We start from the raw sequence: 144,179 nt of genomic DNA, 5'->3' as shown, positions 1-144,179 counted from the left end.
AAACATATTCAACATATTCTTAAATAATAGCGCTGCCCGAGGCGGGGCATGATACAGTCAACATATAGCAAAAGAGAGAGCGAGAGAGAGCTCCCGTTCTACAGTCAATATACAGTGTACAGAGAGAGAGAGAGAGAGAGAGAGACACATTAGAAAGAAATTGAAATGCTATTTGGCCCTAAACAGAGAGTACACAGTGGCAGAATACCTGAGCACTGTGACTGAAGATCCTTGACTATACAGACTCAGCGAGCACAGCCTAGCCATCGAGAAAGGCCGCCATAGGCAGACTGTGTGTGTTAGAAAGAGAGAGAGAGAGAGAGAGCATGTGTGTTAGAGAGAGAGCATGTATGAGAGAAAGAGAGAGAGAGAGAGAGAGAGAGAGAGAGAGAGAGAGCATGTGTGTGTGTTAGAGAGAGAGCATGTATGAGAGATCAAAAAGGACAAAGATCAACACTTAAATCCAAAGAGAAGAGGGTCTATAGAGAAACCAAAGCAGCAAGGAGCCATTGGCCGACATCAGCTAAATAGGCTAGCCAGGTACTGTGACACACACAGCTTTGGCCAACGGCCCAACGCTACCCAAGCTACACAAACGACCAAGACATTCACACACAGCACATGTCGTATCTCCAAATGTTGTGAAGTAGCATATGTTTTGCCTGGAAAAAAACATCGTTATTAACAAAACATTCGGGAGGGGAAGGAAGGAAGAGTGGGGTAATGTCATGACATTTTCATTAATCTTACCTGCACGAGGAACGCAGGGCGAAAGGCCGCAACACAGGTCTCCACGTTGACGAAAGGCCTCTCGCTGGCGGGACAAAAAGAAGCTATGGCCAGAGCCTTGTCATGGTGCAGGCCCGACTACATCTTCTGTCAAAGGGCCTGCTATTCTCAAGGCTAACTGATAGCATCAAACGAACGTTCCCAGCTGACGCTAAACAGCTAACTGGCTAACAGTTAGCTCAATCAGGCACCTGGCACACACCGTTAGCTACTAGTAGTATTAGCTAGTCGACCAGTTTGGCTCCAGAGAGAGAGAAAGAGAGATAGGTCAGGTCCACGGCGGGTATATAATCATAGGTTGACTCACCATAACGCAGTATCAACGCCGGCGCCAATGGTAAAGTTGGAATGAGACTTTCTTGGCCCACGCCACGGTGTAATTTCTTCTTCTTCTTCTTCGAGTACTTTCCGGCAGACTGGACACCTTTCGGCGTATTGCTGCCTAACAGATTTATCTGCTCACAAGTTCTCTTCTCCTTCTTTTGAAAAGACATCCACTCGCCTCGCCTCGCTCCTCTGAATAGGTTAGCTAACGCTAGTTAGCCTTTAGCTAAGCTAGCTACTAGCCGACATCATCATGGCTATACCATGACAAGGCTCCGGCCATTTGTCCCGCTAGCGAGAGGCCTTTCGTCAACGTTCCTTGGTGACCGACCGACTGATAATGATGATAATGACCGACCTCTTTCTTCGTCTTGGCTGGCATAACTAAGCATAGTCAAAAGCTGCACGCGCGAAATAGTCAAACGCAGCTGACTCACGCGGCGCCGGCGTACTACTACACATGATGTAAGTAAAACCACTCCCTTCGTTGAAACCAATAGTATGTCTGCTGCAGAACCCCAGATGCTGAGCTCCAATAGTGAGTATGTCTGCAGGACTGCAGACCCAGGAACAAGTCAGACACATTCTACAAACGTGTCTAATGTGAAATATATAAGCATATAAGCAAAACTAGATTTTAGGTCTGTGATGAAAAAGGGCCTCGCGGGAAGGGGGGCCTCGCAAAAAAATAAAAATAAAATAAAAAAAAATAATTAAAAAAAATTTATAGTTTTTTTTTTTTTTTTTTTTTTTTTTTTTGCGAGACCCCCCTTCCCGCGAGGCCCTGTGCGACCGCACTGCTCGCACACCCCCTGAGGCGGCCCTGAGTATACTGCTTAGTATAAATACATGGGGTTCCTGTTGAGTATACTGCTTAGTATAAGTACATGGGGTTACTATTGAATATACTGCTTAGTATATTTTAGGACCCATTCTCGCTTCTTTTCAAGCCCCCTTCTCTGAACTGAACAACTACATGATGCCTCTCATGTATGAGTTTCCCTGTGTTTCTTCAGATCTCTTTTATGACTGAACCCTTTCCCACAAACTGAACAACTAAATTGTTTCTCTCCTGTATGAGCTATCATGTGTGTCTTCAGATCTCCCTATGTAGAATTGTATTGGCGCACACACAAAGCATGATAATAAAGGTGCAATCTTGTGGGATAAATTTAACAATCAACCCAAAACCAGCAGCATAATCACTGATTATTACACAAGGACTTTTTTACTTTTACTCAGAAGTGTGTCTTACTAGTTATGCTATACTGGCCAGTATGACTTACTGCCATAGTGAAGCGTCTCTTTATATCAGTTTATAAACCAAATATACATTGAAAAACTCTCTGATTCCCCCCTTGATTCTAATCACCCTTCAGAATCATAAATCATTATTTGGTTTTTCAACTAATTATACCCAAAAATAGACTCCTAACAATTAGGACCCCTCCGTCTGCTCCCATTATACCTGTCTCAATGTATAGCAAAAATTAACCATTGGCCCATGATGGAATGAGTGTGAGACCCCTGGTCTATTCCTTAAAAAAAAACAATATACTTTTACTTTTCAGTACTTAAGTACACTCAAAAGTAGGACTTTTAGATTTTTACTCATAAGTGTGTTTTTGGCCAGCTACCTTGTACCCACTTATACACCTGCACTGCATACCCCTGTATGATAGCACGCACAATAACATCTGTACACACCCGCACATAATTCTCCCTTACATATCTGTAGATACTATATCTATACCTGTACATATCCTTTACCTACTCTTACTAGTTATGCTATACTGGCCAGTATCACTGTACATGTTAATACTATACTCTGTACATACATCTGACCAGCACCATTACTCAGTAGTATCCTGTACATATCTAGTGGGTCTTTTTAGACCTAGTGTTGTCTCATGGCTTGAGTGTCTGTATAAAAGAAATATGTGATACATGCTCGTATCTCTGATCATATGCCTGTTTTATTTTCTGCTGTTGTCCCATGCTCTGTAGCTGCTATTCGTCCTCCTGCACACTGTTTTCGTGCTCTAAATACAGACACTCTGCTGAATCTCCACACAGCTTTTAATGACTTTGTGCTTTCTAGTGTGAATGGGTATAATGCCCTAAATGTAGAGGAGCTTGTTGCACTTTTTTTTACATAATAATATCCCCATCTACTCACTTGTTACACTGTATATTGTCAATGTACTTTACTGTTACCTTTCCCACATTTATTCCCACTGTACTGTATTTGTGCTGTATAATGACAATACATTTGAATCTAATCTAATATCACCAACCTACACCCAGGCCTTCCCTTCTGTTTGCCTGTCTGTCTAGATATTAGAGGGTGCATGTTTCAATGACATTATTTTAACTGTGGACTCTGGGTGTGATGCCATTATGGTAACATTGGATTTTGATCGCTTTCTCAGATTTTGAGACGGTACCCATACTTTCACTTAAGTATAATTTCTGGGTACTTTTTACACCCCAGGTAGGATAGTTCTATGAATTGATCACAGACATGTAGGATAGTTCTATGTATTGATCACAGACATGTAGGATAGTTCTATGTATTGATCACAGACATGTAGGATAGTTCTATGTATTGATCACAGACATAAGTGTTAATTTATGTAAAGAGAAATGTCCATCGTCACTAATTTCTGAGTACTTTACACCCCCACTAAGAACTCCTACAGAAATATTGATGAGTATTTTGGTGGCCGGTACAATGTGATGATGAGCAAAGACAGTCCAGCTTTTTAGTTCAATAACAAGATACTTAAATGATGTAAATTCACCCATGTCAATGTCATCACATACAAATGATGCAGATAAAATAGCTAGAATTGTTTATCCCTTTTCATAGCGTGCATGCATGTAAACATGTGTGTGTGTGTCATATACTCTGCCTGCTACATCATGTCCTCCGGTCGCTGCCTCCCCGCAGTGCCGTCCAGTCAATGCGCTGAAGGCTCCGTCCTGCCTTGCAACTCTGCCCTCCATTGCGCCTTTTTCCCCTCAAACTCCTCTTTATAGGCACAGTCCTTATACCAATGACCGTCTTGGCCGCATACAAAACAAACACCAGCAGGTTTGCGCTGCCTCTTTCTCTTTCGCCTCGGGATGCTCTGCCCAACTGAGTAGTCCTTTGCAAGCTGTGAGACAGTTCTCACCAGGGCTAACTGTGATTGTCCGACCGTTTTCATCAGCGACAATTGTGACCGCTCCATCAGCTGTTGAGCATGCAGACTCAGCCCCCCCAATTGCCTGGCCATCTCATCTGCTGCTATTGAGCCAGCCCCGTGCGTGGACGTTGAAACAGGCCAGACCGTTGCGGATGGTGGTGGTGGTATGCGAGGCCAATCTCCTCGCTTCGGAGTCAGTGGTCGTCTGCGAGGCAGTTGACATGGCGGGAGGGCCGATGACACACACGGAAAGGCATCGAGCCCAGAGTCCACTGCAAGCCCCGGACACACCGCCGTGGGGGAAAAGAAAGAAAACAAAGTGTCAGATTCTTCCCTCATTCCCCTCTTCCACATACAGGCTGCTCCCTGCTCCTCTAAATTGTCCACCTCCTCCATTCTTTAACACGCTTCTTTTTTCTTAACAGATAAAAACAAAACAAAATAAAATAAAATATGTGGTAAACAAAAAATAGTTTCCTCTAATCACTTGGGGGGGAAAAAAGCTCTATAGCAGCGTACACGCACAGACGCCCTTATCTTAGTTTCATCTAGAAACAACTGCAGTTTGACCAGATAAGGTGTTTAGAAACTAAGTCACACAAGAAAAACAACTGTCCTCTGTCTATGGCATTCCCCACGCACGGTCACCTTCCCGCCTCCTTGTGAAAAAATCAATAAAAACAGATCAGTGTCTAAACAGATATTAAACGCTCTTATTTCGGGACTGACCTAAGTAATTTAAAATGTCTCACGCACGGTCATCTTCCCGCCTCCTTGTGAGAGAAAATAAATAAAAACAGATCAGTGCCTAAAAGATATTAAAACCTAGCCCATCCCATAATTTCTGGACTATTGCATGACTATTGCAGTAATTTCCAACATACTCATAGTACCCTTTGCACACGCCTATTATTTCGGATACAAATGTAATTCTCGCAGTTACTTTCGGAACGTACCTTTAAATCCCAAGTGTTCAGAGGAAAACCAAGAGGGTAACACACAAAAAGAAAAACAACACCATGTTTTAGTGTTCGTCCCCACCTGGACCCAGAGACTCAACAACTCTAACAATACTATGTTCTAGTGTTAGACAGCATCTAGACCCAGAAACTCAACAACTCTCCGCCCAAATCAAACTCCCGCACGCATCCACACGGGAAAATCTGCCAGAGTTGACAAGACAGTCGGTAGACAGGGGTCCTCTCTCTCCTGTCCTTTTCACGGAGGTTTTGAGGCGAGGGAAAAAATAGTACTCCCCCCGGATTGCTCGTCGACAATGCACCACTCTGTGTCATTCGCTGTCTGGTCAATCTAGACACCCTAATCTAATTGTAACATAACTACTTTGTAGATTCAAAAACAAAAACGCTTTAAACAGAATGTCAACAGCTCCGAATGTTCCCCACGCGTTCCCAAGGTTCAAGCCGGAGGTGACAGCCAAACGGACGGCGCAGACGGTCCTCTCCCCCCCAGTGCGCGGAGGAGGTCGAGACAGGGCAGCGCTTCCCTGGAATCCCAAAATGCACCCTGTCTACAGAGTCCGTCCCGCGGCCACCTCGACACCCATCGCTTTAAAATCTAATAAAACTAGTTAAAAAAATATCCCATAAACATCACTCGTCGCCTTCTGTAATGGGAAATATTAAAGGACTAAACGATGAGCCGCTTACAAATCATTCTGAGTCATTATTAATAATAATATGAAAGTTTATTTCACCATGGCCACAATGAAAGGACAGTTTATAGTCAGAGACAACATGTTAACACATTAGCGTCTGGCCATAGACTGACCAAGAGTTCTGTTCAGACATATGTTAAATACACAGTTGTCAGACATAACATAATATCAGATATGATGATGAAGGTAAACAAAAATGGTTCTCAGTCACTGGAAGCAACAACAAAGAAGTTATGGCTGGGAGTCTTCTTAAAGAGACATACACACATTAACCAGTCAAGCTGGTCACACTGAAAGTCACGCTGTATAACATGATATCTCAACACAGATCTATAAGGACATGATAATATATTCCACGACAGGCGCTAAAAACAAAATTACAAACATCTCAAAACAAACTGGTCAGACTACTGCTTGGCCTTACTCCTAGAACCCACCTCACCCCTGCCCACTTTGACAACCTAGGATGGCTTAGAGTAGACGACAGAGTACAGCAACTTGCAATGGGCCTGGTCTACAAGATACACTACACGACCAAGGTACCCATGTACATGTCAAAATACTTCCCAAAGGTCAGTGAATACCACGATCACAACAACAGAGGGAGCTCCACAAATCATGTTAAACCCAGATTCGGCTCAAACAAGGGACTAAACACGTTTCGCAATTATGCCACATCAATGTGGAACGCCCTACCCAAAGCTGTAAAGGAATGTGAATCACTACCCACTTTCAAAAACACTCTCAAAGAACACCTACGGGAGACTGCAATTCGAAACTGGCCCCTGTAAATGTCCTAACCCAACCCCCTCCAATGTACAGTAAATGACCAAGTATGGTTTTGTCAATATTCCAATGTTTCAGTTTTGCTTGTACAGTTGTACAGTGTCCCCCACCCACCCACCACTCCTACCCAACCCCCCCCCCCAACCACCTCCAATGTACAGTTTCTACGTCAAATGTATATACTCTCTTTTCTGGACTCTTTTTGTATCACAAACACTACTGTATTTGCAAATCTGGTATGTCATAAATGTATAGATGTAGCAGTACTGTCTATCGGTATGTCATGTATGTCATATATGTTATGATGAATTGAAAATGGGGGACCCTGATGTAAACAAGACGAAAGTCTTTCTCTGGTCTGCATCCCCTTAACAATTGTATGTATTGAGCTGTACTGTACCCATTCTGCAATCTGTTAATAAAGTTTTCAATCAATCAATCAATCAGGATACAGCTGCGAAACGGGCTATGTGTTCTGCAGCTCAAGATGTGGATGCAGGAGAGTCTGAACTTACAGAACATAGCTCTACAAGTGAAAGTCCTCTGAAGAAACTTCAATCCAGGACAGGCTTACCAGCTTTTGTCGGACCTGTACTTCCAGTCTTGTGCATCATTTGCAAGAAAAGGGACAAGTATGTGTATGTGAAGGGCAAACGCAAGAGGGACCATCTATGGCTGAAACCTTGGCTGCAGGTATGAAAAAAAAGCCTAGCTACACTAATGTGAAAAATACACTATTTGCTGCTGTGCTGAGATACAGTTTAGCTGTGTTTTTATAGTTGACATAACTAGCATTCTAGTTTTCTTCAGATACTGTATGTAGTTTTACAATGATGTTTATGTAGCCCTGCTAGTTCATAGTGATGTTTAAAGTATGTTAGCTTTTAGAACCAATGCTTTTATTAACCCCCCCCCCCCCACCCCCACACACACACACACATCCTGGGGGAGGGGTGCATGCCTGTGGCTCTTCTGTCCTAGTGTGTGTGGGGGGGGGGGGAGTGAGTGAAGCCACAGTCCCGCTTGTTGAGTTAAGCTGTAACCTAGTTGATCATATTAATATTAACTAAGCTGTACAGAGATTTATGCCCCCCTAACGAGTTAGCAGAGTTATAATGCTAAGCAGGAAATGTTTGCATCAAGTTCAAGGCCATATAATTCTTAATTTTTAATATTTAAAAAAAATATCTTTTCAGGAAGAGCATAACCTCAATATATCTGTAAAAGATTACAACTATTTCCGAATTTTAACCACTTATCTTCCCGTTTATTTGATAGTAAATCCCTTTTTATGACAAAAAAACGCAGAAATCTGCATTTAGTTCATATTTATACACGTTTTCAACCACATATTTCAGCGTGGAAAACATGCACCAATTCCTTGTGAAAAAGAATCTGTCTTTATATTTACAAATGAATGACTAATTCGGTCAGAAATAGCGTAACTAATAACATTAGTAAGCACTGCTTTTTGCTTATTATACTCGCAGTGATACAGTAAACGTTTCTCCCGGTACATTCTGAAGAGCACACCGCTGTCTGCTGAAGAACCAGCCGTCTTTCGCTCTTCCTCACTCTGCTAGTCAGAGCAGAGCCGCACGAGGGGCGCGGCACCTCGGCACAGCTCAGCCCTGTGACACGAGGAGGAAGGAGGAGAAGGGAGTCCTTCCAATCGTTGCTCTCTATCCGCCCCTCTATCTATCCACATACAAACTTGTGTATGTATGTGACGAATAAACCTCTTGAATCTATTTTTGTACCTGCATTCTATTTTGTCCTTAAATTGAAAATAAAAAGGTTAATGAGTAACTTATTGATTTGTAAATTGTTTGACATTATTCCATTATTCCAAATTAATTATTAATTAATTTGTCATTATACTATCCACTGAACTGTTTTGTGTACAACCTCAATCTTTAGACAATTGTACCAGCATCTTTAATATTGCAGGTTGGGAATCACAAAGTAAAGTGTTTTTGATACAAATGTGCTGCATGCATCACGGATTGTGTGTTTATGGAGGTTTATCGAATAATTGCCCCGACAGGACGTCATGCATCGGTGTGTGAAATGCAGTGTTGTTGGTGTAGATAGAAGGCGATATGATTTAAATGTACAGTATGGTTAATAACACAAACGTTATGGCCCGTTTCACAGCTATATTCAATCGATTGCCTATACCCTATAGCAAGTAGCGTATATGCATATAACATTGTTTAGAAGCCTATTTCGCGAATGTTAGAATGTGTTTGTTGTCCATTTGCGTCGAGATGTACTCCGTGAATGACACGATAACATCACGTTACTGTTTACACAATCTCTTGTTGTCTGTAACTTGGCAACAAGGAGAGCTGCTATTGGTCGAGCGCAAGATACGTGACCGAACTCGCACCAATTATGTCAAATAAAACTCTGCTGTGACCAAATATCCGTTTGCGGCCTATATGTATCTGCTTGTCTAACTCCAGGGTAGATGGCAAATAAGCGAATTTCCCAAAAAGTTGGCGTGTTCATTTAAGTTCAAAAAATTATAATAAAAGTCCATTCAAGATTCAAGATTATTTATTGTCATGTGCACAGTTAAACACAGTTTGCCATACAATGAAAATCTTAGTTTTTTAGTCCGCCATTCACACAAAATCACACAGATCACACAATACTTAACTAAAAATGAACAACTTAAATACAAGCGAATGCTAAAAATAAGGATATCTTTTTATTAGAAAAATTATAATAAATGGTAGAAGATAAGGCATGTGTGAGTAACATTGACATTATTGCATGTTCCGTTCACAGTGTAGGATCCAGAAGCTATAAATGAGCTCAGGTAAGATGGCAAATAAGCTAATTTCCCCAAAAGTTGTCATTTTCCTTTAATATAATAGTTTGTGTGTCTTATTTTCAGACATGAGGAGCAGCCAGAGAGCAGGTCTCAAACCAAAAGGTACTTAACATAGAGCTACTATAGAATTAAGATTATATTATATTAGAATAGATTATATTATATTTAATTTATTTAATTTATTTATAATTTACGAGTACAAAGTGCAACAACAACTAAATGTGTGCGTGTCCGTGTCTTGGTGTGTGTGTGTGTGTGTGTGTGTGTGTGTGTGTGTGTGTGTGTGTGTGTGTGTGTGTGTGTGTGTGTGTGTGTGTGTGTGTGTGTGTGTGTGTGTGTGTGTGTGTGTGTGTGTGTGTGTGTGTGTGTGTGTGTGTGTGTGTGTGTGTGTGTGTGTGTGTGTGTGTGTGTGTGTGTGTGTGTGTGTGTGTGTGTGTGTGTGTGTGTGTGTGTGTGTGTGTGTGTGTGTGTGTGTGTGTGTGTGTGTGTGTGTGTGTGTGTGTGTGTGTGTGTGTGTGTGTGTGTGTGTGTTAGCTGGTGCAGTCGTCAGGCTGCAGGAACCCTGATTCTGGTCCTTGTCCTCCTCATGGTTCTTGGTGTTTTGGTCTCCATGGCGTCAGGCGGCTACAGATGCTTCATCAACTTCCTCTGGACCATCGCTCACCATCTCACAGAGCGTTATTTCACGTTACGTCACATGGGCTTGCCACCTTTTTAGATGATGATGTAGCTACCTATGATTTGTATGTGTTTGTAGTTTAATTGAATGGTAACGCAGATTGCATGACCCTAGGTCCCATGAAACCCATTGAAAACCCCAATGTCGAGAATTCGGAAATATATGTTCTTTTGTTTTATTTTTTTATGCCAGTAACTATTGGCCTAATTCTTTCAATGGTGGATATTTCTCGATTGAGCTATAATTAAATTGTCTGTAACTTGGGTGTGTCAATTGATAATTGTTCTCTTTGAAGTGTACTAATGCATTACAGAAGTCACTTCAAGTGATGGCTTCATTTAATCAAGAGAGTTTAGCATACCGGCACTGAGGCTTTGAAATGAACCAAATCTTACATTTTGGATCCCTATTTTAGATTCCTTGTAGCATATTTCCCCCCCCTCTGGCACACATCCACATAAATAGGTAGAATGCCTTATTTGCCCATTGTAAAGATGATAGTTATATTTCCTGCAGGCTTTGTGTCGTGTTTGGCCTATTGGACCTTCCGTGCTGAAAGAATTGTACATGAACCAATCACCTCTCAGGATGCCATCCTTCTACTGTAAAAGGCGTTGAACACCGCCGCACTCCCTGCCATCCCTTTCACGCATTGGTTTTTACCACATGTCAATCACGACTACTCCAATGCCGGTTTTGAGATGAAGACTGACATTGAGATGTCCTAACGGCCTAATGGTGGGCCGTCCTTGCAGGACCGTTACAACCAGCGTTGCGTTGTTATTATGGGCTGAGCCACCACGCAGGATAATGACGCCGCGCGCACGCGCGCGCGCACACGCACGCGCGGCCCCGCGCGCATGCGCATATGTTCCCTCGCGCACAATAATACACTTTGTTTGTATAGCCTTTCATACAGAAACTGCAGCTCAAAGTGCTTCACAACAGAATTAAGACAGGCATAAAATGAGCACATAAAGTGCAGACATATAAAATCAGTTTTTCACATTAGGATCTAACATCCCAACAGGCAACCTTGTTTATGGTTTGATTCAGTTTTAATATAAATAATAAAAATAAAGAGAAGATTAATTAATTATCTACTCAGTCCCGAAGTTTGTGATGTAGATATGGAATGTCCCGGGTTGCTGCTGTTTGCAGAGTGTGTTGTTGTCCGGGGGTGAGTGGTGGTGGGTGGGGGGTTGAATCAAAACAGTTGTCAATTCGGAATTGACGGCTGTTTTGATTTGGCCCTTCGTTCGCCGTCGTTCACCTTTGGACGGCGGTGCACTCTGTGGGCAGCGGCAACTTGGGACGTTCCATATTTACATCACAAAGAGTCCCAGACTGGTTGAAGACACCAGCCTATAGCGGCTATTGTTATGATAATGCGAGGTAGCGCCGCAGGTAAACACAACGATCCGAGCCGAGCGCAGCGCGTTCTCGCGAGCGCGTGCATGTGCGTGCACGCGCTTCTGCTCAAATCTTTAATACTCAGTGAGGTACCACTGAGTGGTACCCCGTGCCATGAACAACGCATGCCTGGTTACAACCCTCAATATGATACCAATCAAATGTATTTGTATAGGCTGAAATCACAACGAATTGCTCCCATGGCAAGAAGAAACATCACAATAGATCCAGAACAAAACATCACCATAAAATCCACATTTGCAACACCCCCAGACTTTCCCCAATGAAGATGAGGAACGACTCCCTAAAATCAATCAGGAAGAAAAAAAACACAGACGCTGTGGTGGAGAGAAACCTCAGATGAGCAATTCAAAGGGGATCCCCCATCAGGATGTCGGTGATATTATAGTATTGCTATGGGTGGAGAAAAGAACCAGCGAATAATTGGTATGTATGTGTAGACACCTGAATATGTCTTGCATTCTACTGTGTTCACGATGACGTTGTGTAACTTGCTGACTGACCCCTCTTGATCCTCCATATCCTAACACTGACACTTAATAGTGGGACATGATACAGGTACCGCCAGGGGGAGCTGGTGGCAACGTTGGGCAGGGGAGACACAGGTGAAGAAGGATGGGCTCAGGGCGTGGCGCCTGCGGCGGAACTTCCTCTTCATCGTTTTCCAGAGAAGCAAGAGGTCGCTTGGAGCTGGAGCTCCAGACATTAAGCACGCGGAATATAAACCCAGTCACGAGGTGGGTTAGTAATGGAATATGCGATAGCTTAGCTTCCAGTTAATGCTAAAGAGACATTGGGAGCAAAGAAGCAGACGTGCTACTGCCGAAGAGTGTTGTAGATATTGCACACGTTGCGTTTTAGTTAAAGTATACGCCACAGGACAGGGGGTCGTCCCGACCCACAGCTTAGCTTCAGTTAGGCCTAGTACCACAGTTTAGCCTGTGTGTCGCTCCACCTCTCCAGCCCAGCAGCGGACCCCTCAACGGACGTCGCCGCGCTGCACGCACCTCCAGCCCCTCCGAGCCGTTGACCTCCAGCAGTCACCTGCCTAACGTCAACCCAGCCCCGCCTCCTGCTATCACGGGGCTTCTCGACGTCCGTGTGGTGAGAGCAGGCCAGCCCTTGGTTAAGTACACTCTAGCCAGTTACAGTGAGCACTCCGAGTGCTGGAACTTTATCGGTAGACATTCTCTTTGTGCAGAGCGTGCCCTTTAAGGGCGAAGAGAATCAGTACTTTGAACCGACACTGGTAGCAGTGATTAGGAGCGCCCCGACATTTATTATTTTGGGGGATGCCGGCTATAGATAGGACTTTTGTTTTCAACGTGGGCCCACTGTCTTTTGGTTAAATGTGGTGTGATAACGTGTGTTCCTTTATAAAATCCCATTGAGTAGCTCTAGTACCCCTCCCTCTTCCTCCCCTCTCTCCCCACCTACGGGGGAATGAACAGGTATTTCAACCCTTAAAGGGACGGGTTCCATTACTGTATATTGACCAGTGTGGGAAGAACTTTATTCATTACCGTAGAGTGAGAGCACTAGGTGCCCAGTGTTTCAACCCTTAAAGGGACGGGTCCCATTACTGTATGGTGCCCAGTGTGGGAAGAGCTTTATTCCTTGTGCCTTGTGTTAATGACAGGCAAGGATGCGGGAAGGGGGGGGGGTGCGGCAGGGGCTGCAGCACCCCCTGCTGGATGGGAGTGTAACTGCAACTGCAAGGTTGTTTTGGCATTTATTCCATTGTTTTTTTTTTTATATTGGTCTTTTTCCCCCTCCATTTTCCTCCGATTTTCTCCCATCCCAATGTTAGTCGTATGCCAATTCCCAGTCCCTTCCTGGTCGCTGCGCTTTACCCCCCACAGTCAGATCATTTGGGAGAGTGGAGGCTACCACGTGCTTCCTCCGACACACGTCCAGCCAATCACCGCTTCTTTTCACCTGGCAGCGCGGATTCTCATTGAGAGGGCGTAGCGTGTGGGAGGACCACACTATCCCCCTCACGTCCAATCCGCGCTTAGCAGGCGCCCCGACCGAACTGTAGGAGTCGCTGTTTACAACGACCCGGACCCACCCCGCCAGCTTCTCCCACCCTCTGATACAGCCAATTGTATCAGTGCAGACGGCCAGCCAAGCTGGTGACAACCCCGGAGCTGTGAGCTGGATTCGAACAGGCGAACCAAGCTCACAGCTCCGGGGCTGGTGACGAACGCAATCTCCGCTCGACCACCTAACCGCCCTTTGCATTTATTCCATTGTAACCGAGGCTACTCAATGTCAAAGAGCGAAGCAGCACTGCAGATTTACCCTACTTCATTGCCAGATCCTCATAGGGGCGCTGGCTCGATAATGCAGTGTTATTAACAGTGTGTAGCCGACGCATGAACCGGTTGGGATTCGAATAGATGCGGCCTGGAAGCGTCAACGCGGAACTGGAAATCCGTTGGTAAAAATATAGACGCAGCCTGGAATAGTTTTGGGACGCTGAATTCGCAGTAAATGAATATATCTGCGGTTTCCCTGGCGTGAACAAGCCAGCAGAACTATCCGAGCCCCCGGGAGGGTGGTCGAAGACCTTTTGCATGTCGGCGATCATGTAATAAAGGCACGACATTTAGATAAAGGCACGACATTTAGAGACATCCCCGTCCGTCGTAGCGTTCTGGTACGGGGGCGCAACAGGTGGGGTAGGCTGGTGATGTATGCTTGTTGTTGCCGCTTGCAATAAATCGTCTTCTGCTTCGCGCATGCATTTAATATGACGGTATTATCGACCGCACCCCCCGCACCCCCAAGTCAGAATGAGTTCCCGCGTCCCTGATGACAGGATCAATCTTTCAGTAAAGAGAGCTAAATGGGAGCACTGTGTGCGTGTCTGTTACTGTGTCTGTTGTCTTAACCCCTTCCTCTCCGGGTAATGCATTTTATTGTTTAACCCTTTCCCCACTTCCTGCCTACGCATCATTGGGACAGGTCTCTGCTCGTCAATCAGGAAGGGTACTGCTTTGGGGAGAACATATAACATCCATCCTTACTGTCATCGGGCGCGGGAAGTATTGAGGGAAGTGTGGGTGTGTGGGGAACTACTGCGAGTCGCGCGTCCGAGTGTGGGGGCGGGCCGTAGTTTGGGAACCCCTAGTCTACACTTATCCCAGGTCGGTCGGCGTATGTTAGTTGGGGAGGGTAGGACAAGGAAGTCAAGTTAGGGTGCAGGGGATTGGAGAAGGGCAGTTGGCAGAAAGGGTATGGCAGGAGGATAGAGAGAGGGTGTGGGAGGAGAAATTGAGTATTGTGGGCTTCGTGGCAGGGGTAGTTAATACTGCGGCAAAGATTGAGTGTTACAAAGGATCAGATTAAACCGAATATATATATTTATTGATTGATATATATTGCATAATATTTGTATATCGTTTGATATCCCTTGTATATTCCTTGTACATATACACGGAATATCCCTTTAGCCTAGTACAGACCATAATATTTCATTCTCCTATTGGACAGCGGTCCACAGGCGCCAAGGCCATGCCTCCAAAGTCAGGTTCAAAGTCACCGCCGGGGACATGCCTGGACAAGAATGGTATTGCGCAAGGATATGAGACAGGAATAAAGCTGGTACTAGTTTATTCATCTAAGCGTATAAATACGGCGCAGGTGAATACAGAAGCACTTAGTCAGAAGTCTTAGTAACTAAAGTTGAAGCCTCACCCACGATACTACGTGCGGTGAAGTATGGCCTGTTTGGCCCCAAATAGAGCATTGAGACCGCGTGCGAATTAATAACTGAAGTGTCAGAGTTTGGCGCTATACCGTCGAGTGCGACATATTCTATTAAGTCAGTAATAGTCTATTTGTGTATAGTGTATCGTGCGGCTAAAGTTCTACAGTGACCAGCATCACCAACGTTTTCCTCGTATCAGCTAGAGTGCTTATCCAGGCTGGGCTGCTTTCATGGCGCTTTCACCCGAGGAGCCCTAGACGAGGACCGTGTGGACATGTACACTGGATTATCTACCCGACGACTGCATAGCCCTTTTCGGCTGGATTATATTTGCTTTTGGTCCTGTAATTAATGGAGCGGAGAATCGCCGACGCCCACAAGTGTGTGGGATTTACCCTGTGAGGAGCCACGTCGAGTCTGCCCCTCAGAAGCCTGAGGCAGGCTAGCTTTCTTCCCTGTGGAGCTACAGGCTACGGAGAACAGCTGTATTCGTCTGTGGATCAAGATCTTATTGCACCGTCTCCCGTACTCGGAGTCTCCTTATCATCGTTGACCCAGACTCTATTACCGACAGATCCTCTACCCTTGCTGGCTTACAACCGGGGGGACCCTTCCAGTATCTCCCGCTATATTACTAGTGTACCATAGATATAATTCCCTAAGATTCAGGTTGTATGATTACCTCCTGCGTAACCAGAGAATGGACATTCGTTATTGATTTGCCTACGCACATTCCTTTGCCTTATAAGCGCATTCAAAGTGAAGTAAAGAAAGTATATTATGTACCTTTTGCTGCAATAAATACTTAATTACAACTTTGTGTGGAACCGATTTCATTGTGGGGAAGTGTTCATCATTAAGATACCTATGTACTGTATGGCCAGTAGGATGTACATAAAGACGGTAGTGGTTTAATGATACCATACTTATCAATACAGTCAGGGAATTGTACCCCTCAGTTACAATTGGTCCTTCGAGCCGGAGGGTAATTAGCGTAATATTAATATAGTGGTATTAATATTGACATGGCCAATGATGAACACTCCACAAACGGTTCTCCTAAAATAGATCGCCCGCAGCGTAGACGGCAGACACCTCAGTACTTAGAGGATTACGTTGCCAATATACTACCTAGCTTTCTACAGATGGTAAACGCGGAAAAAGTAGATAGTAAAATTATGTCCGACCCTATCGACCAGGCTACCCCGCCAATAGAGGCCCTAGTGGGTTCTAACGTAACTGACCAAGCTCACGGTGGAGACCAGGAGGGACCCGACATGACTTTACCCCCCGCCAAGACCGAAGAAGTAGTCCCCGGAGAGCTCCAGGATGAAGACAGCCCTCCAGGGATGGAACTCGACCCAATACAAGAAGAGGCGAGCACCCCGGAGATGGATCTCCTCGACTCGCCACAGGAGAACGGATCTCCAACGAGTACTACCAGGAGCGGATCACCTCAACCAGCGTCTTCCCCCAGCGAGGCGGACAAGATGCTGGCACAGGCCTTCCTCGCCAGCCTGGCAGCCTCAACAGAGCGCGATCGACTCCAAGCACAGACGCTTAGTGAGCGCGAACATTCTTCCATGGAAAGAGAACGCCTTCAAGCGCAGCAACGGAGCGACGAAGATCGTATACGTCTAGAGATTAGACGCCTTCAGACGGAAGAGAATATGGGAAGAGACCGGGCCGAAGCCCAGCGCGCCGCCGCCGAAGCCCAGCGCGCCGCTGCCGGTGCCCAAAGAGAAGCAGAGCGCGACCTTGCTCTCACCAAGCGCGAAGCCGAGCGCGACCGATTACAAGCGCAGATAATGGAGCAGCTGATTACCAGGGCAACACCCCCTCCCTCCGCACGGGGCTCCAGGGCCTCGTCAAGACAAGGGTCAAGGGCACCCTCCCCTACCCGATCAAGCGACCCTGAGCCCGACCACCAGAGAGAGCCTATACCCCCCTCCGAACCCCTTCCCCGACCGGTCCAAGTGAGACCCAGCTACAAGGAAGAAACGGTCTACACCGCGGAGAGGCTAAATAGACGACTACAGATGACCTGCCAGAGGAAGAAGAAGAGGGAGAGGAGGAGAGTCAAGCCCAACAGCAGCACAGTACTCCACAGGACCAGGAGGTCCAGTACAGCCCAGGCTTTACCCCCGCGGCCCCCGACTCAATTCACGGGTGAGCTTGACGCACGACCAGCCCCGAGGAACAGCACCTGGATACGCGGGCCATGGTATCCAGCAGGTACCAGCCCACCAAGAGGCGTAAGAGGAGACTCGCCTAGGAGGCCTCTCTTCCAACGCTCACCGATGTGCCAGCCATCCATGGCATCATACATTGGCACACCGACGTTCCCGGACTTCACACACGAGAACAGAGCACAGTACACAGAGCTACGAATGTGCTTAGAGACAATGATGTCCGATGTAGCTGATGAACCGTACAAATATGCTATCCTACTGAAGCACCTCAAGGTGCCCCGAGCGCACAATATAGCGCTGGCCTATGCCACCTCTACTACCCCATACACCGTGGCTCTAGCAGCACTCGACCAAAGATATGGACGCATATGGGACTACGTAATACAAGAGATAAGGCATATTGACCGCCTACCCCCAGCCACAGACAATCGCTCACTAGATGACCTGTCTATCAAGGTACAATCCCTGGTAGGGATGCTGGGGGCGCAAAGAGAAAAGGGTATGCACGAACTGTACGCGAACTCTAATGTCGAGAGGATTTTAGAGAAGCTTCCGCCCGCCCGACAAGAGCGCTTCAGGCGGCAAAGAGACCACCGTGATCCTAACGGTCCCGAGCCATCCCTCCTAGACCTAGCCGACTTCCTGGTGAGAGAAGTCAACAGCCTACGGTTAGATACGTTCATGCGGAGCACACCAAGCTCCAGAGAGGGACCTAGGAGAGCAAACGATGGCCGCAGATTGGTGACCGTCATGCACCAATCAGAATCAGTACCGAGCAGCAAGAACCACAGTACCCCCTCGATGAAAGAGAAGTGGAAGATGGTGTGCCCGTACTGCGAAAAGGAACACTGGCTGTCACAATGTGACACGTTCAAGAAGATGACCGCCGACGAGGTGAGTCAATGGATAAAGTCCAACCGACGCTGTTACCGATGTGCGCGCAGTCACATGGCAGCCGATTGCCGCTTAAAGAAGAGGTGTAGTCGGTGTGACGGAGCCCACTTAGACGTCCTACACGACAGTAACAGAAGAAAGCCTGCACCCTCAAGCAGCACAAAGGCAAGTGTTATGTACATTGACCCCGCCAGCAGCGGGGGCGCCCGGGTGCTCTTAAAGGTGGTCCGCGTAACATTGAGTTACCAAGACAAGGTCATGGACACTTACGCCGTCCTTGACGACGGGTCAGAGAAGACCCTTCTCCTCGCGTCCGCTGCGGCCCAGCTGGGGCTGCGGGGGAGCGAAAACCAGATGACGATTCGGACAATAAGAAGAGATCTAAAGACGATAAAGGGCGAGAATGTCTCCTTCACTATCGCAGCAAGCGGGCAGCCAGAGAGACGGTATAGGATTACTAACGCTTTCACCAGCCAAGAAATAGGCCTGTCGCAGTACACCTACCCCATCGCCAAGCTGATGGATAAATATGTGCACCTGCGTCAACTACCTATACCGCTCATAGACGGTGCCACCCCGACCCTGCTGATAGGCTCCGACCATGCAGACCTCATCGTCCCGATGGACCGGGTCCACACAGGGCCCAGAGGCTGTCCTGCAGCAGTCGAGACCCGCCTAGGATGGACACTACAAGGCCCCCTCGCTAGGTCTCTTAACCGAACAGCAGCCACTAGCTGCCTCCACTCCAGAGTGACAGAAGAAGACACCACCCTCCTACAGCATGTCGAGAGGCTATGGACACTAGAGACAATGCCCTTTAAGAACGAAAAGAAAGACATTCGTTCCAAGGAAGACATTTACGCTATAGCCCTCCTCGAGCAGGGGACAAAGAGAGTCAAAGTCAACGGAGTGATGAGATACGCAACTCCACTCCTGAGGCGAGAGGGTATGCCTACCTTCCACGCCCCAAAAGAAGCGACGGAGCGGTATCTACTGAACACAGAGCGGCGCCTAGCCAGAGACCCCGCTCAAGAGACTGTGTACCGCGCTGAGATTAACAAGCTAATCACAGCGGGACACATAAAGAAAATTGACATTAAAGAGGCCGATCAGACGACCGAATCATGGTACGTGCCGCACCACAAAGTCCACCACAACGGCAAGGATCGTATTGTGTTCAACTGCAGCTACCAGATCGGATCACAAAATCTGAATAAAGAGCTCTTGCCCGGCCCAACACTCGGCCCCTCTCTACTAGGCGTGTTACTACGTTTCCGCCAAGACAAGGTGGCCATCAGCGGCGACATCAAAGGGATGTTCCTGCAGGTGAGACTAGTGGAGGAGGACAAGCCCCTGCTGCGGTTCCTATGGAGAGAGAGGATCAGGGACGAGCAACCAGCCATCTATCAATGGGAAGTCCTCCCTTTCGGAACCACATGCAGCCCATGCTGTGCTACGTTTGCACTGCAAAAACACGTCGCAGAGGACCCAGCAGCCGATGAAGAGGTCCGACAAAGTGTAGGAAATAGTTTCTACGTGGACAACTGTCTGCAAAGCGTCTCGACGCCAGAAGAAGCCGAGGCCCTTCTACTCAAGCTCCGCGCCTCCCTGATCAAAGGCGGCTTTGATCTCAGGCAGTGGGCCAGCAGTGACCCGCAAGTATTGCGCAGCCTCTCCCCCGAGGACAAGGCAGCAAGCAGCGAGACCTGGATGGCGACCATCCCAGGAGAAGCCCAAGAAATGACATTAGGACTAGTCTGGTGCTTCAAAACAGACTCGCTCCATTATAAACACACACCCCTGACCAAGGAGCAGGGAAGGTCGACTGCACTACCGACCACAAGACGGAGTGTATACAGAACACTCGCCAGACAATATGACCCGTTGGGATGTATTCTACCTTACACCACCAGGGCAAAGATGATTGTAAGAGCGTTATGGGACAAGGACCAGGGCTGGGACGACCCCATACCCGAACACCTTGCATCCACATGGAGAGAGTGGGAGACAGAACTCAGCTCACTCCCAGGTGTCAACATACGCCGCAGCTACTTCCCGCCCACAGTGAGGCCGGAGACGTGCCAGATGGACCTGCACGTCTTCAGCGACGCCTCCGAAGTAGCCTACGGTTCGGTGGCCTACTTGCGTTCCCGAGAGGAGGGAGGAGAAATACATACTGCCTTCATCCTGGCTCGCTCAAGAATAGCCCCACGCAAGCAACAATCTATCCCGCGTCTAGAGCTCTGCGCAGCCCTAGCAGGAGCGCAACTCGCCACGTTAATCCAACGTGAACTCACCATCCCGGTGCAAAGAACAATCTTGTGGTCAGACTCCACGACAGTACTCACATGGATCCGGTCTGATTCGTGCAGATACAAGGTCTTCGTGGGAGTCAGAGTCACAGAGATTCAAGATTTAACAGAAGTAGCAAGCTGGAGGTATGTGGACACAAAACACAACCCAGCTGACGTCATCACCCGGGGAATGTCCCTGGATGACCTCACCCGTCACAACCTATACAGTGACGGGCCAGAGTTCCTCAAGCTCCCGGAAGAAGAGTGGCCTACACCCACCCCACGGGAAGCGAGTAAAGAGGAGGCCGAGAACAAGAAATCTATGTTCTGTGGATTGACCACACTAGTCTCCACAGACCCCGACATAGACGATTGCCTCACCCTAGAGAGTGCGCAGCTAAAGACATTCCTGTGGCACCACCCAGAGGTTCAGCTCACTACTGACATTACTGCAGCTGACTACGAAGAAGCAGAACTTCTTCTCCTACAACGAGCCCAGAGAGACTCGTTTCCCGATGAGCTAGACTGTCTACAGGGAGCAAAGCACGTCCCATCAGACAGCAGATTGCTCCACCTAGCCCCCGAGAACGACACCCATGGTCTCATCAGAGTGGGTGGTCGTCTGCGGAGAGCTCCAGACTTACCGGATGACGTCAAGTACCCGATAGTCTTAAACAGCCGACACAAGGTCACAGAGCTGATCATAAAGAAATACGACGAGGATGTGCATCACGCCGGGGCAGAGAGAGTCTTCGCGGAGATCAGACGTCGTTATTGGATACTGCAAGGGAGAGAAGCAGTGCGGCGTTTCCAGCGGACCTGTCTAGACTGTCGTAAATGGCGAGCGCAGCCCAGTATACCCCGGATGGCTGACCTACCTCCCTGTCGCCTCCGACTCAGCGACAAGCCTTTTCACTCCACCGGTATGGACTGTTTCGGCCCGCTGTATGTAAAGAAAGGAAGAGGAACCGAGAAGCGGTGGGGTATTGTATTCAAATGCATGACCACCCGAGCGATGCATATAGAACTCCTTCCAACCATGAGCACAGACTCATTCCTTATGGCCTTCCGAAGATTCACATTGCGGAAAGGCAAACCGTCTATATTATTGTCTGATCACGGGACAAACTTCAAAGGCGGAGAAAGAGAGCTGAGAGAGAGCTTCCAAGCTAGGGGCCCAGAACTTAAGACCCACCTCGCTCCATCCCAGATTGACTTCCAGTTTAATCCCCCGAATGCACCTCACTTCGGTGGAACTTGGGAACGAGAAGTACGTTCAATAAAGACAGCCCTGTACGCCGTGCTTGGGGCCCAGACCGTGGCGGAAGAAGTCCTAATGACAGTCCTCATGGAGATTGAGGGAGTATTGAACTCAAAGCCCCTCGGTTACGTCTCAAGTGATGTAGCAGATGTCGACCCAGTCACCCCCAACACACTCTTGATGGGGCGGCTGGACCCCGCGCTACCACAGACAATGTACAGGCCTGAAGAAGCGAACGGCCGAAGAATGTGGAGGTACAGTCAAGTATTGGCTGACAAGTTTTGGAACAGCTTCCTACTCCACTATCTACCGTCTCTACAGACCCGCCAGAAATGGGTGAAAGAGAGAGACAATTTGACAGAAGGAACAGTCGTCATGATTATCGACCAGTCACTACCCCGAGCTATGTGGCCGGCTGGCCGCGTAAGCAAAGTGATCACAGGTGCCGACGGAAAGGTCCGAGCAGCCGAAGTGCTCGTCCAAGGGCGGATCTACACCCGACCCGTGGCGAGGCTAATAGAGTTGCCAAGGCTCCCCGATACTATTGATGACGACCATGACCCCATGACTTTGTGAACTGCCCTACCCCTCACAACAGACATTGAGTAGTGGACAGTGCGGTTAATCTGTCTCTGCTTAGCTAATTAGGTGGGACTAATTAGGAGGCGGCTGTTACAAAGGATCAGATTAAACCGAATATATATATTTATTGATTGATATATATTGCATAATATTTGTATATAGTTTGATATCCCTTGTATATTCCTTGTACATATACACGGAATATCCCTTTAGCCTAGTACAGACCATAATATTTCATTCTCCTATTGGACAGCGGTCCACAGGCGCCAAGGCCATGCCTCCAAAGTCAGGTTCAAAGTCACCGCCGGGGACATGCCTGGACAAGAATGGTATTGCGCAAGGATATGAGACAGGAATAAAGCTGGTACTAGTTTATTCATCTAAGCGTATAAATACGGCGCAGGTGAATACAGAAGCACTTAGTCAGAAGTCTTAGTAACTAAAGTTGAAGCCTCACCCACGATACTACGTGCGGTGAAGTATGGCCTGTTTGGCCCCAAATAGAGCATTGAGACCGCGTGCGAATTAATAACTGAAGTGTCAGAGTTTGGCGCTATACCGTCGAGTGCGACATATTCTATTAAGTCAGTAATAGTCTATTTGTGTATAGTGTATCGTGCGGCTAAAGTTCTACAGTGACCAGCATCACCAACGTTTTCCTCGTATCAGCTAGAGTGCTTATCCAGGCTGGGCTGCTTTCATGGCGCTTTCACCCGAGGAGCCCTAGACGAGGACCGTGTGGACATGTACACTGGATTATCTACCCGACGACTGCATAGCCCTTTTCGGCTGGATTATATTTGCTTTTGGTCCTGTAATTAATGGAGCGGAGAATCGCCGACGCCCACAAGTGTGTGGGATTTACCCTGTGAGGAGCCACGTCGAGTCTGCCCCTCAGAAGCCTGAGGCAGGCTAGCTTTCTTCCCTGTGGAGCTACAGGCTACGGAGAACAGCTGTATTCGTCTGTGGATCAAGATCTTATTGCACCGTCTCCCGTACTCGGAGTCTCCTTATCATCGTTGACCCAGACTCTATTACCGACAGATCCTCTACCCTTGCTGGCTTACAACCGGGGGGACCCTTCCAGTATCTCCCGCTATATTACTAGTGTACCATAGATATAATTCCCTAAGATTCAGGTTGTATGATTACCTCCTGCGTAACCAGAGAATGGACATTCGTTATTGATTTGCCTACGCACATTCCTTTGCCTTATAAGCGCATTCAAAGTGAAGTAAAGAAAGTATATTATGTACCTTTTGCTGCAATAAATACTTAATTACAACTTTGTGTGGAACCGATTTCATTGTGGGGAAGTGTTCATCATTAAGATACCTATGTACTGTATGGCCAGTAGGATGTACATAAAGATGGTAGTGGTTTAATGATACGATACTTATCAATACAGTCAGGGAATTGTACCCCTCAGTTACATTGAGGGTAGAACAGATAGAACAAAAATGATTGTTAGGATAGCGATTCAACATTTGGGTATAGAAGGTCTGACATTGGAGGAGGTGGTTAGGGAATTGAATAAGGGGGCAGCGGGTGACCAAGGAGTACAGAGTCAGGCAGCAGGGGGCAAGGAGTGTCTCGCAGAGGGGGGCTCGATCAGAAAGTAGCAGCATTAGTTGCACCCTCCAACCCAACAAGGCCACTGGCCATGACAACATCCCCTCCAAATTCCTCAGAGACTCAGCAGCCGCCATCACCCCAGTCATCACACACATAATAAACCTCTCCATAAAACAGGGACACGTCCCCAAGGACTTCAAAATTGCGAGAGTGACCCCTCTGCACAAAAAAGGCAGTAAATTAGACCCAGGCAACTACCGCCCTGTTTCTATCCTTACCTCCATCTCGAAAGTCATGGAAAAAATTGTATACGAACAGGTCGAAAAATACCTTGCGGAAAAAAATCTAATCTACGAATTCCAATCTGGCTTCAGAACATCCCACTCCACTGACACATGCCTTCTCTATTTAAACGACCACATCAAACAAGAGGTGGACGCGGGCAAATACTGCGGCATGGTCATGCTGGACCTACAAAAGGCCTTCGACACTGTCAATCACACCATTCTGATTGACAAGCTAAAAGCAATTGGTTTTGATAGTCTATCAGTGAGCTGGATGCAATCCTACCTGGAGGGGAGAGAGCAGATGGTGGAGATAAACGGTACCCTATCCCCCCCCCTCACAGTAAGCTGTGGTGTTCCACAAGGAAGCATACTAGGTCCGCTACTGTTCCTAATTTATGCAAATGACATGTCGTCAGCTTGTGACTGCAACTTGTTCCTGTTTGCGGACGACTCAGCCCTGCTGGTCTCTGACAAGAACAAGTTACAGGTTGAAAAAACCCTCAGCTCAGAACTAGGCAAAATCTGCATATGGCTCGCTGATAACAAACATTACACATGGGCAAAACAGAGTCCATTCTCTTCGGTTCAAATAACAAACTCAGCAAGACCGACGGCTTCTCAGTTACAGTGGGTGACAATATTGTCACAAGGAAAGAAGATATTACCTACCTGGGTTCCATCCTAGAGGCAAATCTTTCCTGTGACAAAATGGCATCTAATGTAATAAAAAAAGTCAACCAACGAACTCGATTCTTGTACCGGATCTCCTCACTGGCAGGGCCGGATTAACGACCGGGCCGACCGGGCCGCGGCCCGTGGGCCTTGAGTGATGAGGGGCCTCCAAAAAAAATTACATTTTATTTTTTATTTATTTTTTATTTTTTATATATATATTTTTGGAGGCCCCTCGTCACTAGAGGCCCCAACATTTTTTTTTTTATTTTTTTTTAACTTTTATTTTTTATTTTTTGAGGTCACTCGTCACTAAAGTGCTACTCCTCACCTACAAAATTTTAAATGGGCTTGCACCGCTCTATCTATCCGATCTCATCTCCCGATACTCGCCCGCTCATGCTCTGCGCTCACAAAATGCGGGGCTTCTATCGACCCCTAGGGTTAAAAAGAAATCCGCCGGCCACAGAGCCTTTGTCTACCGCGCTCCCTACCTGTGGAACAAATTACCTGCCGTCATCAGGGGCGCCTGCTCTGTCGAAGCTTTTAAATCCCTGCTTAAGACTCATCTTTTCTCTCTCTCCTTCAACCTACCCTGATCTCACCTGGTCGGGGACTGACCTTTAGATTAATCTGTGTAGTTTAGTTATGGTACAGGGTACTACATGGTACCACTGGGTAGTTTACTACAGGGTAGTTTAGTTAGGGTACAGGGTACTACATGGTACTACATGGTACTACATGGTACTACATAGCACTACAGGGTTCTACATGGCTCTACATGGCTCTACGTGGCACTACAGGGTACCACAGGGCACTACAGGGTACTACATGACACTACAGGGTACTACAGGGTACTACATGGTACTACATGGCACTACATGGCACTACAGGGTACTATAGGGTACTACATGGCACTACGGGGTACTACATGGTACTACATGGCACTACAGGGTACTACATGTCTGCTCCTTTGCAGCACCACAAACATGGGAACTCTCTAACTCTCCCCCCCCCCCCCCCCCCCCCCCCCCCCCCCCCCTTCCCCCCCCCCCCCCCCCCCTTCTCTCTGAGTGCCCGTCTCCTGGCGCTGACTAAGGTGATGGATGCCTCGGGGTCTTGGCCAAGATTGTAGTGACTGCTCTACATGCACCTCCGAGGCCTTGGATCAGTTATTCACCACCGTCTGTCCGTGGTCCTGTCAACTGATTAACAGTATTAACAGACTGTTAACAGATTAACAGTCAATGCGGTTTCATTGCTGGGTTAAGTACTTCCATTTCTATTCACATAATACGCCTACTTCATATATCTACTCCTTTCACATATATGCCTACCACTTGTATCTATTGCTATGTCCGCCTACTACAATCTCATGAGCGTCTAACGCCTGTCCCGTCTCCCTGTCTCCCTATGACTTGCTGTCCTGGAGTGTTGACCGGAGTGTTGGACGTCCCGTGACGAAGGCCGGGAGGTTGCGACCCCCTCTGCGTGCCCCCCTGTCTCCGGAGGTCTCGTAGTGGTGACCGGAGTGCCGGATGTCCCGCGATGATGTCGGGGAGTTCGTGACCCTCTCTGCGCCGCCCCCTATCTCCCTGTCACCGGCTGTCCCTGAGCAACGACCGGAGTGTTAAATGTCCCTTGACTAAGACGGGGAGGACGTGACCCTCTTTGCGCCGCCCCTGTGCCTCAAATAGATTGCTATCAGCTCTATCTTTAATCTTTCAAAATGTTCAGTTGCTATCGCTATTAGCTCTATCTTTAATTTTTCAAAATGTACAGTTGCTATTGCATGCACTCATCTGTGTTCCACTACACACATGAGTGCATGCTTACCAACTGTCCGTCTGCAACACTACTATCACCAACATCTAAGAAGGGAGATCCCCCCTTGAATGGCCCTTCTAAGGTTTCTCTCCTCCACACTGCCTGTGGAGCTTTTTTCCCTATTGTTAGGTTTTAGTGAGTTTTTCCTTACCTTCGTCTGGGAGTGCTTGCATTCTTTCATTTATTTGCATCCATCTAAAAATGTTTGCACCTTATGGTGTTCTTGTTCTGTTCTTGACTTATTGTTATGTTTTCTTCTTGACTTGTTTAAAGAAGATCTGTACGGCCCATGGGGACATTAACGTGTGTTGTCGGGCCCTATAAATAAATTTGATTTGATTTGATTTAGAGGCCTTTTGGAGGCCCCTTGTCACAAGAGGCCCCAAATTTTTTTTAACTTTTATTTTTAATTTTTTTGGAGGCCGCTCGTCACTCAAGGCCTTTTGGAGGCCCCTCGTCACTAGAGGCCCCAAATTATTATTATTATTTTTTTTACTTTTATTTTATTCTCTTTTGGAGGCCCCTCGTCACTAGAGGCCCCAAATATTTGTTTATTTTTTTTTAACTTTTATTTTAAACATTTTTGGAGGCCCCTCGCGTCACTAGAGGCCCCACATTTTTTTTTTTTTTTTTTTTTCTTATTTTGGAGATCGATGTCATACTGTGACACTGAATGATTGGCACTGACTGACGCTCTCTGATTGGCCACTGACATGTTTGCCCAATCGCGTGACGAGCTGTGTCTTTGCGCATTTCCTCGTCAAACAGCCTGCAAACTACCTGGCGTTCTATCGCCATGCTCTAAGACAAACTCTAACCTTAACCAACTTCGAATGAGTGCCTAAGCTTAACCGTCGAAAGAACTTGCCGTCAGCCCGTCACGCTCTAAGACAAACTCTAACCTTAACCAACTTCGAAAGAGTGCCTAAGCTTAACCAGTGTAGAAACAGGCATCGGCCAATCAGAGAGCGTCTTGCCAGAAATGCGGCTAGGTTTAGAAATAACGCGACTAGGGGCCTCCACACTACACACTAGTACTAGTACTAAATACCTATATGTCCCTATGCCATAAATGTCATGTATGTTGTGTATGTCATAAATGTCTATATGAATTGAAAATGGGGGACCCTGATGTAAACAAGACAAACGTCTTTCTCAGGTCTGCATCCCCTGCCTTAACAATTGTGTGTATTGAGCCGTACTGTATTGTACCCATTCTGCAATCTGTTAAATAAAGTTTTCATTCATTCATTAGAAATATAGGCCTCTCTCTTATACATGCCTCCTCCTAATACAAGCCTGGTATCCACTACAGTTGAAACAAATACAAGCCGGGGTTACTATTAGAGGAATTACGGTATTCTATATATTTTTTAAAGTGACATATAAAAACGCTACTGTGCGTGCGTGCACGTGTGTGTGGGGGGGCCTCCACAAGAATCTGGCCCAGGGGCCTCTGAAGTCTTAATCTGGCCTTGCTCACTGGTAAACAAGAATACCCTGAAGACTCTAGCAGGAGCACTCATTCAAGGGTACTACGACTATGCTTGCACCTCATGGTACCAAAGCACCTCAAAGGCGCTAAAAACAAAATTACAAACATCTCAAAACAAACTGGTCAGACTACTGCTTGACCTTACTCCTAGAACCCACCTCACCCCTGCCCACTTTGACAACCTAGGATGGCTTAGAGTAGACGACAGAGTACAGCAACTTGCAATGGGCCTGGTCTACAAGATACACTACACGACCAAGGTACCCATGTACATGACAAAATACTTCCCAAAGGTCAGTGAATACCACGATCACAACACCAGAGGGAGCTCCACAAATCATGTTAAACCCAGATTCGGGGGACTAAACACGAAACAAGGGACTAAACACGTTTCGCAATTATGCCACATCAATGTGGAACGCCCTACCCAAAGCTGTAAAGGAATGTGAATCACTACCCACTTTCAAAAACACTCTAAAAAAACACCTAAGGGAGACTGCAACTCGAAACTGGCCCCTGTAAATGTCCGAACACAACCCCCTCCAATGTACAGTAAATTACCAAGTATGGTCTTGTCAATAATCCAATGTACAGTTTTGTTTGTACAGTTGTACAGTGTCCCCCCCCCCCCCCCCCACCCACCCACCCAACCAACCACCTCCAATGTACAGTCCCCCCCCACCCCCACCTACCCAATCCAATGTACAGTTTCTACGTCAAATGTATATACTCTTTGTTTTTCTGGACTCTTTTTGTATCACAAACAGTACTGTAATTGCAAATCTGGTATGTCATAAATGTATAGATGTACCAGTACTGTCTATCTGTATGTCATGTATGTCATATATGTTACGAATCGATGAATTGAAAATGGGGGACCCTGATGTAAACAAGACGAAAGTCTTTCTCTGGTCTGCATCCCCTTAACAATTGTATGTATTGAGCTGTACTGTACTGTACCCATTCTGCAATCTGTTAATAAAGTTTTCAATCAATCAATCAATCAATCAACTCCATGAAGGTGAGGGGAATCGGATTTTGTAGGAGGTAAAGGATACCAGTAGGTGGCGGTAAATGCCCCAATTATGGTGGCCGTCCGCCGTAAAACACCAAAAAGAAGAAGAAGAGAAGTATGTTAGTTGGCCAATCATGTTCAAAAGTACAGTCTGCACCAATAGTCGGTCGGAATTCAAATATTAAGGCGGGGCTAGGCTTCAAGCCAATCTCAATCCAGGGCACCATGTTGAATTTTGCCTTGGCTGTGTAACTTGTTTTGGTCTAGTAGTAGTAGTTACTACTAGTTAGTATCTAACTTTTCTACGGTTTATTTTTCCACAAAGTATTTTTTTTAACGAAAGGCACGGGGCAAAGAAGCCCAACATATAATAAACGGAATATAAGTTAAGTGAAAAAATGAAGTTGTCGCAAATCAAAAAGTTGAAAGTGCCTGAGCTACGAGCCCAGATCAAAGAGCTGGGGCTGGACACCAAGGGACTGAAGGCCGAACTCGTCGGACGTCTGTGGTCCGCTTTCGAGGCAGGACTGCAAATACAACCCCGCGACCAGGACCGCGAAGAAGGGGCTCCTAACTCCGGAACAGAGGAGATAATAACAACTAAAGATGTCAGTCCAGAAAGACTACCAACAACAGCGACGGAGGCGGATGTTGTTGTTGTCGCCTCGTCTGCGCAGACAACCACCATCGATCATCATCTCGATGTTACATCGACATCATTGCCACTGGAAGCCGATCCACCTCCATCATGCAAACATCGCCCCGCCACCCAGTACACAGACACCGGCACTCAAACAGAACCCGGGACCGAGGCGTCGAACCGACCACTAGTCGAGGACAGCCGTGCGGAGGAGGGACTCGAACTGCCCGCGTCTGGGTTGATGATAACGCACAGTCAGTCGAAGCAGGAGTCGCTCGGACCTGGGACAGTGATGAGAAGGCAACCGCTGGTCGAGCGACAGTCCGACAACCACGATGGTGGCAGAGTCCATGAACTCTCTGTGTCAGAACACACTGAGCTGCACCACAAGGCTCCACGGTCCCTCGGTTCCAAACGGAGCTCCGAAGATATGTACAGAGGAGGACAGGGAGAGGTGGTTCTGGACGAGATGGGCAGAGGCAGGGCTTTCTACGAGTTCAAAGAGGAGATTCGCTATAAAAGGTACTGCGTGTGTATATTGATTGATTGCAAATTGTATTAACAGATTGCAGAATGGGTACAATACAGTACGGCTCAATACACACAATTGTTAAGGGGATGCAGACCAGAGAAAGACTTTCGTCTTGTTTACATCAGGGTCCCCCATTTTCAATTCATATATGACATACATGACATACAGATAGACAGTACTGCTACATCTAGACATGACATACCAGATCTACAAATACAGTACTGTTTGTGATACAAAAAGGGTCTTAAAAAGAGAGTATACATTGGAGGGGGTTGGGTAGGTGTGGGGGGGGGGGGATACCACATCGGTTGGTTGTTATGCTAATTGGGTACTGTTTTATCTGTGTTTATGAATGACTTAAAGCGGATCGGATTCGTCACCCATTTTAAGAATGTATGTTTATCCTGTGCCAGAGGTAGGGCATACCGATTTATCAAAATCGCAATATTATCTAGTAGTTAGTGCAATATTTATTATTTACCATTCTAAATTAAGTATTGTGGTGCTGTAGATATGTCCCTGCAATCTTATTCTAAACGATGAACCATATTTTTGTATACAGATCCGTGCAAACATTAAACTGATCATTATAATTTTTTTTTTTTTTTTTTTTTTTATTATTGATCTTTTCCCCCCTCCATTTTCCTCCTGATTTTCTCCCATCCCAATGTTAGTCGTATGCCAATTCCCAATCCCTTCCTGGTCACTGTGCACTTACCCCCCACAGTCAGATCATCTGGGAGAGTGGAGGCTACCACGTGCTTCCTCCGACACACGTCCAGCCAATCACCGCTTCTTTTCACCTGGCAGCGCGGATTCTCATTGAGAGGGCGTAGCGTGTGGGAGGATCACACTATCCCTCTCAGGTCCTATCCGCGCTTAGCAGGCGCCCCGACCGAACTGTAGGAGTCGCTGTTTTACAACGACCCGGACCCACCCCGCCAGCTTCTCCCACCCTCTAATACGCCAATTGTATTAGTGTGAACAGTGGTGCAGTGGCAAATTGACAGTAGGTCAAACGCTCCACGCGCGTGCGCGTGTGCGCGCGCATGCACAGTTTTTTTTGGCTGCTCTCGTCCTGCAGCTGGATACTATTGCCTCACAGCGCGGCCGTCAGCGCGCGGCCCAGAGAGCGCCGCTGGCTCTGCGGCTCTGCAGCTGCATGCTTCTCCGGGAGTCCGGTTGGATAATGCCATGTAAAAAGCGATTGCGCGTACTTCAGCCTCAGTGACCGAGGTATAACGCCGTTATACCGAGTTATACCAGCACTGCACCACTGAGTGTGAACGGCCAGCCAAGCTGGTGACAACCCCGGAGCTGTGAGCTGGATTTCCGGGGTTGGTGACGAACGCAATCTCCGCTACGCCACCTAACCGCCCCCATTATTACGTTTTTCAATTACAATGAAAAATGATCATTCCCTCTAATATCGTGATGTCACTGGAATGTAAAATGAGTGGTGCAGACGTTAACAAATGCCAACTGAACTGTCCAGGAGCACAGGAAGAACATGTGAATTCTTAAAAATGGGTGGCATGCCCCTTTTAATTACAAATGTCTTCGTGCATCACCCACCTTCTGCATCCTGGTTCCTTGCAGAGCCAAGTCACCAGCGCCTCAGCCAGAGAGAGGTACGGAGGAGCAAGATGCAGACCAAGTCAGACTAGATCCATGTAAGTATTTGAAGGGCAAGCCATTAAATGATAACAGACAATAAACATGCTTTGTTAAGTTTGTTTACCACCGTGGCTTTATTTCAATCAGTATTTAAACGTTTGGTTAAATTTGAAAATGAAAAGGTCCTTATGAAATCATATGACAGCATTGTGATTGTGTGCAGAACAAATGTACATTCTGAATCCCTAGAAGTGAAAGTATAGACTTAAAAGTACTCAAAAAGTTGCATTAATCAAACAATAAAAATCTATGCAAGTGACTACAGTAGTTGTAATTAGTTACATTCTACCTTTCTCTTACATCTTATTCGTCTGTTTTCCCACAGACTCCAGCGACCTCCATTTTGAGGCGGAGCCTGGCGGCAGCTGCGGCGGACCTCGCTTCTGGGCCCAGTTCCCTCTGCTGTGGTCGGGCTGCCGGCTGACCCACGGGGTGCGGAGTGGCAGGGTGGGCTTTGAGGTGAGGTTGGACCGGAAGCTGTTGGCCCAGGGGCAGAAGAAGCAAGCGGAGGAGCCAGAGCCCTATGGCCTAAGGGTGGGCTGGTCAGCGGGGGACACCTCCCTGCTGCTGGGTAAGGCTTGAAGGAACATGCAAACATTATGGGAAATGTGCTTATCATCTTCTCCAGAGTCAGACAAGAAGATAGATACCAATTGATGCACTAAATAAAAGAAGAAAAAAATAACATTTGCATAAATAGGACAAAAACACGAGTGAAAAGATAAAAAAAAAAAAAAGAAAGAGATCAAATAAAAAAACAATTACATACTAATTAGGGAGGGAGGTTTGTGATCATTTTCTTGAATTAAAAACAGTTGCATACTGAGGTAGGGGGGTTTGTGATCATGTTTTAAATAAAAAACAGTTATATACTGAGGTAGGGAGGTTTGTGATCATGTTTTAAATGAAAAACAGTTATATACTGAGGTAGGGAGGTTTGTGATCATGTTTTAAATTTAAAACAGTTACATACTGAGGTAGGGAGGTTTGTGATCATGTTTTAAATTTAAAACAGTTACATACTGAGGTAGGGAGGTTTGTGATCATGTTTTAATTGAAAAACAGTTACATACTGAGGTAGGGAGGTTTGTGATCATGTTTTAATTGAAAAACAGTTACATACTGAGGTAGGGAGGTTTGTGATCATGTTCATAAATTAAAAACAGATACATACTGAGGTAGGGAGGTTTGTGATCATGTTCATAAATTAAAAACAGTTACATACTGAGGTAGGGAGGTTTGTGATCATGTTCATATGGTAGTGGGGTATTGATTTTTAGTGTGAGTTGAAGATCATTCCAGGAAGCTGGTGCATCAAAACAAAAGGCAGACTTACCAAGTTTGGTTTTATTTGTCATGTATAAAGTACATGTACATTACAGTGAAATGCTTGGTTCTGTATGAGCCCCCTCAGAATGTGCTTCATACAGTAAAAAGAATACAGTCCAAACACTATATAAAATATACAATATACAACCATGAGTACAAAATTAAGTACAAAATGCAAACAATGAGGTACAAAACGGGTATTATTGACACCGAGGTTTTCAAAACAATATTCCTCCGTACACACGAGTTGTTTAAAAAAAAAAAATAACAGTGTACTTGCGGAACTGTAAAATATACATGTAGTACAATGCCAAAGCAATAGGTGGCGATGTAGTTCAAACATGAAGGCCATTTCAACCAACCACACGGGGGAGCATTCATTATTTGTTTGCAGCAAGAACAAAGTGCAATAAACAAAAAAGGATACATTAGTTTAGTTTTTAGTTTACTCAGTTTATTTGAGGGACAGTGCATATTAATCAACAGTTTATACATTTATAGATTAATACAAAAAAAATGTAAATATGCCAACATTAGCAGGGTTGCTGCTAGTTCTGTATCGTAACGGCTCTCGCTCGGCGTCACTCACGCACTGTACCTCGCTTGTGCACGCGCACTGAATAAAATTCCACAATGTACCTTTATCCCAATATTCGTCTGACCACACCCCTCATTAGCTTACCTTCATAAGCAGGTGTGTGGCCATCTACTCGCCTCCTTCTTCGCTTTCACCACAAGGAAGTGCCTTCGGAGATCCCCCCTTGACGTGTTGCTAGTTGAAGAAAGTTGAGACGCGTTTACATTGTGCTTATTTTTTTCTTCTCTCATAACTATTCAAAAAGAAAAAGCTAAGTCATAATGTCTACCTCGGAGAGTAGACCCACTCTTCACCAGCGGTTTTCCATTCCCGCCTCTGTCGTGCGCGTTGGTGCGGGGCTGCTGCCACTTTCTTGGTTGCCAGCCCAGCCCAGGAGACAGCCGATGGGTAGTTTGCCTCTCCGAGGAGCCAGTGCATCGGTGCCGCCGCTCCGGCGGTGGCCTGATCCCGACTCTGGTTCCTCTGGTTCCGGGGAATCGTCCGTTTGTGAGCGACCAGTTCCTTTGGTTTCGGAGGATTTGCGACGCAAACTTTTCGCGTCTGCCCGTTCACGTCGCAAGATGGTGTCCTGCAGGCGCGAACGGCCTGGGTTTGGGGAATTGCTGGAGTCCAGCGAGGATGCGTCGGTCTCTGCATGCCCGATGGAAACTGAGGACTACATGGAAGAGTCGGACGGATTCTTGTTTGAAGGCCCTGTGGAGACGAGTATCCCTCCTGTCCAGATAATGCTGGAGGGGGGAGAAATGTCTCCTTGGGGCGCCTTGTTCGAGGATGTCGGGGAACCACCTCGGCCTCATCAGCAGGATGCCCTGCTATCAGCCACATCAGACTGGCTCCTCAACCGGTCGAAGCCTGCTGCATGTGAGGGATGCGGGTTCGGTGGAGGACGGTCAGCAGGGGGAACTGCGGGCTTTGTTCCCCGAGCTCATGGCGGTAGCTGCCGCTGCAAACGGCGTGCCGCAGCCATTGCCTGCTCCTGCCCCCGATGATCTCATAGGTCATCTCTGGCAGTGTCGCCCGGTGAGAGGGGTGGACGTTGTCTACCCATTTTTCCCCTCAATGGGGGCCTATGTTCGTCGGGGCCAGGTGGTGTCTCACATCATGGGACTTACCCCCGCCTACGTACCAGTTACGCGGGTGGCGGGGTTGGTCGAAGGTATGAGAGAGGGCGTGCCACGGCTTGATAGGCCGATGGCCGCTCTCCTCTGTCCGGATGTGGTGTGGGAGCCGTTATGCAAGCCGGTTCTCCATGGAAGATCGGCTAGGCGATTGGCATATTGGGGTGACCACCAGTCATTTGTCGCTGGTACACAATCGCTGGCTGCCGCTTCTAACATCGCGCAGCTGGCTAGATTTGTATCGGGGATAATGATGGGCGGCACGGATCTGACCGAGATACAACGCGATCAGATCACCCAGGCGGCAGGAGCTGTACTGCATCTTACCCAGGTGCAGGCCATAGCCTCTGGGAAAGTGCGCGCCCTGGCTACCCTGATCCAGCGCCACCTTTGGCTGGAGCAGGTTCGAGTGCCAGAGAAGAAGAGATTAACTACCGTCCCTCCGGGGCTTCTCGGGGTGGCAAAACCCGAGCGGCTCGAGGCAGCAGACGCCGCTAAGTAGGGCTGGGCGATATGGCCTAAATATGATATCACGATATTTTCTGACCTTTCGGCGATACACGATACGCATCACAATGTTTTTCTTTTTTTCCCCCAAACAATTCATTATGAGGCTTACCAAGACAGTATTTGAGTTTGCAAGCTAACATTAAAGACAAAATAAAATACCCATGCATTTAGCATTTTCATATTATATATTAGATTTAGATTATTGGATTATTAGATTATATATTGCATATATTTAGCAATGAGATATTATATGATTTAGATATGAAATATGATGAATTGAAAATGGGGGACCCTGATGTAAACAAGACGAAAGTCTTTCTCTGGTCTGAATCCTCCAGTCCACTGTTGTTGTATTGAGCTGTACTGTATTGTACCCATGCTGCAATCTGTTAATAACGTTTTCATTCATTCAGACGGCAAACAGAATCATTTTGATTGACAGTCGAGTCTGCCAATTATGTCACACCGCTTGCACCCGCCCTGCTGTTCTTAGCACCAATCGGCAAGCGCGTATTAATTTTTTACTTCCGCCATTGGAGAGCTCAATGACAACAACACTGGTAGCTCCCCGCGGCCGACGTTTAGCTTTTAGCTCCGCAGGACGACTAAACGACTGGAGGCATAATGATTTTACTGCAACGGATGTTATAATAAAAGCCTTTCCATACATCTGTCTGATTGAAAACTTTATTAACAGACCGCAGAATGGGCACAACTGAGTCAGCACGGGCTGAGATATGAACGACTAATGCTTGCTATATCTAGGTCGACCTCGGACGTTGCTATGTAAATACGCTGATGTTATTATTGAACGTGTAACTATATAACGTTAATGCCACAAAACGAATGCCTTTGTTATCATAAGTAGTAACTTTGATGCAGTAGTGTGTGTGGGGCGGCGCTGTTCAAAAGTTTCAACGTGTGGACCAGATTGACGCGACACAATCCTCTTGGGCAAAACATCACGATATCCACGATACGTTTAAAAAGTGTATCGTTAATGAACTGTACCCGATATTTATATAATATCGTCATATCGCCCAGCCCTACCGCTAAGTGACTTTTCCCCCTGTGGTCCCCTCTACACCCTCCCCGGCCCTCTCATGATTTTTGTGCCCAAATAAATAAAAAGTCCCCTTAAAGGGGGACTATATTATTGGCCAAACAAACTGTGTGTTTCTTCAACAATACATATGATGGGGTTGCAAAATGTGAATCTGCATTGTTACATTGAGAGATGAGTCACGTTGTGTTACGAGATTAAGCAAGGTCTGCAAGCATACACTCAGTCATAGAAAGGTTCTATTTTAGCCTGACGCTCCACATGCAGGTAGAAGCTGGTTGTATGATCTGTTGCTTGAGCAAAGTAATGTTGATCCACAACACTGTTGTGTTAGTTGCAGTAATACTCGTATACACACGTTCCACGGCCTAGCCGTTTTACTCTCTGTCAGTGTTTTGCTATGTACGACATAGAAAGCGGGTGTAGGATTCACACACACACGACTTGTTTTTGTTATAAATCCTGTTCACAGTCTGTGGGTAGCGGGCATTGTATTAGCTTACGCTATACATTAGCATTCTACCAAAGGTCTCAAAATGCTACAGTTGTTATTGTGTGTAGGGAAAAGGTTTTTTTTGTGAGGGGGTGCCGAATAAACCCCTCCTTCCCACTTGCTTGGTTTTAGGGGATTTTTTCTCTTCTGCTGAGCCAGTCAGGGCCGAGCCGTTCAACGACTTGGCAGGGGGGGGGGGGGGGTTGTCCTGACACGGCTCCTATTACAAACAGGAGTCGTGTGCGGGGTTTCCCCCCGTCATAGCATATACGTTGCTATGACGACGGCTTCCGTGAGTTAAGATCTTTACGGAAGGTCTGTGGTGTTAAAGTGTCGGGTTAGAGCGTAGGGCTTACGGGTCTGCTACGCTCGATTTTATGTGTAAACTTGAGTCAGTTGGTCACGTGACTCGCAGTTGACATGTCTTTTTCATACTACGACTCATGTGGGAAGGCTTCTGGGAAAGTTCGGTCTATACTCTCTAAATAAGGGGTGACTGGATGTAAAAATGTAAACAGTTTTTACTCCCGGCTGTGCAGCTTGGGTTTATGCTGTTGATGCTTCTTTCTTTGTTATTAGAAAGAGTTGGAGTTAGGTTGCATCTCACCCCTCTTGTCGTTCCCCTGGGCGCCTTGGGGATTCAATGAAAGGTCTAAATAGCCTATTTATTGATGTGGATATGCCCGACGCACACATAGTGCTAGCTCGGGATGTTCTGTTGGACATTAAGCAACTGACTGGCGTAGGGCTGGGCGATATGACGATATTATATAAATATCGGGTACAGTTCATTAACGATACACTTTTTCAACGTATCGTGGATATCGTGATGTTTTGCCCAATAGGATTGTGTCGCGTCAATCTGGTCCACACGTTACTCGTTCATATCTCAGCCCGTGCTGAGATATGCCCATTCCGCGGTCTGTTAATAAAGTTTTCAATCAGACAGATGTATGGAAAGGCTTTTATTATAACATTTGTTGAGGTAAAATCATTATGGCTCATTTAGTCATCCTGTGGAGCACTGGTCTCCTACTAGTCGGTCGCGGGGAGCTAATGTAAGTAGCTTTGTTGATGTGAGCACACAGGACATTCAGGAAGTCAAAAACTAATAGCGCTTGCCGATTGGTGCTAAGAACAGCAGGGCGGGTGCAAGCGGTGTGACGTAATTGGCAGACTGGACTGTCAATCAAAATTATTCTGTTTTCCGTCAGAATGAATGAATGAGAACTACAGATTGCAGAATGGGTACAATACAGTACAGGAGGATGAAGACCAGAAAAAGACTTTCGGCTTTTTTACATAAGGGTCCTCCATTTTCAATTCATCAAAACATTTAGAGACATACAAATATACAGTAGTTTCATTAAAATGCTATTGATTGATTGATTTAAAACTTTATTAACATATTGCAGAATGGGTACAGTACAGCTCAATACATACAATTGTTAAGGGGATGCAGACCAGAGAAAGACTTTTGTCTTGTTTACATCAGGGTCCCCCATTTTCAATTCATCATATTTCATATCTAAATCATATAATATCTCATTGCTAAATATATGCAATATATTATAATCTAATAATCCAATAATCTAAATCTAATATATAATATAAAAATGCTAAATGCATGGGTATTTTATTTTGTCTTTAATGTTAGCTTGCAAACTCAAATACTGTCTTGGTAAGCCTCATAATGAATTGTTTGGGGTAAAAAAGAAAAACATTGTGATGTGTATCGTGTATCGCCGAAAGGTCAGAAAATATCGTGATATCATATTTAGGCCATATCGCCCAGCCCTAGACTGGCGCGCCTTGGTTGCTTGGGGTTAAAACAGCGTTTTTATAAAGCAACTGGGATGGGGGTTTTTCCTCTTCCGACGACCTGTGTGGTTGTCGACGGATTCTCGTTCATATCGGGGGATGATGACGGAATGGATCTGAACATACGTAGAAGGGTCTCACGCCCTGGGGTCGCACCGCACGTCTGGGTGGCGCCTTCTTTTCGTGTTTAAGATCAACACGCATATCTGCCCCTTCTCCTGGAGTTGGCATGTCGGCGTGGTTGGGGATGCAGATCTGCTGTTCTGGTACCCTGAGGGACTTGGGCTTTTTCCAGGGGGGGAAATGCCAGGTCGGTCCGGGTGTCACAGGGTTAGGCGCTATGGAGACCCTTGTTGGGTACGTTGTATTCTACACTGTCGTAATGGCTTACGGCCGTGCCAACCTGTACACGCCTGATCTCGTCAGATCTCGGCCGCTACGCAGGTTGGTCTTGGTTAGTACTTGGTTGGGAGACCTCCTGGGAATACCAAGTACGGGGTGCTTGGGGCTGGTTCTCCATTTCTTTCGCTCTTCTCTTACGCATGGCGAAGAGGGGCCTGTTGGGGTGGTCTTTGACCTCCTCGGGGGACCCTGTGCTCCCCGTATCGCCGGGTCCGGTCCGAAGTAATGTTTTCGTTGACCCGTAGGCCCGGGATAACCCTGTTGGAAACTGAAACACTGGTACTGCGGTAGTGCCGCAGGTACGTTTTGGAGTTTTTTCCTGAGGGGTTATGGGACCAACCACTAGGGATGGGTACCTTTCACATTTGAACCGATACCGGTACCGGTACCTGTGAATCGATACCGGTACCCAACGGTACCTTTTTTCGGTACTTTAGTCTCAAGAAATTTAATTTACCTACATCAGTCGTAAAAAAAAATCCAAACTTCAAATAACTACAATTTCGACAGTTTTCGGCTCGTCATTGCTCCGACTGCTTTGTTGTTGAATCAAGTCAAATCCTAGGTAAGCATATATTGTGCGTGTGAACGTTGACATAAAAAAATTAAAAAAAATTAATACAAAATATTTTTTTTTATTTTTTTTTTATTTTTTTTCCGGTTTCTCACTTGATTCGATACTCGGTAGTACCGACGTGTTTCGGTTCGGTACCTCAAAAGTACCGAATTCGGTACCCATCCCTACCAACCACCGCATAGGGTAAGGACTGGGTGGTTGGTTCTCTGGTGTGTCGGTGCAGTGTCAACTCCCGGGTTGCCCGGTTGAGTGTGCCCCTGCATGTTCATGACGTCTGCCAATCGTGTCAGCCTTCGCTTTGAGGGAGGCTTGTCATGGTGGTCGACAACGTCAGCATATGCCCCTTCCGCCGGGGCGGCTGTGTTCAGCTGACCCCTCTGGCGCCTGTCTCGTCCGCAGTCTCCAGGCTCGGGTTAACGGCCTGTTGCCTGGTTTTTCCCCGGTGCGCTGCCTGCTTCCGTGGTAAGCCTTTGGTTCTTACGGCCATGCTGACTGCCTGTACTGCAGGGTCAGTGTACCAGGCGGTGTGCTATTGGGGGGACAGGGCCCGCTCTGGTGAGGGGCCTTTGTCCGAATACGCTGGCGATGTGGGGGGCGGGGTCACTGAGTGACCACCTGGTGGGGTCTTGATGCTGGCATCGTGGACTTCTCCGGGCCCCCGTTTCCAGGGGGTCCAGTCCCTTTGGTGGGTCTGGGTCTTCCTTCGCGCTCCGCTGCTATGGCCTTGCCACGGGGTTGGGGTTGCTCTTGACCCCGTGATTCTGGGGGCAGTAACGAGGTCATTCTTCCGTTCATTCCCGGGTGGCATGCGGGTTGTGCGTGTGGGTAGTCGTGGGGTCAGGCCACGGTCTGCTCACCCTGTGCGTTGAGTTGCTTGAGTGCCTCTTCGCACGGTCGGGTCCGTCGCCTTCCCGTGATCCCCCAGTAGGGGGGGTGCCCTCCATTAGGGGGGGTCGGGGGGGCTCGGTCCTCCCTGATGTGATGGTTGTGGGGGGCCTTCAGCGGGGTGTATTTGTCAGCCGATGGCTCTCGCTCGGCCTCCCTTGTGCGTGAGTGACGCCGAGCGAGTGTCCGTTACGATACAGAACGTTGGGTTATAACTATAACCAAGTTCTGTTAGTAATGGTGACGCTCGGCGTCCGACGCCGCTGCAGCCCTTAATCTCACGTTGTGGTGAAAGCTTGGGAAGGAGGCGAGTAGATGGCCACACACCTTTGAAGGTAAGCTAATGAGGGGTGTGGTCAGACGAATATTGGGATAAAGGTACATTGTGGAATTTTATTCAGTGCGCGTGCACAAGCGAGGTACAGTGCGTGAGTGACGCCGAGCGTCACCATTACTAACAGAACTTGGTTATAGTTATAACCCAATGTTTTCAGGTGTAGTCCCTGGGCTAGATGTTTAAGCCAGAAAAGAAACAGGAAAAAATGGAAAAAATATAAGGATATTAAAGCTAATATAAAAACAGTTTAAAACATATTTTGTACATACAAACATATTCTTACAAACATTCACTGTGTTCTGCCTCATTTGTTGATGAAACAAAACCAACGTCAACACAATTTACCACCAAGAGCGGAGAGTTTAGTCTCACAAAAAGATCGCTGATTTTGTTAGCTTACGTGCTAATGTTATTGGGATTTACCATTATAATAGTTAGCATTGCGGCTACTAGCGTACATATCGTGCCGTTGTTGTTGGCTACGTGTGGTTAGCTGGTGAGGCGCTGGTATCGTGGAATGGAGTGGAAATACTTTAATCATCACGTCATTAATTTATAGATAATTGTCATTTCCAACATAGGTTAATGCTTAATAACGTTACACATGGGGAGACTAACGTTAGCTTGCTGGACACAAACATTGTTGATATAGCAGTCTGGTTAATGTTGTTATATCGCTCGCTATTGATTGTACTAGTAACGGTAACGCTAGTAGAATGAATGGATGAAAACTTTATTTAACAGATTGCAGAATGGGTACAATACAATACGGCTCAATACAAACAATTGTTAAGGGGATGCAGACCAGAAAAAGACTTTCATCTTCTTTACATCAGGGACCCCCGATATCGCTCGCTATTTATTCTTTACTGGTGATGGTGGCCAGGTCTAATATCTATATCGGTATATTCATATAACGCTACTTGCAACAGCTCTGCCGTAAACACTGGAAATAATCTCGGTTACTATGTCTACACGCAACCACTGAAACCGGGATTCCAAAAACCCGGTTGCGTGTGGACGAACAGTGCAACCGCGAACATTAAATCACGGTTACATAAAACCCCGCGTTTGTGTGGACTGGGCCTTAGCCTTGGCCCTGCAACGCCTGGTGTAAAAAAAATCCTGGAGAGTGGGAAGCCCACCTGTGCGTTTGGCTGATCGAGCCACTCTGCAGTCTGCTGCAGTCATGTGGTGCTATTCCCAAACCAGGAGGTGATGTTACCAGTCAGGATGCTCTCTATTGTGTATAGAAGTTCTTTAAGATCTTCTGAGTTCTGACTCACTTTGAACTTCCTTAGGCGCCTAAGGAAGTAGAGGCGCTGCCGTGCCTTCTTCACACTGTCTATGTGTGTGGTCCATGTCAAGTCCTCGGATATGTGGACTCTGAGGTACTTGAAGTTGTTTATTCTCTCAACCGATGCCCCATAGATGTAGTAGTAGTAGTAGTAGTAGTAGTAGTAGTAGTAGTAGTAGTAGTAATAGTTCCTTTCCCCAGATCTCTTAAAATCGACAATCAGTTATTTGGTTTCTCTGACGTTCAGGGTGTTAATAGGCCAGGTTAATGATTGAGTTATATTTCATATATGTTAATATCGATTATTTTTTACCTTTGAATGAAGAAGTGGAAGAGTGTTTGTTTATTCTAGTCAGAGATACTATTATTTAGATGCCTTGCACCTGCTACCAGCTGCGTCCTTTTAGGGTGATTGAGTTGCCGACGGCAGAGAGCGTTTTTGTGAATGAAACTGATGAGAACTCAACTGTAATGTAACGTGCGCTGAAGGTTCTATATAAAGTACAGCCTATTGGAATCCGACGTATTGGACAATCTATTCTTTTGGAAAGTAGTTATTCTACACAGGGAGAGGCTGTTCTCCTGGCACCACAGCGCCAGGTTCTCCACCTCTCCCAGGTAGGCCCTCTTGTCGTTTGCAGAGATCAGGCCCACCACAGCTCTATCGTCGGCAAACTTAAGATAAGATAAGATATTCCTTTATTGATCCCCTTGGGGGAAATTCAGGCATCATAGCAGCATGGGGGGGGGGGGGTACAGGTAGTAAAAACAACACAAGCAGTGTAAACAATAAGTCAATATAATTTACTATCTAATAGGGATGCACGATAATTATCGGGCCGATAATTATCGGGCCGATATCAGCAATTATGACGTCATCCCGATAAACCCGATAACGTTATTAATAGCTCCGATAATATATATAAATTTTTTGGTTAAAAGAAATCCGTTGTGGGTGGATTTGGATGAAGGGCGCTTGTTTTTATTATAGCCTCCTCCCGTTTTGCCAGTACTGTGGTATGACTGACAGCGTGTGGTTTAGGAACAGGGAGTTTTACACAAATCCAGCGCTCCCTTTCTTGGCTGTGACGTAGTCACGTTACATTCGGAGACAGACAGTCGATCTGCCAATTACGTCCCTCCGCTTGCACCCACCTCTTCTTCTTACCACCAATCAGAAGCTCTCGTTCGTTTATTTACCTCCGGATTGTCGGCCATTATTCTACTCGGAGCTATAACGTTAGCTGCTCCCCGCCAGCCACATTGACAAGTACCAGCGCTTATACATTACTGGCAAATGTCTTGTTGCACTTGTGGCAACGAGCGTTGTCAGCATCGACTTTAGTAAAATAGACCCAGACTTTTTTTGAGGAATTTAAACGTCGCAAACTAATCTTGTTGGCCGTTTTCTATCTCTCCTCCCTCGGTCTCTCTCTGCCTGCGCGAGCCGGCTGTGCTCTTACACACACTCACTCACACACACACACACGGGTGCTGTCGAGAGCAGAGCTGTCTGAGTGAGTGAGTGTGTGTGTGAGTGAGTGTGTGTGTAAGAGCACAGCCAGAGCAGAGCGCAGGCAGAGAGAGACCGAGGGAGGAGAGATAGAAAACGGCCAACAAGATTAGTTTGCGACGTTTAAATTCCTCAAAAAAAAAACTCCATAATTTCTCGAGTACCGATAGCAGTACCGATGACGTCGGAGCTTATAAATACAAAAAAAAAAGAAGACATTTGATTAAAAAAATATATATATACATTTAAAAAAAAAATTATTATGCAATAAATATCGGTTATCGGCTTGAGGAGCATAAAGTTATCGGTATCGGTGTCAAAAAATCAATATCGTGCATCCCTACTATCTAACTGAAATATACAGTATTCAGTGTCACATAAGGTGCACTATGCATAAGGTAGTGTTATAATTTACTGTCTAACTAACTGAAATATACAGAATTCACATAAGGTGCAGTATTCACATAAGGTGCAGTATGCATAAGGTAGTGTTATTGTCCTCCTTGGGTTCCTATTAGTTCTAGTTGGATGTCTGGCAGCAGTCCCTGCCCACTGTTGTGGAGCCTGATGGCCGCTGGTATGAAGGACTGTCCGAGGCGGTTAGTTGAGTGTCGGGGTGGTATGAGTCTGTGGCTGAACGTACTTCTCATCTTGACTAGCTCGTCGTAGAGGGGGTGGGAGGGATTCTCCAGGATAGCTATTAGCAGCCAGCTTCCTTCTCATCCCCCTCTCTGCCATCACCTCTAGTCTGACCAGCTCGACTCCCACCACGGAGCTAGCCTTCCTCACCAGCTTGTTCAGTTTGTTGGTGTCCCTCGAGTTGATGTAGCCCCCCCCAGCATGCCACAGCATAGAAGAGGACGCTGGCCACTACAGACTGGTAAAATGACTTTTGCACATGTTGAAGGACCTGAGTCTCCTCAGGAAGAACAGCCTGCTCTGTCCCTTCCTGTCGAGGGCCTCTGTGTTGTCCGACCAGTCCAGTTTATTGTTCAGGTGTTTGTTCAACACAAACTTGACGATTGTGTTGCTGTGGTGCTTTGCCACACAGTCATGCGTGTAAAGCGAGTAGAGGAAGGGGCTCAGAACACAGCCCTGGGGGGCGCCTGTGTTGAGAGTGATGGATGAGGAGGTGCAGGTGCAGTTACTGCTCTCACCACTTGGGGACTTTTCAGACTGAAATTATTGTTGGATACATTCCAAAGCCCTTAACAAGGATAAGACACTATTGGGCTGCATGAGAGTTTAATAGTCAGGGAAAAGTGTGATGCGTGTATGTTTATCTGCCTGTAGGAGGGACATGTGTGTTTATCTGCCTGTAGGAGGGATATGTGTATGTTTATCTGCCTGTAGGAGGGATATGTGTATGTTTATCTGCCTGTAGGAGTGATATGTGTGGGTTTATCTGCCTGTAGGAGGGATATGTGTATGTTTATCTGCCTGTAGGAGTGATATGTGTGGGTTTATCTGCCTGTAGGAGGGATATGTGTATGTTTATCTGCCTGTAGGAGGGATATGTGTATGTTTATCTGCCTGTAGGAGTGATATGTGTGTCACAGTGTGTTTATCTGCCTGTAGGAGGGATATGCAGATTGCGGAAAGACACATTTCAATTGCCTTGTGCAAAGTGATAATAAAATAACCATCTTCTTTCAGGTGAGGAGGATTTATCCTATGCTTATGATGGGAAGGGCAAAAAGGTGTCAAACGGAAAGGAGGAGGAGTTTGGAGAACCCTTCTCTGAGAACGACATCATTGGCTGTTACGTGGTGAGTGGCACCTGTCTCCTATCCCCCTTTCTCTTCCTTTCTTGGTATCTGGTCCACTATAGATGTGTTATTGCCTTGTCCTATAAAGCCTAGTATCTGTTGTATCAATGGATAATTGCTGTAATCTAGATACAGCCTAGTATCCATGGTATCAATAGATAATTGTTGTAATCTAGATAAAGCTAGTATCTGTGGTATTAGTAGATAATTTCTGTAATCTAGATAAAGCTAGTATCTGTGGTATCAATCGATACTTGCTGTAATCTAGATAAAGATAGTATGTGTGGTATTAGTAGATTGCTATAATCTAGATTTAAAAGGGTGTAAAAGTGTATCCATGCATCATGATGTATCAATGTGAATGTAGGAATCCAGCTGCATTGATCTGAAAAATTATCATCCATAATGATCAGAATTAATTTAAATTAATGTTAGTGTATGTTCATCTTTTCAATTAATTTATTTACATAATGCAATTTAAAAAGTACTGTAGTCAATCAAATCAAGCCATGTTAAAAAAATTGTCTGATGCACTGAATTGTAGCCAAATAATTGTTACATCCCTTACTAAACTGTGTGTGTGTGTGTGTGTGTGTGTGTGTGTGTGTGTGTGTGTGTGTGTGTGTGTGTGTGTGTGTGTGTGTGTGTGTGTGTGTGTGTGTGTGTGTGTGTGTGTGTGTGTGTGTGTGTGTGTGTGTGTGTGTGTGTGTGTGTGTGTGTGTGTGTGTGTGTGTGTGTGTGTGTGTGTGTGTGTGTGTGTGTGTGTGTGTGTGTGTGTTTTTGTGTGGACATATCTGTGTGTGTAATGGCCATGCGTGAGCCCAGTCTTTTTCCACAGATGGCGCCGTTGAGCTCTCCTTCCATAAGAACGGGCGGTCCATGGGGCCAGCATTCAGCCTGAGTCCCTCAGTGCTCAGGGGTCACGCTCTGTTCCCTCATGTTCTCTGTAAGAGCTGCTCCGTCCAGCTCCACTTGGACCCCACCATGTCTCCCTGGTGCCCCAGCCCTCCAGGATTCACCCCGCTGGCGGCCCTGCCTGCTGGGGACCGGGTCCGTGCTCCGCTGCCCCCTACCTCCACCCAGTGCTGTGAGGTGAGAGCAGGAGGTTTTATTTGGACCGAATTGTCCTTGTTTCAATACTTCGTTGCTATGTAAACGGAACGTGTTGTGGAGTGAGAGGCTTGGCTAGTCAAAGTGAATGTTTTTTGGGGGGGGGGGGGGGGGTATTTATGTTTCCATTGGAACTGCTATGTAGTGAACCAAATGACATGGGGGTAGATGTATCGTTCATCAATTGATTTAATTTCACAATCACCCTCTCTTTCTAGGTGGTGGTGATGGTTGGTCTTCCAGCTTCAGGGAAGACTCAGTGGGCCAGGACTTACATGAAGCAGCAGCCAGAGAAACGCTTCACCCTGCTGGGCACCGAGGCGCTGCTCACCTGCATGCTGGTCAGTTATACCTCCATCCTATAGACCACTGCAACACTTCCGGTATTCTGAAATCATGGGGGAGAGAGCGGGGGGGGGGGGGAGAAAATGAATGAATGTGGATGAGAGCCTTGACATTAAGTGGTTTTAGGTTACGGCTGTGGGGGTGCATGATCCAATAGACTTGTATACGCCTGAGTCTACTCTCCTGAACACATAGAGACCAATCCCAAGTTGATCGGCACTTTCCCGGCCGAGCTATAATCACTTTTCCGCACCTACTCCCGAACTCCGCATTCGCAGATTGATAAACCTAGATCTCTGGACAATCCAGAGAGACCCCGTGGGCAAACTGTGCGGAAAAGTGACTATAGCTCGGCCGAGAAAGTGTCGATAGACTTGGGACTGGATTCAGGAGACTCAGGCATATAAAAGTCTATTGGATCATGTCTCCAGCACCCTCACAGCCGTAGCTACAACCTACAACCACTTAATGTCAAGGCTCTCATCCACATTGCTCTCTCTCCCATGAGCTCAATGTAACGCGGAAGTGCAGTGGTCTATAGACTGTATATTACAGTTAAAGCTGTGTGGACGACTAATGTATTTCTTACTAATGTTGCTATACAGTCAATCTAATGAAATTGTGTGTGTAGAGTGGAGGTGGGAGGGACAGCAGGCTACAGCAGGCATCTCAGTGTCTGACTCAACTGATCAAGATGGCCCCTCACTTTCCAGGCAACTACATCCTGGACCAGGTAATCCTTCACTTCATACAATGGGTCATTTCAGGCCAAGCAACCCAATCGGTCACATGGTCATTCCAGCCGCTCTGAGCTGTGCTTAGGGATCCAAAATCTTAGGAATATTTAAAGGTGGAAACTTTCCAGGGGAATTAATGGGAATTAACAGGAATAAAATGGAAATATAAGGGTTATTTTCACAGGCTGTATTTATCATGTCATATGCAGATGGTAAACATAAAACACTAAACAGACATAATTGCAAATATAAATGTAAAGATGTACAATTTACATATAAGGTTAACTTTAAAGGGACACTATCTCACATATACCAGCATTGTAAACAGTTTTGCACACACTAATTTAGTTTGACAGTTATTAAGAGTTTATGCGTTGTGATGTCATTGGAAGACACGGAATCCTTGTTAATTATAGTTCAATAATAGCACTCCCTATTGCTACTTTTCATCAACGTCATTTAATTGAGCTGTAATTACCATAACACAAGGATTGAATTAATGAATTAACATTAAATGAATATGCCATAAAACCTAGTATTGGCTTATATTACCGGTATATGTATTTCCCATTTATAAAAAATAATAATAATAAAATAGTTCAGCTAATATCTTTTTTGAAATTGGGCAACATTTTCCATATTCCAGTTTAACTTCCCATGGAAAATATATGGAAATGTACCGGAAAGTTTCCACCTCTTTGCAATCCTAGCTGTGAAGTATTACTATTATGAAGAATTATATTAGTTGTTAAGCAAACCACTCACTGTAACCAGGGAGGTAGCTTACATCTTTCTCCTCACTTTAACAACAGTACCTTGTTGTGCCTCATCACTGCCATGCCCATAATCGCAGAAAAAGAATAGCCTCATCACTGCCATGCCCATAATCGCAGAAAAAGAACGCCCTCATGGCTATTATTATAATCGATAGGTATTATTATAATTCATGGATATTATAATTCATGGGTATTAAAAGACGTCTCACAGAGTCATCCAGTGCTTTTACATCACTCTGTGTACAATGAGTTCAGAAATGTCAGACAATGTAATTATATGGTGAAATTGGCTAACTCCTCGAAGAGGAGATCATGTGATAATTAGTCGTCTTTATGGATCATTTAGTGGTTTTAGAAATGGTGACTCACTGTCTTGCACCTGGTGTTAGTCTAGTTTAACTGTAGTGTCTTGCCCCTGGAGTTAGTCTAGTTTAACTGTAGTGTCTTGCCCCTGACGTTAGTCTAGTTTAACTGTAGTGTCTTGCCCCTGACGTTAGTCTAGTTTAACTGTAGTGTCTCGTTGCCCCTGACGTTAGTCTAGTTTAACTGTAGTGTCTTGTTGCCCCTGACGTTAGTCTAGTTTAACTGTAGTGTCTCGTTGCCCCTGACGTTAGTCTAGTTTAACTGTAGTGTCTTGCCCCTGACGTTAGTCTAGTTTAACTGTAGTGTCTCGTTGCCCCTGACGTTAGTCTAGTTTAACTGTAGTGTCTTGTTGCCCCTGACGTTAGTCTAGTTTAACTGTAGTGTCTTGTTGCCCCTGACGTTAGTCTAGTTTAACTGTAGTGTCTCGTTGCCCCTGACGTTAGTCTAGTTTAACTGTAGTGTCTTGCCCCTGGCGTTAGTCTAGTTTAACTGTAGTGTCTTGCCCCTGGCGTTAGTCTAGTTTAACTGTAGTGTCTTGCCCCTGACGTTAGTCTAGTTTAACTGTAGTGTCTTGTTGCCCCTGACGTTAGTCTAGTTTAACTGTAGTGTCCCGTTGCCCCTGACGTTAGTCTAGTTTAACTGTAGTGTCTTGCCCCTGGCGTTAGTCTAGTTTAACTGTAGTGTCTTGCCCCTGGCGTTAGTCTAGTTTAACTGTAGTGTCTCGTTGCCCCTGACGTTAGTCTAGTTTAACTGTAGTGTCTCGTTGCCCCTGACGTTAGTCTAGTTTAACTAGTGTCTTGTTGCCCCTGACGTTAGTCTAGTTTAACTGTAGTGTCTTGTTGCCCCTGGCGTTAGTCTAGTTTAACTGTAGTGTCTTGCCCCTGACGTTAGTCTAGTTTAACTGTAGTGTCTTGTTGCCCCTGGCGTTAGTCTAGTTTAACTGTAGTGTCTTGTTGCCCCTGGCGTTAGTCTAGTTTAACTAGTGTCTTGTTGCCCCTGACGTTAGTCTAGTTTAACTGTAGTGTCTTGTTGCCCCTGGTGTTAGTCTAGTTTAACTGTAGTGTCTTGCCCCTGGCGTTAGTCTAGTTTAACTGTAGTGTCTTGCCCCTGACGTTAGTCTAGTTTAACTGTAGTGTCTTGCCCCTGTCGTTAGTCTAGTTTAACTGTAGTGTCTTGCCCCTGACGTTAGTCTAGTTTAACTGTAGTGTCTCGTTGCCCCTGACGTTAGTCTAGTTTAACTGTAGTGTCTCGTTGCCCCTGACGTTAGTCTAGTTTAACTGTAGTGTCTTGTTGCCCCTGACGTTAGTCTAGTTTAACTGTAGTGTCTTGTTGCCCCTGGTGTTAGTCTAGTTTAACTGTAGTGTCTTGCCCCTGACGTTAGTCTAGTTTAACTGTAGTGTCTTGTTGCCCCTGGTGTTAGTCTAGTTTAACTGTAGTGTCTTGCCCCTGACGTTAGTCTAGTTTAACTGTAGTGTCTTGCACCTGGCGTTAGTCTAGTTTAACTGTAGTGTCTTGTTGCCCCTGACGTTAGTCTAGTTTAACTGTAGTGTCTTGCCCCTGACGTTAGTCTAGTTTAACTGTAGTGTCTTGCCCCTGGTGTTAGTCTAGTTTAACTGTAGTGTCTTGTTGCCCCTGACGTTAGTCTAGTTTAACTGTAGTGTCTTGTTGCCCCTGGTGTTAGTCTAGTTTAACTGTAGTGTCTTGCCCCTGACGTTAGTCTAGTTTAACTGTAGTGTCTTGCCCCTGGTGTTAGTCTAGTTTAACTGTAGTGTCTTGCCCCTGACGTTAGTCTAGTTTAACTGTAGTGTCTTGTTGCCCCTGGTGTTAGTCTAGTTTAACTGTAGTGTCTTGCCCCTGACGTTAGTCTAGTTTAACTGTAGTGTCTTGCCCCTGGCGTTAGTCTAGTTTAACTGTAGTGTCTTGTTGCCCCTGACGTTAGTCTAGTTTAACTGTAGTGTCTTGTTGCCCCTGGTGTTAGTCTAGTTTAACTGTAGTGTCTTGCCCCTGGCGTTAGTCTAGTTTAACTGTAGTATCTTGCCCCTGACGTTAGTCTAGTTTAACTGTAGTGTCTTGCCCCTGGCGTTAGTCTAGTTTAACTGTAGTGTCTTGCCCCTGGCGTTAGTCTAGTTTAACTGTAGTGTCTTGCCCCTGGTGTTAGTCTAGTTTAACTGTAGTATCTTGCCCCTGACGTTAGTCTAGTTTAACTGTAGTGTCTTGCCCCTGGCGTTAGTCTAGTTTAACTGTAGTGTCTTGTTGCCCCTGACGTTAGTCTAGTTTAACTGTAGTGTCTTGCCCCTGACGTTAGTCTAGTTTAAAGCCATTATGTAATTTTCCAACATACCTCCTCCATTCTCTCACTCTGTCATCCTACCGCTCCTCTCTCTCTCCCAGCTCAACGTGCTCTTCTCTGCACGGCGCCACAAGCTGCAGCTGTTCCAGACGTTTGGGAGGCGGGCGGTGGTGGTGGTGTTTCCCCTGGCAGCGGAGTGGAGGAGGAGGCTGAGGGAGCACCAGAGAGGGGAGAGAGAAGAGATCCCAGAGATGGCCCTGCTTAAACTCCAAGGTCCGACACATAACAGTGTTATATACCAGTATTATAGTAATTATGCCCTGCTTAAACTCCAAGGTCTGACACATAAGTGTTATATACCAGTATTATAGTAATTATACCATATCAAGATCTTGGGAGAAGGCGATGGTTTGAAACACCATTTATTTTCCCATACTGGAGGCGTTTGGATCTGGCACTATATAATTCAGCTGCAAGTGCATTTATGACATAGTCACTCTGACTGCTTTCCATTTCTCCGTGCTACATACTATTTGTATGCAATTTTCAGTATGTGATCGGTTAGTATGCAAATACTGTATGTGAAGGAGATTTGTATGAATACTAAAAGGACAGACATTTGAAGTATAGAGTGGATGGTTGCCACATGATCGTTTAGGTAATTTAGGTGTTATTTCTGGATCCAGGTCAGTGAAAACTTCCCAAACATAAAAACATTAACATGCTGGTCACTGAAGCATCATTTCTGTGTTTTCTGATTATATAACCTCCTAAATGCACAGCTAGCAAGTGGAAATATTGCTATTAACGGCCACTTCCACCTGGGTGTGCAGGTCCCCATAACAGTTACATACTTTATGTATGTACTACATACAAGGAATGCAGATTTCCAAGTTTAATTCAGAGAGCAAACTGTCATGAATCTATATCTATGGGGCCTCAATTGCTTCACTCTTCTCAACAGTGAGCTGCAGTCTTCCGGACCAGCAGGGGGAGCTGTTTGATGAGCTGCACTATGTGGAGTTGCCCCGGGAACAGGCGCAGGCGCTCCTACAGGAGTACAGAGAGGAGGCACGCAGCCTACTGCCCCCTGTTAATAAAAGGAGGAGGAAGAACCCCTGCCTCCATAAGAATACACTCCTCCCCCATGGCCCTATCCCCAGCCCCACCCAGAGGAACCAGCGGGATGGGAGATGTGGTGAGTAGCGAGGCCTTACTTAAAACTGTGTTTTCATCTGGTTGCCCCAGGCACCTGGGCATACTATACATAATGCATGGGATTGCACACCCCAAAAGAATGACAAATGGCATTTCTTTTTACATCCAATTTCCATTTTGCTCTCTCCTTGGAGAGTTGCCACTAACCCATCCTGCACTCAGAGGCGTCTCTACAAATCGTAGCTCCAGTTCTGCAGACCCCTCTCTGATTGGTTGAGCTCCATTTCTGCAGCCCCCTCTCTGATTGGTTGAGCGAAGCCCCTCTCTGATTGGTTGAGCGAAGCCCCTCTCTAAGGTACGCGAGGGAGGTGCGCGTAAGGTTATCGAGGTGCTCTCGCCAAGAAAAGAAAAAGATGTCGCAAATGTAATGCCGCAAATATAATGTTATGTTATGTTGGCTCGCTGCGGGGAGGCCGAAGAAAAGTGTGGTGAGCACAGACCATCGCTATAGTTTCCCAACAGGAGTAAAGTCTGGAACGCACCACAGCCTGTCACAAGCAGTAGAGATGTGTCGTAGCAATCCGAAGTGACATTGACCACCAATATAGCATGTACATAAAGACCCAGTGCCTCATCCGGAGCTAACAGTGTATTGCACTATCACAGGACCTAGCATGTCCTACCATGCTCTGTAAATAACTTATGTACATATACCGATATGCCCTACTCTGTTTACTTGTTTTATTGCACAATGTCGTTCTATTGGATTCTATTATGTTATTACTATTGTATTATGCACATCGTTGCGGGCAAGACCACCTGCATTTCATTGTAAACTTGTATGCAAATAAACAACTTGTGACAAATGAAACTCTTGACTTGACTTGACCACCAGCCTCTCTCTCTTAAGGCATTAACTGGGTTAATTAATCTAAATGTTATATTGTTAACTGTCTAGTTAGGCATTAACTGTGTTAATCTAAATGTTATATTGTAACTGTCTAGTTAGGCATTAACTGTGTTAATCTAAATGTTACATTGTAACTGTCTAGTTAAGGCATTAAGTGGGGAGTGCGTCATATGGTACAGTTTCAGTAAGTGGGGAGTGTAAACAAGTTGAACGCGTCACGTGAAATAACGTTATGTGAATAAACCTATAACGTTACAATGTACAGTTTCGGACAGCTGGCTGTGTTGTGAACTGTGCATAACGTTATGAATAAACCGCGAAGTCACGCGAAATAACGTTATAAACGCGAATCTGGTAGTACATTTATTTTTATCTTCTTGAGATGATAACATTACATCCGTGTAACTGAGGGGTACAATTCCCTGACTGTATTGATAAGTATGGTATCATTAAACCACTACCGCTTTATGTACTTTAATTACTGGCCATACAGTACACGATATATGAATATGATGAACACTTCCCACAATGAAATCGGTTCCACACAAAGGTATAATCAAGTATTTAATGGAGCAAAGGGTACATAATATACTTTACATTATTCTTTGAATGCACTTGTAAGGCAAAGGAATGTGCGTAGGCAAATCAACAATGAATGTCCATTCTCTGGTTACGCAGGAGGTAATTATACAACCTGAATCTTAGGGAATTATATCTATGGTACACTAGTAATATAGCGGGAGATACTGGAAGGGGTTCCCCCTGGTTGTAAGCCAGCAGGGTAGAAGATCTGTCGGTAGTAGAACGTCTGGTCAACGATGACTAAGGAGACTCCAGGTACAGGAGCCGGTGCAATAGCCTCTTGATCCACAGACGAATACAGCTGTTCTCCGTAGACTGTAGCTCCACAGTGAAGAAAGCTAGTCGGCCTCAGGCTCTCTGAGGCGCCGACTCGACTTGACTCCTCGCGGGGTAAATCCAACGCGTGCAGGCGTCGGCGATTATCCGCTCCATAAATCACAGGACCAAAGCAAATATATTCCAGCCGCAAAGGGCTATGTAGTCGTCGGGTAGATTAATCCAGTGTACATGTCCATACGGTTCTCGTCTAGGTCTCCTCGGGTGAAAGCGCCATGTGGTCAGCCCAGCCTGGATAAGAACTCTAGCTAATACGAGGAAGCGTTGGAGATGCTGGTCACTGTAGAACTTTAACCGCACGATACACTATACACAAATAGACTATTATTGACTTAATAGAAATATGTCGCACTCGACGGTATAGCGCCAAACTCTGACAATTCAGTTATTAATTCGCACGCGGTCTCAATGCTCTATTCTGGGGCCAAACAGGCCATACTTCACCGCACGTTGTATCGTGGGTGAGGCTTCAACTTATTGGTAACTCTTAGACTAAGGGGCTTCTGTATTCACCTGCGCCGTATTTATACGCACAGTGAACAAACTAGTGCCAATCTCATTTCTGTCGCGTATCCCTGGGCAAGGCCGGGCATGTCCAGACATGTCTTGACGGTGACTTTGAACCTGACTCCGGAGGCCGGTCCCTGGCGCCGGTGGACCGCTGTCCAATAGGAGAATGAAATATTATGGTCTGTAGTAAGCTAAAGGGATATTCCGTGTATATGTACAAGGAATATACAAGGGATATCAAACGATATACAAATACTATGCAATATATATCAATCAATAAATATATATATTCGGTTTAATCTGATCCTTTGTAACAATCCGCCTTTTACCGCATGACGAGCTAAACCAATCAGAGGGGCTTCGCTCAACCAATCAAAGAGGGGGCTGCAGAAATGGAGCTCAACCAATCAGAGAGGGGTCTGCAGAACTGGAGCTACGATTTGTAGAGACGCCACTCAGAGATGGCGATCATATAAAACATTCTTCCTATTGGTCCTCAACAAGAATAAAGGTTAACATCACTAGCTGAAACCTGTGTTGTTCATTCCTGAACAAACAGCCCACTTCCTTCAGAAAGACATCACATTACATTATAGAAGTAAAACGTGTTCCCGAGGCCATTTCCTGGGCTCTTTAAATACATTCTGTGATTGTTTCTTTTGTAGAGTGGAATGACTCGAGACCCAACCAGCAGATGTACAAGTCACACTGGGGATCTCAGCCAAGACCTGTGAGTGAACTGTACTATGGCTGTGAATTAGGGCTAATAAACCTGAATGCTTGCCATGGTAATTACCGGTAATGTCAAAATCACTATTCTAATACTTAGTTTTTTGTCTTTAGTGTTTAGTGTTATATACATATATATATATATATATATATATATATATATAAAAAAAAATGTGCCTACTTCAGCATAATAAATAGTCCCAACAGTTCTTCTCAGACATCATCATATTTTCAGAAAACTTGTCGACCCCACAGCTCTCATTTTCCCAACACATTGAAAGAATGAAGCTTTGATTCATTAATAATTACTACTGAAGCTTGGAAGCTCAAATCGGGATGGCCCTACTATTGAATATATTTAGAACGTAAGTTATCCTGACCACACACACATGACTTAGATGATTAAATACCTCATCTCTCCTGATTTAATTTCAGTGGAACTCAGGTTACCAAGATCAAGGATTCTACACCGGCAGAAGTGTCTGCTACAGCGGTTACCATGGTTACTGGTAAAGTGCCAATCGACAAAAGATCTGTCTCTGGTGTCATGCACTAACTGGATTTAAGTAATGGTTTTATAAAGTGTGTACATCTGAACTGGGGAGAGATGACAACCTTTTTAAAAGCGCTGTATGTCTTGCACATTATGAGAAGTGACAATAAAGCTGACTTTGACTTATTATTAATATATATTTGTTTTTAATACAATGTTATCTATAGCACCTTTTTAAGAAGAAAAATAAATAATGTAATTGAATTTATATTTTATTTGACAGTATTTAAAAAAAATTATGGGATTTTTACTTTATGAAGTAGAAATGTAAGACTTTTTTTTCTTGAACAACAGCATAGAACATTTACTGTACATTGCATGAACTGGAACTCTGAAAATTGAAAATAAAAAAAGATGGACTTGGAATTAAAGCGTTTCTGAAACTTTCTATTGACGTTGTCATCTGGAGCCATTCTGTGGTGCATTCTCTTGGCTTTGAGGTGGATTGTTCCTGTCTTGTTCCAAGTCAGGCATCACTAGCTGATAGAGGAGCACTGCTCCCTTGGCTGAAGGACACAGCTCTGACCACAGGGGGGCGCCTTTGTCCAACCGCAACATCTCCTTTTTAAAGTGACAAGAAAGATATTACAACACAAACGGACATTACAATAGAAAATGTTGATTTGTAGTGTTGTCAGGTGTGTTTAGATATGTATCTTTGCGGCGCAGCGGACTAAGCGCTCGTCACCAACGCGAGAGACACTGGTATCGAATCCGGCTGTCAGCGTTGCCTCCGGCTTGGCCAGCCGTCATACTGGCTCAATTGGCAGTCAGCGGGAGGGAAGCCGGTGGGTGGGTCCGGGTCGTTGTAAACAGTGACTCCTACAGTTCGGTCGGGGCGCCTGCACAGCGAGGAAAGGATCTGGACATGTTACACTCTTCCAGTGAGAGTCCGCGCTGCCAGGTGAAAAGAAGTGGTGGGCTGGGTACACATGTATCGGAGGAAGCATGTGATATGCCTCCGCCCTCCCAGACCGACGGTAGGGGGTAGAGTGCGCAACGACCAGGAAGGGGATTGGGAATTTGCATAACGACTAACATTGGGAGGGGAGAAAAACGGAAAAAGGGGGGAAAAGATAATGATAATAAAAAGATATGTATCTTTGTCCTTTTAGTTTGACACTAACACTATGCCATCCGTCCACGAGTATATACGTGTTTCAATTCCATGCGTTGTGGACCAGAGCCACGTATATACTCGTGGCAAGTTGTTATTGTTATATTCCATATTTATAAAGCTATTAACGTCCGCTATCGAGATCCATTACCTACCCACATATTTGATTTTCGAAACATGCACTACCGGCCAGATCTGCTTAGGGGCGCCGCTCCACTGCAGTATCATTGAGGGGATTTAAAAAAAAAATTACAGTCCTGTGGGCGGATCATATTTCATCCATAGATGCTCTGTAATAGTCCGGATGCTACGCAGTTTGTTTTATTTCATTCGTATATATACAGCAGAAATGGCTTTTGATATAACGGCGCCAACATTTAGCCTATTTTCTAGCTTCCTGGAAAAAAGACTAGACGAAAAGCGCGATAAACCTTATATTCACGACGCTATAAAATGACAACCAACCGATGGGTTTTTATTTTCTTTAAGCCATTATGAAGGCACGGTTTATGCACTCAAGTGACAATGAGAATGGACAGATAGCAATACTATAAATGATATATCTCTTAGAAAGTACATAGGTTTGTAAACAAACCGCTGTCCTGAGGCATAAATCGCCGCAAGACTGCGGACGCCAAAGTGTTAAGGACAGGAACTTTGACTTAATTTCACTGAAGATGTTCTGTAATCGGCTAACCATAGTCTAGAAAATAGTATATCGGTATTGGTGCGATGAGTAAAACTGGGCATATACTGTATATATCAGCAAACGTATGGGCTGGTGATAATGATTTGTTTATTTTAAGATATTTTTAATTGGTAAAAAAAATTGACAAATTGGACATGCGGCAAAGGTCGCCGGGTCCGGGAGTCGAACCCGGGATGGCCGCGTTGCAGTGCGTTACGTGGTGCGCCACCCTGGCGCCCCAATGATTTGTTTATTGATGCATTGCCATTGGTCAACTGAGCCGAGGTGAACTGATTATTTAGTCTCGCTGCCGTGTGTGTTTCTTCTTTTGGCCACAAGAGTTTGTTTGGGTAATGTTACTTGCATGTGACAAGGATTGTGGGCAAAAAAATAAATAAAGATTATCATAGAAATTGTTTTATTTATATGGATCATATCGTTATCGGCCATAACAAATGTTGACTGTTCGCCCGGTATCACCTAAAATGTTCATATCGGTGCATCCCTAAAAAATGTATGGGGGGAGATATGCACTCACAAAAGTGTGCATATCTTCAGTGTGCATTTTTCTCCCTGGTAAGTTAAATATGTACAATATGTGAAAATGCTAATTTACAGCATTATATGAATAAGCCATAGAAATAGTGTTTTGTTGGACTGCAGTATGCTACTCTGGGTGTAAGTACAATTTTAACAAACATTAGTAGTTATGTTGTCGACTAGAGCATCACAACACGATTGTAATGTAAAAAAATAAATGTAATGTAAATGATCGACTAGTCATTTCATAATTCCCATCTCAAACGCCATTACATTCAAATGTATGCAATTCTTGTGACTGCTCTCGTGAAGTATGTTCTTGTGGTGCCGTATGCCTACACTAGGGGTGTAACGATGCAACCTCACAACGATTAAATTCGATTACGATTCTTCAGGCAACGATTCAATGCATCTTCATTTGACCACGATTCGATAAATTTTCTATCAGTTAACACTTTGATTGCCTAAGGTTAAATTCATGATATACCATCCGTTGCCAGCTCTATTTAACATGGAGAAGTTCCCCTTCTTTGCAGGGCTATAACTTTTTAAATTCTATTGCTAGATTGCCATTATTAGGGCCCATTCAAGGTCCTATATGTATTGTTCATGGTGTAGCAACGTTAAACTTTTTCATTCACATATTCATACTAAAATATGGTCTAAAGTATAAGTATGTTTTCATCTCTTTCTGCAGCTTTCTCCAGAACGTGATTTATAGCCCCAAATGCATTATATTGATGATGAAATACAGTTTGGTAGGAATCTGTGCGAGATAAAAAATTTCAATTGGACGTACTTCTAGAATTTACTACACGTCATCTGATGTTGACCGGATGGGCGAGGGGGCGTTTATAATTCCGTGGGCAACGTACGTTATACCATTCATCTAATGTGGGTCATATGTTCATCATAGCAGTTAGTAAAGAACACGTTAGAATATAACGCTAAAACTCACCCCAGTCTCCTCGGGCCGTTGGGCGATCAGCGTGGAGTTGACAGTTTTCAATTATGGGATGTCGAAATACCGGATCTATTTCCAGGTTGTATAATAGTATATACGTCCAAATCATGTTGTTTTTTCGAGTTATTTCCACCGATCGATGTTCACTGTGTGAAGACTGAGTCTCTCTAACATTAGCGAGTGCCCGGACCACATATGGAGTGAGTCCTGCCGGGTTAAAGGTTGACATCCGGTTTTTCGATCTGCCGATCGGCCACCAGATGGCGCTCTTGAACCGCTAGAGGATTGAGAGGAGATCAGAACTGTGTGTCAAGGCTGCAGAGGGGAAATATGATTCCGATCACAGATTTTTGATTTTTTTCGGCAGTTAAAGTGTTAATTACCCCAAAAATGTTGAATACACAAATGTGGCTGGGGGAACTGATTCACTCAGCATGAATGGACTAGGTCAATATTTTTTTTTTTTTTTTTTTATTACTATTCATTTAGATCAGGGGTCAGCAACCTTTTTGACATGGAGTGCCTGTTTGAAATATAGTTGTAACTAGTGTGCCTCAACAATATTCCATGCATCGTAATTTTATTTTCTCATAATCAGGTATTTTTAATGATAATTTTTACATTATTACATCATTATTGTTATTATTAACAATATTATTATGATGGTTGTATCAACCCTAAATCTGAGTTGGGAGGGGGGGGGGGTGCAATGCAGACAAACAGCTGCATACAGTGCGACCATTTCACTCACATTTGCCCATTCATTTTTGGACACATCACACACCATCGGTGTGTGTACTGTACATGTGCTGTCATAGCTCCACCTACAGGCCTAATGGAGAACACCAGGATGTGAATGGAGGGTGAATGTGAGGTATATCGTGTAAATAAGTTGATTGATCGCAAGACTACACTGTAAAAAAAATAATAATAAGTTACCAGAACTTAAAAATATTGAGTTCAGTTACTGTGCATAAACTGTTTTCAATCCATAATAAGTTAACAGAAAAATAAGTACACAACCACATTATTTCAACCTAATAAAACTATGTTTATTGTCATTGTTTTAAGAACACAAGTTGACTTGGTAATAAAAGCCATTTTTTTAACTCAAAATGTGAGTAACACTTTGGGTGCCGGGAAACGCTTAAACACGTCATTCCCGGCCATGCTCAAGTTGCCGAAGACGCTTTACAGCGTCTTTGATATCAATATTTCAAAAATCTGGGACCGGATTCATATTTCCCCTCCGCTGGCCTGAGATCCACCAGGAGGACCCACTGAGCTCTCTGGCGGTTCAGGAGCGCCATCTGGTGGCCGATCGGCGCAATCGCTTAACAGGAAGTGCCATAGAGGTTGTGCTGGACGGCCGTATTACTTCCGGGCACTCGCTATAGGTCCCGGCATTCTAGCTCGTCACAATACACAGCGATCGATTGCCAATAACTCGATAAACAACATGATTTGGACGTATATACCATTATACAAGCTGGAGATGGACCGGGTAAATTTACATCCCATAATGATAAAATTTCTACTCTACGATGATCGCCCAACGGCGCGCGGAGACTGGGGTGAGTTTTAGCATGTAAAGTTACCGTCTTCGATACTAACTGCTATTATCAACATTTTACCCACATTAGATGATTGGTATAACGCTGCCCACGGAATTATAAACGCCCCCTAGCCCATCCGGTCAACATCAGATGACGTGTAGTAACTTCTAGAAGTACGTCTTGTTGGAATTTTTTATATCGCGCTGATTGCCATAAAACTGTATTGCATCATCAATATAATGTATTTGGGGCTATAGATCACGTTCTGGAGAAAGCTGCAGAAAGAGATGAAAACATACTTATACATTAGACCATACTATGAATATGTGAATGAAAAAGTTTAACGTTGCTACACAATGAACAATACATATAGGACTTTGAACTTTGAATGGGCCCTAATAATGGCAATGTAGCAATAGAATTTAAAAAGTTATAGCCCTGCAAAGAAGGGGACTTTCTCTATAGACAAATAGAGCCGGCAACCTACGGTTGATAATGAATTTAACCCATGGCAGCCAAAGTGTTAACATGTGCAATGTTCAATGAAATAGAAAAATAAATTATAAAATGTGTTGATTAATCCCACTGGTCACAATGGTGACCGTAATAATGTTTTTGTTATAAGGCTCTGCAAATTTTACTGAATGATGTAGCAATGTATTTCCAGCTAAATTGAAATAATAAACAAATAAAGGGTCTCAATTAAATATGTGGTAGTAAAAAGAACCTGTGGGAGGATTTCAACAAGATAAATGCGACAACATTGCAAAATATTTCACTATAATATTTCAAAGAAAAAAGAAATGCTGCCCCCTGTGCATATGAAAATGTGCCTAGGGTTACCTACCCCTGATTTAGATTATAATCTATTCTAACATTTTCAAATCGATGCAGTTGAATTGTCACATTAGAATCGATGCATTTCGATGCATCGTTACACCCCTAGCCTACACACATTATTTACGATGAAAAATGTAAATACTTACTGTTTTGCTGAGAAAGACTATGTCTGTAGATTCATGGGCCTCTGCTCCTCCTTGCCAGTACAGCTCTCTGACTTCAGCAGAGGACAGTGAACAGCTGGACAGACACACACACAAAGGTGGAGTATACCATATTAGACTGCAGCACACGTCTAGTGTTTTGCCCTCGGTTTAACGTCTCATCTGAAGGACGGCACTCACAACCGTATGGTGTCCCTATCGTTACTGCAAAGTCCAGAGTGCTCCCTGCTGGACAACAACACCACCACTTTCTGACAACGGCCTTGACCGGGGCTCAAACTAGTGATCTTCCAATCTTGAATCCAGAGTTCTACTCATGTAGCCTCGCTGCCGGACAAAGGGCTGGGGGCTGAAGTCCTCTTTGTTTCAGTCAACAGACCATTAAGTTATTATAGGGGAAAGGTTTGATTTGAGAGCTAGATCCTGGATCCTCCAGATTCCACAGTCACAATTATAGGCCCTAATGTGAGGGGAGCTTCCTACCTCCTGGAAATAGACCTGGAAGTTACGTGATGGTTCTAAGACCGTCTGGTTACGGAATAATTTTGACAGGAGCAGAGTTAAGCTTAATTAAATTAGATTTGCGTTTTGAAATTAGAGAAAGAAATTCATGGGTACAAGAGGTACCCATATGTATAAGTACTACAATTTCCATTGTACTCTACAAGCAAAGTATTGAGTGAATGCTGCATACAGTAGCTGAGAAGACAACGTTAATAATCCAAAATAGTCAAAACAACACAATACACTACACTATTGGAATTACATACGTATGATTACCTGACTCAATGGCTGCAATGATGGGACATCACAGTGGGACCTTACTCCCCAGGTCTATAGATCAGTGGGACCTCACACCCCATGTCTATAGATTACAGTGGAACCCTCCCCAGCATGTCCAAATGACTACAGACCGGTGGCACTCACCTCTGTGGTCATGAAATGTTTCGAGAGGCTGGTCAAGGACCACATTTGTGCCTCCCTCCCCAGTGATATGGACCCTATGCAATTTGCATACAGGACAAACAGGTCCACCGACGACGCGGTCTCCCAGGTACTGCACAGCACCCTCTCGCACCTTGACCGTCAGAAGGGGGGCTATGTGAGACTGTTGTTCATTGACTACAGCTCAGCGTTCAACACCATAGTCCCCACCAGACTGGTGGACAAGCTGATAGAGCTAGGTCTGAGCTCCGCCCTGAGCGCCTGGGTACTGGACTTTGAGCGAAAGACCCCAGGCGGTCAGGGTGGGGGGTCAGACCTCCAACACCATCACCCTGAGCATCGGGTCCCCCCAGGGCTGTGTTCTGAGCCCCCTGCTGTACTCACTCTACACACACGACTGTGTGGCCAAGTTCAGCTCCAACTCCATAGTGAAGTTCGCAGATGACACGGTGGTGGTGGGGCTGATCTCGGACAACGACGAGAAGGCCTACCGGGAGGAGGTTGAGGTACTGGAACGCTGGTGCCAGGACAACAGCCTGCTCCTGAACATTGGCAAAACCAAGGAACTGATCGTGGATTATAGGAGAGGACAGCAGGAGACACACACACCACTGATGATAAACGGGGCTACCGTGGACAGGGTGAGCAGCTTCAAGTACCTGGGGGTCCACATCTCAGAGGACCTGACATGGTCAACACACATAGACACAGTAGTAAAGAAGGCGAAACAGCGTCTCTACCACCTGAGACAGTTAAGGAAGTTCAGAGTATCGGGGAAGATACTCCAGTCCTTCTACTCAGGAGCTGTAGAGAGCATCCTGACCGGAAACATCACTGCCTGGTATGGAAACAGCACGGCACAGGACAAGAAGGTCCTACAGAAAGTGGTGCGCTCAGCCGAGCGTACCACGGGTATTGCACTACCCCCCCTGCAGGTTCTATACAACAAGAGGTGCAAATCCAGAGCCTGCAGGATAATGAAAGACCCTCACCACCCCAATAACAGCCTGTTTCAGCTGCTGAGGTCAGGCAGACGCCTGCGAACCCCAGCTACTAGGACAGAGCGGCTTAGGCTCAGCTTCTTCCCCCAGGCCATCAGAGCCATGAACAATGAACATTGAGTGCTCAGAACATTGAACTGTCCACACACAACATACATAACATGAGCGGGCACACACTCATGTCGCACACACGCACACTTATGGCCAAAGGAAAGGACACTTTAAATTAGAATAACAGGAACAGTGTATTGCACTACCAAAGCTAACTAGCATGTCACACATGCTCTGTAAATAACTATGTACAGATACCGAGATGTCACTCCATGTTACCTGCTACCTGTTACTGCACAATGTTGTTTCTTCTTTTGATTCTATTATATGTACCACTGTATTGCACATCGTTGCGGGCAAGACCACCCGCATTTCATTGTATACCTGTATGCCGTGACAATTAAAACTCTTGACTTGACTTGACTTGACTCACTCTCCAGGTCGCGTGAATACTTTCGGCAGCCAACATGCCCTTCCGCGTTGCTCTGATTGGCCGAGCGCACGCATGAGCCGCAACGCGCTCCTCAGCCAGGCAGGAATACTAAACTCCGCTTAACACAATTTATACGCATGGAAGTATTGATTACGCCGTAACGAATCATTAAAAATATATACAGTTAACTGGAATATGTTGTTTCTTTACACATATGTTGGATTATGTAATTGGTTTGTCATGACAAACCAATAAAAAAATCGCGAATTAACCGGTGGCTACAACAACACACAGTAACTACATGCATGGTATTTATTTTAGACAACAAAACATATACAGATCATTACATCACATATTTGCTTTTGTCAAGGATAGGAACGAAAAGGCGCAATGACTTATTTACATCGTTGTCCTTGGATGTCAATTAGATTAGCCCCACCGTTCATTGTAAACAATGATGCATGTAGTTACTGTGTGTTGTCATTATCCAGCTTCAGTTAACCCGATGTTTGAAGCCGGGATTTTCCTGTTCCACGAAGGTGGATTCAGTCTCGTTAACTCAAGCCAGACTTGCGAACCGGAAAGTCCGGCTAACTCAGTTATCCAGTTAAAGTTATCCGGCTAACTCAGTTATCCAGGTACAAGAAACAGGGCCCAGGTCTATAGATCACAGTGGAACCTCACGCCCCATGTCTATAGATTACAGTGGAACCTCACTCTCCAGGGCCCTCATTCATCAACGTGGCGTAGAAAATGTTCTATTTCCACACGTAAGCACAGAATTTAGAATCAGTGCACGCACGAAAAAAACGGGATTCATCACACGTGCGTACACAGGTTCTACGAATCTACGCACACCTGTCTTGATGAATATGACTTTGATCCTACGTTTGAGCTCGTGCACTGTTTTAAGTATTTGCATACCAGAACCGCCCCGATTAACCATATACGGTAATGGAATACCCCCATGAAATGTGGAAAAATGGACTAAGCCGAGGGAAGCGTGTTATGAGACAGGCTGACAGACGTGTACACGTACGTGATGTCGGATATGATATCTATTAACCATTGCTGCCTGGGCAGCGCAAACACTAATAAAGACCGTGCTGGAATATGACTGCCTTTTCCCGTGTTGTTTGATTAATACCCAGGGATTAAAGTTCTCCTCAATTTTATTCCAAATCGCCATGGATTTTCCGTCAATTTTCTACCTGCTGCATATGATTTCTAGAGGCATACTACAATCTATTTTGATGTCAGTATTGGGTAGCCTATATAAACAATAATACGAGAGCATATACAAGAACAATGAATCTCACTGCATGTATGATGTAGCCTGCCTTTCAATACATGAACTTGAATTCCATCATGTTTCTGTGCGGGACTCACAAGGCTGTTGTCACAATGGGTGGTACCGGTACAGTAATAACAGTCTACACAATATCACGATGGACCATGCCATAGCCTATGTTCTATTATGACATGATCTGTGGTCAAATGTTCTAGAATGTTTGATTAAGATATCATACTCTGACAGCATGCCTATGATCAACAAAAACGCGAACTTGAATCCCATCATCATATTTACATAGTCGGTCCACTATCTGGTGTCATTGCAATGCGTTTTTTATTCTTTCTTACAGTAAAAAGGGGGAAGAACACTATATCGTGGGTGTTCATATGACTTGTATTCTGCTTACAGCTTCGAAATTCCACTTGTTTCGTTTAACGTAAAGCCTTTTAAATATAATCAAAGCGTTCCCGTGTTTCTGCGGTCTGTGCGCAAAATAATAACGAGTTGAGCTACGCGGAGCGCAGTCAGTCAGTACACCCCGTATATTCCGATAACGCTATATAAACCATGCTGCATTCATTCTGAGAGAAAGATCTATTATTCCAAATGCTATTTATAGGGTTTTGACCATAATTACACTACTGTTGCTATTTTACAATGAACTATAATGAATTACGGTTCATACAGAACATGCCAGTGTTGAAACTAATGCACAGAAGCTCATTTCCTTGTTGTAATAATATATTCTACCACTGGGCGTCAGCTAAGTGTGCTCCGAGCTGTGCGTACACATAAGCACGAAGTCAAGTTCAAGTTGAAATTGATGAATCCCACTCTTTGCTTAGAAATGGTCGTACGCACAGATTAAGCACATATCTGTGCGTAAGACACGTTGATGAATGAGGGCCCAGGTCTATAGATTACAATGGAACCTCATTCCCCAGGTCTAGACCCATAGAGGATCTTAGTGGCAATAATATGACTTTAGGAACCGAGGCACAAGACATTGACTGTGTGAAGACATGTTACCTGATGTAGAACTCTGCACTGGGTCTGCCTGCACTGGTGTGGTTCAGAGCTATGCCCATCAGAACAGGCTCTGCCTGGCATCTCAGAGGAACATTCACCTGGAGACAGAGAGAGAACATTCACCTGAAGACAGAGGGAGAGAACATTCACCTGGAGACAGAGAGATAACATTCACCTGGAGACAGAGAGATAACATTCACCTGGAGACAGAGAGAGAACATTCACCTGAAGACAGAGAGAGAACATTCACATGGAGACAGAGAGAGAGAGAACATTCACCTGAAGACAGAGAGAGAGAACATTCACCTGGAGACAGAGAGAGAACATTCACCTGAAGACAGAGAGAGAGAACATTCACCTGGAGACAGAGAGAGAACATTCACCTGAAGACAGAGAGAGAGAACATTCACCTGAAGACAGAGAGAGAGAACATTCACCTGAAGACAGAGAGAGAACATTCACATGGAGACAGAGAGAGAGAACATTCACCTGGAGACAGAGAGAGAACATTCACCTGAAGACAGAGAGAGAGAGAACATTCACCTGAAGACAGAGAGAGAACATTCACCTGGAGACGGAGAGAGAACATTCACCTGGAGACAGAGAGAGAACATTCACTTGGAGACAGAGAGAGAGAGAACATTCACCTGAAGACAGAGAGAGAACATTCACCTGAAGACAGAGAGAGAACATTCACCTGAAGACAGAGAGAGAGAACATTCACCTAGAGACAGAGAGAGAACATTCACCTGAAGACAGAGAGAGAACATTCACCTGGAGACAGAGAGAGAACATTCACATGGAGACAGAGAGTGAGAGAGCACTCACCTAGACACACTAAGGGAGATTAAATAACATCACTTCAGTCAGCCTCCCATTCAAAACGCACCTCGTCTCTGATCTCAGCACACACAGATGAGAACAGCTCCGTCACCACGGCCCCCTGCTGCTGCTGGAGAACAGCCACACTGATCTGTTCCTCACACACACTCTGGCCCAGACCCTCACACACTGCCTGAGGAGACCAGAGAGAGCAGGACCATGGTGTGAATAATGGCTTGGTTTGGTTGAAGACATTTTTAAAAGGACATACAGGAAATGGGGTTTGCCTGGTCTTGGTATGGATTTGGCATTTGGCATTTGGGGGGGAATTACATATTAGATATTACTTGCTGTTTGGCCAGGGTTTTGACATTTTCAGATTAACAAGCCTAAGCAAGCTATTCAGAATGATTGCCCTTGGTGATATCCCAAACACTGAATTATCTTTGATCGATGAATTAGCTGTGCTTTTTGGAGCCAGGAACACCTGTACTGCCCAGTTTGTAAAAGTGGTTTACTCTTGGGTGTGGGGTAGCCAGGCAAGGAAGGAAATAATTCATTTAAAATGCTAGCCTACACACCAAAAACACTAGTCAATACAAGAGAAGAAAGATGTGCTCAAAAGGAAATGATTATGATGAAAAATGTCCCCTTTTAAAAAAACACAAGACTCATCAATATTAGAAAGAAATCTTGAACTATACATTCAACTTTACATCCCTCCCCCTCTCTCTCTCACCTTAGGTTCTGGATGTCCCCCTGGGATGTCCAACAGCCCCCCTGCCTCCGCTACCCTCCGACTCCTCCTGATCAGCACCACCTGTCCATCACACGTACACAGGACCCCGCCTACCCCCAGGGGCTGGGCCAACAGTACCAGAGGGTCCCCGAACTCCGCCTCTCCACGCCCGCGTAGCTCACTCGCCCGCCAGGACCAATTGGTCCCCAGAAAGTCTTTGTAACACGTCAGGCCCAGTCTCAGAGTCAGGAGAGGACCTTCCCGTCTGTACGTGTAGGAGGAGTAGGGTTGAGCTGCAGTATCACCACCAGCCAGAGAGTCTCTCTCACAGCCGCTGCAGCCAGAGGTCAAAGGTTTGTCCGAAGCACTTCCTTTATGTTCACTCACACAAGTAGGATGGCGTCTCGGTCGGACAATACCGTCTCCGTTTTCCCTTTCACACCCGGGTGCATTTCCGGTCTCAGAGTTTTGTTTAGCAGCTCCGTGCACGGTGATTGAATGTGTGTCACACAAATTCACTTCCCCTCTTTGACAGCTGTGTCCATCAAGCCCGTCCCCTACACAGTTCACGTCGGGTGGCCGGTGTGGGGGAGGAGGAGGGGAGGAGGGGGGCGAGGCCAAGCTGAACGAGTGGAGTCTGAACTTGGCCCCGTTGAAAAGCCACGGCTCCTTGGACACCCGCTCTGCCCATACTTCCTCTATGTGGTGCTCTAGAGCTGCGTCTATCTGACAGTTGAACCTGGGGAGAAAGAGAGAGAGAGACAAAGGAAGGTTAGGGCCAAAGTAAACAAGAAGGTGAATTAGCTGGGCCAAATGTACAAAGGAGGAAATTCTATGGAAACTGGAAGATTGAATGAAAAGATTCTGTCAATCTGAATTAGTGCTAACGTTATAAGATCATTTTTCTCCATTTGACAAGGCAAACAGTTTCATAAAACAGTTAAAATATTGTTTATATTATCTTCCAAGTTACTGTTCCACTTTTGGGTGTTGTTCCAAGTTAGACTAATTAGACTTCCAAGTGGTGTAGCTCAAATCTTGTAAGAATGGATGAGACCCCATAATTTCTGGACCTTAAAAAAAAAGGCTATAGTCAGTCTAGCTACCTTTCAGAGAGCTCCACCTGCACCTGGGATTCCAGAAGCCCCCGCCAGGCAGCGCAATTCAGCAGCACAGACACATCAGGGTCCATCTCACACTGTAGATTATCATATGGATAATGATTATGAGATCATCTTGGTTTTTATCAAACATAAGGTTCAGTACTACACACGCTAACAATCCCAGCTGTGGGAGACATTGGTACAATTGTCTCTTTGTAAGACATTCATATTAATTTATCCCAGTCCTGTCTTTTATCTGGACCCCGAGTCTGAAATATAAAGTTTTGAATATGTTTGTATTCACGTCTGCATAAAGGAAGGTGAGTTCATTCAAGGGTGAAGCGATTTGACAGTTCTACCACGTGACTAAACGCTTGTTCTCTAGTCTAGCCAAGGAAATTGTACTTTTTTTCATACAATAATTGTAGGCCTATATCCATACCATATTACACACACATATACTCCATATACTCAACTGGCTGTTTGATTCCAGTAGCAAGCTAACTGGCTAACTGAAGTGACAAACCGTTCGTTTCTTTTGTAGCCTGGGAGACCTCCACGTTGGTTAATTTCCTTTAGAATATAACGTTATATGGAGGTGGCATACCGTTATTATCATCCACCGATCTGTTGTTTGTCTTCGACTGGAGTAAGTATCCAACAACCAGCCTTGTCGATGTGTGTTTGCAGAAACAGAATGTAGTCGTTCTGAATAAGGCTCTCCCCTAACCCACGCGGCTAGCCAATCAGAGAGCGTCTTCGCAAACATAGGCTACGGGGGGAAATCACGCTTCTGGTTATTTGAAAAGTAGGAAGTGATTTTGGGGGCGGGGTCAGGACGCGCCAAGGCACCGCCCACACTTAGGTCAAAGGAAATTATTATTATCTAGAAGACCAATAATAAACTGAGGCTTTAGAGATGCAATGTGCTCTTTTGAAATATTGTCCATGTTACACTATACACATGTGCATTGCCTTTGTGCAGTATGCACAGGATTGTAAAGAGTAAACAATAAGGAGCAGCTGACAGCCTCGGTGCAGCTGACGTTAGCTGCTGTGTTATGAAACTGAATCGCCGCTGGTATGTTATTATGTTTGTCCGTTTTTCTTAGCAGTTATTCTTTTTGATCTGCCTTACCCGCCACGTGTTTGTGTTGTTTACCCCGGACATCACAGAGCATCACTAGGAAAACAACCCGCTAATAACACTGTGCCAACTAGTTCACTGTAAGTTAAAGTTATTCTGCAAGCTAACACGGCTACAGAATGGCTAACATGGGCTAGAAACGTGCATGTTTATGTAACAGCTCGTGACATTTAGACTAAAGGTGATGATCTGTTTGAGTCGGCACACCTTAGTCAAATAGGACCATGCATAGTTTGTGTTCTGTGTGCAAAAGTAGCAACCGTTCTAGGCGTCTTTAGGCATTGAGTTCTACTGAAAAGGACACTGTGTACTTAATCTATATTTGCTCTGTGGGGCTTTGTTTTGAAGACTGCCTTATCTGACAAGGTTTTGCTTAAATTGTTTGCAACGTTTGTACTAAATGATGGAAAGAGGCCTATCATCACATGGCAGCCTCTTGTTATTATGTGGCACAGGTTACAGGTACATCACGTGTCAGCTGTTGAAGGGTTTGCATCACGTTCTATGCAGCTGCAGTGCTGACACAACTCTCTACCATGGAATCCCACTGAAAGGTAGGGGTCACAAAGACCAACTGAATGAGATTTCTGTCTATTTGGCTGCTTTTCTTTGATTTATCCTCAGGAAAGTATTATAATAATAAACTGAAGCATTGTGTCATACATACATTCATACATAATGTCCTGAAGGAAACTGAGGTTGTGAGGCCACCATAGGAACATACAATAACGCCAACAGTGGGCACCATATAAATCATTGATGTTATACATTCAGTTATCTGTCCATTCAGCTTTTATATACAACATCTGATAAACCAGCACTGAAGATGTAGTGAAATGTCCGAGATCAGCATATACAACTAAATTCATTGAGTTTGTGATATCATATATATATATATCAATATAATTAAGAAAACAACTAGAAGTACCATTTTTAATAGTTTATTCCATCTCCCTCCTTTGCAGTGTAAGTCCAAGTATTAATCTTGTGCTCCATAAATACTTACATTTGTATTACATCATATCACAAGTTAGTCAAGTCTCAAGAAATGTCCCCATACATCAAGTCAGACTCGAGTTCCAAGTAGTGTGTCCTTTCTATATTTGTGTCACCCTTTCCTTAAACTTGGATGCTGATATCGGTCTTTTCTCTCTTTGGCACAGGTCCTGTGTTTTGGAAACTCTGCCATCTCCCATCATGCAGTTGGAGGCCCAGCTGCGTCTGTGCCAGAGCTGTCTGTGGCGCTGCAAGAGCGGACTGCGTCTGCTGTCCCTCAGTTCAGCACACAGGTCAACTCTGTACGTGTGTGTGTGTGTGTGTGTACACTACAGTACATGTGTGTGTGCCTGCTGTGTGTGTCGCTTCCCACGGTTTTGTGGGAAAGGCCTTAAGTCCATGCAAGACAAGAAACCATGTTAATGTGTCCTATCAGTTTGGAAAATCTATTTGCGATGGGCTTGTCTGATATTGTTGTGAGAGAGTCACCACAAATACACCTATGCATCAGAAACACCGGTGTGAAAATGTCCAGTTATCAGTCAGTGATTGTGCGTCAGTGAAAATCTGTTTTTAAAGTGGTTATCTGCAAGATTGACATTTTTGTTTGTTTTGGCGACATCTTGTTGGTGATAAGCGATCGTTTTTTCCCTGTATTGACTTGCTTTCCATTTAGAAAATCCATGCTAACTACCAAGTTCTTCTATTCATTCCAAACAAACTGCTGTTGCTGCTGGTGACTTCAAATGTATCACTTCCTGTGTGCCAGATGATTTCCCCAGGAATGTCCTACCACCAGACACCACTGTTTAAACTTTAGACTAACCAAGAACAGCAAAAGTAAAAATATTCATAAACGGGGTACAGTATACAGAAGCTAGCATCACTATTGTGTTATATCAAGTGGCAATAGACGGTGGCAAAATAATATTTATGTACAGTATATGAAAATGTTCGATATTATTACTTTTAAAGGTAGAATCTGTAATGCTGTCAAACAGCGACCTCTAGACAAAAGAGCCCCACTTACGGTATTGTGCTTTGTTTACCTTTTTGTTTACTTTTTAGTTTTGGTCTGACGTGTGGGTTTGAGTTTAGTAACTTATTATACTGTGAATTTCTCCAGACCTCTCTTGGCAGAGTCTGAAGTGTCACCAGGAGTAGCAACCCCTCTCCTATACCCACTGAAATCCAATCCCCACATCAGACCAAAACTGTGAACAAAGTGCAGTACCATGTTGTCATCTTTTGCCTAGCCCTAGAGGTCGCTGTTTGATGACATTAAAGATTCGACCTTTAATGCGACTCACTCTTGTCTTATGCTGAATTCATTGCTATCTATTGCAGAACGTCTATGAACTACTATGAACTCCTGGGTGTCAAACATAATGCCAGTGTGGAAGAAATAAAAAAGGCCTTCTTTGACAAATCAAAAAAGGTATGGTTTTACTCAACATTTTGCTACAAATTCTATATTCCTCAAAGTCTGCAGAAGAAACTAGAATGGCACTCAGAGAGATGCCTACACCTGTGCAAGCAGGTAAAGCCCTGTCCATCTGGTTACTACTGTCTACCCACCTGGTTACTGCTGTCTGACAACTGCACACTGCTCACTCACCACAACGGTGCACTTCATAACGCACCACATTAGGGCTGCACGATTTTGGGAAATAATCTAATTGCGATTTTTCGGACAGATATTGCGATTGCGATTAAATTTGCAATTATAATAATAATTATTTTTAACACTTTGACTGCCGGAAAACGCTTAAAAGCGTCATTCCCGGCCATGCTCAAGTTGCCGGAGGACGCTTTACAGCGTCCTTATATCAATATTTCAAAAATCTGCGATCGGATTCATACTTCCCCTCCGCTGGCCTGAGATCCACCAGGAGGACCCACTGAGCTCTCTGGCGGTTCAGGAGCGCCATCTGGTGGCCGATCGGCGCAATCGCCAAACAGGAAGTGCTATGGAGGTTGTGCTGGTCGGCCGTATTACTTCCGGGCACTCTGTTTGGCTACCTGGACTCGATCTCGACACAATACATAGCGATCGATTGCCAATAACTCGATAAACAACATGATTTGGACATATATACTATTATACAAGCTGGAAATGGACCCGATATTTCTACATACCATAATAGGTAAATGACTGTTCCACGCTCATCGCCCAACGGCGTGAGGAGGATACGGTAAGATTCAGCGTTATTTTTGATCGTATTCCATATAAACTGTTATGATGACCATATCACCCACACTAGATGAATGATATAACGCTGCCCACGGAATTATAAACGATCCCCCGCCCATCCGGTCATCATCAGATCATGCGTAGATCATTCTAGAAGTACGTCCAATTGAAATTTTTTATATCGCCCCGATTGCCATCAAACTGTATTTCATCATCAATATAATGCATTTGGGGCTATATATCACGTTCTGGAGAAAGCTGCAGAAAGAGATGAAAACATACGTATACATTAGACTAGGCCTGCCGCGATAAGCAATAAATCGATTAATTGCCGCGATAATTAAAATTAATGCAATGATTTTGACGGGCGCGATTAATTGCTATTTGCGCGTTTGTTTTAATGAGGCGGAACCAGTGCCCCTTGTCAGTCACTGTCCGTGTTGGGAGGCGGGCCGCTGGCTTTACTACAGAGCAGAGAGCACAGCACAGGAGCTCCGTGGGGCAACACCACATAGCTTAACTACATTTCTCAATAGTGTTGCTCCTTTTAACCAAGTAGCGTTATTTGTAGTGTAACGTTAGCGTTTTAACGTTAGTAGCTAACGTTAAAACTAACTTAAAGTGAGTTGTTCACCAACAATCTCAACATTTGTTTTATCATTAGCTCATGTCGATCTACTAGTAGCATCAGCAAGCTAACGTTAGCTGGCCCCAGTCCACTAGCAGCATGTCGATCTACCAGCAGCATCAGCAAGCTAACGTTAGCTGGCCCCAGCCCATTAGCAGCATGTCGAAGTAGTAGTAGCATCAGCAAGCTAACGTTAGCTGGCCCCAGTCCACCAGCAGCATCAGCAAGCTAGGATAATAACAACAATACTTCCGGTCCGGTCGGTGGGCTTCAAAATAAAAGTCTAAAACACCGGAAAAGACGGAGCGGTGGGCTTCAAAATAAAAGTTTTGGGAAATAAATTTCTCAAAAAAAAATTCTCTAACCGGTCGCAATAATATCGCTTATCGCGATATTTTCGGGGGCAATTAATCGCCCAGCAAAATTTGTTATCGTGGCAGGCCTACATTAGACCATACTTTACTATGAATATGTGAATGAAAAAGTTTAACGTTGCTACACAATGAACAATACATATAGGACTTTGAATGGGCCCTAATAATGGCTATGTAGCAATAGAATTAAAAAAGTTATAGCCCTGCAAAGAAGGGGAATTTCTCCATAGACAAATAGCGCTGGCAATCCAGTCATTTTCCGGATTTCTGGCCGGCACCCATAGTGTTAAGCAGCCCCACAGAGGTTTATTGTAAAATGCGGCTTGCATCTGGCCTATGCGGTGGGTCTGTTCGGGACACCGAGCCTGACATTTTTTCTTTTTACCTGGGAATCGATACCGGTACCCAACGGTACCTTTTTTTCTGTACTTTACTCTCCCTCTCTGAAGTCTAAACTTCACAACACACAATCTAAAACCCCTTACCTCCCTCTCCCAAACCGATCTTGTATCTCAATGGGACTTCCTGGTTAAATAATAAAAAAAAAATTATAAAAAAGAAATTGATTAATCGTTCAGCCCTACACCACATCCGGCAAGTATTTCTATTTCACTTGTGTTCTGCCCCTAATGTGTGTTATGTCCATATACAGCCATGTCTTTGGCCAAATAGATAACTTTCTAAATACTTAAACATAATGTTGCCTAACGTTAGCCAACACATCTTATTGTAAGCTATTTGCTGGAAAAAAAGTATCGATTTCATGCATAGATCACTAGATTTCATGGGCATATAACAACTTGACAGAGGACAATTGGCCATATAGTGAGCATTAAATAGGCTACTTAGAAACATGAACTGTTCTAACAGCACAATAGTGATGTAATAAAGTCGGGCATGTTGTGAAAGTGATCTGATTACAGGAGACTGCGCCCTCTGGTGTTTATGTTTACCATCTTTATTGATTTCACTGGGAAATTATGGAAATTAATTCAAATAAAATACTTGACCGATTTGAAAAATCTTCTAGAATTCAGGTCCTTGGCCTGCTGTCAGCCTATGGGCGATGTTTCATCCAAATCGGATTCGAACTGTAGAAGGTATGGCTCGTGCAGTCAGACAGACAGAAAAACAGACGGATCCATGGCAGTGATTGCAATACCCCCTTCAGCGCTGTATGGGTGTTAAACGTCTGTGTTGCAAGTTGTGCTTTTCTCTGCAGCTGCTCTGTCTTACCACAAGAGGGTGTCTTTCACAGTCTGTTTCTCTAAACCCAAATTATAGCCCACAGTGGTCTTTGGAGTTGCCTTGGATACAAATATAATGTTTGTTTTGTTGTTGTGTTAATCTATGTGTGAACAAGGAAATGCACATACTGTATATTTACCTTGATGTTTTGTGGATTGTGTGTGTGTGTGTGCGTGCACACGTCCTTGATAGATGGATAGACAAAGAAGGTACATATTGTGGTGTTTTGCCAACGTATCAACTCTCTGACCCAAACCTGCTGCCCACAGCTACACCCGGACAGCGACCCATCCAACCCGGCTCTGCACAGCCAGTTTGTGGAGCTGAACGAGGCCTACCGCGTGCTGAGCAAGGAGAGGAGTAGGAGGGAGTATGACCTGAAGATTCACCCACCCTACCCCGGGGGACAGACCTACAGACCCAGCTATACTGGCTACAACACTAGGTGGACACACACACTCACACAGACCCACACGTAGTTACTTTTATAATAATAATAATAATATCAATTGATAGGGGCGCTTTATATTTGTGGAACAAATCTCAAGGCACTACAGTGTAGATTAGAAGAACATAAAAACTAGTAAGAGAGTAAAAAGAACATAAAATAAGTAGGGCTAAAACTAGCAGAGTACAATAACATAAAATAAGAAGGGCTAAAACTAGTAAAAGAGTAAAAGAACATAAAATGTGTCGGGCTAAAACTAGATAAAAATCAACAAAAGGCTCTATTAAAAAGATGTGTTTTGAGGCCCTTTTTAAAATCATCCACGGTCTGTGGTGCTCTCTGATGATCAGGGAGAGCATTCCACAGACTGGGAGCGGATGAGCAGAAAGCCCGATCTCCCATGGTGCGGTGTTTGGTCCTCGGGCACTGGAGGAGGTTTGCCTTGCCGGAACGAAAGTGTCGTGAGGAGGATTGAGGGGTGATCAGTTCTTTAAGGTAGAGGGGGAGGTGGTGTTTCCGTGGAGGCACTGGTGAGTTAGCAGGGAGACTTTATACTAAATTCTGAGTGAGACAGGGAGCCAGTGAAGGGACTTGAGGACGGGTGTGATGTGGTATTTCCGCACTCATCAAGATCCTAGCAGCGCTATTCTGAATGTATTGTAGCTTTTGGATGTTCTTGCTAGGGATCCCGATGAGAAGTGCATTGCAGTAATCTAGCCTGGAGGAGACAAAGGCGTGGACAAGCAGGATGTCAATGTGGATGATGGCAGGACAGGACTGCAGATGGGGTAGGGTTGATCTTGAAGTAGGGTGTTGGGTGTCATCAGCATAGCAGTGGAGTGAGCCCTCAAAGCTGCTCTTATTTGTAGATAGAAAAGATAAGTGGAACTGGTGAGGTTAAATTTGTTGAATATATCTTGATAACTGCGGAAACCATGGTCATCGAAGATATCCCCCAATGTGTGTATGCCTTTCTTTTCCCATCAAGGATATCTGATAGGTTGTTGTGCAATAAGGAGTAAATTGTTATTAAATGTCCTAGAGTCCGCCTATCTCTGTTGTATCTTCCATTCGATGCAGGGGGGTTGACCTGTCCTAACCTTCATTGGTATTACCTGGCTGCACAATTGAGAACTGTAATGTTTTATTTTTCTAAGGAAGATCCACCATCATGGATGGGAGTGGAAGCATACCCAATGCAACTACCACTACATTTATACATGTATTCAGCTGAGCCAAAATATTTAAGAAAACATACTACACACCCCATAGTGCTCAACATGATTAATGTATGGTATGAGGTAAAGAAATTTATGAAAATAAACAACTCCATGTCGCAATTCAGCCCAATCTGGGGAAACGTCTCATTTAAACCAGGCAAACTGGATGCCGGATTCAAACTATGGACAAAAGAAGGAATAAGTAAAATATCTGACCTTTATAAAGATGGGGTCTTGATGCCTTTTGAGGAACTATCAATAAAATACAGCATCCCAAGGAAGCATTTTTTTAAATACTTGGAACTGAGAAGTTTCATTTCCTCTCTGCAAAACCAATCACTGGCAATTCCTACACTTTCATCTTTAGAAAAAATTATCATCAAGAACTGCAATAGCAAAGGCCTGTTATCAATGTTCTATAACTGGATTGTATCTGGTTCAGACGAGACGTCATTATCTAGATTGGAGTCATGGAGGCTGGACTTGGGAGAGGAGATCTCAAACGAGGACTGGAACAGAGCATGCGAGGAGGCTCAGACACAAACAGCCAACACTAGCTTAAAACTACTTCAATACAAATGGCTGATGCGGACTTATATAACCCCTGTCAAACTGAATAAATACAACAGCAACACACCAGATAGGTGCTTTAAATGTACCAAGGATCGGGGAACTTTTATACATTGTATTTGGGAATGTGACAAAATCAAGAAGTTCTGGGGGGAGGTGGTGAATAAAATCAAAGTTATCCTGTCAGTGAATATCCCACTAGACTCCAAAATGATATTGTTACATTTATATCCAATAAATCTGAACTTGAGAACCAAACAATTTAAATTTATTGATTTTGCTATACTACAGGCAAAAAGAACAATAGCTTTCAATTGGAAGAAAATAGACGCACCCACAATCGGTGCTTGGATTAAAAACATGGCACAATGCATGTCTATGGAGAGAATAACATATATCCTCAGGAACAATATAGAGATTTACGAGGATATATGGAAACCATTTAATGAATATCTGAGAAGGGAAGATATAGGAGGGCTGCTATAGGATGAGTCCCCCCGCTCTCCCGCGGTCAGCCGTGACCCGGACCCCGGGAGAGACCGGAGGCACGTCAGTGAAGGTGGTGTAAAGATGTCATTTATTTTTATTTTTTATTTATTTTTATTTATTTTTATTTTTTATGTACATTTTCTTTTCTTCTTTTCAATTATTTATATTTGCGTACGAGCTATTCTAATGGAGGTACCAATGAATGTACGTACTATTTCTGTATGAGAACAGTAAAAACAAAATCAAAGATGCTAAGAGAGAGAAAAGGGGAGGGGGTATGTGGGTATACATATAATCTTGTGGAGAAAAGGAATTAAGAATAACTGACGACAATGAAAACCTGAAATGTGTACTGTAAAAACCCAATAAAAATATTGTACTAAAAAAAAAAAAAAGTTATTAAATAGGGGAGAATGCCTGTGACATTTATGGTGGTTAGTACACTTTTTCTGTGTCACGCCATATCCGGATCACATGTGTAATAAGAGGGCCAAATCTCAAGTTGCATTGCTTAATTGATAAGTTGGTGTACACTAGGGCTGCAACGTTTAGTCGACATAATCGACGACGTCGATTATAAAAAATCGTCGACGAGGAATTGTTGCGTCGATTAGTCATTAAAAATATATATATATATTATTATAATTTTTTTTTTTTTCTTTTTCGACTACCTATCTTTGTGAAAGTGGCTTCTCAGCTCTGGTCCAGCCAGCTGAAGACTTCTTAGCTTAACATAACAGACCGACAGTAAGTTTGGGGGAACTAATGGGATAACTGGGGATGTTGTTTGGTCCTGACAAGAGTCTCAAAGCAACTCTGAGGTCATGCTCAATGTCCAATCTGTTCCTCTGCTCTGTCTTCAGCTGGACCAGAGCTGAGAAGCCACTTTCACAAAGATAGGTAGTGCAAAAAAAAAATATTCATATAATTGTTTTTCGATTAGTCGACTAATCGAAAAAATAATCGACAGATTAGTCGACTACCAAAATAGTCATTAGTTGCAGCCCTAGTGTACACTATATCCTGCAGTCTATGTGGTGCCACTATGTTCTCCTCTAATGGTCTCCAGGATACCGATGCTTGAGAATCAAACCAGGTGATCAGTGGTCTTAAAGAGAATGCTTTAAAGTAGGGATGCTCGATATTGGCTTTTTTACCGATACCGATATTGTCCAACTCTTAATTTCCGATACCGATATCAACCGATACCGATATATGCAGGGTTCCCCCCCCCCCCCCAAAAAATGGAATAATTTCAGGTAATTAACATTACATATCTCTTGTTGTGGAATTAACACAACATTATGCATACTTTTGACAATAAATAAAATCAGAATTTGTTCTTACTTGCTTGCCTGGGTAAATAAAGGTTATAGAAATGTAAAAAAAAAAAAAAAAACGATACAGATATTTTCCAATATCACATTTTAATGCCGATATCGGCCGATAATATCGGTAGGCCGATAATATCGGACATCCCTACTTTAAAGTAATAGGTTGAAGTCTGGAAAGGCTAAACCCCCATCGGCTTTATTTCTCTGTGCAGTGGATCTTTTTATTCGTGGACGTTTGTTGTTCCAAATAAATGTATATGCAGCGGAGTGTAGTTTTTGCCAGTAACCAACGGGGGGGGGGGGGGGGGGGGGTGTAACGGTAACATCGAGCTGAAGAAGTTAATTCTGGGTAAACCATTCATCTTAACTATTGACCTGTAATGAGTTTTTTTATTTTGACCACCTGCCGAAGTCATTTGTGATCCTATCTAGCAATCCGGAATAATTATACTTCACTGTTTGGCTTATAGTGGGGAATATTTCAACTCCAAGACATCTAAAGTGTTCTACCATGGGTATATTTGCTGGGAGGGTGGTAGCCTTCGCAGTCACATTAACCCTTTATCTGCCAGATTATTCTGATCTTAATCCACTCTCTGCCACCACTGTAAGTCTATGGAGATGTTCCCCTTCTTTGCAGGGCTATAACTTTTTAAATTGTATTGCTAAATTGACATTACTATGGCCCATTCAACATCAAGTATCTATCGTTTAGGATGTAGCAACGTTCTACTTTTTCATTCACACATTCATACTAAAATATGGTCTAATATGTTTTTATCGTTTTCTGCAGCATTCCATAGAACGTGAGTTATAGCCATAAATACATATATTAGATCATCAAATGTAGTTTGATACCGATTGACGTCAGATTAAAAATTTCAATTGTACAAGGTCCTAAACGTCATGCCTCATCATCTGCTGGTGACCGGGGGGGGGGGTTTATAAATCTGTGGCCGACGTTAAATAATTTATGTAGTATGGGTGATATGTTGATCAGAGCAGTTTATATGTATAATAATAATCAAACACGCTGAAACTCACCGCAGCTTCCTCGTAGCGTTGGGCGATCAGCGTGGAGCAGAAAGTTCGCTATTATGGGATGTCGATCTAGTTGGTCCAGTTCCAGGTTGTATAATACTATATACGTCCAAATCATGTTGTTTATCGAGTTATTGGCAACGGATCGATATCCAGTGTATCAAGATGGAGTCCCGGGAGCGATAGCGAGTGGCCGGACGAAATATGGGTGAGCACCACTTCCGGCCGCTCACTTCCGGTTTTGGCGATTCGCCGATCGGCCACCAGATGGCGGTCTTGAACCGTTGGAGAGTTGAGAGGAGATCTACAGGAGATCTCAAGTGTCCGTGGGTGAAATATGATTGCCATGACAGATTTTTGAAATATTGATCTCAAAGACGCTGTACGACGTCATTGGCAGATTACGCATGGCGAGGAATGACGTCTAAAGTCGTCCTTGGCGATTAAAGTGTTAAGTGGAAGGAAGGCCGATTTTGGCCAGTTTATCTTAAATCCTGATAGATTGCCAAAATCATCTATTACTTTGAGAAGATGAGGTAGGGAGGTGGTAGGGTTTTGCATGAACAATATTACATCGTCTGCATATAAGCTAATGTGATGCTGTGTGCCCTTAATTGAGATCGGCGCTATGGACTGGGATTGTCTTATGTACTGTGCTAAAGGTTCTAGGGATAGAGCAAATAGTCCGGGACTAAGAGGACAACCCTGTCTGGACGAGCGTGACACAGGAAAGTGTGGGGAGCAGAATTTACCTGTTAAAATCATGGCCGATGGATCTGTATATAGTACTTTGATCATATGAATGAACCCATCTCCTAACCCCATCCTTCTAAGTACTGTCCAACCTGTCAAAGGCCTTCATCACATCTAAGGATAATACAGCTGTAGGAGGCGCAGCATCCTTGCTGGAATCTATCACATGCAGTAACCGTCTAATATTATCCGTGATCAGGCGGCCTCTTATCACTTTTGTCGCCAGGCTTATTTTCTTAATAAACCATCCCACGCCAGCTCTATTTGTCTATGGAGAAGTTCCCCTTCTTTGCAGGGCTATAACTTTTTTAATTGTATTGCTAAATTGACATTACTATGGCCCATTCAACATCAAGTATCTATTGTTCAGGGTGTAGCAACGTTATACTTTTTCATTCACATATTCATACTAAAATACGGTCTAAAGTATAAGTATGTTTTTATCGTTTTCTGCAGCTTTCTCCAGAACGTGATTTATAGCCCTAAATGCATTATATTGATGATTGTATACAGTTTGATAGCAATCGGCGCGAGATAAAAAAAAAATTCAAATGGACGTGCTTCTAGAAGTTACTACTTATCATCTGATGTTGACCGGATAGGGGGGGGGGTCGTTTATAATTCCGTGGCCAACGTTAGATGATTCATCTAGTGTGGGTGATATGATCATCAGAGCAGTTTTATATCGAACACGTTAAAAAAAACGCTGAATCTCACCGTAGCTTCCTCGGGCCGTTGGGCGATGAGCGTGGAGCAGAAATATTACTATTATGGGATGTAGAAATATGCGATCCATCTCCAGGTTGTATAATAGTATATACGTCCAAATCATGTTGTTTATCGAGTTATTGGTAACGGATTGCTATCCATTGTGTGTAGCTCGAGTCCTGGGACTATTAGCGAGTGATCGGACCGAATTGGAATGAGCACCAGCTTCCGTTTCCTGTTTCCGGTTTGAGCGATCGGCCACCAGATGGCGCTCTTGAACCGTTGGAGAGTTGAGAGGGGATCAACAGTAGATCTCAAGTCTCCGGGGGAGAAATATGATTGCGATCACAGATTTCTGAAATATTGATCTTAAAGACGTGGTACGGCGTCTTTGGCAGAATGAGCATGGCGGGGAATGACGTGGTAATGCGTTTTTGATCAGCCTGTCTGATCAGGGTGAACTAAAGATGTCATATGCTTTTGAAGTCGGATTGCTAGTACCTTAGCGTACAGCTTGAGATCGGTTCCGAGGAGGCTTAAGGGTCTATAACTACCGCATTCGGTGGGGTCTTTATCTTTCTTAAGTAGGACAGATATGAGTGCCATATTGACATCCCTGGAGAAGTTCCCCTCTTTGACTGAGTGTAAAATCATATCAAGTAATAGGGGTCCAATTACATCCCAACATGAGAGGTACAGTTCCGGTGGAATGCCATCCCAGCCAGGGGCCTTACCACTTTGCAAGTCAGAGATAGCCTCCCTAAGTTCCTCTAGTGTAACAAAACTGTACTGTTATCTACACTTATTCTACAGTGTTTGAATTCTTGTTGTTTTTCATCCCATACTCAAATTGCTCATTGAAGTAGTATTTGTAGTGGAAATTGGATGGGTATAGAGTAGACTCATTTTAAATTGGATAGGTATATATCTATTTTAAGTTGGATGGGTATATAGACTCATTTTAATTGGATGGTTTTATACCCATTTTAAATTTGATGGGTATAGACCCATTTTACATTGGATGGGTATAGACTCCTTTTAAATTGGACGGGTACAGCACTGCTGTGGACTCTTGGTTACCATCATTATTTGAATTCCTCTTCCCCACCTTTTTATTCTTCTCCTTTTTCATCCCATACTCAAATTGCACATTGAGTAGTATTTGTAGTAGAAATTGGATGGGTATAGAGTAGACTCATTTTAAATTGGATGGTATACTGTATACCTATTTTAAATTGGATGGGTATAGGCTAATTTCAAATTGGATGGTATATATCCATTTAAAATTGGATAGGTGTATACCCATTTTAAACTGTATGGTTATAGACTCATTTTAAATTGGATGGTTTTATACATATTTTAAATTTGATGGTTATAGACTCATTTTAAATTGGATGGTTATAGACTCATTTTAAATTGGATGGTTTTATACCCATTTTACATTGGATGGATATAGACCCATTTTACATTGGATGGGTATAGACCCATTTGACATTGGATGGGTATAGACCCATTTTAAATTGGATGGTTACAGCACTGCTGTGGACTCTTGGTTACCATCATTCTTTAATTCCTCTTCCCCACCTTTTATTCTTCTCCTTGTGTCCATCCACCACCACGTCCCTGACCCTGCAGGCCCCACAGGCCAGATGCGGAGGAGAACATGCGGTACTGGGAGCAGTTCCACTCCTCCCAGGCCCAGGATACCACGGTGGAGGAACGTCAGAGGAGCAAGTGGAGAGGCTTCCGTCTGGTGAGCTACTGTGTCGTCACCATGGTGGTCGGCATTGGAGCCCACTTCCTCTTCTTCAGGTACAAACTAATTCAATCAAGTTGAGGGGGTCGCACTGTAGGGCTGGGTATCTGCACTGGTTACCTGATTCAATTTAGATTCACATGGTACCCATTTGATTTGATGCAATATGGATTCAGTTAGGCTCAGTACTGCTGGTTTCAGGCTGCCAGCAGCACCTGCCATTGTTGTCGAAAGATGTTATTTGGTTCAACCGAGTTTCTGTAGTAGTTCAGCAGAAACTCTAGAAATAACGTTTAGTGAAAATCTTCACACACCAAATGGAAAAAAGTCACAGATTAAAAGAACGATCTTGGGATTCCAAGTGAAACCATTTTAATTGATTTTGTTTGCCCTATTGCACTGTTACTAGCAGAGGAGTACTATTTACACCCAGCAATTGAAATGTGTCAAATAAATTATATTTGCTTCCCACAATCATGAAAACAAGATAATCGGGATAAAATTATTATTATGCTAGCTACGTTGTTCTACTTTTGTCTTGTGTTGTAAATATGCAGCACACTCCTCCTTCACAGGGACTGACAGCATATGACTATTACTATGAGCCTGTCTCTCGCTCCCTCTCTCTACCTTAAATTATTTTAAGTAGCCAAACGTTTCACTGACATTTAAATTCATTCGTTGAAATATTCTAAAACCATTAAGTCTGCTATAAGCCATTGTGTGTGTGTGTGTGTGTGTGTGTGTGTGTGTGTGTGTGTGTGTGTGTGTGTGTGTGTGTGTGTGTGTGTGTGTGTGTGTGTGTGTGTGTGTGTGTGTGTGTGTGTGTGTGTGTGTGTGTGTGTGTGTGTGTGTGTGTGTGTGTGTGTGTGTGTGTGTGTGTGTGTGTGTGTGTGTGTTGCGTGCGTGCGTGCCCCATATCTGATCTTTGGAAAGACCAGATGAGGTCAGAGGAATTTGATAGTATTTACTATCTCAAGCAATAGAGACTCTCAAGCAATAATAATGATTAGAGCCTCCATTTTTCGTGGACGAAAAATACACCAGTCTATAGATATCAATTTCCCCGAAATAATTGCAATTAATCGCGAGTTAACTATGGACAATCATGCGATTAATCAGATTAAATATTTTAATCGATTGACGGCTCTTTTTATTATTACAATACTTTCTAAAAGTTGTGTGGATGTATATCTTTTTTTAATGATTACTCTACATAAAGATGTTATCTATAGCACCTTTAATTTAGTACACATTATTGAAAAGTTATTTTGTGGACCTTGTCTCTGTAGCAGGCAATGGGCTGAGACACCACTGGCTATCACTAATAGTTAGCCATTAATAGTTAGGCAGGCAGACGAAAGCCTCCTTTCTGGCAGGTAAATTCATTCAAACCCCAGCTAATTATACATCAAAATTAACCTTAGAACCTGTAGATCTTAGCTGTATGTGTTAATTTCCTAAATAAAAATAAACAGCTGAGACAACGGCTGTCACTCAGGGAAACGCAAAACGAGAGGCATAGGAGGATCTAGGCAGTAGGCAGACAAAAGCCTGGTGTCAATATTCATCCATGTAAGATGTAAAGCCATCATATGTTTCATGGCATTTTTACTTAGTGTCCACTAACACCCTGCCCTAGTATTTCATGATTATTTAAACAGACAGCAACTAGTTCAAGTGACTGCATAGTGATTTGTGTTCAAGTTCAAGTGACGGCATAATGATTTATGTTCAAGAGATGGCATAGTTCAAGTGACAGCATAATGATTTGTGTTCAAGAGACGGCATAGTTCAAGTGACAGCATAATGATTTGTGTTCAAGTGAAAGTGTTGTGACGCTAGCAATGGACTCTGAAAAGAAAGGTTAATGTATTACTTTTGTAAATATTTTTTTCTGATTGTTCAATGTCTTCAAGTTAAGGGGGGGGGGGGTTCAGCTTCAGACAGTTAAAACTTAGTTTTGTTAAAAATAAAAAGTGAGAAAAACAGGAGGTAGAAATATACATCATAATTAATTATATGCTAATATTAAATAAATTATATGCTTTGAAGGCACAACAATTGCATGAATCTTAGGTTAGAAAATCCATTTGCTGGATTTAGTGTGACTTCCGTTAATCCAATGTTAATTAGCTAATTTGATTAAATCTGTTCCCATCTTGTATTGTACACTAATTGTTGCAAAGAAAAAGCTTCCATGCCTACTTGAACCATGCCTACTTACGGTCTTCTATCTGAATACAGATACAGATCATTTTGCTGGTTGAACAGATACAGATAATGACATCTCGGATTCTCGGCACACTAACTCTATACACACTGATGAAGGTCAGATGGCCAAAAATCTCATGTGAGATAAACTATTAAATACTATATAATGTGACCATCTCTTCAGAAAATGTTGGTGTCTTCTGTACTACTCATAAGAGCTCAGCTGCTAGTAAGTGTATTTTAACTACTAGCTAACCAACGCTTCAAACGGGGCTTTCAGTTACAATAACGTTAACACATTCTCTGCCACCACTTTGATCATCCTAAACCATTCTCTGCCAGTACTGTAAGTCTATGGAGATGTTCACCTTCTTTGCAGGGCTATAACTTTTTAAATTGTATTGCTAAATTGACATTACTATGGCCCATTCAACATCGATTAGCTATCGTTCAGGATGTAGGAACGTTTTACTTTTTCATTCACACATTCATACGAAAATACCGTCTAGAGTATAAATATGTTTTTATCGTTTTCTGCAGTATTTCATAGAACGTGAGTTATAGCCATAAATGCATATATTAGATTATCAAATGCCGTTTGATACCGATCAACGTTATATAAAAAATGTCAACTGTACATGGTCCTAAACGTTATGACTGATCATCCGCGGGTGAACGTGGGGGGGGGGGGGGTCGTTTATAATTCCGTGACCGACCTTAAATGATTTATGTAGTATGTGTGATATATAGATCAGAGCAGTTTGTATCGAAAATGATAAAGAAAAACGCTGAAACTCACGTCAGTCTCCTCGTACCGTTGGGCCATGAGAGTGGAGCAAACAGATCCCAGTTATGTGATGTGGATCGATGCGATCCAGTTCCGGTTTGTATAATACTAATATACGCCCAAATCATGTGGATTATTGAGTTATGGCAACGGATCCATATCCACGGTGTGTGTATTGAGTCCCGCGACGATAAACGAGTGGTTGGACGGAATAGGCAGACTCACCGGGATCACAAGAGATCCACTTCCGGTTGCAACTCGCCGATGAGTGGCAGTATTGAAGCGTTGCAGAGTTGTGATGGCTCCCGCAGCATATGACAAGGCTCCATGAGTGAAATATGAATACCATGACGAAAATATGAAATATGAACTTGAAACACGTCGCACGCCGTTATTGGCAGAATTCGCATGAACTTGAAACCCGTCGTACGACGTGATTGGCGGGAAAAGTGTTAAGAAAGAATATATATAAAAAAATATATTTCTTCAAATTGCTTGCTGTTCTGTGATTATTGTCGTCCTCCTCCTCTTCTGTTGACAGACAAACCGGCCACAGGGTTTGGTTGTTGATTGCTTCCCGGTTTGCCACGGAAGTGCTTTCAAAATAAAGGTTGCGTCACTTTGGCCTTTTCAAAATAAAAGTATGGAACGACAGTCCGCAGTCCGTATCGTGCCATCTTCATGTATCATGTCACAACATACACCCCTAGTGTATATTTATATGAAATATAAAGAAAATACTTTAAATCAAATCAAATTATTTCTAACACACGTTAATGTCCCCATGGTCCGGACACGTCTTCTTTAAACAAGTCGAGAAGAAACATCACAATAAATAAAAAACAAAGACAAAAATACCAGAAAATCTAAAATAGAATGTAAATTAAATGAATGCAACACTCCCAGACATACCCCACGCGAAGGTAAGGAAAAACTCACTAAAAACCTAGCACCACAGGCAATGTGGAGGGGAGAAACCTTAGAAGGGCCGTTCAAGGGGGGATCTCCCTTCTTAGATGTCGGTGATAGTAGTGTTGCTATAAAACAGGCGAAACAGTTGATAAGCATGTACACATACGTGTAATGAAATACAAATAAGTACATGCAATAGCAACTGAACATTTTGAAAGATTGAAAATAGAGCTGATGGCGGATCCATTTGAGGTATGGGGGCGGCGTAGAGAGGGTCGCATCCTTCCGGTCATCACCATGAGACAGCCACTCGCAGGGAGACGGGACAGGTGTTAAACAGTTTGCGTGATTGTGATGGGCGGACATAGCAATAGATGCATGTGGTAAGCATATATGTGAATAGAATAGATATATGTAGTAACCATATGTTAATAGAATAGAAGTACTTAACCCAGCAATGAACTCAACGTCTAAACCACAGGCAGGTCAGACAGAAGACGGTATGAAGCTGATCCATGGCCTTGGTGGTGCACATAACCAATGTGGGGGTAGATCAGTCACTGCAATCTAGGCCAACACCGAGACATCCACCACCTTGGTCAACACTACGAGACAGCCACTCAGAGGAGAGATGGGGACAGGGGTTAGAGAGTTCCCATGTTTGTAGTGGGCGGAGATGGAGCAATAAATACATGTAGTGAGCATATATATGCATACATGGTGACAGTAGAATCAAAGTATATAAGAAAATTGTGAAATTAAGTAATGGATAGAACTAAGAACTACTGCAAACGTATGTATACAGGATGAGATACAAGACGATGGCTCAGGGCCATTATGCCCTGGGGGGCAGGGGAAACCACTCAGAATTGGTCAGGGTAGAGCAGGTAAGGTTCAGCGCTGCAGGCCAGATGGAAGGCGGTATGAAGCTGTTCCATGGGACTGGTTGGTGCTCATGTCCAGTATGAGGTAGACGGTCACTGGAATGTCTATATCACTCAGAGACAGACAGGGGTTAAAAAATTCTCCCATGTCTGCTGTTTACTGTAAACGTGTACCAAACGGTGAAGAAATCTCTCTTAGAGTATTATAGTATTATATATCATAGTATTATATACTGTATTGTCTCTTTCAGGAGATGGTACCATGAATACCCTGTATCTATCATACTGTGTCAAAGAGAGCAGGACAGAGGAACGGAGGTAAAAATGTGATTGACTGAAGAGATGGAGATTCAGATGTAAGAGAGATGGACGTAATGAACTGAAAAGAGAGGAGAAAAGAGGAAGAGTGAGTAAGTGGGACACAGGAAAGGAAGAGGAGTGTTTGGGTGTGCAAGGGTCAACAGACATACTGTATGTACAGTACTGTATACGACGTGCGCGTGAGCGGATACCAGGGTCATATTCTCTGAAGCAGGATTGCACAGTTGACTGCATAACGTGAAAACAAGGTGAAACGACTTCTACATTTTTGTTCATAATCAGCAGTTCAACTTCAAGTTCTTTATTGTCAAATACACAACAATAAAGGTGCATTGCAGGTAATGACATTTTTGTGTTTCGAGCTCAAACTAAACAGTGCACAATTAAGAAACTACAGTTACAAGAATGGTAACAATAAGTAGTAGTAGTAGGATCATATAAAATAGTAAAATGTTTGCAGAAAGGGTCATACGTATAGTGTATGTGCATGTTAAGGTTCAGGGTGTGTGTATTTGTGTGTTCAATAACAAGTAATAGTAAGATAAAATAAAATATAAAATGAGGTAAGATCAAATAAAAGTCTATTTATACAGAAAGTGTCTTGCGTAAAAGTGTATGTGCATATTAACCTCTTAACACATTAATTGCCAAGAACGAGTTAACTCGTTATTGCCCGCCAATCGAATATTGCCAACGATGAGTAAACTCGTTATTGTGATCGTTATTTCTTTTATTCGCTATTTCCATTCATAATTCATCCACCAAGGCTCTGGGAAACTCTGACACTCTGTCTGCGATTGCAACGGCCCGATACCGCCGCCTGGTGGGTTTTGGGCGATGTTGCATTTACTTTCTGCAGGAAGTATGACTGTGAATGTCATCCCGGCGCAGTTTTCGTGTAACGTGAATCCAGATGAACAGTCGAGTGCATTGAATCGCCTTCAAGACGCTAGAATCATTATGCTTTTGGAGTTTATGGTGTCGGCCAAATGGACATACGATCTAGCAGATGGCAATCAAATAATTGGAATATTTTTCCTCCAGTATCATCGGCCAGAGGTAAGAGGAATCTAACGTTAATTCCAGCTCGATTGTTCATTTCTTTCATTGCAATCCATCTGATCAACGTATGATGTTGTACTAAAGAAAGACGTTATTGACAATCAATTAATCAGAAACGACCCCCCCCCCCCCATTTCCTTCATGCATGATGGAGCATAATATATACCGATCATATGCATTTGAAATTTTAATTGTGTGTATAGGGATGAAATATATCGATTAAGTATAATATGCATCGGGCCTATAACTCTCGTTCTAGGAATGACCGCAGACCACTCTAAAAACATACTTATATTCACGACGGTATTAAACGACAATGTATGAATGGAAAAATATAACGTTCCCAAATCCTGAACGATAGATACCCGATGTCGAATGGGCCATAGTAATGCAGATATAGCTATACTATTTAAATAGTCATAGCCCTGCAAAGAAGGTGAGCGACTCCATAGGCTTACAGCGGTGGCGTCAGAGCTATAAGATGCTCATATTGTGTGGCGGCTATTGTGTTAAGCCCGGAGCCTATTTTCTGAAAATCCGCCTAAAATACATACCTAAGTAAATGGAATATTGCTCCACTTCTACAAGGCCATTTGCATATTCTTGGTATCTAGGGACATTTATCGACCTCAGTGAATGTAGTATTCCCAATGTCAGAAATATTGTGTCTATTACTAGGCTTGCTTAAATTGTGATGAAACAAAGGAGAATATGAATTATGATTTTTCTTTGCATCTTTGACAGTGAATAACACCATGCTAATAATGACCAAACATTAAAAACTGCCACTGATCTCGTTCAGTACCTTCTTGAGATCATGTATACAAAAGATCTAACAGAAGGTTCTGTAGATACAGTACTGAATTCTCCCATCCGGACCAATGCAATTTGAAATATTATTATAGAATAGCAGGCTTATAAATTACCTTATTATAGCCAATTCGCACATTTATATATATACATATATTATCTTTCAAAGGGCAGAGTTCAATTTGGATTTAGTATCACCAGGCGTGCATAAGAACAGATAATGAAATCTATTGTAATCTACTGTACTTTTTTATTTTGACCAGGGTGCAACCGTTTTGAAACTAATTTCAGATCTAATTGTTGCTGCATGCTAACAATAGGGAAGAGAAACTAACTGCGTTTCAATATTTGTCAATAATGTTACGTTTTGTGGTATATTATCCCGAACAGTGATGCCACAGATTACTTGTAAAAGTAATCCGATTACTGATTACTCCTTTAAAAAGTAATCTTAGTTACTTTACTGATTACTTGATTATCAGAGTAACTTAGTTACTTTGAAAGTAACTAGGTTACGAAGTCGTCGTCCCTGCTGCTGCCACAACATAAGAATGACAAAAAAAATTTAGTAAAATGTACTCAGTTTGAGTAAAATGTACTAATAGGGCAGGTAGGCCTATCTTGCTATCTATAGATCTATAGATTTCACAAAAGATAAATGGTCAATAACACCACATGTAGGCTGATATGTAGCCTACCTTTGAGGCCTGCCCCATTCAGATATGGTTCTACGTTATTATTATTTATTATTGTGTGAATGAATGAATGAATGAATGAATGAATGAATGAATGAATGAAAACTTTATTTAACAGATTGCAGAATGGGTACAATACAGTACGGCTCAATACACACAATTGTTAAGGGGATGCAGACCAGAGAAAGACGTGTGTCTTGTTTCCATCAGGGTCCCCCATTTTCAATTCATATAGACATTTATGACATACACAACATACATGACATTTATGGCATAGGGACATATAGGTATTTAGTACTGATACATTTGTGACATAAGCGGTATTCAAATATACAGTACTGTTACCCCTAGATCATGACAGAGTATATACATATGATGGGGAGGGGACTGTACATTAGGAGGGGGTGGGTGGGTGGGAGGGAAATATATACGGCGGGGAGGGAATATATATACTGCAGTGTTGTCAGTGTGCTACTGACAACCTACATACTGCAGTATGGTGTTCCATGTTCATGAATTATAGTGCAATGCAAAAGATGTTTAACTCAAAGGTGGAACATACTGTTTGGCTGGTGGTGCAGCTCCGAGTCCTGTAGAAGTCGACGGTCGTGCAGCTGCTGTATATTCCATATGCGGTAGACAGTATTTTGTTTCCTCCGCAAAGTGAATGTTTTTTTCACCCAGCTTAACAAACGTTAAGTAGACTAGTGAACTTCCAGTGCAAGAAAGCGTTACGAATACGAGCGCGAGCTTCTCCCTGCTAGCGCGCAGTTTAGGTCAGCCTGAAAATAACAATAACAGCCGCGCCCACCAGCATGGCTCAACACGCCAGGTTGCGTGCTGTGACGTCACTCCCCAATACAAGGAAAAGCTTTCCAAACATATATTTGACTGTCGAAAACGAAAGAAAATACTGCATTCCGCCTGCATTATGATGAGATAGTAACGAAATAGTAATGCACAGCCACTTGGACAAGTAACTGCAATCAGATTACTGGCTTGTAAAGATTAACGCGTTAGATTACTATTTTCGGGGAAAAGTAATCAGATTACAATAACGCGTTACTTAGTAACGCGTTAGTGGCATCACTGATCCCGAATAATAAGAGTTATTAAAAAAATGCATACAGAACTATGAACCTTGAACCCCATAGATCCTTTCAGGAAGTGTTTGACTACACAGATCCAGAGCTATGGATGTCCTCTAGAAAATGGCTGCAAAAAACCTACAATTCCCATGGTTCGAGGTTTTCCAAAATGGTCGCCTCTCGCAAAATAAACAGACCATTTCGAAAAGTAAAATCTATCTAATAACACTTTAACCTATTCCTAAACTAAGGTATTGATGATAATATACATTATAAATGCTGTTGTGACATGGTTATGATGTTTATACTTGAATACGTTTGACAAAAAAAACTACTTTTTGTAGAACAGTCTGGGGATATTGATTTTATGACATGATGTCATTTGCGGTCCGCCGACGGACCGCACGGGCGGAAGAGGTGCAGTGCAGGGGGTGTGTGTGTTCAAGAGTTTACATTTTTTTAATAGGGTTATCTCCTGTTCTTGATCTTGTGGCTTGTGGCTTGTGGGGAAAAGCTGTCCCTGAACCTGCTGTTCTTGTGCGCATGCTCCGGTACCATTTGCCAGCACAGTGACTGGGGTGACTGTGGTCTCACTCTGATAATGTTCTGGGTTTTCCTTCTGCACCTCTGTGTAGAGGTCCTCCATGGCTGGCAGCTCAGTCCTGGTGATGTGTAGTGCTGACTTCACCACCCTCTGCAGAGCCTTGTGGTCGATGGCTGAGCAGTTGCCATACCAGGCAGTGATGCAGCCAGTCAGGATACTCTCTATAGTGCATCGGTAAAAGTTGCAGAGTATCCTGAGTCCATGCCGAATCTCCTCAGCCTACGGAGGAAGAAGAGCCGTTGTCTCACTGTCTTGACAACGATGCCGGTGTGATGAGACCATGCAGGACAGGTCCTCGCTGATGTTGACCCAGAGGAACATGAAACTGCTGACTCTCCAGTTCTCTTTGCCTGATACTGGTCCATATCGCTCCATATAGACCTCTTGGGTGTTGTTGTGACCTACAGAGTTCCGGGTGAAAGGGGGAGTGGCGTTTTACAGGAGGATTATATGTTTAGCTAACTAGCCTATTTGTTAGAGCCACATTGCGAACACTAAGCGAGCAGATGTTTCCATTTGGTTTCTCCCCCACTATGAGAATACACTGATGCTGGGGTACCTGTGCTGGAATGCTAAGCTAGTTTTTGAAAGAGTTTCTTCCATCTTTTTTTTCTTTTTTTATTGCCATTTTAACATTCATCATCATCCACTTAAGAGCAAGGGCCTATCGTCATGCATTCTGCGTTCATCTGTTTTCACACATAGATTTTTGGTCACCTCTGTTTAGATTTTCATTCAAATAAAAAAGATTCAAACCTTTATTTCAACTCGTGAGACACTGAGGTTACCCTCATTTACACTGACGACCAGCTTACATGTAGAATAAGTTCCAAGATCCCATTCCAACAGTGTTGTGATGTAAGAGGGAGGTTTACCAATAAGGGCTTTAGATTCAGTTCTTCTATCGTGACGGTGTGAATAACAGTCGATACCAACTAGTACAACGTGACTAAACAAGTCATACTTCCTGCCTATTACCATGGAAATTATAAATTTGTGCGTCAAACTGTGTGTTTGCCCCCCCTCTTCTCAGGAAACTGGAAGAGGTCCATAATAGCTTTATGGACGAAAAGGATCGAGTCATCACGGCGATCTACAATGATTCTAAAGAGAGAGCCAGGTAGGAGAAACAAGTAGTTACTAAAGAGAGAGAGAGCCAGGTAGGAGAAACAAGTATTTACTAGAGAGAGCCAGGTAGGAGAAGTAGTTACTAGAGAGAGACCCAGGTAGGATAAACAAGTATTTACTGAAGAGAGAGAGAGAAACAGGTAGGATAAACAAGTATTTACTGAAGAAAGAGAGAGCCAGGTAGGAGAAACAAGTATTTACTGAAGAGAGAGAGAGAAACAGGTAGGATAAACAAGTATTTACTGAAGAAAGAGAGAGCCAGGTAGGAGAAACAAGTATTTACTAAAGAGCGAGAGAGAGCCAGGTAGGAGAAACAAGTATTTACTGAAGAAAGAGAGAGCCAGGTAGGAGAAACAAGTATTTACTGAAGAGAGAGAGAGAAACAGGTAGGAGAAACAAGTATTTACTAAAGAGCGAGAGAGAGCCAGGTAGGAGAAACAAGTATTTACTAAAGAGCGAGAGAGAGCCAGGTAGGAGAAACAAGTATTTACTAAAGAGCGAGAGAGAGCCAGGTAGGAGAAACAAGTATTTACTGAAGAGAGAGAGCCAGGTAGGAGAAACGAGTAGTTACCATGGATTGATGTGTGGTTTTTGTGATGGCACACTCAGTTGGTAAGTAAGTAAGTAAGTAAGTAAGTATTTATAAAGCACCTTTCATACATGTCATGTAGCTCAAAGTGCTGTACACAATTATAGGCATATATAACGATAAAAGCAATAAAGTCATAGTGATCAGTTAAGATCAATGTTAAAAAAAAAAATAATAATAATAATAATAATAATAGTAACGTAAAAATGAAAATAACGTAAAAACAGTCATTTGCTTACCAGTTTGGGAGAACAGGTCCGCACAAACATTTCCGCTCAGTGGCAACCGGAAATGCACTAAACCAATGCACTTGTATGGTAGGTAGCAATGTTTAGGTCTTATAATGCTAGTGTAGTTACGTTTTTATCAGTGGTCATAGTTGGGTCCATAGTGCTTTACCAAGTCCCACGGATCCATCAGTGGCCGTGTATTGTGTGCGTATGTACCCGTTCGCTCATGTGGTCAGTGGCCAGAGTTGGGTCCACAGGACTTATCCAAGTCCCATGGACCCATCAGTGGCCGCGTCTTGTGGTAGAAAGAAAGAAAAAGAAAAACGCATAAAGAAAACAGTCTAAAGTTTGAAAGTTTGGGAGGTCCGCAAAAACACGCCTTCAGCTCAGAAGCTGAGGTGTGTCAAAAACTTTTGAAAAACTGGAGGCGTGTCTCCTATTGTACCCATCCTTCATCTAAGAAGTTTGAAAGTTTGGGAGGTCCGCAGAAACACGCCTTCAGCTCAGAAGCTGAGGCGTGTCAAAAACTTTTGAAAAACTGGAGGCGTGTCTCCTATTGTACCCATTCCTTCATCTAAAAAGTTTGAAAGTTTGGGAGGTCCGCAAAAACACGCCTTCAGCTCAGAAGCTGAGGTGTGTCAAAAACGTTTGAAAAACTGGAGGCGTGTCTCCTATTGTACCCATTCCTTCATCAGTTGGTGACTGGGATTTCAACTGGGTTTTGTGATGTCTGAAAAAAAATGACTTATTTTATTTTTAATCGTTAGTATATTTTTGTGCGGGTGTACTGTACATGACAAATAATGTGACAACTTTTTTTTTTTTTTATATAAAGTTTTCAAAAATAATCCCAATGTCTCATGTTGTAAAACCTTATTCCTATTGGTCCTCAGTGATAGAGTGATGGTTAACATCACTGTCGCTCTCTCTTCCTATTGGTCCTCAGTGATAGAGTGATGGTTAACATCACTGTCACTCTCTCTTCCTATTGGTCCTCAGGGTTAGAGTGATGGTTAACATCACTGTCGCTCTCTCTTCCTATTGGTCCTCAGTGATAGAGTGATGGTTAACATCACTGTTGCTCTCTCTTCCTATTGTTGCTCAGTGATAGAGTGAAGGTTAATATCACTGTTGCTCTCTCTTCCTATTGTTACTCAGTGATAGAGTGAAGGTTAATATCACTTAATCAGTTAATTCCCCAAAAAATGTTGAATACACAAATGTGGCTGGGGGAACTGATTCACTCAGCATCAATGGACTATAGGTCAATAAAAACAATACACACACAAAAAAAACATTAAGAATTCTTTTTAATTTTTATTTCGATTAATTTCGATTATAATCGATTCTAACATATTCAAATCGATGCATCGAATCGAACACATTAGAATCGATGCATTTCGATTAATTGATGCATCATTACACCCCTACTCAGTGATAGAGTGAAGGTTAATATCACTGTTGCTCTCTCTTCCTATTGGTCATCAGTTTTAGTGTGATGGTTTATATCATTGTTGCTATCTCTTCCTATTGGTCCTTAGTGATGGAGTGATGGTTAACATAAGAATGGTCTGAAGCTGGATTTGAACCCAGGACGTTGCGACTACATGGTGTGCGTCATATCATCAGGATGCCCCTTTTTTTTCTTTAAAGGGGGGGCCAATTTTTTTCCTGAATCCTATTGTAACTGAGGGGTACAATTCCCTGACTGTATTGATAAGTATGGTATCATTAAACCACTACCGCTTTATGTACTTTAATTACTGGCCATACAGTACACGATATCTAAGTATGATGAACACTTTCCCACATATGAAATCAGGTCCACACAAAGGTAATAGTCAAATATTTAATATATAGCAAAAGGTACATATAATAGTTACTTATTACATTTATGATTTGAATTGAATGCTCTTGTAAGGCAAATGAGTACTCGTATGCAAATCAACACTGAATGTCCAATCTCTGGTCACACAGGAAGCAAGCATACAACCTGGCTCTTAGGGAATTATAACGATGGCACTTAATGATTATAGCAGGATATACTGCAAAGGGTCCTGCCGGTTGTAAGCCAGCAGGGGGGGTAGGAGAGCCGTCGGCTGTATCCCGTCTGGTCAACGATTTCTAGGGAGAGTTCAGGTACAGAACACAGTGCCCGTAGAACCCCGATCCACAGATGAATACACTTGGGCTCTCCCGCAGACGATAGCTGTAGCTGTAGCTGTAGGTCCACAACGAAGGAGAAGCGAGGCGACCTCAGTCTGGTCTGAGCGCCGTCTCACCTTGGCTCCTCTCGGGGTAAATCCAACACTCACCGGTGTTGGTGATTATCCGCTCCACAAATCAAAGCACCAAAGCAAATAGATATTCCATGCCGCATAGGGCTCAGCAGTCGTCGGGGTAGGCAATCCAATGTGCAGGTCCACTCGTCCTCGCCCAGAACTCCTCGGATGAAAGCACCACGTGTGGTCTGCCCAACCTGGCCAAGACTCTAGATAACGCGAGGAAGCGATGGGGGTGCTGCTCACTTCAGAACTCCAACCGCACGATGCACCATACATAATAGACTATTATTACCCAATAGAAATACGGTGCCAAACTCTGGCAATTCAGCTATTAATTCGCACGAGGTCTCAATGCTATTCCAAGGCCAAACAGGCCGTACTACACCGCACGCGGTATCGTGGGGTGAGGCTTCACGTCTTGTTACTTAGTTGGGTAGAAGGGCAAAGGACCAAGAGGAATTCTACATTTCTTGCGCCATATTTATATGCACGGTGGACAAGTAGTGCCGCTCTGCTTTCGGTAGCCGTATTCCTGCGCGGAGCTGAGGCTAGTAAGGGCATGTCTCGTCGGTACCTTTGAACTTGAACGCCAGGGGCTTGTCCCTGGCGCCTGGTCCTTTTGTCCAATAAGAGAATGAACTATTATGGGCTGTAGTAGAATAAAGGGATATTCCGTGTATATGTACAAGGAATATACAAGGGATATCAAACGATATACAAATACTATTCAATATATATCCATAAATAAATATATATATTCGGTTTAATCTGATCCTTCACAACACCTATTGTTCTGTTACGAGGAGGACATTGTGATACTCTGACATAAAATGTACCCTTGTGTTCTGTGTCTCGAGAGCTCTGCCACATTGGCCCCTGAGAGAGCTGACCTCTAGTGAACTGCACACTATTTCTTAAACTTTCCTGGAGTTGGGCCTACTACTGCTGAGCATAGTTTGAGGAAATAGTGTCTGCAGTTCACTAGAGGTCTGCTCTCCTCCGTGTGACATCATGTGCCGAACATGAGCTCTCAAGACACAGAACATGTTGGTACGTTTTATGTCCGATTATTGAAGTAGGCGGTGAGGCCAAAATGGCCCTTTTTAACGTTCAAATCAAGTCCCTCCTGATATGAACTCCCACTAGAACAGCCAGTTTCATTCAGAAATAGCGTCTAATCATTGAAGCGAAACACGTTCTTAATGCCTTCTTGTTTATTTGGTTGCATATAACATGTGGGTGTGAATCTGATTTGGAGTGTGTTTCCTTAATTCCCCCCAGAGTCAATGGTTTCAAGAAGCAGACAGAGATCCTTCGACAGAAACGCGCAGAGTTCCTGGAGAAATACAATCCACGAACCGGAGGAGAGGACAAGTAGGACCCTAAAACATCCGTATTGGAACCAAAACGACATCTAACCGTCAATGGACCTATCTCAAAGCAATTGTTGTGATTGGAGGATCAAGAAAAGAGGGCGGCGTTTGAGATAGGTCAATGGGGGGAGGGGTTATTGTTGGAATTCCTTCACCTGTTTTGAAGCATGCTAGTGTACATGCACTCCTGTTTGCCCAGGGTCCTTGGACAAGATGCTGAGGAATTGAACACACACTGACCTGTTTAGGTTGTACCTAACAAAGCTGAGCCATACCGCACTGGCCTGGTTTCTGACCCGTGTACAGTACACACAGTATCAGTTTGGTACATCTGTTTCCGGTGCTCTTGTCTGATGTATGTATGGGGTAACCTTCTGTCGTGTGGCAGTGAAAGGGTTAACCGGCTGCCGTGTGGCAGTGAAAGGGTTAACCTTCTGTGTATTGTCGCAGTGAAGGGGTTAACCGTTTGGTTGTGCGGCAGTGAAAGGGTTAACCTGCTGTCGTGCGGCAGTGAAAGGGCTAATGAAGTGACATGAACCTGATAATTTGACCCCCCTCACCATCCCAGGTCTTGAAGCGGGCAGAACATTGTGCTCACAGATATCTGTCAGCAATTACCTCGGGTCATTCCCTACATAGTAAAGCAACACAGTGTTATGTGTTACCAGCAACTCTGTCTTGTGACTGGGACCGACTACTGTAAAGGCTCAGTACTGTTGAGAGAGAAATGATGATGTTGATGAAAGTAATACCTCATGTGACACACAGAGGGTGCTGTGTATAGCCGCTCCGCTCCTGAGCCTGTGGGCCTCTGGGAAGAAACGGATGAGGAGGCCACAGTGTCTTCGTGTGAGCCAGAATTGGGGTGGCAACAAATGCATTATAGTTTAAACCTGTCTGTTAGTCTTCTTTTGTAGTTCATTAGCCCAGTTCTGGGTTGCCATGACAATGGTCCACATCTTGTTTTTTCCCCACCCCTGGAGGTTTTTGTGCCTCGTGTCATCATATCACGGAACCACTCCGATAAAGCCACACGGTCCACATGGGACCCTTCATAATGTTAAAATGTCCTTTTTTATCATGTATGCTTTCCAGTATTCTAGGGAAATTTAATCAGAGACAAGTCATGTTGTGACTTTAAATGAGTGACCTTTGATAAATCTATTCTAGTCAAATGATTGTAGTAATAACTGAGATTATTGAAGTGTACACATGAATGCAAAGACATAACTCAGACAGGCTCTTATTTTTTGTTTTGGTTATTTGAACAGTGGAACTTTTATGCTGGTTATTTGCTAATTCACAGCTAACATGTACCATAATGCCTTGTTATTGTTTTTAGTTGAAGAAAATTGGTTTTAAGAGTGTTTGCTTTCCCTGACTGCCTTATAACTGATATACCCTGGTATATAATGATTAAACACTGAAAGGGGCACTGCAATGCTGTTTTATTTTGCACATAATCTCACACATCCACAGTTTTGCACACATTCATTTAGTTTGACAGTTATTGAGATTAATGAGTTTGGATATGGCCACCAGTGATGTCATCGGGGGAACATTGAATCCTTGTGTGTGAATTACAGCTCAATTAAATTATATGGTAGTCCCATAAGGCAAACAATTTCTATTTTTCATCAACATAATTTCACAGTGTGTAATTAACACAACACAAGGACGTCTCTGATAACATCACTCTCAATAACTGTCAAACTAAATGAAAGTGTGAAACTGTTTTAAGGTTTTTGGATGTGTGGAAGATTATGTGCAAAATAAATCTTGTTTTTTGGTGACGTGCCCTTTTAATTCATGGTCAACAATTGTTTACCGGGCTTCCCTTTCTTATCATTCTCATAATGTAACTTATATCCTTACACAACAGACGAGCTGAAACTCTTCAAATGACCTAAAATGATTCTCCTAACGTTCCTCAAGATAAGAGATTAAGAGACTTCTAGATCACGTCTGGTGCTCAGCCTTTTTGTCCCCAAGGCCCTCCTGTGTCCAAGACATTATTCCTGGGCCTCGCCAACTGGGCCTCGTCATCACAGCTCTGTCTGCAAACACACTCCAATGCGGTTCAGTTTATTCCATTTACCTCCTAAAAGCATAAAAGTGATTAAAAAACAATGTTTTTCCATTGTAATCGTACTAAAATATACAAAATACTTGTTTATTACAAAATATACAAAATTCCTCCCCCCCCCCCCCAGCAATGAGGGTAGGTGTGACTTCTAAGTCAAAAGCATATTGTATTCATATAATATTAACTGATATGAGTTGTTTATGTAGTCCAATGATTACTTATGTCTTGGGTGTTTTGTGATTTGAAATGTTCTGTAATGAATGGTTTCAGCCTCCCGGTTCAGGAACCACTGGTCTATACAATAAAATGTTCAGATGCCCTTTTATCCACCATGGTGGAGGAAACAACGAGAAGTACATCAACAAAGATTTTATAATTTGGTGTTTATTACTGGATCTTGTAAACAAGTCACAGTGGAACAGTAATATCCATGCCTTTCCTGTATTTTTACCTACTCTTGGTAACTGCTCAAAGTGGTTACCAATGGTTACAGGCATTACTATACACCAACGTTCTGTGCAAAGGCATCTATTCAAATCCACCCTATATCAAAATCAAACAATCTTAATTTGCACCTAATGACCATTTTCATACAAAACAAAACTATTTACATAATACATGTGCTATACTACATTATAGGCATATGTTACTATTACAACTACTGGTCATAGCTTGTGATACTCATAGAACTCCATGCAGTCCTGGTTTGGTCTTGCTGTGTTCTTTCTTCATTAGTGGGGCTTTTGGCTGAAACCTCAGCTTGGAGATAAGCGATGCCCCGCATACATGCCTCTTTTACCCTCATGTGGCGTTTGAGTGCCCTCTCATAACCCAAACACTGAAACACACCACGCTGACAGGCAGCCAGGACAGGAGTCTCTATTGTCGGAGCACACACACACACACTATTAGAAGTTGTGGTGGCGGAAGACGGGGTTAACATACTCATGTGAGAAGGGGACCAAGTCTGTGAGAAATACAGTTTGGGTTGGGTGTGTGCGAGATAATTATTAATATCCAGTTGTATAGGAAGGTGCAGGATATATGTAATGTATGCATTATATATTATGTTGTGTCTGTTACTTTGTAAATTGTTACCCCCCCCCCTAAAGCGACCTTCGGTCTCTTGAAAGGCGCTATATAAAATGAAGTTATTATTATTAGTATACGCAAAATGTGAGGTGGCGCGTGTACGCGAGTGAGAATTGTAATAACGGGCAAAACCCCGTTCCTCCGCTTTATCGCATCTCAGCGAGAGGAGTGACGGAGGTGAATGATTGACCGGCTGAAGAACGAATTGAAAAGGAGGTCCTAGCGGCGACACCTTTATCCAGTGCGCGGCGGGTGCGTTCGTCCCATTTTGAAAAAGTTGGCAGCGCAATGGTGACGCCGAGTCCAGAGTTGCGACGAGTGTCTCGTGTTCTGAAGGGCAAAGGAGAAGAGGAGAGCGACCACAACAACACATGATGATCCCTACTCCTTTACAGGCTGTCTCTCTCTTTGTCTCTCTCTCTCTGCGGACAAGCACTGTGCATTGAGCCGGACTGTTCCTGTGCCCGCGGAGGATATGATCACCGGCTTCTTTATTGATAAAGGGATATAAAAAAAATGGGGGAGATGCGCCTCGAGATGGACGTTACCTTTCCAGTGAAGGCTATACCGTGTCGGATACACAGAGTTCACGCCATGGTGTGAAATAATGGGCGACACCGTTTCCACCAAAAGCTTAGGATCTTCTGGGAATTAACGTCTGAGCTGAATGATTTTTTTTTACCAGCGAGGATTTAAGATCGTGCGTTTCAGTGTCACGCCAGCGCGGTCCCTGGACCGTTCAGTGGGGTTCTGACCAATAGACTGCCGGTACCGGCTCATGAGCCCTGCTGCGGGGGGAGCCACAGTCAGAGGGAGGATCTGTCAAAGTTCAGATCGAGTCTCACCACAAATGTCCATGGGTTATTTATTGCATACATCTGGGTGCAAAAGATATGTTAGATATATTACATTTGAATACATTTTAATAGCCTATAGCTACTAACAGAGGTTCGTATATATATATATACATTTTTTTTAATAAAGATTATAGCCTATCTTAATTTAATAATCAAACGTGTAACATTCATTGTTGGCTCAACAACTATAGGCTATTAATTTACAATTATACCGCTGGTTTGGCCTATAAACACAGGCTCTGCCCCTGGCATTTTGGTAACCTAACCTATATCATATCATTATGACAAATGAATCAATCTAAAGTTTGTAGCCCAATGCTGGGGGGGTGGGTGCCACTTTGGGGGCCCAGTCAACGAAGGGACACCGTGGACTGAAAGTGCGCATTTGAGGGGGCACATAGGCAGAAGAGACGCCGGGCACAAATCACCTCTCGGATTGGTCCTGAACAAAATTGCGTGCCTCTGGGACTAGTGCACACAATGGGGATTATGCTTCAAGTTATTCTAGGAATGTTTCAATTCCTGCTGCTCACCCGAATACCCACATCCCATGCCAAGGTAGGTTTATTATGTATAGGCTACTTAACCAATATAGCAGCCCCACATCACAAAAGCTCTACCTATACAAGTGTTTTGTTAATCGTCTTTCTCAATGCATATAGCCATACATGATGATGTGAAGAAGAGTATAGCATACAGCCACGTCGTCCTTCACAATGCCATTTTCCAGTTTGGCGGAGCTTTATGTATATGGTAAATAATGTACACAGTTGTCGGAACTTTAGCCCCTAGGTCATTGACGCCACTTCAAAGGAATTGTTGGGTGACTGACATGTATTGACTCTCTTGACTCGTCGTGCGCCATGGCGAAGGTGGGCACCCATCGACTGGCATGTAGTAGGACGCCACGCTACTTTGTAACAAGGCAGATATGTGTATCTTGGTGTTGGTGTCATATCAGGGGTCATTGATGATTTTGCTAGCGCGCGCGATCGCGCCCACATACCTGGTTCCTTATTTATGTCTGGTGTCTTTCTATCAAGAACAAGAAGGGCCTTGAGGTTGTGTGAGAGTCGAGAGCCAGTCTCGGCATCAATATCTTCTATTCCAACGTCAGTTGAATACGACAGTCTGGCCCCCTAGAGACGGTACTAAGGCTACATGGGACATGACTTAAAGGGATATTTCACTTTAGTAGAACTTATAAAAAAAAAATCAGCAGTCTTCTCTTACCTCTCATCTTAAGTCATCTACAAATAAACTAGTGACCACTGCTGTCCCACTGAGGTCCGTCAAACTACACCTCAAATGAGAAATAGTGTCTATACGCAATATTAACTTAAAAAAAAAAAAAACTTTGACTCAGAAAAATATACAACACAGAATAATGTTGCTGTATAGTTTGTTTTAACTCATATGATATTTAGACATGGTTCTCAAAATTATTGGAAGTGAATGAGGAGCCTGACACCGACCTGGGAGGAATGGTGGTGTTGACAGCTGACGAGTCCGACAATCGACATAGGGACAGCAGTGGTCGCTAGCTCATATTTGTAGATTACTTAAGATAGAGGTAAGACTGATGATGGTCTACTAAAGTGAAATATCCCTTTAATTCCCAATCGATACACTGTTGGTATCAAATATTATGGGCCATATATAGTGATGAAATGTGGTGGCTTGCTGATGGTATTACAATACATTATTGGGGCTGGGATTGGGGGATCTCTCTGACTGTCACACATTCCACACAGTGGTCGTTTTGTGAATGAATGGGTGTGAAAGAGAAAAAAGTCAACAGATGGTAACACCCATGCAGATGGCACTATGAGGATGGTGTGTGTGCCAGCTCCTAGCAGATGTGACTTTACCAACCAATAATCTCATCCCTGTTATCCCTGTTTCAAAAAGGTGATACACACACCATTAACTTGTCATTGTGTTAAATACAGTCGTCATCATCGGACAAATGCATTGTAGAAAGATCCTCCGTACAAGGGCTCACAAAATACCTCCATGTACAGTCAGTATATCTGAACTTGAATCAATGTGGGCCGAACGAGTGCTGGAGAGGAGCACTGGAGGGGAGGGTTGGGTTGGAGGGGGCGGTGGTTAAAGGGGGGCAATTGGGCAAAGTCTACATTCTGTTAGCAGTGACCTTGGTCGGTCCCCCCCCCCTCACACACACACTAGGCTCAATAATGACAGAGCATGTGTGTATGTGTGTGTGTGTTTGTGAGTGAGTGTAGTGTGAGAGAGTGAGAGAACTATATAACATAGTTTCTCTTTGTGTGTTTTTCTTTCTCTTTACCTGCCTGGGGCACTGAGTGAAGTAGTGGCTTATGAGAGTACATTGTAGATAGTTACTAGAAGTAGTGCCTGGTGACCTGAAAAAGTATAATCAAAACAATCAAAGAGCCAAATGTCCAATCAAATTAGCCCTAAGAAGAGTTACTAATGTTTGACATTATACCTATTAACACATTATACCTGTTAATGTGTCATGACTCATGACCATATCTGGTAACACCTATGACCTCATAAGTCCATATACTCATTAATTGACATTTACATTTACATTCATTCATGTTATTCTTATGATCAGTCCAGTCTATGAACATGAACAACTCTCTTAGCCAGACAACCAGAGACCTGTGATGTCACTGAGATGTAAAATCTGGAACTTCTCCATTAGGCCATAACAAGGGAGATTGGTTTTATGTGTTGATGACATCACAGGCTCTCAGTCTTAGTTCTCTGGTCCACTGTCTTTGGGCAATTGATCTCTAGGAAGCTTAAATAGTCCTTGTCTTTGGGTAAGAGTTGTTCATGTTTACAAATAATTGATTGACTGTGGGAGTAGTATTATGCAAAATGTTCAACAGAGTGATATTCCTCTTTAAAGGGTGATTTAAAAATGTAAAGATCCCCTCCACTCTCCTCTTGGAGGCATGACTTTACTATAGATTGTTATTTGTGCAGAACCTTTCAGGAGAGGAGAGGGAGAGCTTCTCTGTACTTCCCTGGAATCTGTGTTGCATGTGTGATGTCACTAATAGGTCAGACCTCTCACGGTCGTACAGTATATGGTAACTTGTCACCTTTAGCTTCAGGAACATAAAAAGCTGAGTAGGTTCTGACATGTCTTGAAAGAATAATAAGCTGCTGCTTGGAATTCCTAGTTAATATCAATGGGTGCTTGTTGGCTATTTGCATATCCTCGCATTCTCATTGAGGGTGAAGGTGTAGAGATGCTGCTAAGCCATTTTCCATAGGTTATTGAACAATTTGGAGCAAAAACCATACGTATACAAATTGTTATTCAATATAGAAATGTTTTTAAGTTTTTTAAATACATCTGGACGTAGGGATGTCCCCATCAAGTTTTCTTTTACCCCAATCCCGGTCTGAGTAATTTAATATTGAGTATCTGCTGATACAGAGTTCCGATCCAATATCTGTAGTTTCCTAGATAATACAGCTGCATGGTGCACACTTAGAGTACTTAGAGTATTTTAAAGTTAGTAAAACCATTCCAATGTAGGTAAGATAATGCTTTGTAACTGAATAGTTCTGCTTAAAGAAAAAACAACATCACAGCTTTCCTTCAATGGTTCTCATTTATTTTTTAACAAAAAAGGATTTGAATTTGATCTGTCTTAATATAGCCGATACCAATCAATTAATATATGCCGTGATCGGGATATCCCTCTTTTAAAAAGAAGTATATCTGAGTGATTGTCACTAAGAATCCATTGAGATGATAGGCTCTGAATCCTAAATACAAATAACCATTTTGAACTTTGTACCTCCCTTAACCCCGCCCCTTCTTTTCCCTTCTGTTTGAATCTGTGGTTGTGTCTCTCCCCCCCTGTCTCTCTCTCTACTGCTCATTCTCTCTCTCTCCAGCTTGCTCACTGGCGACCGACAGACTCACCCAGGTCCAGAGAAGGCAGAGAAGGTATTGGATACTAGGCTTAAAACAGGGTGTCGATATCGGGAGAATTCCTCCGATGAAGATCTGATACCAAGAGTCGATAACATGTTAGAAATCTAAGCAAAAATGTTTTCTGCATTTTCGTCACAGAAAGATGTTACAGTAGATCACTTTACTGGTGAAAAGTGGATTGTCTCTATCTTTTATATCCAATATCCTCAAAAATAAAGGTGTAAGTCAGGGCTGCTTCCACAACATCCCTGCTTCTTGTGTTACAAAAAGCTGTAAAATATTCTACATGTGATCTGGTTGAACTCAATATAATAATAACACCTAAGTTGAGACAAACACCTCATTACAAGCCATATCAATAAGCATCTTGGATCTATAATACCTGGTAGGTGACACTATTTATTACTTGTTACATTTTTGTTGTTGTTGTTGTTGTTTTTTATTAGGTTTTTGGTAGATTTTTTATTGTTTTTACTACCGGGCAGTCCGGTAGAGAGAGAGAGAGGAAGAATGGGAGACAGAGCGGGGGGAAGACATTCGGCAAAGGATTCCGGGTCCGGGAATCGAACCCGGGTCGGCCGTTTCGCGATGCAGCGCGTTACATGGTTCGCCACTTGGGCGCCCCTACTTGTTACATTTGTAATAACAAAGTCCAATAGGATTATGTTTGACCATTGGTCCACTTCCCATTTTAAATTCGGCCCTTGACACCCGAAGAGTTTGGCCTAAGGATGTACAGTAGTTCAGTAACGCTGTACCATTGGACAAGGCTTAAATGTAGTCCTTGGAATCAGTATGTGAAAAATCGGGTGTTGGTCTATCTCTCCTGAGCTCAGATCACAGACCTCAGTGATGCACTGCACTCCCCTTCATGAACTGTGATTGACTGGAATTAATTGATGGGCTGATCTATCACTTTCACACACCATACCTCACCATTCTTACCTCTCTCTCCCTCTGTCTCTCATTCTTGTTCTCTCTTGCTCTCTCTCTCTCCTCTCCCCTCTTTCTCTCTCTCTCCCTCCCCCTGCTCTCTCCCTCTCTCTTTCTCTTTTTCTCTTCTCCCCTCCCCTTTTTTTCTCTCTCCCTCTCCCTCCCCCCTGCTCTCTCTATCTGCTCTCTCTCCCTGCTCTCTCTCTCTCAGTCCGTCGGTGGTTAGAGGTCTACTCTCGTAGTGGTTGTGAACCACGTGACACCCTGGTGGAGGTGTGGAGGGAGTTGCCGGGGGAGACGCACCATCTCTTCGTTCCTGCCTGCGTGTCGGTGAGGCGCTGTGGAGGCTGCTGCGCCGACGAGGCCATGGAATGTTTGCCCTCCATCACACACTCACTCACAATGGAGGTGTGTACGCACACACACACACTCACACGAGCACACACACACACTCACTCACAATGGAGGTGTGTACGCACACACACGAGCACACACACACACACACACACAAGCACACACACACACACACACACACTCAGTCACAATGGAGGTGTGTACGCACACGCGTGAGCACACACACACATACACACACACACACACACACACAGGCAAATACTGGCAAAGCGCTGGTGGAATTACACGACCACATCAACAAACAACAAATCAAGCACCCGGAAGCCGCGACGATAGTGACTGGTGACTTCAACCAGGCAAATCTGAAAAAAGTGATGCCGACCTTTTTTCAGCACATCGCCTGCTCCACAAGAGGGGGAAACACACTCGACCACTGTTACACCCCGTTCAAAGCTGGCTACAAGGCTGTAGCGGCTCCGCCACTGATGGGCTCTGCAAGCGCGAGCGATCACGACTCCATACAAACAAAGATCGCGTGACGTCGTCGTGTCACGTGAGACAAAAAAGTGGTCTGACGAATCAGAGGCCGCGCTCCGTGATGCGTTCGAGGATACAGACTGGGACATGTTTAAAGGAAGCGCCAGTGACGTCAGCGAGTACGCTGATACCGTTGTGAGTTACATATCAACTGTGGCAGACGGTATTGTCCTCACAAAGAAGGCGCGGGTTTTCCCAAACCAGAAACCTTGGGTGGACAGCACTATAAGAACAGCCCTGAACTCACGCACCACGGCTTATAACCTGGGCAGAGAGTCAGGAAATATGGAAGAGTACAAGGCTTCAGTCTACACTCTGCGCAAGGCTGTTAAACTTGCTAAGAGGACATATGCTGAGAAACTGGAGACACAAATGGCACAAAACGACACAAGAGGCTTGTGGAGGGGACTGAAGACAATAACTGACTACAAAGTCAGCGCCCCCGAAATGGGGAGCGACGACGCCTCTCTCGCGGACAAACTCAACTCCTTCTACGCTCGGTTCGGTGTAGACAGTGTCGCCGCTAGCCCTCTGGCTAGTGACGTCACTGGCGCACCGGCTGTTGTGGAGGGGGGGGGGGCAACCGCGGGGGGGCGGGGGCGCTCTCTCGTTGTCGGAACACAGTGTGAGAAGAGCATTTATGCAGGTGAACACCAGGAAGGCTGCGGGTCCAGATGGTATAACAGGACGCATACTTAAGTCCTGTGCAAACCAGCTTGCCCCGGTGTTCACCGCCATATATAATCAATCCCTGGCGGAGTCAGTAGTCCCTGCCTGCTTCAAGATGTCTACCATCATCCCTGTACCGAAGAAACCCTCCCCAACATGCCCAAATGACTACAGACCGGTGGCACTCACCTCTGTGGTCATGAAATGTTTCGAGAGGCTGGTCAAGGACCACATTTGTGCCTCTCTCCCCAGTGATATGGACCCTATGCAATTTGCATACAGGACAAACAGGTCCACTGACGACGCGGTCTCCCAGGTACTGCACAGCACTCTCTCCCACCTTGACCGTCAGAAGGGGGGCTATGTGAGACTGTTGTTCATTGACTACAGCTCAGCGTTCAACACCATAGTCCCCACCAGACTGGTGGACAAGCTGATCGAGCTAGGTCTGAGCTCCGCCCTGAGCGCCTGGGTACTGGACTTTCTGAGTGAAAGACCCCAGGCGGTCAGGGTGGGGGGTCAGACCTCCAACACCATCACCCTGAGCATCGGGTCCCCCCAGGGCTGTGTTCTAAGCCCCCTGCTGTACTCACTCTACACACACGATTGTGTGGCCAAGTTCAGCTCCAACTCCATAGTGAAGTTCGCCGACGACTGTGGTGGTGGTGGTGGGGCTGATCTCGGACAACGACGAGAAGGCCTACCGAGAGGAGGTTGAGGTACTGGAACGTTGGTGCCAGGACAACAGCCTGCTCCTGAACATTGGTAAAACCAAGGAGCTGATCGTGGATTATAGGAGAGGACAGCAGGAGACACACACACCACTGATGATTAACGGGGCTACCGTGGACAGGGTGAGCAGCTTCAAGTACCTGGGGGTCCACATCTCAGAGGATCTGACATGGTCAACACACATAGACACAGTAGTAAAGAAAGCGAAGCAGCGCCTCTACCACCTGAGACAGTTAAGGAAGTTCAGAGTATCGGGGAAGATACTCCAGTCCTTCTACTCAGGAGCTGTAGAGAGCATCTTGACCGGAAACATCACTGCCTGGTATGGGAACAGCACGGCACAGGACAAGAAGGCCCTACAGAGAGTGGTGCGCTCAGCCGAGCGTACCACGGGTATTGCGCTACCTCCCCTGCAGGCTCTATACAACAAGAGGTGCAAATCCAGAGCCTGCAGGATAATGAAAGACCCCCACCACCCCAATAACAGCCTGTTCCAGCTGCTGAGGTCAGGCAGACGCCTGCGAACCCCAGCTACTAGGACGGAGAGGCTTAGGCTAAGCTTCTTCCCCCAGGCCATCAGAGCCTTGAACAATGAACATTGAGAGACACAGAAACTGAACTATCCACACACAAGCACACACAAGCACATACACGACACGCACGCTGAGCACGCTCACACACTAGCAGCCACTTTAACACTCATGCCACACATACGCACACTTATGGCCAGAGGAAAGGCCACTTTAAATTAGTATAACATTAGGAACAGTGTATTGCACTACTAAAGCTACCTAGCATGTCCTATATGCTCTGTAAATACTATGTACAGATACCGAGATGGCACACCATGTACCTGTTTATTGCACTGTTGTTTTTTACTGGATTCTATTAATATGTTGTACCACTGTATTTTTATTGGATTCTATTATATGTTGTACCACTGTATTGCACATCGTCGCGGGCAAGACCAGCCGCATTTCATTGTATACCTGTATGCCGTGACAATTAAAACTCTTGACTTGACTTGACTTGACACACACACACACACACACTCACTCACCATGGAGGACACTCTCACCATGGAGGTGTAAATGCCATGGAGGTGTGTACGCACACACACACACACACACACACACACACACACTCACCATGAAGGTGTGTATGCACACAAACACACACACTCACCATGGAGGTGTGTATGCACACACACACACACACACACACACACCATAGTGGTGAATCTGAGAGGATAATTAGCTATAATTGGACGTGTGATTTTTACTGGTGCTTCTGCAGCTAATGAGGACCTCTTTCATGAGACATGAACTTGTTGAACTGTCCTTCGTCGAGCACAGCCAGTGTGAGTGCAGGTGAGCATGCAAACACACACACACACACATACAAATACAAATACACATACGCAAGTACAAATACACACACACACACACACACATACAAACACATGTACAAAATTTAAATACACACACACAAACGCAAGTACAAGCACACACACTTTTTTTTTGTCGTCAGTGTACTGTGGATACACAAAGATGCATAAATACACAGACACATGATCCATACATTATGTCTGTTGTTTGTTGTCCATGGTATCAAGTGTAACGTGCTGAATATACTGACACACACTTGTTCTCTCTCTGTTTAGTGTAAAAGAGGAGCTCCAGCCTTCACCATCACCGTCACCTACGAGGTACAACATCCTCTTTTTCTCTCTCCTGTCTCACTAAATTACCAACAAGTCACTTCCTGATTAAAGGCAAGGAAACTATAAGAAATACCAACATTCTATGCTCTGCTTGGTGCCATACTTTGGTGCTGGTTGTATTGAAGCCTGTATTCAAAATATACAAGCTATCTGAGGAAATATACATCAACCAATATGTCAAACGTTAGCTAGTTAACAATGCAACAAATTGCAGATGACATCCAAGATAATAACCTGTTTAAATGACTGGTTATAAACAAGGAGATTGCTCCATTCAACTCAATATCAGCCAAACTGTTTCCACACTTGGCACCAATGTGCACAGTGACGTGAGGACCCTTCCTTCTTTTATAGTTTCCTTGATTAAAGGCTACCGGCGCAGGGCTTCTGTATAGAACTGTGTGCTTCCCAAAATTTTTATTGTGGAGAGAAACAACCTGGCAGGAAGTGATGAGCGGTGTGAACGGATTTATCGGGCTATGTTCAAGAACAGCACTGGTGAAGGCCTGCTTATTTCCAACGGGCTCCACAGACAGATGTATAACAGAGACAAGAGCAACAAGCAGCATTGAGGCAGATGGCTTGACATTGTAAATGAGGGGGAAGCACCAGATTCCAGAATACGATATCATCACGATACTAGAGCCACAATTTATTACCGGAAAAGTTTGTCAACATCTGCATAAAAATATATATAAATCATCATCTGTTTTATCTAATTTATCTGATCTGATATCTCATCTGTTCACCTCATTCCAATCACTTTTATTGCAGCAAAATGGGATTTTCAAGCAAAAAAAACGTAAGATACTTGGCATCACTGTATCGATATAATATCAAAATAACAAAATATCACCATATATCGCTGTATGGTTTTCTTCTCCACCCCTACTGTAAATTAAAATAAGGAAGACCATGCAGCTGGCAGGAGTACAGGGATACTCTCCTTTTAGAAGAAGCTCAACCAAAAAGCACCTGCACCAGTGTTTTGGTTTAAAGGAACATGCCAACATTATGGGAAATGTGCTTACCGTCTTCTCCAGAGTCAGACAAGAAGATATCAATTTAGTCTCTGTGTGTTCAGTAGAAAGATATCCAGCTGCAAGCTAATGAATGGAAGCGGATACGGACCACTAGCCTAGTTTAAAATTCCGGGAGAGGTGTTTTTGGCCAACAGCTTGGATAGTGGTCCATATCCGCTCCCGTTAATTTGTGCTAAGCTAGGCTTTCTACTGAACGCACAGAGAGGAATTAGGTATCTATCTTCTTGTCTTACTCTGGAGAAGACGGTAAGCACATTTCCCATAATGTTAGTGTGTTCCTTTAAGATATATTAGAAGTAGTGCTACTGGAAGTCAATCAAGACATGAAACAACTCTAAATCTCTGCTTCATAGCCCCCTTCATTGTCACTGGAATTTTCTGCTTCCAACATGTCAACCAAAAACACTGGTGCAAGTTTTCTTTAGATGGACTGAAATGACTCCCAGTTTGTGACAAACCAGATAGACGACTTAAAGATGTGGACTATCCCTTTAAGTACAGCGTCAGCTATCAGTGGCAAAGCTTATTTTTTTATCCCTGATGTTTGTTTGTGAAGATGAAGAGATTGCATCTTTAATGTGTATGCCCCTGTGGTCCCTGTTATGTTGGAGACAAACATAATTGAATCAAGTGTGTGTGTGTGTGTGTGTGTGTGTGTGTGTGTGTGTGTGTGTGTGTGTGTGTGTGTGTGTGTGTGTGTGTGTGTGTGTGGTGTGTGTGGTGTGTGTGTGTGTGCGTGCGTGCGTGTACATGGATTTTGTACGACTTTGGTAAGGTTACGTGTGTTTGTGTGCCTCACAGTGAGTTGGCATCTATGTGACTCTAACCCAGTAATGTCCTCTGGGATGGCCTTCTCATCCTGTTGTCACCATAGAGACGATATTATCTTGCCTGCCAGGTGCTCTTGCCCCCCATTTGGCCAAATAGGCTCATGCATCCATCATAAAAAATTACCACTAACTGCACCATAACACAACGGAAGAACAGCATCATATTACCTCTCAGTCCCACACAACAACAACAACACCACCACACAATAGCTTGGTTTATAACTACTTTAACTCAATGGCCGCCAACAACAACTTAATACGGGTTAGCCCGCCAATCGTTGAATGCCAACCACGTATATATATGTTATTAAGATTGTTATTTATTTTATTCCATATTTCCATTCATAATTCATCCTGCTATGCTGTAGGACTGACTGTGTGGCAATGTGTCTGAGATCGCAACGTTCTGATACCGCCGCCTGGTGGTATGCGGCCGATGTTGCACTCCCTTTGTATCTCTGTGTATGGGGCTGTCCATCAAGTCATCCGGGCGGAGTTTTCTTGTAACGCGGATCAAGATCTTCACTCGATCGCATTGAATCGTCAATCTGACGCCGGATTCATTATACTGTGGGGGGTTATGGCGTGGGCCAAATGGACATACGATCTAGCAGATGGCAATCAAATAATTGGAATATTCTTTTTGGATTATCATTGGCCACAGGTAAGAGCAATCTAACGTTAATTTCAGCTTGGTTGTCCATTGTTCTCATAGCCATCGGCCTGATTAACGTATGCTGTTGTACTAACAAATGCCGTTATTGACAATCAATTAATCATAAACGACCCCCCCCCCCCCTTTCATGCATGCATGATGGAACATAATATATACCGATCATATACATTTGAATTTTTAATTGTAGCGTGTATAGGGACGAAATGCCAATGGATTAAGTATAATATGCGTTGCGGCCTATAACTAGCCTTCCAGGAATTATCCTAGACCACTCTAAAACTATACTTATATTCACCACGGTATAAAACGACAATGTATGGATGGAAAAAAGATTCCTTTTATACATCTTGAACGATAGATACTCGATGTCAAATGGGCCATAGTATTGCATATATAGCTATAATATTTAAATAGTTATAGCCCTGCAAACAAGGTGAGCGACTCCCACCATTTACAGCGCTGGCGTCAGCTGCTAAGGATGAGGCTAATGCGTGGCAGAGAAAGAGTTAAAGGTCATGTTTATTTTATGCAATTCCCTGGTGTATATGTAGCATGTTGGTTTTAAGAAATTAGTCTAAATCCTTTTTCCTTTTCTTTCCTGTATCACACATCAAATATGAAATTAATTATTCTCTTCTCTGATTGGATGCCCCATGCTCTGAAATAAACACACTTTTTAGGTGGGCAGTGTCCCTGACCTCAAATATTTGATTAAGGATGATTGGTTGTTTTCATAATAAATAAAATAAAACATAGACATACTGGGGCCAGTTCTGAATGTCTTTTCTTTTTAAAATGTGATATTTAGCTTTCGTAGAACCTGGTTGTATAGCTTTTTTACCTTGATTTAAATCAATATACTAATACTCCTTTTCATCAGTTGTTCCTGTGTGGGGAATATAGTTTTAATTCCTTCCTTCAATCATTTTCATAGGTATTAAGAATTAATATCAAGAATTCTAATGTTATTTCCATGACCTAGGAAAGTTCAGTCAATATTTGTGAATGTGAGCTACTCTCTCCCAAAGCCAGAAAACAGACAAGTAAGAATCAAACTTGTAATGTCATCAGGTATAAAGTCTGGAGCTGCCCCGTTAACAACGAGTAAGAGACAGAACAGATTTTTTTAATTTTTTTATACCCAATACGCTTTTTTCTATAGTAGTGTAGTTATACAAAATTAGCAAAAACCTACATCTCATTTTCAAAAAATCATACTTTTTTTAAAGTGTATTCCAGCCAGGTAATATCAATCAAACTGCAGTTGGGTTGTTTTGATCAAGTAAAAATGATCAAATCTAACTTAATTGAATTTCTTGTATTTTTCTTTTAATTAAAGGTAACTTTTTCTCCCACAGAGCTGGGCCAGATTTCGTGCCACGTTTTTGCTACTTTACCTGAGGTTTCATCATTCCTCTTCTTGGCTATGCCCACCTAAAGGACATAAACTCACGTTATGCTAACATTTTGGCCAAACAATCCATCTTTAAAGATGATTTTCTTTTTTTTTAAATAATGTTTTAGCATTTTTACAGCTTTTATTGGCCACGCAGGACCGACAGAGGAGAGGGCGAACGGGAGGAAAGGTGGGGAGGACATGCGACAAATAACGACGGGAGCTGGGAGCGAACCCGGGTCGGCCGCGTAGGTGCGCGAGGCACTATGGTATGCGCCACGAGGGCGCCCCTAAAGATGACTTTTAGCCAGAATTACACTGCAATTCGCTTTCAGACAGCACAGTTCCAGGTAGCAGCCATTGCATCACCTGACCTGAATACGGCACGCTGATTCACTGTGAATAGATTTATCGGGCTATGTTCAAGATCAGCACTGATGTTTGATGGTTTCTGCTGTAAAATGTGAACACACAATGCATTTTCAATGGACAATAATGCCCTTTGTGACAACTCGCTCAAGGTTCAGAATGGGCTGTGTCTTAACAGTAACACGACAGTCAGTACATTTCGTTCAAGGATGGCGTTTATTGGTTTTTGCAAATTAACTCTTCGAATGTACCCATATTACTCAGATCATTCCCCTGGGTGCTCGCAGTGTCACCTTTACCATCTTTCAATTCATTGTCTATGTAGCAGCTTCAGACTTTATACCCGATGACACCACACATTTCAGTTTTAGTACTCTAGTTTTTGAATTTGGGAGAGAGTTGTTCATGTTCACTAACATATTTGGACTGTCATATACGACATATGAGTTATAAAATGGGTGTAGTTCCCCTTTAATGTTCTCTCTGTTCCTGGTTCCAGGCCTGATCACAAGCCAACAAGGAAAGGCAAGAAGAGGGAGAGAGGAAAAACCAAGCGCAAGAAAAATGGAACCATAAAACAAACGTAGGTTGAACATCAAGCTCTTCCGGTTGAACGTTCAAATTGAACAAACATTTGATTAAATCACAGACATTTTCTCACATTAAAGGAACACTACAGCATTTTGGGAAATGCACTTATTTGTCATCTTCCCCAGAGAAGATTGATATCAATTTCATTCACTATGAATTGAAAATGGGGGACCCTGATGTAAACAAGACAAACGTCTTTCTCTGGTCTGCATCCCCTTAACAATTATGTGTATTGAGCCGTACTGTATTGTACCCATTCTGCTATCTGTTAAATAAAGTTTTCATTCATTCATTCATTCATTCATTCATTCATTCATTCATTCATTCATTCATTCATTCATCCATTCATCCATTCATTCATTCATTCATTCATTCATTCATTCATTCATTCATTCATTCATTCATTCATTTATCTCTGTATGTCCGTTTTGGAGTTGTTGAAGTTGTATTTCTTCACTTTGGATGGAGCTAGGCTAGCTGCTCCCTACTGCTTCCAGTCCTTATGCTAAGCTAGGCCAGCATGCACCTGGGCCTGTCGCTGGGGCTACTGGGACACACAGGGATGAAACTGATATTAATCCTCTTGTCTGACTCTGGGGAAGATGGCAAAAAAAGTGTATCCCCCAAAATATTGGAATGTTCCTTTAATAGACACTGCTAGTACGGTATTGAAGCCCTCTGTCAAATAACCTAAATAACCTTTTTACCATTTCATGCTTTCAAACCTACTTAACCCTTTCACTGCTGCACTACCAAATGGTTAACCCTTTCACTGGCACATTACAGAAGGTTATATTATCGTACTTGGCCATCGCGTCCCGCTCTTAAGCCTATCGAGATATACCTCATCTCATGTACCTATTGTACTCCATCAACGAAAAAAACAAGTACACCCACACCTGCCGGGTCCCGCCCCTATGGAGGCGTAGCCTATAAGACAGTAGGCATGGTCACCAAACACTCTTCCTCTATTTTCGTTTCCATCATAACGGTCGCAGTGCACCTTATGTAACTAGTGTTATGAAAAGATTAGAGAAATTGCGTAATGTTGAAGGCCTACCGGAGGTTTCCTTACCCCTGGAATCTTCGGGGCATGTTTCAGCGACACGTCGGGCCTATGTTGATGTTTCCTCGTCTGACGGCAGCAGGCCAAGGAGCAGCGTACAAGGTTTGGCTATCGAGCCGGCTTGTACAAAGGTAGGCCCTGTGTCATCAGGCATTAATGTCGGTATTAGTAATGCTGTGAAGTATGTTTCGGCGCCAGGGCCGGGGTGGCTTGGTGAACGTTCCACTGCAGTGGACGTTTTCCTGGCGATCCTGGAGCACGCTGCTAACGCTAATGCTACTGATGCTACTGCTAATGCTAATGTTGATGCTGAAATGGGTCGTTGTTCTAATATTCCCCGCCAAGGGTTGCCGCTTTTCCCTCCTCTTGCCCGGTTCATTGATGAAGGTCAGTCGGTTGCTAATGTGGGGGGTTTCGCTGAGTCTTATTTACCTTTTTTACGGGTAAAAGGGCTAACAACAGGGTGCAGGCCGGGTGTACCATGGCTACGTAGCCAGGTAGCTTTGTTCCTGAACGATGTCCCACCCGGCCGATGCTTGAGAGCGAATCGGCTCGGAGAGTGGCAGTATGGACGGATGAGTGGTATACTGCTGCAGGATGGTTTGTAGCGGCGGCCAGTGTTATGGCTCAGCTGGCTAGTTTCCTATCCACATTGGCGTCGGGTAGTGGGGCTATGGGTCCAGCCGACATTGTAAACATGTTGCATGTTTGTGGTGTTATAGAGATCTTGACTCAGTCGCAAGCTATAACTGCGGGGAGGATTAGGATGCTATCAACGTTTGTTGTTAGGCATGTTTGGTTGGAGCACTCTCCTCTTGGGGAAGAGGATAGGTTTTCTCTCCTCACGACTCCTTTTTCCACGGAAAGACTGTTTGGTCGTTCTGTGGAGGCGCAGGCGGTTGTTGATCTGGGTCCCACACCGCCTCACGCTGTGCAGCCAGAGGTGGGAGCACGGTCTCGTCAGCGACTGTGGCGAGGCCCTCGACAGGCGGCCATGTTTCCCCCGCCAGTGGTGCCCTGGGCGGAGAGTCAACAGGGTTCCACAAGGCCGACAGCCTTGGCGGCAGAGGGATCGGCCATTTTGGGTGAATTCGGCTTGGATAAAACAAGCCGCCGTCATTCTGCCGCGAGCAGCCCGCTCCCCGTTCAATCCTCTCTTTGTTACCCACGGAAGCGGGGCTCTGATAGTTTTCCTTTGGCTGCGGGCCGCGAACCTTCCTTGAAGCGCATGCGGCTCCATTCTTCACTTCTCATGGGGACAGGGGCTGACACCCAGTTGATGGCTGAGCCTGGGTCTGTCCGTGAGAATGTTGTGCTGTCGTGTGGCTCCTGCACCACACGTTGTGTGATGGATGAGCCTGGTGTTACTAGCTACAGTGGTCAGCAGGGGGACTCGAGGCCTCTTCTGTTGAATGCACAGCAAGGGTTACCCCGGCCTCGCCTTCGCCAGGCGGGGTATCACGCTGATGCCTCCCACTCCCGTGAGAGCGGCAGTGGTCTGCAAAGAAGAGGCGAACGTGATTTGGGTGATAGCAATATCACTGCAGGGCTTCGGCGTGTAGGAGCCCATGGGGTCCTCATGCCTTGCGTGTCTAGCTGAAGAACAACTCCTCAGCATGCGCTAGAGGGGTGTTCAGGCGGGGGGGTGTGTGTCAACCAGTTTGATGACAGCTTCTCCCGTATCAAACCGGCCCTTTCTGTCGGGGTCCCCCCTTGGGTGCGTCGCACAGCGGGAGGGACCGGGCCAGCTATCTACTGTTCCTTGCGGCCCAGCGTCTGTTGACGGCGGGTGCGCTGTGGGATTATTTTCACATATGGTGACAGAGGTACCAGAGGTTGCCGTTCGGCTATTCTCTGGCTCCCCGCACATTCACCAAGTGCGTAGCGACTGCGATGGAGCCTCTACGTCGTCGGGGGATACGGGTTCTATTCTATCTCGACGACATTCTACTCCTCAGTCGTTCGGAGGAGGTTGCCAGGTCTCATACCAGGCTGGTGGTGGAATTCCTCACCAGGCTGGGTTTTGCTGTGAACTGGAAGAAGAGTACACATCTTCCCAGTCAACAGGTGGAGTACTTGGGCTTGACGCTGAGGTCAAGGCCCATGATTGCAACCCTCTTGGAGCAGCGGAGGGTGTCTATCCTTCACACGCTCTGGGGTTTCCGTCTGGGAGGGACGGTCACAGCGCTGCAAGTGATGCGTCTGCTCGGTATGATGGCATCTGCTCACACGGTGGTTCCTCTTGGCCTCCTCTTTATGAGGAGGATACAGAGGTGGTTTTCCTCTATGGGAATAGATCCGGTGAGGGACAAATGGAAACGGTTGACGGTTCCTTTGTCAATATGGGGAGACCTCGCCCATTGGAGGAGGCTGGGTATCCTCACCATTGGGGTCCCCATGGGCGGCAGGCGCTCACACGTCACGGTCTTCACCGACGCCTCTCTCACGGGTTGGGGAGGGACGTGTCGGACCCACGCAGTGGGGGGCAGCTGGACGAAGGTTCATGCTGGCCCGTCTACCCCGCACATCAATGAGTTGGAATTGAAGGCGGTCCTCCTGGTCCTCAAACGGTTCGACCACCTGGTGGTAGGCGAGCACGTTTTGGTCAGGACGGACAGTATGACAGCAGCGGTGTATATCAACAGGCAGGGTGGGACTAGTTCCATCCGCCTGCACCGGGTGGCGGTCGAACTTTGGCTATGGGCATCTCGCAGGCTGTGCAGTCTGAGGGCGGTCCACATCTCTGGTGCAGAGAATGTGGGCGCGGATATGATGTCTCGGGGCGGTCCTCGTTACGACAAGTGGGGACTACGCCCCGACATAGTCAGACAGATCTGGGATCGGTTCGGGGAGGCCTCGGTAGATCTGTTTGCTAGCTGACGCTCTCACAAGTGCCCCTTGTGGTTCTCGGTCAGTCGAGCAGATCATCCCCCCTTGGGGGTGGATGCCTTCTCGATCTTTCCATGGCCGCCCGGTCTTCTGTACGCCTTTCCTCCTGTACAGCTGTTGGGTCAGCTGTTGGAGCGGATACGGAGGGAGCGCAGGACGGTGGTCCTGGTCGCGCCGGACCGGGGCACGGCAGTGTGGTTCCCGGTCTTGATCCAGCTACTGGTCGCTCCACCTTGGGTTATTCCTTGGTCGGCGACGGCCCTCTCGCAGCAAAACGGGTCACTGGGACCCAGTCTCCTGCCCCCTGGATGCTGTCCTTGGTTATCTCCAGTCTCTCCTTGGTAGACTGTCGGCTTCGACGGTGAGGGTATATGCGGCAGCTATATCCTCCTATCATGAGGGGTTTGAGGGGAATGTCTTGTTCAGCCACCCTCTTGTGAAGCGTTTCCTGCTTGCCGCTCGACGCGTTAAGCCGGTGCAACGCTCTTTGGCTCCGACTTGGGATCTTCAATTGGTCCTCAGTCGGTTGTCCTTGGCCCCGTTTGAGCCGCTCGAGCAAGCGCCGTTGGGACTGCTGTCTTTCAAGACCGCGTTCTTGCTGGCTGTCACCTCCGCTAAACGCGTGAGTGAGCTCTGTGCTCTTTCGGTACATCCAGAGTGCCTGTCTTTTCGTTCCGATTGCAGTGCCACTCTGCGGCCTAATCCTGCTTTCATGCCTAAGAATATCCAGAGTTCCTTCCGCTCCAGGGATATTGTGGTTCAGGCGTTTCGTCCGCCTCATCACGCTAGTGAGTTAGATGCAGGCCTTCACCTGTCATGTCCGGTCCGTGCTTTGGGAATTTACCTCAGCCGTACTCAGGATCTCAGGGTTACCGATCAGCTTTTGTCTGTCTCGGTGGTTCTCGTGCCGGTAAGGCACTATCGAAGCAGCGCCTGTCCCATTGGTTGTGCGAGGGCATTGCCCTCTGCTACACGTTGGCTGGGCTGGATCCCCCTGGGGGCGTCAGGGCGCACTCCACTCGTGGTGTGGCCGCCTCTGCCGCTCTCCTGGGTGGGGCCTCGGTGGAGGACATCTGTGCTGCAGCTTCATGGTCCTCCCCGGGCCCCTTTGTAAGGTTTTACCTCATGGACATGACCGGGGGTTCTGTCTCCCAGGCGGTTCTGGGGTCTGTGGCCTTTCCTGCTTCCCGTCCTTTGGTAGGGTAGCAGGATTGTGTGGGTATGGGCCACAGTGTGTTAGGGCACACGTGGTTCCGCCTGTGCTGTGTGTTCAAGGGGTTCTAGTTCCCTCTTGCTCGCACTCAGGTGGAGTTGACTGCGCCCCCCCCTTCATTAGGAAGGATGGGGTGACGGGGCTCCCCAACCCCTTGATGTGGGCTTACGGGTCCTCAGGGGGTACATTTGTCGGGCCTCGCGTCCGCTCTACCCCATATCTCGATAGGCTTAAGAGCGGGACGCGATGGCCAAGTACGATAATATAACGTAAGGTTATGTATATAACCTAGTTATATGAGTACTGGCTAAGCGTCCCGCTCTTAAGCGGCCCTGAGTTCCCTTTCGAGGGATCTTTTACTGGAAACGGGATTTTTGACGAGGAAGAGTGTTTGGTGACCATGCCTACTGTCTTATAGGCTACGCCTCCATAGGGGCGGGACCCGGCAGGTGTGGGTGTACTTGTTTTTTCGTTGATGGAGTACAATAGGTACATGAGATGAGGTATATCTCGATAGGCTTAAGAGCGGAACGCTTAGCCAGTACTCATATAACTAGGTTATATACATAACCTTACGTTAACCCTTTACTATCACACTACAGACGGTTAAGGGTTAAAGATGGGAACTTTGTGAAGAGTGTTCATTCATAGTTTATGATGGTAGAGGTTGAGTACTTTCTAGTGAGTGATTTGGATTCACTTTACAACTTACAACTACAAATACATGGGCTGTCCAAACAATTTCAAAATGGTCTTTGGTTCTTTGTCTGAGGGGTTCCTTTAACAATCAATGATTAATATGTCTACAATATACTGTCACACCTGCGTCTCAAGGGGAGTAGCTATGTGTGCGTGTATGGCGGTCTCATCAGAAAGCGTAAATAAAGCACTAATTGACCACAGGAAAAAAGGTACATAATGTTACATTATAGCCATAAGTAATATTCAGCTATTGTATCGGCAAAACAAATGACATAACCAGGAGTTGAACCAACAATAATTGCAGTTGCGTGCGGGTGCGAGATCATAGTTTGAGTTAAGGTTAGTATTAACATTTGCGGTTATGGCAGGTTTAGTCATAAAGATAGGGTTCAGGTTAGGGTTCGATCGCCAGCAGGGGAACTTAAATGTTTTCGGAAAATGTAAATAGTTAACTTTTTTCTAATATGTAATATATGTGCCTATTTTATTTTCGGTACAATATGTAAATATATTACTTGTGGCTATAACATAACGTACATTATGTACCTTTTTTCTTTTGGTCGATTAATACTTACATACATATTTTAGCCTACCTACATGCACCATATGCACGATTCCCACAGCCAATCCGGATGACTGACACAAGAGACTGTGTGAGATAAAGAGAACTCCACCGCTCTGCTGTCAGCTACATCCGGCCTCAGTGGGGGTCAGAGGTCAGTCCGTTTTGGATGCAACATCTCTCAGGGCCCATCCATCACTCCTCCTCCTCCTTTCAGGCCTTGGCAGGTGTGAAATGTGGCTAATTTGCTCCCACAAACCACCTCCTCTGTCTGTGCCAGCAGCGGGCGCGGTCAGCGTAAAGCAGGGGAACAAAGATGGCCCCTCTCTGCTTCATTAAGTGACTTCATTAAAGTCTCAGGAAGGATCAGGCGTTGTTAATGGACCCACTGGCACACAAGCACCTTTCTCAGCCTTGGGGGGGGGGGGATAGACTATGGAGGAGAGATAGACTGGCTCTCGAAGGCGTTTGACACACATACACCGACAGACAGACAACTATCACAGCGAAGGAGTTTCAAGATTCAAGAGGTTTATTCATCACATACATACACAAGACATATAGTGAAATGAAGTTGGCCATGCCCGCTTCTATTGTGCAAAAAATACAAATAATAATAGAATAAAATAGAATAGATAATAAAGTTGTTCTGTCATCTGCCTATTCTTGGGGAGACCTGTCAGTTTTTCGAACATTCCATATACTTTTAAAGGGGAACTATTTTACTATTTCTTTCACTATTTTGGGCACTTTTACACAATTCCTGTGAGTCTATGGAACACCTCTGTAATTTTTTATTTTTTTTTATTCATTGTTTTGTATTTCTAATCAAGTCCTCAAAAACAGCATTTTTCTACCTTAAGATCTCGAGCCGTTTTGAGCCTGGGCTCCAACCACTGTGTGCAGCTCATCTTGTACCTCTCCATTATCATGCAGCGGTGTCTTTCTGACATCACAAATCAGCACATTTTCAGATGACTCAGTTCAGTGAGGGTGAATATTGTGAGAGGAGAATTGGAAGAATGCGCCAATATGAGAATTAGAGACATAGATCATATTAATATAAGTTCACATAGCTAGGAAACAATGCTAAACACTCAAAAAGGCCATTTATAAGATAGTTCCCCTTTAAAATGGTATAGAGGGGGCGCCCCAGTGGCGAACCACATAGCGCGCTCAGCCGCGACACGGCCGACCCGGGTTAGATTCCCGAACCGTCGTTATTTGCCGAATGTCTTCCCCCCACTCTGTCTCCCATTCCTCATCTATCTCTATCTACTGGACTGCCCAGTAGAAATAAAGCGATAAAACGAAAAGAAAAAAAATCTTTAAAAAAAAATTGTATAGAGGGTTGCCAGAGCATGACATTCCTGGAGTGCTAACTGGCAATGTGGCTCCAACTGCTTACAATTTTGTTTTATTTTTTCCCTTGTTGTCCCTAGCTTACTGTAGCCTAAAACTCCAGAGAGGTGTACAGCTAGGCTAGTGGTCCGTATCCGCTTCCATTCATTTGTGCTAAGCTAGGTTAGCTTTCAGCTGTATAGCTTTTTACTGAACGCAGATGAAATTATGAAATTTAATGATTTGGTTTACTATAAAACTATGCAAATAATGTACAGAGCTAAAGCAAAGTTACTCCCAGATGGGGTGCAAAGGTCTTTTTTCAACACATGAAAGAAAATATGATTTGAGAGATATTTGTAAATTTACTGTTCAAAAAGCTAAGAAAGGGATTAACCCTTTAATCGCCAAGGACGACTTTAGACGTCATTCCTCGCCATGCGTAATCTGCCAATGACGTCGTACAGCGTCTTTGAGATCAATATTTCAAAAATCTGTCATGGCAATCATATTTCACCCACGGAGACTTGAGACTTGCTGTTGATCTCCTCTCAACTCTCCAACGGTTCAAGACCGCCATCTGGTGGCCGATCGGCGAATCGCCAAAACCGGAAGTGACGCGCCGGAAGTGGTGCTCACCTATATTTCGTCCGGCCACTCGCTATCGCTAGCGGGACTCTGTAATTGTCTGTATGACATGTAAATGTTGTGAGTGTATAAGTCTGTAACTGTATTTTATGTGTTATGGACCCCAGGAAGAATAGCCCCAGCACTGCTGTGGCTAATGGGGATCCAAATAAACTTAAACTTAAACTTAAACTCCAGCTTGATACACTGGATAGCGATCCGTTGCCAATAACTCGATAAACAACATGATTTGGACGTATATAGTATTATACAACCTGGAAATGGATCGCATATATCAACATCCCATAATGGCGATCTTTCTGCTCCACACTGATCACCCAACGGTCAGGAAGCTGCGGTGAGTTTCAGCGTGTTTGATTATTATTTTCGATACAAACTGCTCCGATCAACATATCACCCATACTAAATAAATGATTTAACGTCGGCCACGGACTTATAAACCCCCCCCCCCCCCCCCCCCCCCCCCCCCCCCTCCGGTCACCAGCAGATGATGAGGCTTTAGGGCTAAACTCACGTTCTGCAGAATGCTGCAGAAAACGATAAAAACATATTTATACTTTAGACCGTATTTTAGTATGAATATGTGAATGAAAAAGTAGAACGTTGCTACATCCTAAACGATAGATACTTGACGTTGAATGGGCCATATTAATGTCAATAGAAGGGGAACATCTCCATAGACAAATAGAGCTGGCAGAGGACGGTATAAGGATGGATATAAGCGTGGCAGAGAAAGGGTTAAAAGGAGGTGTATTTCTATTATTGGGGTTAACTTGTGGAACAATGCGGATATACAGTTAAGAATGAGTAATTCCATTTTGGTTTTTAAGAAAAAGGTTTGTAAAGCTATTTTTGAAAACTACAAGGGTGAATAACACTGTTTTGTTTTCTTTTTTTTCTTTTATAATACTGTTTTGGAATCTACATTTTTGTATTTTTTTGTAAAGCTACATTTTGAAAAACTACAAGGGTGAATAATACTGTTTTGCTTGCTTTTTTTTCTTTTCTTTAGAATACTGTTTTGGAGTCTACATTTTTGTATTTTTTTGTAAGAATATAGGACAGGCACATATAAGCACTATGCTTCAGTCTGTACCTTTTCAGTCACTGTAAATAATCAAATATTGATAAATGATGATGTATATTGTACTGTGTGTGATGATGACTGAAAAAATAAACTACTACTAAATAAACTACTACTAATTGAACATTGTCATTCATATGAATGGAGCACCTAACCCAATCTTTTCTTCCCCCCCCCCCCCCCCCCCCCAGACCTCCTGCTCCTCCCCCTCCTCCTCCCCCCAGCCCCTCTCCCCCACCGGGGTCTCTCTGCACCCCCTGCGGGGGGAGGAAGTGGGCACTGGACATCAGCTCGTGTCGGTGCCGCTGCACAGTCTCCGCTGAGAGCTGCACCCAGAAGGGCAGGAGGCTCGACCCTCACCGCTGCAGGTCAGTCCATCTCTTCACCGTCTGGTTGCATCTGGGCACAGGGACTCACAATATATCATGCATTTAACCCTTTCACCCATCTGTAGTGGTAGTGAAAGGGTTAACCTGATGTAGTGTGGTAGTGAAAGAGTTAACCCTTTGTTGTGTAGCAGTCATAGGGTTAACATTCTGTATTGTCGCAGTGAAATGGTTAATCCTTTGGTAGTGTGGTAGTGAAAGGGTTAATATGAAGCACATCAAAGGCTGTGTCCCCTCCCGGAGAGTCAGCATTGCCTTGGCTTGGGCTGATCGCTATACTAACTCGTTTGGCTGAGTTAGGGGGAGGGAAGCCGTGGGTGGGTCCTGGGCGTTGTGGACAGTGACCCCTACAGTTCGGTCGGGGCGCCTGCACAGCGAGGGTAGGATCTGGAGAGAGGTAGTGCGACCTTCCACACGTTACACTCTCCCAGTGAGAATCTGCGCTGCCAGGCTGGCTGCCGGCTGGCTGCACATGCGTCGGAGGAAAGCATGTCACAGTCTCCGGCCTCTCGGACCAACAGTAGGGGGGGGGGGGGGGGGGGGTGCGCAACAACCAGGAAGGGGGTTGGGAATTGGCATAACGACTAACAGTGGGATGAGAGAAAAATCGGAAAAAGGAGGGGGAAAAAGATAATAATAAAAAAATAAAAAAGGCTGTGAATGAATGAATGAATGAAAACTTTATTTATTTAACAGATTGCAGAATGGGTACAATACAGTACGGCTCAATACATACAATTGTTAAGGGGATGCAGACCTGAGAAAGACGTTTGTCTTGTTTCCATCAGGGTCCCCCATTTTCAATTCATATAGACATTTATGACATACACAACATACATGACATTTATGGCATAGGGACATATAGGTATTTAGTACTGATACATTTGTGACATAACGGTATTCAAATATACAGTACTGTTACCCCTAGATCCTGACAGAGTATATACATATGATGGGGAGGGGACTGTACATTAGGAGGGGGTGGGTGGGTGGGAGGGAAATATACATACGGCGGGGAGGGAATATATACATGCGGTGGTGAGGAGACTGTCTATTAGGAGGTGGTGGGGGTTTTGGGCATTTACGGTGGCCAGTTTCGAATTGCAGCCTCCCGTAGGTGCTCTTTAAGAGCGGTTTTGAATGTGGGCAGGGATTCACATTCCTTTACAGCTTTGGGTAGGGCGTTCCACATTGTTGTGGCATAATTGCGAAACGTGTTTAGTCCCTTGTTTGAGCCGAATCTGGGTTTAACATGATTTGTTGAGCTTCCTCTGGTGTAGTGGTTGTGGTATTCACTGACCTTTGGGAAGTATTTTGACATGTACATGGGCACCCCGGTCGTATAGTGTATCTTGTAGACCAGGCCCATTGCAAGTTGCTGTACTCTGTCGTCTACTCTAAGCCATCCTAGGTTGGCAAAGTGGGCAGGGGTGAGGTGGGTTCTGGGGTTCAGGTCAAGTAGTAGTCTGACCAGTTTGTTTTGTGATGTCTGTGTCCCTCAGCTTGCTTCCTTTGCAATCATGACATTGTAGTGAATTTAGGGGGCACCCAGGAATCAAACCTGGCTTGCCCAGAAAACAGGCGACAGTGCCAACCAGTCAACTAAAGGTCAACCTGTTAGCCAAGGACTAGCGAGCGAGTCTAGGCGTCCATGGTCGTTAGACGACCGCTCTCCTTCAGGAAGCGCATCCCTCAGCTTCCAATGGCCTCACGCTCCACCATCCCACGCCAATGTAACGAATTCAGGGGGCAGCCGAGAATCGAACCCACGTCGCCCAGACCGCAGGCCACTAAAGGGTCCGACCTATTAGCCAAGGGCAGGTGAGTCTAGGTATTCGTGGTCGTTACAATATATACCAGCCCAACCATGGTCTTCTGACTTATTAATAAAGATTAATACCATTCCCTCTTTTAGCCTCCAATACTACAGTCAGCAACCAGATTCAATATACACTGCATATATAAAATATTATAGACACCTGCTCTGTCCATGAAAAAGCCCAGGGGAACACACGTGAAAGCTATGATCCCTTCTTAACGTAATCTTCTATATTCTTCATTCATGAAGAGGGGAGAGGTTCTTTCAAGTCAAGTCGAGAGTTTTATTTGTCACGGCATACAAGCATACAGTGAAATGCGGGGGGTCTTGCCCGCAACGATTGTGCAATAATACAATAATAAGAATAGGATGAGAATAAGACATTTGTGCAATAAACAAGTAATAAGAATAAGACATAACAGGTATGTACATAAGTTTACAAAAAGCATGGTAAGACATGCTAAGGTCCTGCGATAGTGCAATACACTGTTAGCTACGGATGAGGCACTGGGTCTTATGTACACTACTATACAATGCTATACTATACAATCTACAGTTATACTGTGTGTCCTTATGCTAGCTTGCTATATCCATCTGTTTACTATGCAAGAACCACTCCCGTTCTTGTTTTTAAAGTGACCTTTCATTGTGTAAAGTGACCGTTGAGTGTGAGCGTGTGCAGCATGTGTGTGTGTGTTCATGCTAAAGTGACTGCTAGTGTGTGAGCATATACAGTGTGTGTGTTGTGTGTGTGCTCATGTGTGCTTGTGAGTGGAGAGTACAGTGTGCAAGACTCTGATGGCCTGGGGGAAGAAGCTGAGCCGAAGTCTCTCTGTCCTAGTAGCTGGGGTTCGCAGGCGTCTGCTTGACCTCAGTAGCATGAACAGGCTGTTGTTGGGGTGGTGAGGATCTTTCATTATTCTGCAGGCTCTGGATTTGCACCTCTTGTTATATAAGACCTGCAGGGGTGGTAGTGCAATACCCGTAGTACGCTCAGCTGAGCGCACCACTCTCTGTAGGGCCTTCTTGTCCTGTGCCGTGCTGGCACAGGATGTACCAGGCAGTGATGTTTCCAGTCAAGATGCTCTCTACAGCTCCGGAGTAGAAGGACTGGAGTATCTTCCCCGATACTCTGAACTTCCTCAACTGTCTCAGGTGGTAGAGGCGCTGCTTCGCCTTCTTTACGACTGAGTCTATGTGTGTTGTCCATGTCAGGTCCTCTGAGATGTAGACCCCCAGGTACTTGAAGCTGCTCACCCTGTCCATGGTAGCCCTGTTTATCCTCAGTGGTGTGTGTGTCTCCTGCTGTCCTCTCCTATAATCCACGATCAGCTCCTTGGTTTTACCAATGTTCAGGAGCAGGCTGTTGTCCTGGCACCAGCGTTCCAGTACCTCAACCTCCTCCCGGTAGGCCTTCTCGTCGTTGTCCGAGATCAGCCCCACCACCACTGTGTCGTCCGCAAACTTCACTATGGAGTTGGAGCTGAACCTGGCCACACAGTCATGTGTGTAGAGTGAATACAGCAGGGGGCTCAGAACACAGCCCTGGGGGGACCCGATACTCAGGGTGATGGTGTTGGAGGTCTGACCCCCCACCCTGACCGCCTGGGGCCTTTCACTCAGAAAGTCCAGTATCCAGGCGCTCAGAGCGGAGCTCAGACCCAGCTCGATCAGCTTGTCCACCAGTCTGGTGGGGATTATGGTGTTGTACGCTGAGCTTTAAGCAGTCGACTAAGCAGGTGAAGGTTTTACATCATCATCATCATCATCATCATCATCATCATCATCATCATCATCATCATCATCATTTCTCTATATAGAGTTGTCTATGGATATTGTTTGGACTGTCATAGACCATAGAAATAACATGCAGCCAAAAGAGCTTCCTAGTAAGTGGCACACTCTTTTAAACAACACGTCCGTAGTTCTCTTCATCTCTCTCCCCTCTTCGGCTGAAGGGGATCTCTTTCATGGAAAGAACAGGTGCTTCTTGTATTTTGTCGTTCATATGTAGCAGGGTGGATTATCCCTGCTTCGTGGGAACTGTTGGGCACGGTCACTGGGTAGCGAGACACAGTAGAACTCTGGCTAGCTGCACCTCCGTCTTTGGGTCAGGAGCGTCAACTGGAGGCTGGCAGTGGGAGTGGATGGGGCCCAGGATTTACAAACCTGGTCCGGTACTCTGGTCTTCCTCTCCCTTCCAGGGCAGTCAGCAGTACTCCCCAACACGCCCTCACTTCCCCCAATTATTCCCCTAGCACCCTCCCACACCTAGTGACTGGATTGTAAATAAATAACTTGGTTCCCCCCGCAAGCAGTACCCTCCCTCAATGACCCTAGAAACCTTACAATGAAAGGGAAAAGTGCAATAGGAAGGAATTAATAGCATGTATGTTACCCACACCAAAAGGGTTAATACGGCTCAGGAATGGACACACACACAGAACTCCCATCCACTTCTTTACTATTATTGTACTGGTCAGTTACAATGATTTAAGGAGAATGACTACATAGACCGAAGTCCCACTATAGCTCCGTTTGTGAATCAACACCCCCAAAACCCGTATTTTGTACACCCGCCTCTGGGTTAGTATCAGGGATTATATACTAGAGATGTTCCGATACCATTTTTCCCTTTCCGATCCGATTCCGATACCTAAGCTTTGGGTATCGGCCGATACCGATATTTATCCGATACCAGTGCATTAAAATTTTTTTTAAAAAAAATTATATAAATTATACTTTTTTTTTTTTTTTTTTTTCAGATACTGTTATACTGTTTTTTAGTAATAACTAGAACGTATGGTATTTATTCAACAACAGGTGATTGTATAGATTTGTATTAGTATCATTAATCAATGAGTATGGGCTGCAGCACTGCAGATATACCCTACTCCAATGATCCACACGGACATTAAACGGTGTTGCACTCGCTACTCAGTGGCTCTGCAGATATACCCTATTCAGTCTGTAAACTAGTGGCAGATAGAACGTTCATGTTGTGGTTTTTGATGCAAAATAAATATTCAACATTCTCTTTTGAAACTCCGCCTCAGACTCTTATCCTTTGGCACTTGCTGTACTTTGCTTGCAGGTCTGCAGCCATTATTGCTGGATTATGTGAATAGCACCAACTTTAGACACGGTAACGTTATCAAGCTAAGCTAACTGACCTAGCTCGCCTTCCCGCATCGACATTAAGATAACGTTAGTAATAGTCAGCTAACGCTAGTCCGTAGCTACTTAACTTAAATACAATTCACCGTGGGTGCATTATTGTTGATAGACGGTCACGCACAGTGTTAGGTCCTGGAGAAAGGACAGGCGATCATCTGATTTGATGTAACGTTAAAAGCGGATGTTGTTCCAACTAGCTATCTTTCCAGCTAATGCTATCATAACACCAGCCAAACACATCCCGATTCCCGTCCGAGCTCCCCGTCACACCGCACTGTCGGGGACAATGGAATTTAAGAAAGTGTATCTGCTGTTAAAATGACACAGCATCACACTTTAAAACATGTTCATTTTATAATCCTCACTCTCCGCAGGACTCGGCAGGAGATAAATTACATCATGGGATCGGAGGCTAGAATTTACGTGTACTCGCCGATACCGATACTAGCATTTTAGGCAGTATCGGCGGCATTTCCGATACTAGTATCGGTATCGGAACAACTCTATTATATACTGCAAGGTATTTGACTCATCGCCCACGTCTGGGCCTTCACCCTGTATAATACCTACAAAAGGTTCTAATTATACGGCCAGAATAATACCTCAAAAGGCTTTAATTATAATGCGCCAGGTCTGTAACTTTCCCCAAGGGAAATGGTTAATTGGATGGGAAGATATTATTAAACACACATGTTATCACACTCAAAGAAAAGGAAAGAAAGCAACAAGTGGGCCCACAAAATACCGAACAGAAGTCCTATCTTAATGCCGGCATATATTGTTTGGGGTTCCCCTATTGAACGGTAGTAGCAACGTTAACTTCGCCCGCAGGCTGCACCACACTGTATACTGTATAATAGCTCTGGAGCATCAATGCCCATTTGTACTCATCCAAAATGGCCGCCTCGCCACGCCACTGTCATCCGGAAGGCAAGATGGCGTCGAACGCTCTCGGTGAGGATACTAGCAGGCGGAGCTGGAGCAGAGAGGCAGTGCTGGCTGAGAGCGTGTGCTGGGCGATGACGACCTCTGTTGAATGGGGCGAACTCCCGTATGCTGCAGGCAGCTAGGTGCAGATCTGGTCGCAGGTAGCCGGGGCAGACTGATTGCAGGCAGCCGGAGCAGACTGGTTGTAGGTCCACGCGTGTATCTGGGCTCGCACTCTATACCGCCACACTACTACTGTAACCCGACTATGATGAACTCAGATATAGCCGTTAGCCGCACGCTACTTATACCGCCACACTACTACTGTAACCCGACTACTATGAACGTTAGTGCTTTGTTCTGTACCGTTTGCTCACACACTATCGCTGGTACTTCTAGGATAACACGTCAACTAGCAAGTACTTCTTGTCACCCGTCGGTACCCAACGGGGCTCTTCCACATCACTCCTTCAACGGGGCTCTTCCGGAGCACACACCCGTTGCGACTGTTCATGGTCAAGTTCACTGCCGAAGAGGCTCGCCTTCCGCCTCCATATATCTCCTCCCGTCTCTCTCCGACACTCTCTGCCTGACACCGCCCCCTGCTGGTCCCGCCTACTAGTCACACAGGGGAAGGATGGTGAATATGGTCCAGCGATACTGTGTATCATCCATATTCCAGCCGATAGAAGGAAGAGAAACTCACATCATTGTTCGTGAGAATATCAATGATGTCTTTGTGTACAAAGGGGAGATAAACAGCAAGTCAGCAGTTCTGAATAATAGGCAATATTTTCAGGCTGCTACATTTCCCCCCACTTTGAACTTGCTAAGTCCTCTGCAAGTTAACAACAAAACACCAACCAACGCATGCATGAAAACGGTCCTGAGACCAACAGTTTCACACATCGATCGACAATCACACATTATGCTAACAGTTTCACACACTCCTTCATGAGTTGGACACACTGTTCAACAAACACACTCTTGAGCACGTAGTCCTGGCGATACCGAACGGGTAGCCGACCTCTGGTGCTTCTGTGGGGCCGGGCTGGCTCCACTCTGGGGGGTTCCACTCCCCCCACCTCCGACTCCGTGTCGGATTCTTCTGTGTCCGTGGGCGGGTCATGGACCACGGCCTCGCCCTCCGGGGCCATCGGTGGACCGCCAGCGGCCTCCTCTTCGACTCCGTCTCCGCCTTCCTCCCCATCCTCTCCTGAGGGGGTCGACTCCGCGTCTGACCCAGCATTCGCTGCCTCTTCAGGGGCGTCCCGCACAGGCCTGGGGTGGTTACACGCCCTAGGATGCGGTTCTCGATGGCACTCGAAAGCATCTCCACTGTCTGATTCGGACGAGCTCCGCAGCGCCACAGGGGTCTGTCGAGGGGCCCTCGCCCTTGCTTCTGGGTCGGAGGCCGGAAACAGACAGGTCTTGAGCTGGTCTCGATGCACGGTCCTCTCGGGACCCCCTGCTTCGGGCCTGACTGTGAACACGGGTGTCCCTTCGTGGCTCTGCTTCACTACCACGTACGACGTAGGCTCCCACTTGTCCTGTATCTTATTACGGCCCTGGGTTCGGTGGTCGCGTATCAGGACCCGGTCCCCGGCCCGCAGGAGTGCACCTCTGCTCTTCCTGTCATAAATCCTCTTGCGTCGATGAGACGCCTGCTTCGCCGTGGCCTCGGCGGCCTCGGCAGCGGCCTTTAGTCGCTCGTGGTGACTCTGTACCCACTCGTCTAGGTCCTCCGCTCCCTCCTGGATGACGTCCCGGCCCCCCAGGACATCTCGGGGCATTCTGGCGTCCCTTCCGAAGAGCAGGTAGAAGGGGGAGTACCCTGTGGAGGAGTGCACGTGGCAGTTGTACGTGAGTACCAACTCGGGTAGGTGCTCCTTCCAGTCTCGCTTCTTCTCTGCGGGCAGACTACGCAGCATGTCGTGCATCGTCCGGTTGAACCTCTCACATTGCCCATTCCCCTGAGGGTGGTAAGGCGTGGTAAGGCTCTTGGAGATTCCGTACAGTCGGCAGAGTTCCTTGATGACGCTCGACTCGAAATTACGCCCTTGGTCGGCATGGAGTCGGGCAGGGCAGCCGTAATACACGAACCAATACTTGATGATGGCGGCGGCGGTGGTCTTCGCCGTCTGATCTTTGGTCGGTATGGCAATAGTGAATCTGGTGAACATGTCAGTCAGTACCAGTACGTTCTCATAGCCACCCACGACCTTTCCAACACGGTAAAGTCCATAGCAAGGACCTCCATGGGTGCTGTCACGTTGGTGCAGGTCATCAGAGCCTGGGCTTTAGGAAACACGTCCTGGGCTAATGCGCATCGCTTGCATTGCTGCACCCATTTCTTCACCTCCTCTGCCATCCCGATCCAGTAATAACTTCGCCTCATCAGGTCCACCGTCCCTCGCCCTCCGTAGTGTCCTCCATCCTCATGTTGGGTCTCGTAGATCCTCCGTCGCAGGGCCGTGGGCACCACCAGCTGCAGAATCTCCTCTCCGTCGTGGGGGTCACTGACGCGTCGAAACAGTACTTGTTGGTGCAGACGAAAACCGCTCCCACTGCCCATATAACTTGCAGAGTTTCGGGTCTCCCTCCTTCAACTGTACTTTGGTGGGAGGGACTCCCTGTGTTACCGCCCGCCACACCGGACCCAACTCGGGATCGTCCGCCTGTAGCTGCCGCATTTCTGCCCAGTCATACCCGCTGTTCCCCTTCTGTGTCGCTATCCGACATGCACTGGCACTCGGGACCTCCCACGTCTCGGTCGGTCTCTCAGGGCCTAGCAGGGCCCGTATTTCTTCCGCTGGGACCAGGACGTAGCCATCGCGGGCGACTGAGGCGGGGGCGCACAAGGAGGCGGTCCGTTCCGGTAGACCCTGACGGGTGTGAGTGCCGGTCGCGGGTATTGTTAGGAAGTCTTTTTCGGTGTCTTCTACTTCAGGCTCGGTCCGCATCGGCATGCGAGACAGGGCGTCGGCGTTCTGGTTGAGTCGGCCAGGCTTGTACTGTACCACGAAGTCGTACTCCGCGAGTTGAGCGTTCCAGCGCTGCTCCACTGCTCCCAGGTTGGCCGCACCTAGGTGTTTCAACGGGTTGTGGTCGGTGATCACGGTGAACTGGGCGTACATCAAGAGGTCTCGGAACTTCTCAGTGACTGCCCACTTCAGGGCGAGGAGTTCCAGCTTGAACGCACTGTAGTTTTGGTCATTCCTTTCGGACCCACGCAGACCTCGGCTCGCAAAGGCGATGACTCGCTCCACGCCCTCTTGCTTCTGGCTTAGTACCGCTCCCAGTCCCAAGTAGCTCCCGTCTGTGGTCACTATGAAGGGGAGTTGGAGGTCGGGGTAGGCCAGCACCGGAGGCGTCAAGAGGCACTCCTGCAGATGATCGAAGGCCGTCTGACACTGCGGAGTCCACTTGAAGGCCTCGGGCCGGCCTTTAGCGAACCCCTTCTTTTCTTTTCCCATCAGGGCATGCAGGGGCTGGGCCACTTGGGCGAAGCGGGGCACGAACCGCCGATAATAGGACAAGAACCCGATCACCTGTCTCACCTCCTTCGCTGAGCGTGGCGCTGGCCAGTCCTCCAACGCCTTCACCTTGTCGGTGTCGACCTGTATGCCGGCTGCGGAGACGAAGTGTCCCAGGAATTTGACCTCGGTCTTCAGAAGGAAGCACTTTCGGGGCTTGAGTTTGAGCCCATGTTCCCGCAGCCGTCCAAACACCAGGTCCAACTTCTGGCAATGGCTCTCGAAGTCACGGCCGAACACTAAGACGTCATCTAAATAGACAAGCAGGACGTCGAAGGCCAGGTCCCCCAGCACGGCGGTCATCAACCGCTGAAAGGTTGCGGGTGCGTTACACAAGCCGAAGGGCATACGGGTCCACTGGTAGAGGCCAAAGGGCGTCGTGACGGCTGTCTTCTCTTGATCCTCTTCTTTCACCGCCACTTGGAAGTAGCCGGCGGTGAGGTCGAGTGAGGAGAAGATCTTGGCCAGCTCCAAGGCGTCTAGGGACTCCTCAATACGAGGTAGGGGGTACGCATCTCGGTGCGTCACGTTATTGAGGCGCCGGTAGTCACAGCAGAACCGCACGGAGCCGTCCTTCTTTATGACGATCACGGCTGGAGACGCCCACGGACTGCAGCTCTCTACTAGCACCCCCTGGTCCACCAGGTCTTGTACGTGCCGCTTTACCTCTTGGAACATGTGAGGCGGTATTCGGCGGTGCCGTTGCTTGACCGGGGATGCGTTATCGGTGGGGACGTAGTGGGTGACCGTGGTTGTGTAACCGTAGTCTCCGTCGTCCACGGAGAACACCGCCTTGTGTTTCTCCAACACTTGATTTAGTCGGCTCACTTGGGCCGGCGTGAGATCTTGCAGATTCGCCTGCACGGGCACGGCCAGTCCTCGGACCCTCCCGTACAGCTCTACCTCTGGCGGGCTGTCTCGAGCCTCAATCGCCGTCACTCGGACGCCTCCGTCTACTTCCTCCACGGTCACCCTCTCCTTAGGCCGCACTTGACGGGGGCAGTGGAGCTCCGCCAGCATGGACCTGGGTCTGAGCACCATCTCAACGTCAGTCGGGTTCAACACCCGCACAGGCACTCTTCCCTGTCGGGCGTATGTCACCACGTTCGCCACCAGCATTCCGGGGGGCAGGTTGGCACTCGGCGTGTTCTCTAGCATCACGGGGTGCCGCATCCCCACCGTCGTCTCGCAGCGGCCTGAGACGATCAATTCGCTGTGTGGGGGAATGACCACCGGCTCTCGGCCGGCCACTTTGACGTGCCCCATTCTTCCCGGGGCGGTACACTCTCGGGCTTCTTGGGCCATGGCGGTGACCACACGGCGGATGGCGATGCTCCTAGCGTCGACCCGTCTTCGGCTCGCCAGGTGCATCCCCTTGATTCCTCTGAACAGGCCGTCTACCCCGCCAAGCACGTTCATGCCCAGAAGTCCCTGGACGACGTCTCCTGGTGCCACTCGGGCGGGGTCGTCCTTTAGTATGAATATGCATTTACCCGTAAACGTCATCTCTAGGCACTTCACCTCTGCGTATATAGACACCCCACCACTGGGATCTCCAACCCGTTGGCAGCGATGAGAGTGATCCAGTTGGAGGGGGTCAACCTCGACCGCGGGAAGTGTCTTTTGAAGTGACTCTCGTTCATGGTGGTGACTTCAACGCCTGTATTGAAGAGGCAGCGGGTCTCGACCCCGTCGATCTGAACGTCTAGGGTGAGGCACTCCCCGTGTACGTCTTGCGTCCCAGTGCCCTCCGCAGCCGAGTCGGCGACTCCGGCTACGACGGCGTCCACTGTTCTTCGTGGCCCGGGTCGGTACCCTGCCGGGCCCAGAGCTTCAGGGGTGGGGTTAGCGGCTAGGCATGGCCCGCGGGCTGAGCGGGGGCAATCCCTGCTGATGTGGCCCGGCTGATTGCAGGCATAGCAGATCAGCCTGCCCTCTTCGTCTCGGCGGGGTAATTCCCGTGTGGCGGCGGTCGCGTCGTCTCGGCGTCGCCATCCAGTGGCACCTCTCCGGGGCGCGTCGCGTTCCTGTTGGAAGGCCAGGAATAGTTGCTCTTGGCGCGCACCTAGCTGCTCCTGTCCTGCCTTGAGCTGCTTAATAGCTTCCTGCAGCGCGTCGACGTTCAGTGGCGCCTCTCGTCTCTCCGCGGCCGCGGCGTGTACTAAACCCCGGGGGGAACTCTTGTCGGAGGGGAGGACCAGCTCATCCTCCGACCAATCGATCGCCGCCTTCAGGACTTGGGGAAACGGCTGCGTCCCGTCCTTCCTCATGTACTTCCGCATTTCTCTCCTCAGGGCCTCGTCTCTGAGGCCTACCACAAACCGCTCCTGCAGTAGGGCAGCGGCGTTGGCGACCTGTGCAGGCGCCCGATGTCGTAGGCGACGGATCCTCTCCTGCAGGTCGTAGGCTAACTGGCGCACCGTCTCCCTGGCAGTCTGTCTTCGGTCAAAGAACTCCCCCAGGCGAATGCTGACCGGGACCTTGTCCCCGTAGGTTTCCTCGAGGAGCGAGAACAGGGCTTCAGTGTCTGGGACTGTTCCCTCTGTCAGGAAGCGTACCGTCTGTTTCGCCTCGCCTTTGAGGTGAAGCTGTACGACCTCCGCTTGTTCCTCCACAGGTACTCTACTGGCACGGAGATGGGTCCTCATCGCTTGGATCCAGTCTTCCACAGGCGGTTCCCCTCTCTCTTTTTCCCCTCCAAATTCGCTGCACTTCCGCTCTCGTTGGACGTACACCACCGGGAGGGGCGCTGGAGGGAGCTGTTGGATCACGGCCTGTGCCAAGGCAAGCGACTCTTGGCGCCTGGCCTGCTCCAGTTGTTCGTGCTGGTGGTCCAGGACGCTCGCCTGTTCTTGGAGTTGACCCTTTAGGGACTCCACCGCGGCGGTCAAAGTCTGCACCGTCTCGGCTTCCCCTCCTTCCTCTTTGAGCGGGGACGGCGGGTCATCTCTTTGCTCCACCCGGGACGGCCCGGCTCTGACTTCCGGCTTCGGGGTGCCAGCCTCTTCCATCTTAGGTCTCTTGGTCGTCATGTACGAGGGAGTGGAGTAGGATGTTGATCCTGTTCGTGACGCCAAATGTAGCAGGGTGGATTATCCCTGCTTCGTGGGAACTGTTGGGCACGGTCACTGGGTAGCGAGACACAGTAGAACTCTGGCTAGCTGCACCTCCGTCTTTGGGTCAGGAGCGTCAACTGGAGGCTGGCAGTGGGAGTGGATGGGGCCCAGGATTTACAAACCTGGTCCGGTACTCTGGTCTTCCTCTCCCTTCCAGGGCAGTCAGCAGTACTCCCCAACACGCCCTCACTTCCCCCAATTATTCCCCTAGCACCCTCCCACACCTAGTGACTGGATTGTAAATAAATAACTTGGTTCCCCCCGCAAGCAGTACCCTCCCTCAATGACCCTAGAAACCTTACAATGAAAGGGAAAGGTGCAATAGGAAGGAATTAATAGCATGTATGTTACCCACACCAAAAGGGTTAATACGGCTCAGGAATGGACACACACACAGAACTCCCATCCACTTCTTTACTATTATTGTACTGGTCAGTTGATGAGTCAATGATTTAAGGAGAATGACTACATAGACCGAAGTCCCACTATAGCTCCGTTTGTGAATCAACACCCCCAAAACCTGTATTTTGTACACCCGCCTCTGGGTTAGTATCAGGGATTATATACTGCAAGGTATTTGACTCATCGCCCACGTCTGGGCCTTCACCCTGTATAATACCTTCAAAAGGTTCTAATTATACGGCCAGAATAATACCTCAAAAGGCTTTAATTATAATGCGCCAGGTCTGTAACTTTCCCCAAGGGAAAGGGTTAATTGGATGGGAAGATATTATTAAACACACATGTTATCACACTCAAAGAAAAGGAAAGAAAGCAACAAGTGGGCCCACAAAATACCGAACAGAAGTCCTATCTTAATGCCGGCATATATTGTTTGGGGTTCCCCTATTGAACGGTAGTAGCAACGTTAACCTCGCCCGCAGGCTGCACCACACTGTATACTGTATAATAGCTCTGGAGCATCAATGCCCATTTGTACTCATCCAAAATGGCCGCCTCGCCACGCCACTGTCGTCCGGAAGGCAAGATGGCGTCGAACGCTCTCGGTGAGGATACTAGCAGGCGGAGCTGGAGCAGAGAGGCAGTGCTGGCTGAGAGCGTGTGCTGGGCGATGACGACCTCTGTTGAACGGGGCGAACTCCCGTATGCTGCAGGCAGCCAGGTGCAGATCTGGTCGCAGGTAGCCGGGGCAGACTGATTGCAGGCAGCCGGAGCAGACTGGTTGTAGGTCCACGCGTGTATCTGGGCTCGCACTCTATACCGCCACACTACTACTGTAACCCGACTATGATGAACTCAGATATAGCCGTTAACCGCACGCTACTTATACCGCCACACTACTACTGTAACCCGACTATTATGAACGTTAGTGCTTTGTTCTGTACCGTTTGCTCACACACTATCGCTGGTACTTCTAGGATAACACGTCAACTAGCAAGTACTTCTTGTCACCCGTCGGTACCCAACGGGGCTCTTCCACATCACTCCTTCAACGGGGCTCTTCCGGAGCACACGCCCGTTGCGACTGTTCATGGTCAAGTTCACTGCCGAAGAGGCTCGCCTTCCGCCTCCATATATCTCCTCCCGTCTCTCTCCGACACTCTCTGCCTGACACCGCCCCCTGCTGGTCCCGCCTACTAGTCACACAGGGGAAGGATGGTGAATATGGTCCAGCGATACTGTGTATCATCCATATTCCAGCCAATAGAAGGAAGAGAAACTCACATCATTGTTCGTGAGAATATCAATGATGTCTTTGTGTACAAAGGGGAGATAAACAGCAAGTCAGCAGTTCTGAATAATAGGCAATATTTTCAGGCTGCTACACGTAGAATTATAAAGGTCCCTGTTTGCTCAAGTTCAAGTTCTTAATTTGTCAAATACACAACAATACAGGGGCATTGCAGGTAATGGTATTTTTGTGTTTCGAGCTCAGACTCAACAGTGCACATTGCACAATTAAGAAACAACAATGAATACAAGCATGGTAACAATAAGTAGTAGTAGTAAGAATTATTTACAGAAAGTGTCTTGTGTATAATGTACGTGCATGATAAGGTGCAGTGCGTTTGTGTGTGTGTGTGTGTGTTCAATAACAATAAGTAGTAGTAGTAAGATCAAATAAAATATTAAATGAGATAAGATACAAATAAAATAGTCAATTATTTACAGAAAGTGTCTTGCATAAAAGTGTATGTGCATATTAAGGTGCAGGTGTGTGTGTGTGTGTATGTGTGTGTTCAAGAGTTTAAGAGGTGTGTGTACAAGAGTTTAAGGAGCATCGCATCAGGAGAAGCTGCTCTTCCAGCTGCGAATAATGTTTATTTTTTGTTACAGATGCGACGCCTTGAGACCGTGATCAGTCCACCCACCTCTCGCCCTCCTCCACCTCTCCACCCCCTCCGCGGATCCATCATCCACTCTCAGCAACTAGTGGAGGGGACCGCGTGGGACCACAGACTCTACGACATCCGGTTACCAGGGAGCGAAAAAGAAATATCGGTGACATGTCCCAAAGTACCTCTAATACTACTATAATTTTAGTACACCAACAAAATGCAGTATTACAACGTGAATATAGTTATGTCCATGTGTACGTACAGTGTGTCAGTGCCCGTGCCTGTACTGTGTATGTGGAGTAAAAACATCCCATTATCACATAGCTTCTAGGGTCAGAGTACAAAAAGTCACACTTTTGTTCTGAAGATGGAGAGACTGAAGGGGCGGCGTATACCGCTGGACTTTGACAGATATGAAAGTGGGTGGTGACTGGGACCCAGATGAGCAATTATTTTTGAACTGCAATACCCACGATGCAACATGGTGTGTATAGATCGGAAATGTTGTACTACCGGTGGGATTTGGAGTCTTTTGTCAATTGAACTACAGGAGAGAGATGTTCAAGCCTCTGCTGCTGCTCGCAGATTGGGGACACATAGAACCACCCGATTCTAAGGATCTAAAGCGGTCTGGATTTTTCATTTATGCCCGGTTATTGGTGAACCGGATTTCTGTGGAAAGATGTCAAGCTGGAAAAGAAGAAGGCTTAATATAAGCCAGGGTCTGGTCCACCTCAGGAGCAGAAGCTGGAGGAGGAACTGGAGGAGGAACTGGAGGTTCTGTGTAAAGGAAAAGCCGGAGAGAATTGCCGGTGCGAAACGCCGTGGTAACCGCCTTGCGCCACGATAAGCACTTCCATCACCTGTACGTGTGGGAAGTTGAACTTAACACATAATCATCACACAACATTCCTTCACGAGATGGACAACATGAATTGTCATACGACATACAGTACATAGTTACAAAAGATTACATTCCATGGATTCTTCTCTGTTGTGTGACGTTGATCATACTACTGGATGAAAGATGAATAAAGGAAACGCCAGGGTGGAGATTTCCCTGGCACTGGATCGAGTACAAACAAGAAGAACACAGGACAAGTAACCAGGACATGTTGGAAACGACCGCAGAGGAGGACGGCATCTTTCAAACTGTGGGATGACGAGGGAATAGGAACTATCTCACATGGAAGTATTTGATGCATTTGTTTTTCAGTGGACCCTTTACAAAGTTCTTTAACAGAGAAGTTATTTTATGGAAATATGATCATGTGTATTGGTTTTCTTTAGTGGACCTTGCGAAAAGTTCTTTACAGGGAAAATGGCTTGAGGAGAGGGATACCAGGGTCACACCATGGGCAGCATGGATGTGGAGGAGGATTTGGGTTTGAAAGCAAACAGACCTAATGGTGATTCGACACACACGCACGGACACACACACACACACACACACACACACACACACACACACACACACACACACACACACACACACACACACACACACACACACACACACACACACACACACACACACACACACACCACACACACACACACGCACACACAGAGACATGCATCTTTAGCATGAGGTAAACAGATCTTAGAGTGATTGGACACTCTTTCTCTCTCTTCTCACACACAAACAAACACATATACACACTCATAAGACATGCATGTTTAGCATCAAGCGGGTCGGCCTATACCGCGTGTGTATATGTGTGCGTGTATGCATGTGTGTGGACCTATACGACTGAGCTGTAGTCTGCATCTCTGTGTGGTCTTAAACACTGAAAGCCCCCTGGCTGCCGTTCTCCCCTCTCATTCAGTGGTACGGCCAACAGGCCGGCTTTCTGTGACGCTCTCTGTTGCTTATTCTCTATTTGGGGCCTTTTTGTTCTTCGTCTTCT

The 144,179-nt window shown here is 45.2% G+C and overlaps 4 protein-coding genes across 7 annotated transcripts; 3 read left to right on the top strand and 1 right to left on the bottom strand.

The window, feature by feature from the left end:
- The first annotated feature begins 29,786 nt into the window (after nt 1-29,786).
- Nucleotides 29,787-56,515, top strand: LOC311242709 (heterogeneous nuclear ribonucleoprotein U-like protein 2). Its single transcript, XM_084331716.1, has 11 exons — nt 29,787-30,694; nt 32,304-32,377; nt 32,707-32,952; nt 45,981-46,093; nt 46,919-47,185; nt 47,422-47,544; nt 48,180-48,281; nt 51,816-51,987; nt 52,679-52,912; nt 55,876-55,940; nt 56,375-56,515. The coding sequence occupies exons 1-11, from the start codon at nt 29,931-29,933 to the stop codon at nt 56,450-56,452; spliced, it is 2,238 nt and encodes a 745-aa protein (XP_084187842.1). The 5' UTR covers nt 29,787-29,930; the 3' UTR covers nt 56,453-56,515.
- Nucleotides 56,516-56,881: 366 nt separating this feature from the next.
- On the bottom strand, nt 56,882-70,491 carry nudt22 (nudix (nucleoside diphosphate linked moiety X)-type motif 22). 2 transcript variants are annotated; one of them, XM_084331717.1, is made up of 7 exons: nt 70,386-70,491; nt 69,782-69,873; nt 68,676-69,414; nt 68,004-68,129; nt 67,115-67,212; nt 62,344-62,437; nt 56,882-57,053 (listed from the first exon to the last, which is right to left on the bottom strand). In XM_084331717.1, exons 1-7 carry the CDS (start codon nt 70,395-70,397, stop codon nt 56,892-56,894), a joined length of 1,323 nt encoding a protein of 440 aa, XP_084187843.1. In that variant the 5' UTR covers nt 70,398-70,491; the 3' UTR covers nt 56,882-56,891. The 2 variants fall into 2 exon arrangements, with proteins under 2 accessions (XP_084187843.1, XP_084187844.1); XM_084331718.1 differs by lacking the exons at nt 56,882-57,053; nt 62,344-62,437 and adding an exon at nt 63,743-63,848.
- Nucleotides 70,492-70,663: 172 nt separating this feature from the next.
- Nucleotides 70,664-101,465, top strand: dnajc4 (DnaJ (Hsp40) homolog, subfamily C, member 4). Of its 3 annotated transcripts, none has more exons than XM_084331690.1 (8): nt 70,664-70,859; nt 71,381-71,479; nt 72,089-72,214; nt 73,269-73,359; nt 76,635-76,810; nt 84,564-84,740; nt 95,095-95,181; nt 99,575-101,465. In XM_084331690.1, exons 3-8 carry the CDS (start codon nt 72,123-72,125, stop codon nt 99,669-99,671), a joined length of 720 nt encoding a protein of 239 aa, XP_084187816.1. In that variant the 5' UTR covers nt 70,664-70,859; nt 71,381-71,479; nt 72,089-72,122; the 3' UTR covers nt 99,672-101,465. The 3 variants fall into 3 exon arrangements, with proteins under 3 accessions (XP_084187816.1, XP_084187815.1, XP_084187817.1); XM_084331689.1 differs by having other exon boundaries at nt 72,089-72,223; XM_084331691.1 differs by lacking the exon at nt 95,095-95,181 and having other exon boundaries at nt 72,089-72,223.
- A 1,590-nt stretch (nt 101,466-103,055) lies between these two features.
- Nucleotides 103,056-143,796, top strand: vegfba (vascular endothelial growth factor Ba). The gene is made up of 8 exons (XM_084331927.1): nt 103,056-104,259; nt 107,611-107,662; nt 108,795-108,991; nt 112,172-112,245; nt 112,539-112,583; nt 117,412-117,495; nt 127,200-127,376; nt 142,268-143,796. The coding sequence occupies exons 1-8, from the start codon at nt 104,182-104,184 to the stop codon at nt 142,287-142,289; spliced, it is 729 nt and encodes a 242-aa protein (XP_084188053.1). The 5' UTR covers nt 103,056-104,181; the 3' UTR covers nt 142,290-143,796.
- The last annotated feature ends 383 nt before the right edge of the window (nt 143,797-144,179 follow it).

This window comes from Notolepis coatsorum (genome assembly GCF_963971535.1).
Source record: "Notolepis coatsorum genome assembly, chromosome: 16".
NCBI lineage: Eukaryota > Metazoa > Chordata > Actinopteri > Aulopiformes > Paralepididae > Notolepis > Notolepis coatsorum.
The sequence above is the reverse complement of the archived record's forward strand: the minus strand, read 5'-3'. Positions and strand labels throughout refer to the sequence as shown.

Bases quoted from the DNA above. Each gene is read 5' to 3' on its own strand.
- vegfba (XM_084331927.1), top strand. From the start codon at position 104,182: ATGGGGATTATGCTTCAAGTTATTCTAGGAATGTTTCAATTCCTGCTG. The intron at 108,992-112,171 runs GTGTGTACGCAC...GTGCTTCTGCAG, and splicing joins CACACTCACTCACAATGGAG to CTAATGAGGACCTCTTTCAT. The intron at 117,496-127,199 runs GTAGGTTGAACA...CCCCCCCCCCAG, and splicing joins AATGGAACCATAAAACAAAC to ACCTCCTGCTCCTCCCCCTC.
- nudt22 (XM_084331717.1), bottom strand. The intron at 68,130-68,675 runs GTGAGAGAGAGA...TGGTCTCCTCAG, and splicing joins GGGGACATCCAGAACCTAAG to GCAGTGTGTGAGGGTCTGGG. The intron at 57,054-62,343 runs GTAAGTATTTAC...CACTTTAAAAAG, and splicing joins TAGTCTTTCTCAGCAAAACA to GAGATGTTGCGGTTGGACAA.
- LOC311242709 (XM_084331716.1), top strand. From the start codon at position 29,931: ATGAAGTTGTCGCAAATCAAAAAGTTGAAAGTGCCTGAGCTACGAGCC. The intron at 30,695-32,303 runs GTACTGCGTGTG...GGTTCCTTGCAG, and splicing joins GAGGAGATTCGCTATAAAAG to AGCCAAGTCACCAGCGCCTC. The intron at 47,545-48,179 runs GTCAGTTATACC...TTGTGTGTGTAG, and splicing joins CGCTGCTCACCTGCATGCTG to AGTGGAGGTGGGAGGGACAG.
- dnajc4 (XM_084331689.1), top strand. From the start codon at position 72,123: ATGCAGTTGGAGGCCCAGCTGCGTCTGTGCCAGAGCTGTCTGTGGCGC. The intron at 72,224-73,268 runs GTACGTGTGTGT...TATCTATTGCAG, and splicing joins TCAGCACACAGGTCAACTCT to AACGTCTATGAACTACTATG. The intron at 76,811-84,563 runs GTGGACACACAC...CTGACCCTGCAG, and splicing joins TATACTGGCTACAACACTAG to GCCCCACAGGCCAGATGCGG.